Genomic DNA, 142,844 nt, shown 5'->3' on the forward strand with positions numbered 1-142,844 from the left:
ATATTTCACATGATGCACCAAATCTATCAACTGCCATGATGTGCCACCTACCTTCACCAAGAGAGGAGATGGTGATGCATCATGGGAGAGGTAGTCTGACCAGGGAACCCAGCCTATAAATGAGAATGGGATCACAAGGCATCTGAACTACAACTCCCACTATGCACCACAACATCAGTTTTGGGTTTTTTTGCAAATACCCCACCTCTTTCCCCCTCCCAAAACCTCTCTATTTTATGTGGCACCCCTCCCCAAGCACCACCACTTTCCAAACAGTTCTATTCAGTACCCAGCACCTTCTATACCCGTGACTCTTTAGGAGAGATTTTCAACTGAGTGCAGCACCCAGTGTGCTGAGCACTTAAGCACCAGTCGGATTTTTCCACACTGGAAACTGAGCTCTTTTGAAAAACCCAGTGCTTATTTGCTTGCAGGTGTGGCCTTCATCGTCCCGGAGAAAAGAGATCCAAGCGCAGCCTGTCAGCCCCGATAGCAGTACTAAGTTTATTTGTAAACTGTTCTTTGGTAAACAATAAGACAGAACTCGAAAAGACCAAAAAACAAATTATTCACTCCAGATTCAGGTATGTACAGGAAACAAACTACGCCAATGCAAGAGACACAGGCTGTATCCAGGAAGAGAACTGGACTATCACCCTACTGAACACTTAGCCTAAATCACAGAGCCACTGGTGGATGAGGTCGTGCATCACTGTCCCTCTCACTACTGTTGGCGAAGCTTCTGTGACCCGGGTCACAAGCAGATCAGCAAGTCTAGCCTGGGGGGTTTGGAGTTTATTGGTCAGAGACCCATCCAGTTGCTCTCCCTCCTCATCCACTCACGCTTGCCCTCTCTAGTCATCTTTGTAGAAGGTGGCAGGGTGGGGGAGGTTTTGGAGGAGTGGGGCTGGTGCCTCTTTACATGGGGGGCTCGTTGCAGAGTACAATTTCCAGTTCCGTGCGGTATAGCTTCCCCCCATCGGAGAGGTTCATGATGCTCTTTCTGTAGTTGGTGAGCTGCTGGATGTTCATTTCCTGGCAGAGGGGAACAGAAAGGAACATGATATAGAATGGCTGCACACACAGGACTAGATTTCAATGGGATGAGCTGGCCTTTGAAGTGGAATTCAAGGACCTCCCAGATAAGGTTGCCAACCTGGTAATATTTAAAAACTGGACACTCCACCAGGAGTGCCAGAACCTTCCCTGTCCCCCTCCCCCCGGTCACTCACTGCTTTTCCTCTCCCACCCCTCCTACCTGAATCAGGAGGGACTCGCCCGTGGAGCCGGGGCTGGGCGCTGCAGCTGCCCGACATAGGTAGGAGGCAGCCACGGCTGAGTATGGGGGGGCTGGAGCAGGTGAAGACCCGGCACCTCCCTCATCTACAGCAACCAGACTTTGAGTACCTGCCAGTAGATCTGACTGGACACTGGTCCCCTTTTTCAACTGAACTTTCTGGTTGAAAACTGGGCACCTGGCTACCCTATTTCCAGAGCAGAAGGATTCGGGGGATTGTAAGTGGCAGAGAGCATGGGCATTGTAGACTGGTAGCAAAGCATGCTGGGCAGAGAGGCAGTGTAAAGGTGGCTTGTGGCAGTCCCCCCTAGTGTGGGGGGAAAAAGAGGAGAGTTAGACCTCTCCGTGGGAGGAAGCTTAGAAGTGGGGAGACCTTGAGAAGGAGGGAGCAGAACCCCTCATAGGAGACCCTTGGGTGGAGGGCTAATGTGACTCAGCCAGCAAGGGGAAATGGACAGCGGTGGTGTCTGAAAGCAAGAGGTGAGCTGCTTTATTACTGAGTGGGGGCCAGGCCCACAGACTCTAACTCCACCGTGGTAGGCTGCTGCAACACCACTGAGAGCAGGGCAGTTTCCCCAGTGTAAAGCAGGAATAAGATGGGTAAATCAGGCCCAGTCTCTGCATTTGTCCTACAAACTTGCTGTAGTTCACTTTGTACTCTTTCCTTAAGTACTTCTTGGACTCTGAAAAACAGCTGGAGCAGCTGTTTGTACTCTGGCCACAACTGCTTGGCTAGAATGACCCTCACCCCTGCACAGAGAGTCAGAAGCACGAAGCTTCCTCCCACGGACTCCTTCTTCCCCACCGCGGAGAGATCCAACTCTCCTCTTTTTTTCCCCCCGCACTAGGGGGAACTGTTCAGGAAGGACAGGCAGGGCAGAAAAGGTGGGGGAGTTGCACTTTATGTAAGGGAGCAGTATGACTGCTCAGAGCTCCAGTACGAAACTGCAGGAAAACCTGAGAGTCTCTGGATTAAGTTTAGAAGCATGAGAAACAAGGGTGATGTTGTGGTGGGAGTCTGCTATAGACCACTGGACCAGGGGGATGAAGTGGACGAGGCTTTCTTCCGGCAACTCACGGAAGTTACTAGATCACAGGCCCTGGTTCTCATGGGAGACTTCAATCACCATGACATCTCCTGGGAGAGCAATACAGCGGTGCACAGACAATCCAAGAAGTTTTTGGAGAGGGTGGGGGACAATTTCCTGGTGCAAGTGCTGGAGGAACCAACTAAGGGCAGAGCTCTTCTTGACCTGCTGCTCACAAACAGGGAAGAATTAGTAGGGGAAGCAAAAGTGGATGGGAACCTGGGAGGCAGTGACCATGAGATGGTCGAGTTCAGGATCCTGACACAGGGAAGAAAGGAGAGCAGCAGAATACGGACCCTGGACTGCAGAAAAGCAGACTTTGACTCCCTCAGGGAACTGATGGGCAGGATCCCCTGGGAGAATAACATGAGGGGGAAAGGAGTCCAGGAGAGCTGGCTGTATTTTAAAGAATCTTTATTGAGGTTACTGGGACAAACCATTCCGATGTGTAGAAAGAATAGTAAATATGGCAGGCGACCAGCTTGGCTTAACAGTGAAATCCTTGATGATCTTGAACACAAAAAAGAAGCTTACAAGAAGTGGAAGATTGGACAAATGACCAGGGAAGGAGTATAAAAATATTGCTCGGGGTTGCAGGAGTGAAATCAGGAAGGCCAAATCACACCTGGAGTTGCAGCTAGCAAGAGATGTTAAGAGTAACAAGAAGGGTTTCTTTAGGTATGTTAGCAACAAGAAGAAAGCCAAGGAAAGCGTAGGCCCCTTACTGAATGATGGAGGCAACCTAGTGACAGAGGATGTGGAAAAAGCTAATGTACTCAATGCTTTTTTTGCCTCTGTGTTCACAAACAAGGTCAGCTCCCAGACTACTGCCCTGGGCAGCACAGCATGGGGAGGAGGTGACCAGCCCTCTGTGGAGAAAGAAGTTGTTCGGGACTATTTAGAAAAGCTGGACGAGCACAAGTCTATGGGACCGGATGCGCTGCATCCGAGAGTGCTAAAGGAGTTGGCGGATGTGATAGCAGAGCCATTGGCCATTATCTTTGAAAACTCATGGCGATCGGGGGAAGTCCCAGATGACTGGAAAAAGTCTTATTTAGTGCCCATCTTTAAAAAAGGGAAGAAGGAGGATCCTGGGAACTACAGGCCAGTCAGCCTCACCTCAGTCCCTGGACAAATCATGGAGCAGGTCCTCAAGGAATCAATTCTGAAGCACTTAGACGAGAGGAAAGTGATCAGGAACAGTCAGCATGGATTCACCAAAGGCAAGTCATGCCTGACTAATCTAATTGCCTTCTATGACGAGATAACTGGCTCTGTTGAGGGGAAAGCGGTGGACGTGTTGTTCCTTGACTTTAGCAAAGCTTTTGACACTGTCTCCCACAGTATTCTTGCCAGCAAGTTAAAGAAGTATGGGCTGGATGAATGGACTATAAGGTGGATAGAAAGTGGATAGATCGTCGGGCTCAACGGGTAGTGATCAATGGCTCCATGTCTAGTTGGCAGCTGGTATCAAGCGGAGTGCCCCAAGGATCGGTCCTGGGGGCAGTTTTGTCCAATATCTTCATTAATGATCTGGAGGACGGCGTGGTGGAATCTCCTTCCTTAGAGGTTTTTAAGGTCAGGCTTGACAAAGCCCTGGCTGGGATGATTTAGTTGGGGATTGGTCCTGCTTCGAGCAGGGGGTTGGACTAGATGACCTCCTGAGGTCCCTTCCAACCCTGATAGTCTATGAACTCTTCAGAACAGAGCAGATGTGGGACTTCAGTGGAGCACAGGCCTCTGCACAGAGGCAAGCTTTATGCATTGAGTGGCCTGCAAGTAAGCACCCATGTCCTGACTTGGCAATGGGCCATATTCACCACTGCACAGTGCAATGGCTCCTTGGCTGGGTCATCCACAGGTTCCAGGTTCAATCCCTGCAGATCTAAAACCATGAGCCTCTGCTGTTGGAGCTGCTTAATAATAAACCTGCTTACTGGAAGTAGCAGCTTCCTTGTGCCACTCTGATTTAGCAGCACCTTGCACAGGGCCAAGCAAGTGCAGGGCAACAGTGATTCAAGCGCCTGGCCTCCACTGCTCCTACATTCCTCAGGGCAGACATTGCTGAGCACTGTGCAGGCTTATTACAGAATATCAGGGTTGGAAGGACCTCAGGAGGTCATCTAGTCCAACCACCTGCTCAAAAGCAGGACCAGTCCCCATTTTTTGCCCAGATCCCTAAATGGCCCCCTCAAGGATTGACTCACAACCCTGGATTTAGCAGGCCAATGCTCAAACCACTGAGCTCTGCTTCCCCCAAACCCACCTGATCAGCTGCCCAGCACTAGCACTCTGGCCTACCTTCTGCACCCTGCAGGATTGAACCCTAAATGACCGGTCCAGCTAGGGCTCCAGCATGGCAAACTTTGGGCCAGATATTCCAGTGTACCTTCTGTGCACCACATGGGTCTGCAGCCACCATCCGGCTGGCCCCAAGAGGATTTCCCCATGCTTGCTGCTGGCATAAAGATGACGCTGTGATGCACTTATCCGTGCCTAAGGCACTGCCCTGCACTTCATCCACCCATAAAACAAAGACTAGTCATGGAGGACGCAACAGCTGCTATGGCAGACCTAGGGAGCAAAGCTGCTCTAGTGGATTTGCCCACTGACTTTAACAGGAGCAGCCCTTAGGTTTGTCTCCATTTGTTCCTTGTCAGCTCACCTTCTTGTTCTTCTCATAGAGGTCTTTCAAAAGGGCATCCAGCTCGTTCTCATCAATGAAGCCGCTCCCATCCTGGTGAGCAGGAGAATACACACACATTAGGACACACTTCATCCAACCCACAGGGCCCTGCAATCATCTCCCTGCCTCTGCTCCCTAGGGCCGCAGTGGCCTTGCTGTCAACCACCCAGGAACAGCTCAGACCTGCCATTCCCCTGGATCACTCACAGGTTTGGGGGCCTGGAAGCTACAGGAAACCTGACACAGCTGGGAGCAGCACTCTCCTGAGTCCAGAGGGCAGCAGTGGGGAATTGGTTTCACTTTTGACTGTGTTCATAATGTGATGATGCAGCCATTGCAAACATTGCCACTCTCACTGGGGTAAGGCCCTGAGTCAAAGCTCATTGCTAGCACCAGAAAGGCTTTGAGTATATGGCCTGGTCCAGAGCCCATGGGCATGACTCCATTGAAATCAAGGGTGTTACACTGGTATAAGTGCCAGGAGAATCCTGCCCTATATACAGGCTGGTGCCAGCTCTACTCACTATAACGGCTAGCAGCAGCAGTGGTCCAAAAAAGCAGGATTTCATTCTCCATTATTATTCTGTCTCTAAATCCACAAGTCAAACAAAAATGATTAGGGGACTGGAACACATGAGTTATGAGGAGAGGCTGAGGGAGCTGGGATTGTTTAGCCTGCAGAAGAGAAGAATGAGGGGGGATTTGATAGCTGCTTTCAACTACCTGAAAGGGGGTTCCAAAGAGGATGGCTCTAGACTGTTCTCAATGGTAGCAGATGACAGAACGAGGAGTAATGGTCTCAAGTTGCAGTGGGGGAGGTTTAGATTGGATATTAGGAAAAACTTTTTCACTAAGAGGGTGGTGAAACACTGGAATGCGTTACCTAGGGAGGTGGTAGAATCTCCTTCCTTAGAGGTTTTTAAGGTCAGGCTTGACAAAGCCCTGGCTGGGATGATTTAACTGGGAATTGGTCCTGCTTCGAGCAGGGGGTTGGACTAGATGACCTTCTGGGGTCCCTTCCAACCCTGATATTCTATGATTCTAAGTCCCCTGTGTTCAGGTGGGCAGCAGATCCCAGGATTCATAGGCTCTTTAAAATGTGCTCTTCTGTCCTCTACAGACAGAACTCCCCTACTCACATTGGAACAAGAGTCTCCTCCACACCCCCTCCATGAGCAGAGCAGTTGTCTACATGCTGTGGACTAGAACCCCAGCTAGCCTCAGTTGGCATAATTATGCTGCAACTTCATGGAGCCCTGCAGATTTAGACCAGCAGAGACTCTGGCTAGAGGATCTTTTATTCTGTGCTGGTTTTATGACGGTGAATGGGAGAGAATGCCAAAATGCCTTTCCCAGTTGCAGCAGGCTAGAGAGAACAGGGGAAATAAAGTGCTAGGAAGAGTTCTTCCTGAACCAAGCTCATAGGATTTCAAATCCCCTTGTGCTTCCCCTTCTTCCCCACCCCATCCACACAAGCCTCTTACCTTGTCATAAAATGCAAAGATAGCATTGAATTCCTCGGTCGCTAGTTTCATTCCCTGGACAATGACAGAAAGAATAAAGAAATGAGCCACGCACACAGGGAAGGATGCAAGGAAATACAATCACATGGGAAAAAGAAGAGCAATTTTTTTTACCTGAAATTTAAGTAGGAAGTTCTCCTGCACAGGTAAGAGTCTGCAGAGAGATTGTGAAAGGGTAAATAGGGAGCTGAGAGGAGACACTCACCCGGCACATGTAGCCACGGGGCGTATCATCCTCAGAGCTCTGCTCAGATGCTGCCCTGGAGCGATCGGCCTTGCCTGCTCTTCTGTGGATGTACTGCACTCAAGCTAGTTAGTGGAGCCCTGTAAAGATGGGCCTACAGCCTGCACCAACCAGCTTCTAAAAGGGAGGCCTCACTGTTTTGCCTCTCAGGAAGGGTAAGGTCTTCAACTCAGGGAGACCGAGGGTTAAAAGCTGTTGAGATTGATAGGATGGTCACAGCCCAGACTCCAGTGGATGTCTGTCTGCAATCTGATTTGGCATGATTAGGGGAGTCGGGCCAGAAGTGGAATAGCAATGGGTGCTACAAGTTGGGATTGAGGTGTATGGACAGAATTGGGCAGGAAGCAGTTTGTTTGTCCTACAGTCTGCCAGGCTGGAGCTATTGGTGATTGCTCCCCACTGCCCAGGCCTGGAGATTAATGTTGTTCTTTTTCAGAGGCCATAAGGCCAATGCCATTAGGCCTCATGGAATGCTTTTTCTGCAGTTGGGCAAGCCATAGTCGTCTCTTCCATTACCAGCAGGAGAGTGAGTTTGTGTGTGTATGGGGGTGGGGGGGATGTGAGAAAACCTTGATCTATGCAGGAAATAGCCCGACTTGATTATGTAAAGAGTTGTCACTTTGGATGGGCTAGCACCAGCAGGAGAGTGAATTTGTGTGGGGGGGTGGAGGGTGAGAAAACCTGGATTTGTGCTGGAAATGGCCCACCTGTTGATCACTTTAGATAAGCTATTACCAGCAGGACAGTGGGGTGGGAGGAGGTATTGTTTCATGATTTCTGTGTGTATATAAAGTCTGCTGCAGTTTCCACGGTAAACATCTGATGAAGTGAGCTGTAGCTCACGAAAGCTCATGCTCAAATAAATTGGTTAGTCTCTAAGGTGCCACAAGTACTCCTTTTCTTCTTCCATTCCTGGTGCTGATTCCTCTCTGGCACTAGTGTGAAGGAGAAGTAACTCCGTGGAGCTCCATTGGTGCAAATGGGAAGGAAGCCAGGCCCCTGGACTTCAATAGCAGTCGGGTCTGAAGCCCTTTGTTTGGAATGGCTTTGAGGCAGGACGGGAGTGGCTTGTAGAACAAGTTCAGAGGATGCCTGGCTGCATGCAGATGGAGCTGTAATTCAGCAGCGGGGGAAGATGGGTTTGACTGGGGGGAGGGTCTATATTTTTCTTTGGCTCTTGCAGGGGGAAGACTAAGAAGCCCAAGTAGCGAGCAGTGCAAGAGGACCCTTACCGGGACATCTCCGACAGGCCCAGCTTCCCGTCCCCATTCATATCGAACATCCGCAGCTGATGGGACACAAACCAGCAGTCTGTTAGTGACCGGCTCTTCCCTCCACCAACAGCCCCAATTGGGATTGCAGCTAAGCCTTTGGCAAAGCAGGGGGTCAGCTGCCACAATGCCAGCTTTCTACTGGGGACTGGGAAATGGGGCCTGTTTAATTCAGTCACGGAGGAGGTAGGGTTGCCAGATGTCCGGTTTTCGACCAGAAAGTTCAGTCAAAAAGGGAATCCTGCAGTAACAGGACTCTGCCCGTACAGGGCGGGAAATGCAGCAGCTGGAGCCTGGAGGAGCTGTTCTCTGCTCGCGGAGAGAAGTGGCTGGCTGGCTCTCGGCAATCTCCAGCAGACAGACTGGGGTGTGTGTGGGAATCCTGTCAGCCCCCACCCGCCCCGCTCTGCCCTGATTTTCCCACCCTGGCCTCTTGCTCCAGGGACTGAGCCCCCTCAGCCCCGCCATGCCCCAAGCTGGGCGGGCGGGCAGGCAGGCAGGCACCACATCAGCTCCTCCCAGCCCAGCTCTCCAGGTGGTAGGTGAGTCCCAGGACATGGGGGAGTGAGCAACAGGGGGGAGGAGCGAGCGGGAGGCAGGGCCTGGGAAAGAGGCAGGCCTTGGGGGTGGGGTCTGGGGGGAAGGGGCAGGGAAAGGGCAAAGGGTGGGGGTGGGTGCCCAGATTTCAGCAGTTAGAAAGTTGGCAACCCTAGGAGGAGGGCAGGCCTGGTTTAGGGTGTGTTAGGAAGAAAGCTCTCATCAGCCAGATAAGCTTGATTTTATAGCTAAGTGAACTGTAGGGAGAAAACGTAGAGCCAAACTGTTCCCTAGCGTAACTTCAATGGGCAACCCCCAGGGATAGATTGGGCCTGTTACGTGTGCGTCTTCATTTTACACTCAGTAAAGCCTGTGACAGGTTTAACAACACCAAGCTCTCACATAGCACTTTCAATCAGTAGATCTCAAAGCAATATAAACAGGAGGCCACTATCTTTATCCCCATTATACAGACCGTGAAACTGGGGCACAAGAGGGGAAGGGACTTGCCCAAGGTCACCTCACAGGTGAGTGCCAGAGCTGGACTAGGACCCCGCTCTCCACACTTCCAGTCTGGCGCACTCTTCGTTAGGACAGTCTCACCCCACTTTCCACATCACATGCCACTAGCCCGATTCTGTTGGCAATCTCAGCAGAGAGGCCAAGGAATTGCTGGGGGCCTAGACACTGACCTCCCCTTTCGTGCGAAGAGCGGACCTGATGGGGCAGTGGGGGAAGCCATTCTGCGGTTAGACACAGGCTAGTACCAGAACCCTCGGCGCTGGCCCCAGCCTGCCCTTTCCTGTGACTGAAGGGCCCAGCCCAAGGGCGTGCTGCTCATGCTCCTATAGCAGAGTCTCTGCTCCAGATTTCTTTCTGCCTGGGGGAGTCAGGGCAGGGAGTGCTGCAGAACGAGTGCACCAGCCCTCTGAGGGCCTACCATTGCTGTTAGATCGAGCAGCACTTCTGACAGGCTCTGGGAATCCCATCCACTCTTTTGGCTGGAAGATGGTAGCGGTGACGAGGGCTAGTGACCCTGGGGAGTCTCCGAGTCCTGAGACAGAACTAGAATGGCCCCAGCCCAAGCAGAAGAGATCATTCAGCCCAGTGCTTCTGCTACAGTCGCCATAAGCTCTTTGGGGCAGGAATTGGCTTTTTGTGACGTGTGTCCAGTGCATAGCACAGCGGGGGCCTGAGCAGGCCTCTTGGTGTTACCACAACACCGGTAAGAGAGAGTTCCCGGTGAGGCCAGGAGCTGCACTGCGGCACATGGGCTCCGGCACTGGTGTGGAGGGAGGAGAGGGCGAGGGACACATTCCCCACGTTGGCGAAAGGAGTGGACACAGGCTGGGGGAGCTCTCACTGCACCCGCTGAAGAGGAGGAGGGGTGTGTGTGTGTGGGGGCTGTTTGCCCAAACCAGGGGGAGGATGGGGGAGCATCTCTCATTTTAGCAGTGGGAAGAGGAGCTGTGTTCCCTAATCTAACCCCTTTGCTTTTCACCCTTCTGCTGGTGTCCCTCTTCAGGCAGCTGGACTCACGCAGACTGATTCCTCGTCCCCACAACTTCTCTGAGCTGGTTCCGTAGGCCGAATGGGCTCTGAATGGAGGGAGCTGGGGCAGCTGCCACAGGGGAGGCAGCAGCAGGACCCCCTCCCCTGGGATTGGGGTCACTTACTATGGTCTGTGTATATTCTTGCAGCTTTGGCTCATCGTAGGGCTTGTTCGCTTTCTTTAAGAGGTCTGACAGGAATCCCTGCGAGAGGAGAGGACCGTGTAAGATTCGTCACAGTTACAAACCCTGGCTTACCAAGGCAGAACTCCACCTGGGTTGCTGTAGTAACAACAGGCCCTTTGTTTTTCTTCACTGGCACGTCCACTGCTGGGCACTCTAGGAATGGCACTGATGGGTTGCAAAGAGACGCGTCACACCTGTCCAGTCAAGGGCTATAGCCACAACGCAAGAGCATGTCTGAAAATGTTAGTGTGGGAACTTCACAGGGACGCAGTGGTCACTGGCTAGTACCTTGGCACCCCCATCACTGTGCTAGTCTCAAAGCAGCAGAGTGCTTGGCACAAATTCCTCTAGGAGTAAACCTGAGAATGAGTGCCTATAGTGGACTGCCTCGTCCTCACATTCTCCATAGGAAGTAGCATCTCCTCATGCCTCTTGGGGTCAGATTTAGCCCCAGTATACGTGGACATCAATGGGGCTGGACCCACTTCCACGGGGTGGAATTTGTCTTTAGATTTGTTGGTGTGATCCACAGTGAGCATTTCTTTCTCACAGCATCACTCTGGAGATTAGGCATTTCTCACTCTGAATCACCCCCAAAGGAACCTTCTTCAAAGAGCTCTAAATTCCCTTCCAGAATGGGAATTGCCTGATCCCCGCTTCATTCTATGTGCCTTGAGAAATACCCTGACCCAAAGGTAGTGTAAATTGCAACACAGCTCTAACGGACTCCTGTGCAGCCATGCTAGTTTACACCAGCCGAGGAGCTGGCTCAAAATGTCCTGCTGGCATTATCTGGTTCTGGCTCTTCACCCTCTGAAAGGTACATGGCACCCAGCCAAGGGGACTGGCCCAAATTATGTGCCCCGTCTCTCACAAGGGTTCTGAGATCAGGAGCACTTCAGCAACCCACTGAGTAAGGCAAACCTAGGCGTATGGGGCAGCTTCCAGCATTGTACATGTCTAATATCCTAAGATACAGTGAGAGCGACCGGAACAGCTGGTGTTAGTAGGCTCAGGTTTGTACGGTGCAGAGAACCCTCAACACTCCTGGATGCTGATGGCAACTGAAGCTGCTAAGCACTTCACAGGAACAGCCCATAGTTAAGAAGGGAATGAAGCTTTCTTGAAATGAGGCCACGGGCGCTGCAGAAGCCAGTCGATCACAGTCAGTGGAATTTTAAGATCAATATGTTAACACAGGCAGTCTGCAAACAGTCTGATAATGTGGGGTAATATAGACAATACACAGTGAAACCTGCCTTCAGCCACCACCCACAGGGCAAAGCAGAAATCAGTTGCCTACCTAGCAGCAGAGGCTCTTTAAAGACTACACCAAACTGCCATGGAAACTTTGGGGTTGCTTTACAGTGGTCACTTAAGACAATGCAGTGCCATCATGGAGTGGGTCCGTAGTGCAGATTCTACTGCTTGCATTTGTGCAACCCCATTGGCATTCAGTGGTGTTGCAGAGAAGTCACTGGGCAAACTGTTTCTGAACAGTTGCAGACCGCTGATCTTTATCAGCTCATCTCCCCAAGCTATTCTAATGGGAGACTCTGACTGAAGCTGTCTTACATCTGTCTGAGAGCCCAGCTCTGCTTCTGCCAGTGTCAATGACAGTTTTCCCATTTGACTTCAATGGCAGCAGGAGTAGGCACTATACTGTGAAGTACAATGCAGGCTGAAGTGATCAGGAGCTGCAAAGGGACAGTGTAAGCGATCAAGCCTAGCTTCTGATAGCCTGAGTAATCATAAGATATACAAGAGCTGCGGACATGCACACAAACTGCTTTTCTCAGAGAACGACTCTCAGGAGAGCTATGGTATGGTCTAAATGCCACCCTAGAATAGCCTCCACCAACAGGACAGCCCTTTAAAGTCATATCTCCAAGACACTCTTCAGTCATTCCCCACCTTGAGTTCATTGGCTTCTATATACCCGCTGCGGTCTGTGTCATATTTCCGCCAGGCCTGCAATGGAAATGCCACACATTAGTACAAGTGATCCCCCACTGAAAAAAGTAATAGATTTTGGATAGTGAGACAGTGATAGGTCTTTGATCTAGAAGACAAAGGTATAAATGCGATCTAATGGCTAGAAGCTGAAGCTAGACCAATTCAGGCAAGAAATAAGGAGAAAATTTAACATTAAGGGTAATTAACCACTGGAACAACTTACCTAGGGCATGATGGATTCTCCATCACTTGAAGTCTTTAAAGCTAGACGGGATGTCTTGCTAAAAGATCTACTATAAGTCAAACAGAAGTTATGGGCTCGGTGCAGAAATTACTTCATGAGTTCTATGGCCTGTGTTATACAGGTCAGACGAGACAGTCATAATGGTCCCTTCTGGCCATAGCAGCTTTATGACATACTTGTCGGGAATCCACTGATTTTACTGGGAACTGCATCCACTTACCATCCGGGCTGGATCTGGCCCGAGGCACATATGGAGACAGCAGTGAATGTACTGGGACTACTTCTGTCAGCTTTCCCTGTTCAGGTAGCCCCTCTCGTGGTACTGGGAATGGGAATGGGAATAACTAAAGCTGTCATGGCAACAGACCTACAACATGAGGTCCATTCTCCTAGTGATTTGTGTGTTGCCTCAACATCGGCACATCCATCTCAAATACAATAAGAACCACCCCACAACTATCTGCACCAAACTCAAACGAAACCCAACCCGTTAAGGAGTTTGGCTCACTGAGTGTGAACAAGGGCAGTAGAAATGTGCATTTTTCCCCACACTTGGTTCGCATTTATTGTAAGTTTCTGTCTATCTCAGGTCTAACACAGCATCCTTTACCATGACACCTGAGTCCCCAGTTGAAGTCAGGCCCTATAGATCAGGAGTCTGTTTACAGTCTCTCTCTGAGGAGTTGGTTGATCAAAGTATTTTCCTGCTTCCTGTGAAGACACTACCTTGTATCCCCCACATGGTATGTCAGAAGAGGTCTCCCTAAGTGCTTTTCTACTGCCTACTGTAGATTTCCATCACCATCTGGCATGAGGAGAGCCCAGCTCCTCATTGGTCTCTTGCGTTTTCTGAAGAGACTGGTTTTTGTCATGAGGGGAATTGGTTTACCAGAGCTGGGTGTACTCAGGTGAAAACAATGTCAAGAGTTCATGCTCATTATTATACTCGATATGGGTGGAGTGGGCTGAATTTAATATTTAATTGAATGTGCTTATTAAGCAATAAATCCACTTGTCTATTAAATGGCAATAGGTAGGCTCCTGTTTCATCGAATGGCATCACATTTGCATGTTGTACTCATTTTCCCATAATTGTTTTACACTCTTGCATAGTGTTGCTGTGCGTGGCTAAACAGCGGCTACATTTCACTAGCTGGTGAAAATTTTCATGTACATATCATATTTATGAAGAACTTTGGAATCTGTTAGACAGAGATGCCATATCACTTTATAATTTGAGAGGGTCTTTTATCCTCTCCTCTTAAAGAACTTTTCAAATATTAACTACTTACACCCAGAAATGTCCCTCTGAAGTAGATAAAGGAGATAAAGGTCATTTTACCCTCCTCGAAAATGCTGTCACTTCTGTGTGGAACACAGCCGCTGTTCGAGGGCACAAAGTAACACTACACGGTTTAGGACAGAAAGCAAAGAGGAGACCATCCAAATAACACTGGGAGTGAAATGTACGGAGGCAGAATATAAATATCTAACCTGCAATTTGGGCAAGTCACAGGGACTAACTTCCTTACTCTTCTGAGAAGTGACGTAAGACCCTTGATGATGACAAGGCTTCTGCACCTCACTCGCGTGTTTGGACCACACCTCCAATAGCACAGCAGCCATCAACAGCTGTGCCTCTGGACATTAATCACCTCCCGCAGCCCAGATCTATCTCCTTGCTCTTCCCCTCCTCTTCACATTCTTGAAAGAGGCTAAAGAACTGATTTAAAGCACCTGGCAAATTAGAACATTCTCTGGCAAAGTGAATTTCAACTGCACAACACAAGGGAAGTCCTCCTCCCCTTCCACAAGGAAACACATCCCACTAATGAGCAGCACCTGGGTGTCAAGTCCAGATTCCTGGCTAGGACTTGGGAGTGATCAAAAAAGAGAGCTCCTGCCCAAAAACTCCATCCCAGGTTTTACAGTGTGAGCTGGGCCAGTCCTTTGGGATTAGTGAGTGTTCATGGATGCCAGTGTTGTGCAGGTCTGATCAGTGAAGCTCCTAGATTGAAGGTGCGCCTTAGTCATTGGGACTTGGGGGTTAGAAACCAGCCAACCTATCACTCTGGGATGAGGGAGCAGGGATGTTCCCACAGTCCACTTTGTGCTTGTCATGAACTATCTGACTAGCCCAGGTACTTGCAGAATACCTGTCCCCTTAACAAAGTGCAATATGACACCAGAATTATGCTGTAGGCTCTTTGTGGCAGGTCCTGTCTGTCTGTTTGTACAGCACCTCACTCAATATGGCCCCGATCCTGAACTGCTTAATACAAGCAACAAAAAGGACAAAACTACTGTGTGGATGTGTAGAGCTAAATGCTGCTCCCACTGAAGTCTATGGCAAAATGTCCCTGCACTTGAATGGCCTCAAGGTTTGGCCTGTTGTATCCATAGCTATAGCTTGCCTTCAGTGGGAGGATAGAATTACAGCTGGCATGTAGCTGTCTCTCCTCCAGGTAAAAACATTCAGAGGAAGCCAGCATGGCTGCTAGACAGAGAAACCACTCACCTAGAGAGTATGGCCGAGGATTTCGCCAGGCTGTATTCATTAGGAATAGCTTGTTACACAGTATGCCAACATTTTTATGGCTGACTTAGAACAACGCTTCCTCAGCTCTCATCCCCTAATGCCTCTACTCTACTTGCATTACATTGATGACATCTTCATCATCTGGACCCATGGAAAAGAAGCCCTTGAGGAATTCCACCAGGATTTCAACAATTTCCATCCCACCATCAACCTCAGCCTGGACCAGTCCACACAAGAGATCCATTTCCTGGACACTACCGTGCTAATAAGCGATGGTCACATAAACACCACCCTATACCGGAAACCTGCTGACCGCTATTCCTACCTACATGCCTCCAGCTTTCATCCAGATCACACCATACGATCCATTATCTACAGCCAAGCTCTATGATACAACCGCATTTGCTCCAACCCCTCAGACAGAGACAAACACCTACAAGATCTCTATCAAGCATTCTTACAACTACAATACTCACCTGCTGAAGTGAAGAAACAAATTGACAGAGCCAGAAGAGTACCCAGAAGTCACCTACTACAGGACAGGCCCAACAAAGAAAATAACAGACCACCACTAGCCATCACCTTCAGCCCCCAACTAAAACCTCTCCAACGCATCATCAAGGATCTACAACCTATCCTGAAGGACGACCCATCACTCTCACAGATCTTGGGAGACAGGCCAGTCCTTGCTTACAGACAGGCCTCCAACCTGAAGCAAATACTCACCAGCAACCACACACCACACAACAGAACCACTAACCCAGGAACCTATCCTTGCAACAAAGCCCATTGCCAACTGTGTCCACATATCTATTCAGGGGACACCATCATAGGGCCTAATCACATCTGCCACACTATCAGAGGCTCGTTCACCTGCACATCTACCAATGTGATATATGCCATCATGTGCCAGCAATGCCCCTCTGCCATGTACACTGGCCAAACTGGACAGTCTCTACGTAAAAGAATAAATGGACACAAATCAGACGTCAAGAATTATAACATTCAAAAACCAGTTGGAGAACACTTCCATCTCTTTGGTCACTCCATTACAGACCTAAAAGTGGCAATTTTTCAACAAAAAAACCTTCAAAAACAGACTCCAACGAGAGACTGCTGAATTGGAATTCATTTGCAAACTGGATACAAATAACTTAGGCTTGAATAAAGACTGGGAGTGGATGTGTCATTACACAAAGTAAAACTATTTCCCCCTGTTTATTCCCCCCCCCAGCCCGCAACTGTTCCTCAGACGTTCTTGTCAACTGCTGGAAATGGCCCACCTTGATTATCACTACAAAAGGTCCACCCCCCCGCCCCGCTCTCCTGCTGGTAATAGCTCACCTTACCTGATCACTCTGGTTACAGTGTGTATGGTAACACCCATTGTTTCATGTTCTCTGTGTATATAAATCTCCCCACTGTATTTTCCACTGAATGCATCCGATGAAGTGAGCTGTAGCTCACAAAAGCTTATGTTCAAATAAATTTGTTAGTCTCTAAGGTGCCACAAGTCCTCCTTTTTTTTTGTTAGACAATGCATTCCCCTGGTAATAGTTCAAGTATATTTCCCCGGCTCTGCCTGACTGCCTCATTCTCCCCCCACCCCCAGCCTCCTAACATGCAGGAGAAACATTCTACCTAACTCATCAGAATTAAAGAAATTACAGTCTGAATTCCTTATTCAGCTTTTGATGTCAGTGGAAATTTAGCCTAAGGATGGCTTCAGGAGCTGGTTCTGTTAGAATAATAATAATAAAAATCTGCTCTCTACTCACCTCCATGAATTCCAAGCTGGATCCAACATGCTGTCTGAAACACAACAGGAAGTTCTCCTCTGTGGGCAGGATCTGAGCCAGCTGGGGGCGGGAGAGGGACAGCAAAGCCATCAGTGAGCAGAGTAGAAGGTTAGTCACACAACATACACAGAATCCTTGGCCCATCCCACTGGTGCGTGTAGACGGTGACAGAATAGGATTGTGTTCCTTCTTACTGCATCTTTGTAATTCTTGCTGCTTTCACAGGCCACTGCCATTTTGTGAGGGAGAGTCAATGCAGCATGTTGCAGAGGAGACACATAATAATATGGTCGCTCTTTCTGCATGGAAAGAGCATAACAAGTCCCATCTCCATTGTTTGCAATAATTCCCTAGCGTCTCTTCCTGATGAAACACATTAGCAGAGTGCATGTTACATTCCTCTCTAATGGCTAGTCCACTAGGGAATAACAGCCTACTGCCGCTACCAGCTAACAGAGTTAAACTATTAGCTTCAGTGATTGAGGTCTGTGCTTTTGTGTTAAGGTCCTGGCCTTAAATTCTGCTGACAGCTAAGAATGAGGTTTGTTACAGTGTAATGCAACACACTTTCTCCATGCATTAATAAGGGAGTTTGAAAGTATTGTGGCTCTTTTTTACTTCCTTGTTTGTTGCACCTGCATCCTTGATGATGCTGAGCCCAGCTCTCAGAATCGTGTTAGGCAGTAAAGTGCTGCCACAGAACGAACTGGGGGAGGCTAGTCACACGAAACACTTTCTATGGCTAATAAATTTGTTAGTCGCTAAGGTGCCACAAGTCCTCCTCATTCCTTTTACTAAACACTTTGTTCTACCTAAAGCTTTTTTAAAAGTGACTGTTTTACACTTTAATTTTTGGTGATCAAGAAAAGGAGAATTTAAAAGTGGGGCAAAAAAAGTCCTTATGTGTACTATTGACACCACCTAGGATTACTGAATGCAAAAGAATCCTAAAAAATCCATTTTCATCATTGACACTGTTTACAATTTGAGCTTTTTTTCCATTTGGACTGGAAGCTAGACAAGTTCACATGTGCACTCCTAGTCAGTTTTAGACAGAAACTGTTTGGGTTTCAAGCACAGGAGGGAACTGTTTACATCCAGATAAAAAACTATTTTTAGTGACATTTTTAAAGGAAAACCCATGAAAACATTAGCAATGAGGTTGGGAACTTTTTAACAAAACCTTACATTTGAAGATCAAGGCAGTTAGGACCAAAGAGAATTGTTCCAAAGAAGATTAATAATTTGAAAGGACCATAGATAAAACTGAGACCTAAACTTTGTGAGGGTCCTCTGTTTTTTCAGTCAATTCAGTTCTCCTTGTCTGTCTGCCTTTCGGTGCCCTTTTCACAGCTGTCTTAACTTTGAGTCATTTCTCCCAAGATAGCGTCATTGTCTTAATCAAAGGGCTGGACAACTTTTAATAAGGCCTGGGCAAGCGAGCAGCTGGACAGAAGATTTCTTTAGAAGCTCAGATTGGCAGGAGCCCCCTTTTTATTAGGAAAATAATAAAGTGGAGCTTCCTGGTAAATCGAGAGAGCGGGCAACAGACCTTCAGGAGACAGTGACTGGCTTCCTTGATTTTTTCATTTAGCGGTAACAGCTGAAAGGAACCATGTCCTAGCCACTGAGAACATCCTGGCTATATAGCTGGCTTTGTCATGACAGCAACTCACTAGAGCAATTTCATTCCCTCTGCAGGTAGGGAAAATTTAGATCCGGTGTCACTCCACTGACTTCAATAGGGAGGACTTTGTCCTGACAAGTTCTCAGATACTATAAAGCTACAAGGATGTAGACTGCGGAGCAAAAGATCTTATAGCCCCCACTGCCCATGGTATGTACAAAAAGAACAGGAGGACTTGTGGCACCTTAGAGACTAACCAATTTATTTGAGCATAAGCTTTCGTGAGCAACAGCTCACTTCATCGGATGGTCTATACAGTATCCCTGCCCCCCAGTCAGAGTCCTCCCCTCGGAAAGAGAAATGAAGTCTGGTTCTGCAAACCAACAGTGGATTCATGCAAATCCCACCCATTATGGATGTGACTGGCTTCAGCTGAATTGCTGCCATCCTAAGCCCTGCTTGGCTTCTGCTGTGCCCATGAGCAACTGTACATGAGATGCAGTTACATGAATACTGGTAATTCGTTGGTATGGTCATCAGGACGCACAGTGCGAAGCATGTTGGGATATGACAGAGTCAGGCCAATTACATATTACTGGTCCCCTCTGCATGTGCTGGCTCAAACGCAAGGCCCAGGCCTGGGGCCTGACTCATGCGGAGTAGCATTTTGGTCCACGAGTAGTTAATGGTACTAGTCAGTGTGCGTCAGGCTAGCAGGATCCGTGCTGACACAACAGTGCCTCCTTGATGGTCACAGGGAGGAAGCGGGTGGGAGGCAAAAATGCACAAGGCACAAGGGTGGGGAAAGGGATGAGGACAGGCGAGTCAGAATCACTGATGGCAAAGTGGGGAAGGGAATGTGAGGAGAGGCAGAGAACAGAAGGTAGAGACTGAAATACATCCTCTGGGAGCTAGTGCCTCATCACTCACAGGAAGGGAGGGCAGAGTACAGAAGAGCGAATCCACCTCTAGGGAAGCAGCCAGCTGGACATGCTGCCCTTATTTTAAAGGGACATCCCTTCCTTGGTGCCTAGCCTCCTACAGCACAGGGAGTTGCCAACATCGTCACAGTGTGTGGACCAGGGCCGGCCCACAACATTTTGGCACCTGAGGCGGGGAGCTCAAATGATGTCCCCATGCCCCCTCGGTTGGGCCAAAACTTTGAAAGGTCTCAATTCTTCCTTCTTCCTGTTCTACTCCTTTCATGGTGCTGCTCTGCTACTGACCCCGATAAAGGAGAACTAACAACTTAAAATGCCTTGTTCAAAAATTTTAAGTAACACTTCACTTTCTAATGCCGGAACAGCAAATGTAACTTTTCTTGTCTGGCATTTTAATCTTTTTGAATAATCAAAGTGGAGCTTTCCGTGCCTTCTTGGTTGCAAAGATTTGAACTGCTTCCTGAAGGTCCACAGTCTGGGCCAGCTCATGCTCTGTTGAGATGGTTGCAAGGCCGATCAGCCTCTCCTGTGTCATTGTGGAGCGTAGATGTGTTTTTCTTAACTTCAGCTTGGAGAAGCTGCGTTCTCCACTGGCAACTGTTACAGGAAGTGTTAGAAGTATGCACAGAGCAACAAAAGCATTTGGAAAGAGGGTGGTCATCTTATTTGTGCACATATATTCCAGAACAGCCTTTGGAGTTGATCCTGCTGAAATGTATCTTGAAAGGACTTTCAGTTCATCACCTAAATCACTAGCATCAATATTGCGCATGTCATCATGTGTCTCTAGTGCCCTGCATTGCTGCTGTAGGTCTTCTTCAGGTATAGCGAGGAGTTTTGAGCTGCATGACATGTTCTTCAGCTGACTGTATTGCATAATCTAGCACCTGGTTAAAGAATTCAACTTTGAATTGTTGTTTGGGGTCTGTGACAGGGTCGGGCCAGATGGCTACAGGAGAGTAATCCTATTGGGATCCGGATGCTAAAGGATCCCCCCCCACAGCCAAAGAGGGGGATCCACAGGACCTGGACACCAAATAAATCCCAGGGACAACTAATGAAATAACAGGGACAGGAGACTGGTCAAAGGGTCAAACACAGGGAACCGGATGGGGACACCGAGCAGAGAACCCCAGACAGCGCCCACAGCTCCTCAAAGGCGTCAAGGGAGTCAGTGGACACCGCCCAGAGGAACTCTGCCCGGATACGTGAACGGACGGAGGATCAGAAATAGGCCCTACAGTCACAGGAGACTCCATCGGCCAACCACCTCACTCTGGTTTTATAGATGGCCATTTTAGCTAGGGCCAGGAGGAGGTTGACCAGGAGATCCCGTGACTTTGTGGGGCCACGGATAGGGAGTGCATAAATAAGAAGGTGAGGGGAAAAGTGCAACCAAAAACATAACAAAATATTTGTGAGGAGCCAGAATAGGGCTGCAGCCTGGCACACTCCAAATATATGTGTGCCAGGTTTCCCTCACGCCACAAAAGGGGCAAGTATCCGGGACGGGGTGAACCGCGCCAAGTACATGCCCATGCTCACGGCTCCGTGAAGGAGCCGCCAACTGATATCCCCGGTGGGCCTCGGGACCAAAGTGGAATATAGGCTGGCCCACTGGGGCTCCTCACCCTCCAAAGGAGGCAGGCAGGGGAGGAGGGCGCCAAAGAGGGTGGGCTGGATGGGGGGACAATCAGGGGTTAGGGGTCAGTCGCCGACGTGGGGTGGAATTCTGGCTCCTCTAGCTGCACTGGGGGAGGGGGGATACAACAGCATTGGGGGTGCAGTGAAGAGGGTTTAAGCTAAAATGGGGAGTGGCTCAAGTGCACGGGAGGGGGCATGGGCGCACGGAGCAAGGGGCTGAGCGGGCTGGAGTTAGGGCAGGGAAACCAAGGGGCTAGCTTCAGAGGCTGGGGCAGGGCAAACAAACAAAGGCTGAGGAGGGAAAACGGGCGGGGCAGGCAAACAAACTGAAGCTAGTAAGGGGGGGCTGGGGCTAAAGGGAAGCAAAAGCTGCAAGGGGCAAATGGGGCAGGTGGCAAGGGGAAAAGCTGTGGGGTGGGCAGTCCGGGGGGGGCACCCACGTGCGCTTGCACAGAGTCAGTGGGGCTGGCTGCTGCTTCTGGCCCGAAGGGTGGAATCGGGGCGTGGGAAGCCAAGCAAGCAGCGGAGTCCAGAGGCAGGAGCTGAGGCAGATGGTAAACAGCCAGTGGGGGAGGTGGAGGGGGCAGCAGTGGTAGGGGCTGGGGGGGGGAATGACACAGATGGATCGGGGGGGCAGCTCCACGCCACACCCCTGTGTCCCTGCAAACACAGTCAAGACCCCCGCCACAAGAGCACAGTTCGAAAGTTACTCAGTTCCAAAGGCCCCTCCACGGTGGTCTGCAGAGTCTCCAGGTGCTCCCCCACTGGTAGATGGTCCCCTTCTTCTCCTCCTCGGGGCTGCAGCAGCTCCAGGCAGCAGACTCCGCAGCAGCAGCTCCAGGAACTCCAGGTGATGGTCCGGGTTGGCAGAAAGGACCCCTCAGGTGGTGGTGGTGTCCACAACAGCAACAGCTGGGGCTGGGGTCCCTCACGCCCCCCTTCTGGGGAGCAGGCCCCCCCCAAGGGGCTGCAGTTGGAGCAGTAGCAGCACCCAAGGTGGGGGGTCCCGCAGCCGGGCAGCAACCAGGTAGCAGAGAAGGGGGATGGTATCTGGCCCAGCCTGGGAAGCAGCTGGAGCAGTAGCAGCAGAGAGAGCCCAGGGCCGAGCAGAAGCAGCCCTCTCCCTCCAGGCCAGAGGGCTACAGGAGGGGTATTTTTTGTTGTTGTTGTTGTTGAAGCAGAAAAGAATTTTATTTGTGTAACACTTACAAAGAATCACCAAAGAGGATAAAGCAAAACTATGCAACAAAACAAGAGCAAACAGAAGATATAACACAGCAGCCTTCAGGAGGGAGAAGTGTTCAGGCTAGCCTGGGCCCAGAGCGGGGGGGCTTCCTCGACACTCGTGGTCTTCCAACCCCTTGAGTTACCTAGTGCCATGCCCAGTGTCACTGATTATTCCTCTCCTGAGAGTGCCCGAGAAGATGGGCACAGCTGCGGGGTGGGCGGTTTGGGGTGGGGAGGAGTACACCCACGTGTTATAGGACCCCTCCTAGGTGACAATGATGATGGTATCCACAGCGGCAACGGCTGGGGTTGGGGTCTCTCGCTCTTCCCCTCAATCAAGGGGTCAGGCGGAGGGAACCGGATGGCGTCACCGAGCAGAGAACCTCGGACAGCGCCCACCGCTCCTCAAAGGTGTCAAGAGAGTTGGTGGACGCCGCCCAGAGGAACTCTGCCCGGATACGTGAATGTACTGAGGATCGGAAAACGGCCCTACAATCGCAGGACACTTCATTAGCCAACCTCCCCTCTCTGGTTTTATAAATGGCTGTTTTAGCTAGTGCCAGGAGGAGGTTAACCAGGAGATCTCGCGATTTTGGGGGGCCACGGATGGGGAGTGTGTAGATAAAAAGGTGAGGGGAGAAGTGTAGCCAAAAACGTAATAAAATATTCGTGAGGAGCCAGAAAAGGGGCTGCAATCTGGCACACTCTAAATATACGTGTGCCAGGGTTTCCCTCACATTGCAAAAAGGGCAAGTATCCGGGATGGGGGTGAACCGTGTCAAAAACACACCCATGCTCACAGCTCCGTGAAGGAGCCGCCAACTAATATCCCCAATGGGCCTCGGGACCAAGGTGGAATACAGGCTGACCCACTGAGGTTGCTCACCCTCCAAAGGTGGCAGGAGGTCCCGCCACTTTGTATCGGGGCGGGACACCAGGGTGTGGGCGTGAAGGGTGTGAAGCGTGAGTGTGTATAAATACGGTTGCTTCGGGGTTCGTGGGGGGTTCGGGTGATATCCGGGTAGAAGGGGCTTCCTCAGGGATCTCGGAGGGAAGGATCTCCCGTGGAGGGGAGATTCTACCTTCCAATGCCATTCTATCTTGCCCTCCCGACACCAGCGGATGGATCTGACTCGTGAGCACAGTGGAAGGCTCAGTATCAGTGCCTCCCTTCCTGGTCTTCCGGGGGGCCTCCGCATCGGATGGGTGCAGCGGAGCTCGAGCCTTCCGCTTGCCTCGCTTCCCCTGAACTAGGGTCCAGCCCTCCATAGCGTCGTCTGGGGGTTGGTTAGCAGGGGTCGTGTCGGGGGGCAGAGGTGATGGTTCAGGGGTTCGGGGGGGTAACGGTGAGGCAGCATGGGGGGCGGGGGGTTCTCCTTGGGGCGGGCCCTCTCCTATACCCGGTAATATCTTTGCTGCACCCTCCTCCATAGGCTCTGCTGGATTGTTGATAGCACCCACCCTCTGGGACTCCCTTGCTCGTCTGGGCGTTGTAGGGGAGGTGTCTCTTGGGCCCGGGCAGGAGCAGCAGTGGGTCGAGTAGGAGGAGGGTTGGTTTCAGGTGCCGGGCGGCCAGGGGCGTCGGCAACGACGGAGCCGACGTCCTGCCGGGTCTCGGGTGCCCCTCCCCGCTGGGTCAAAGGGCAGTCTCTTCGGACAGGCCCTGCTGATCGGCAGAGGTAGCACCGGGCTTCTCCCGTGGAGTAAAAGACCCAATAGTGGGCTCCCTGATAGGGGACTAGGAAGGACCCCTCGAGCGCCTCTCCGTCACGCGCCGGCGGCAGCGGTAGAAGCTGCACCTGCCGGCGGAACGAGAGGACGTGACGGAGGGCGGGGTCTTTGCAGCCCAGCGGGAGAGGGCTGATGACAGAAACGAGTTTCCCCAGGGTGGAGAGAGCGGGTAACAGGGCGGCATTGGGTAGAAAGGGAGGGACGGAGGTGAGGACTAGGCGAACGCCCAGGTCCCCTAGTGGCTCCTGGGGGACAAACACCCCCCCCACCGCCAGGCCATTCTCCACCGCCTCCTGGGCGGCAGCCTCCGATGCTAAGAAAAAGACGACCTTCCTATATATTTTGGAGGCCGCCACGATAGCCGTGGGTCCTACCACCTTCGCCAATGCCTGCACGTATGTCTCCACGTGGGGCGAGGTGGGCACCAGGAGGCAATGGACACCGTGCTTCCTGGTCATGGTGGGAAAGGGGCCCCGGCCGCTATTGATGGTAACGGAGGCGGTGGGCGGGCGAGATGACGAGGCGGCAGGCGGGGGGGGTGCCACCGCCCGGGCATACGTCCTGGGGGCCGGGGGAGGGACGCTCGCAGAGCTGGTGGAGGGAACAGCGGGGAGGGACGCCATGGTTGATGACGAGGCCACAGTGGTGGGGGCAGCCCCTGCCATGGAGGGCCTGGTGGTTTTAGCGGGGCCCTTTCCTTTCTTCACACCCTGGCCTTTCCGGCCAACTGGGGGGGTTTCCTAGAATCTGGGGGGGCGGTGGACATTGCAGCGGCAGTAATCGCCCGGGTGCCTCTGGCTGCCCATGCCCCAGCGGGGGCGGTGGCAGATGTTTTGACAGCAGTGGTGGGGGGGAGGGCTGGGAGGTTGGGCAGGGGGGTAGGTGGGGGAGAGGCAACTGAGGTTGTTAGAGGGGCCTCTCCCATCTCATTCCCCGCCATTGTGAACAGGGAGAGACGGGGAGACACCAGAAGGAGGAGGGGGGAGGGGGAAGCAGATTAACCGCTCCTCCCTGCTGGGCTGCAGGCGGGGGGGGGGTGCCAAATGGGTCGGACTGGATGGGGGAGGAAAACAGGAGTTGGGGTCCGGTAATAGGGGCAATCTGTGGGGTAAACAGTCCGGGGGGGAGGAGGGGGACATGGACCCACACACGTTTGTCCAAAGAGTCTCATTTGGTCGGCTGTTGTGTTTGGTCTGAGCGGCAAAATTCAAAGCAAACAGCTGAATCCAAAGGCAAATGGCAAGTTGCCAGCAGGGACAGATGGTGGGGGGGGCCATGACGGTCATAGTAGTGTTGGGGGGGGCCGATGGATCGGGGGGCAGCTCCATGCTACACCCCCTGTGCCCCCACAAATGCAATTAAAACACAGTCAAACTCCCCCCACACGAGAGTACAATTCAAAAGTTATTCAGTCTTACAGCCCCCTCCACGATGGTTCGTAGCTTCCCTGGGTGATTTTTTCTGTCGGCTATCTTCTCTTCTGGCTTTGTAATGAGGCTTTCAGCAGGCCAAGAATGTTGCAGAGATAAGAAGAATCTTCCTAGCTCGGTACGGGTTTAGAAATAACAGCAAAACGGCTGGGTCTGGGGGCTTCCACTCCCCTCCTCCGGGTAGCGGGTCGGCAGTCCTCCCCCCCTCCTCCGGGGATTTCAGCTGGGGCAAAAGCGGTGTCCGAGAGCAGGCGTGGGGGGGGGGGGCCGTGGCAGCAAGCTGGCAACCGACCAGCACTTGAACGGCAGCAAAAAAACAGCAAAAAAACCAAAACAAAATGAAGAAAAAGTGTCTGGCCCGGTCGGGGCGGGTGGGGGGGGGGAACTAAGCAGGGTCAAAAAGTAAGAAAATCCAGGCCAGGGGGCTTTAGGAGAGAATGGAAAGCAGATAGCGTAGCAGCAAGCGAAGGAGGTCCCTTTTCTCTGGGTAAGGGAACAGGGAAGGTTCCAGTATAATCAGGAACTTTCTGTAAACAATTAAGGCAGACAGGCTGATTAGAACACCTGCAGCCAATCAAGAAGCTGCTAGAATCAATTAAGGCAGGCTAATCAGGGGACCTGGGTTTAAAAAGGCTCTCACTCCAGGTAGTGAGGAGTGTGAGTGAGGAGCTGGGAGCAAAAGGCACAAGAAGCTGAGAGAGAAGGCGTACTACTGGAAGACTGAGAAGTACAAGCATCACCAGGAGGAAGGTCCTGTGGTGAGAATAAAGAAGGTGCTGGGAGGAGGCCATGGGGAAGTAGCCCAGGGACTTGTAGCTGTCAGTCAGCTGTTCCAGGAGCCACTGTAGACAGCTGCAATCCACAGGGCCCTGGGCTGGAACCTGGAGTAGAGGGCGGGCCCGGGTTCCCTCCAACTCCCTACTTGATACCGGAGGAGTTGAAAATGATTGTGGATTCCACCAGAGGGGAAGGTCTCCGGCCTGTTCCCAATCCACTAAGTGGATCAGCAGAGACTGCAGGGATTGTTCTTCCTTTTCCCCAGGCTAGCCAGTGATGAGGCTAACTGAGTGAACGGCAGATTTGAGCCACAAAAGTGGCCAAACTGAGGGCTGCTGTGAACCTCTGAGGCGAGAAAATCTGCCAATAAGCACAGGACCCACCAAGGCAGAGGAGGAACTTTGTCACAGGTTTCCTATGGGATTATCCCGTGCCTTGTAATCAAAATGTCATCTTCGGTGACTCTTGAATGGGTGGGGAAAATAGCTTCAGTGTGAAGTTCCTCTGCCAACTTCTGTGCACTCTTCAGAACGTTTTGAAATCTCCCATCTGACCGGTAAGACTGTAGGTATGACTTTGCTTTGTCCAGTTGTTCCATTGCTCAAGGTCAACACCTTGAAGTCTCTTGCTTACAACATTTATTTCAAACAGTATGTCATGCCACAACACTAAGCCACACAGAAATGTGAAGTTATGTATGTTTCTGGTGATTCCATTTTCCTCTGCCACTGTTCTCCCACGAACAGTTCCTGTCATAGCATTAGCCTCCATAATGGCAACTGTGGCTTCATCTATCTTCCCAATTTGGTGTTTGATAGGCTTTATCGCCTCCACTCGACTTTCCCATTGTGTGGCACTCAGTGGTTTCAGTGTCAGGGAGGATGTTCCCAGATCTTCTCTAGAAGCTGATGCTGCATCACTGACCACCAAGTTCAATGAATGAGAACTGCATGGGACAAAAAAAGCTCGAGGGTTTAACTCTCGGATCCGTGTCTGCACTCCTGTTCTTTCCTCTCACGTCGGCACCATTATCGTAGCCCTGACCTCTCATGTCAGCTATCGCAATTCCCGTATCTTGCAGCTTTTTAAGAAGCACATTTGTCATACCAGCTCCGGTAGCATCCTCAATGTCAATAAATTCTAGAAAATGCTCTGACAGTCACCATTGCAGGGACATTTTCACTAGGTTCTGTTGTTGTTACAAAACGCACCATTAAAGTCATTTGTTCTGTATGGCTGATGTCAGGTGTGCCGTCCAGAACAACAGAGTAATATCGTGCTGACTTCAGATCTGCCACAATCTTCTGTTTGACTTTTGTTGCCAGTAACTGTATGGTCTCATTTTGAATGGTTTTTCCAAGGTAGTGGTGTGTGTGCCACGACTTGGGTGGTGACTCTTCTTAGATGCTCCTGGAGTACAACATCAAACTCAGCCATCAGCTCCACAATTTTCAGGAAGTTTCCATTGTTTGGCACATACAGCTGATCTGCAGTGCCATGCAGGGCTAGGTTTTGGGTCGCAAGCATTGTCACAATGGCAATGAGCCTTCTCAGAACATTTTGCCAGTAAAGAGACTGACGCAATCTTCTCTTGATGCTGATCATCCATGGTGGCCTTTAACCTTAGTCTCATCTCCAGCTCTTTCCACCTGTGGAATGCTCTCTGGTGATTTGCTGCCTTCTCATGGCATGCCAGATTTCTAGCCAGATTTTTCCAGTCCTTTGTTCCTGTAGAACCCAATGTGGCTGGAACATTAGACTGGAAGAGTTTGCAACAAAACCAGTATGCAGCATTCTGGGTTTTTGAGTACATAAGCCATGGCCTCTCCACTTTGTCACCATTGGGGATTTCACGCCAGTAACGTGTTGGATGGAAACTTCTATTTTCATTGTCTTTGGGGAACATGAAGTTTTCCACTTGCTGTGGCCTGCGCAGTACAAGGAAGTCCCTTAGGCTTCTGCTCAAGCGGGTCCACAGTCCTGGATCCTCTGGACTCAAGGAACTAAACTCAGCAGCAGCTGTTTCTTGTGCCTCCACCACACTCTTCTGATCTGCACTTTTCTTCAGGACTGTGCATGGTTACATCCACTTGAGACGGAGATATGGATGCTACAGCAGCTGCCAGGTCACCTGCACTCTGACTGGAAGATCAGGCATCTCCTCACCACTCACATCCTCACTGGGGCCGGAAGGCTCACCGTGAACATTTGTGTCTACGTATCTCAGGAGAACTCCTTCCTGCTTAGATAGAAAAGCTTCCTTTGCTTTCTTTCTTTTTCTGAATGCTGCCCCAGAGGGGCGTTTTCTTCTTTCACTCATGGCTGCTGTTCTATGCTAGAGTGGCTCTCAACACTCAGTTGAAGGGGAGAAATAAGCAGGCTGGTAGCAGGGCCTGAGTGAGGGAAGAGATCAGCGTCTTAGGGCCTAACTGGCTCCTACTACTCCAGTTGACGGCCTGTTCTCCTCAAGTGGGTTCAGGGAAGCAGCAGGACACAGGAAGCTCCCTGAGAAGCTGGGGTTAATCAGTCCAGGCTCCTGGGGGGCTAGAGAGGTACATAAGAGGCTCCTCCTCCTCTCTCTCCCTGCAGCTCCTGCTGCTTTCTGTTATTCCCGCTCCCCTTTTCTCCTGCCTGCCTGTTCTGTCTCTTGTGCCCTCCTCCCTCCAGCCCAGCACTCCCCCATCTCTGTGTGTCTCGAGCAGAGCGAATACAGATGCACCAGCAGCAGACACCATTTTCTACACTCTGGGTCCTTGTGGCGCCATTTTCCCCCCCCCCAGAGTCTGGCACCTGAGGCGGCCGCCTCAGTTCACCTCCTGGCAAGGCCAGCCCTGGTGTGGACCACACCATAACAGGGAGCATCTCTCTACCACCATCTTCTCTCCCATTCATCACTGTGTGCACCTAACTCTCCTGCTGAACAGCTGCCCTGGGGCAACCACAGTAACGGCTTGTGTAGCCACGTACGTGGGGCAGTCATGGGATTCGAATCTAGGACCTACTGAGCAGAAAGCAGAATGGAAGTGGGGGGCTGGCCCCCCACTGAAACTTAGTGGGGTTTTGGTCGGCTCCCACCCACTATCGAAAGAAAGGGGAAGGGCCAAAGAGAAATCAGGATCGAGAGACAGTCAGTCCCCGGGGCCAATGGGGAGAGGCCAACACTCCGAATCCACCCAGTTGAAAAGGCAGGTGAGGGAGTCAGGAGCCTGGGGCTCTGTCCTCCCTGTGAGGTGGAGCTGCCTGGGTCACAGTAGGGCAGAGCTAAGGAGAGCAGCAGCCTGAGCTGAGCTGGAGGCAGAGCTGGACCTGGTGCAGTGCAGACCAGGCGTGCCGACAGGAGCCAGGGCTGAGCTGGGATAGCAGGCATCTGTTATGCCACGAGCAACACCGGAGAAGAGAGTGGTGAGCGGCTGGGGAGAGCAAGGGGGCTATGGGAGAGGGCCCAGCGAGGGGACACATGGCTAGGCTCAGAGCCGGCTGTGTGTGGTGCCCCCAGGCCCGGGTGGGGGGGGGGGTTTCTTGTTCCTTTAACCTTTTCCATTTTTCTTAGTTGCTGTTTAGTAAATTGTATTTAGTTTAGTATGAGTAATGATCAGTGGGCTAGGGCTGTGGCTGGTGCAGAGAGAATACCCCTACCCCTTGGCCTAAGTGACCATGACAAGACTAGGGTTAAACCTCCCAGGAATCCTGGGCCCAGCTTTATTGGGGGTAACAAGCTCTCTGCCACATGGGAGCGTGAAAGAACTGTCCTTAAGGTCAGGCAGGTTTCTGGGTAAAGGAAGTGGGAGTGAGGACTCAGGTCTTTTCGCTATCTGATTCCACTGGGGTAGTGCAGAAGCCAGAAAAGGCCCTCACAATAGTGGGACCATTCCCCCCACTTGCAATGAGCTTCCACCACTTGAGCTAGAGAAGTCCGCATTCGCAGACTCGTACACCTTTTATGGGACGCAGTGTGGTCTAGCAGACAGAGCACTGAACTGGGAATCAGGAGTCCTTGGTTATATTCCCAGCTCTGTCACTGGCCTGGTGGGTGACGTTGCGCAAGTCACTTTGCTGCGTTGTGCCTCTGTTTCCCCATCTGTCAAATGGGGATTATGATGATCAGTGTAAGAGCCTGCTATTATGTAGATCAGCCACTACAGGGCAACAGATTGAGATTCCTTACTACCCAGAGTGCAGATCACACTTACACTCAGCACTAATATTGCCTGCCCAGGTATTTCTATCTTATTTTAATGCAGCGCAGCAGCTGGAAACACGGAGAAGCCAAATCCACGGGACCAGCCAACTCCCCACTTGTCACCATGAAGAGCTCTGCAGACCGTAGTCTGGGGCTACTGCCTCATTAAAAAATATGCCACACAGTTCTCTCTCATATTTCAACAATCATGCAAAATAGATACAACTCTCATACCTCATCCCAGGTATGAGTTTATACCACTGGCCCTGAAAGATCAGCTTCATCTTTGACCTGACAGTTGATGTAAGAGTTTATAGCCCTTCTCAAACCTTATTCTAGCTACGCCATTTTTATTGTTCCTATCAATGTCTAATCCTTTTCTACATCCCACTAAGCTCTTGGATTTAATAATTTCCTGCAGCAGTGAGAACCAGGCCTCCTGGGTTCAGTTCTTGTCCCTCTGATAGAGCAGAAATAGAAATGGTCCAGGAAAAGGCAGCAGAAATTATTAGAAGCCTGTAGAGACTATATGAAGATAAATTAAAAAGATTAAGATGCTTTCCTTTAGAGAGGAGACGAATGAGGGGGAATATAAAATAATTACTGGGAGAGAGGAGGGTTCCCATTTATCCAATCTCATAACTTGGGAGCAAAGGGGCAGACAATGAAATGTAAATCAACAACTTCTACAGGGAAATTCTGTTTTATGCAATGCATAGTTAGCCAGTGGAACTCCCTGCCACAATATGTTAGTGGGATAGAAGGAGGACTTAAACATGTATATGAATAGTGAGAACATCAGCAGCTGTTACACTAGCTGGGATAACAATCCATAATGAGCATCCACTCGTGCATCAGGACAAAAGGCAGCCACATTAGTTGCCAGGGGTTCAGAAGATGTTTCTCCCATGGCTAGTGGATTCATAGAATATTAGGGTTGGAAGGGACCTCAGGAGGTCATCTAGTCCAACCCCCTGCTCAAAGCAGGACCGATCCCCAACTAAATCATCCCAGCCAGGGCTTTGTCAAGACTGATCTTAAAAACCTCTAATGAAAGAGATTCCATCACCGCCCTAGGTAACCCATTCCAGTGCTTCACCACCCTCCTAGTGAAAAAGTTTTACCTAATATCCAACCTAAACCTCCCCCACTGCTACTTGAGACCATTACTCCTTGTTCTGCCATCTAGTACCACTGAGAACAGTCTAGATCCATCCTCTTTGGAACCCCCTTTCAGGTAGTTGAAAGCAGCTATCCAATCCCCCCTCATTCTTCTCTTCTGCAGACTAAACAATCCCAGTTCCCTCAGCCTCTCCTCATAAATCATGTGTTCCAGCCCCCTAATAATTTCTGTTGCCCTCCGCTGGACTCTTCCCAGTTTTTCCACATCCTTCTTGTAGCATGGGGCCCAAAACTGGACACAGTACTCCAGATGAGGCCTCACCAATGTCAAATAGAGGGGAACGATCACGTCCCTCGATCTGCTGGCAATGCCCGTACTTATACATCCCAAAATGCCATTGTCCTTCTTGGCAACAATGACATACTGTTGACTCATATCCAGCTTCTTGTCCACCATAACCCCTAGGTCCTTTTCTGCAGAACTGCCACCTAGCCACTTGGTCCCTAGTCTGTAGCAGTGCATGGGATTCTTCTGTCCTAAGTGGAGAACTCTGCACTTGTCCCTTTTGCATAGGTGCCAACTTCTCCTGGTGCCGGTGGGTGCTCATGCTCCCCTGCCCTCACCCCAACTCCACCTCTGCCCTTCCCCCCATTCCAACCCCTTCCCCAAAGTCCCTACCCCAACTCCGCCCCCTCCCTGCCCCTATTGGACTCCTTCCCCAAATCCCCACCTCTTCCGTGCCTCCTCCCCTAAGCACGCCACGTTCCCGCTACTCCCCGCTCCCTCCCACAGCCTGTTACGCCGTGAAACAGCTGTTTCGTGGCGGCAAGTGCTGGGAGGAGAAGCAGGGAAGGCGTGCTCATGGGAGGAGGCAGAGGTGAGCTGGGGTGGGGCGGGGAGCTGCATTTTCAAAGGTGCCTAAGGGAATCAGGTGCTCAGATCTCATGGAAATCCAATGGGATCTGGACACCTGACTCCCTGAGGCTACTTTGACAAGGCAGCCTAATGCAACATGTGGCAAGATTCACACTCCCCACCTCTGGAGTGCAAGAGGATCCATGTGTCCATGCTAGGATCTAATCCCCCAGCATCGGTGGGACATCCTGGTCCCAATGAAGCCAATGACAAGTCTCTCACTGACTTCAGGGGGCCAGGATTTCCCCCTGAGCATAGTAGTATTGATGAGAGCAGCTTGCGGGTGCGATGCTGGCCCGAGCACCACTCACCTCTGCCATTTCAATTCTGCCATCTGCGTTCTTGTCATACTTCTGCATGAACTCCTTCATCTTCTCTGCAAAGTTGCCATTCTTAGAGTCCTGTGAACAAAGCGAGAAGGTTGTCCCTCTTGCACTCCAGCAGGGCCTCTGTGCCTCCCGCACTGTGTCTGGTCAGTGCATTGGCTTCGAGCCATGAAATAATGAGAGAGAACAGCAAATGGGAAGGACACTGCTTGGACGTCGAACAAGCCAGTACATCAGCAAGGAGTCCCTTTCTCTCTTAGCCCAAGGCAGGAGAGCCAACGGAATATCCTACCTCCAACGCATTTGGGTTAAATGATTATTACAATTGTGCCTATGCGCCCCATTGCGCTAGGCACTGTACACACACACACAGACAGACAGACCCTGCCTGGAAGAGTTTACAATGTAACTAGACAAGAAGAATTAGTCTCATTCCCGGCTAAGAAGCTGAGGCACAGTGAGACTGAGGGAGACTCAGGGCAGCAAGGGCAGAGCTAGGATCTGAATCAGATTTGCTGCACTGAGGTCAGTGCCTTAACCCCAAGCGTGCTCCCATCTAATCCAAGAGAGCAGACTGGCAGCTTGCAGGGAACACTAATCTCAATGAGTTTGAGGTGAGTAACAACCCAGCCTCACATCAAACCAGGAAAGGGAGCTGCCCATGTATCCCTGGCCAGCTAATGCCAGTGTCAGGGTTCCCTCCCCACTCTGAACTCTAGGCAGTTCAGATATGGGGACCTGGATGAAAGACCCCCTAAGCTTATTTCTACCAGTTTAGGTTAAAACTTTCCCAAGGCACAAATTCTTTGCCCTTGGACAGTCCGCTGCCACCACCAAGTGATTTAACAAAGAATCAGGGAAAGGACTACTTGGAGTTCCTATCCCCCCAAACCCCTTCACCCCCTTCCCTGGGGAGGCTTGAGAATAATATCCCAACCAATTGGTTACAAAGTGATCACAGACCCAAACCCCTGGGTCTTAGGACAATAGAGAAATCAGTCAGGTTCTTAAAAGAAGGATTTTATTTAAAAATAAAAATCACCTCTGTAAAATCAGGATGGAAAATAACTTTACAGGGTAACAAAAGATTCAAAAACACAGCAGAACTTCATCTTGGCTTAGTTTCAAAGTTACGAAAAACAGGAATAAACCTCCCTCCAGCAAAGGAAAAATTCACAAGCAAAAAACAAAAGATAATCTAACACACCTTGCCTGGCTTTTACTTACAATTTTTGTAATATGAGGGACTTTTAGGATGGTTTATAGGAGAAGGAGTTTTCTGACCTGATGTTTCTCTGCTTCCCAAGAGAACACACAAAAAACAAAAGCCTTCCCCCCAAGATTTGAAAGTATCTTCTTTCCCCATTGGTCCTTTTGGTCAGGTGCCAACCAGGTTATTTGAACTACTTCACTCCTCACAGGTAAGGAGGAATTCTAGGCTACCCTTAGCTGTATGGTTATGACAGCCAGCTTTACAGATTACTCTGTAAAGGCTGCAAACCCTTACTAGTGAGCGTAACACTCACTACCCAGAGCAGTCCTTTTAATGGCATTGGGGATCCTCTGGGCGGGGAGAGGTTGCAGGGTCAGGTTTTATTAATATAACTTTTGCTAAGGCGACTCTGTCTAAAGCTCCTGTTGACTCCAACGTTAACTCAACATTGCCAACTCTTGTGATTTATTGTGAGGCTCACACTGTTTGGTGTTTTCTCGTCAAGCCCCAGCTCCTGGAGTCATGTGATAATAGGAGAATTGCAGCTTGCATTTAAAAAAAAGTAGGATTTGAGCCCTTGGGTGTGTGGAGAAAAGCTGGAAAATGTGACGCCCCTAAAGGCTCCAACGACAAATATAAAGACCCCAGATCTATTATTTTTGTGATTGGGCGGGGGGGCGCTGGCCTGTGATTTTTGCGGGGTTGGCAATGTTGTTAATGACCCAAAAATGGCAAAGTAGATTTTGCAGAAACTTTCCTAAACAAACATCACCTTGGGGCTGAGACCAAGCCTGGAGGGCTAGATACTGGAGACACTTATGACATGGGCAAGCAGAATATTGTGTGTACCAGGGGAGAAAGACAATCAAACTACCCACATCCAGCTCTACTCAGATTGCAAGTCATAGGAGCTGGAAAACAATAACCCAGCCTTTCCCCAAGCAGCAGATTGAAGTTTAATGGTCACCCTCTTTTCAGAACCCTCTGCCTTAGTTGGCTTGTCATTTACTCTCTGAAAACAAGAGAAAAGATCACGAGTTATGAGGCTTTGTTGCTAGATTTCAGAGTAACAGCCGTGTTAGTCTGTATTCGCAAAAATAAAAGGAGTACTTGTGGCACCTTAGAGACTAAAGTGAGCTGTAGCTCACGAAAGCTTATGCTCAAATAAATTGGTTAGTCTCTAAGGTGCCACAAGTCCTCCTTTTCTTTTTGTTGCTAGAGTGTCTCAGCCATTAGAAGAGACCAAATTAGATGCTAAAAAACTGCTCGGTAGAGGAAGTGCAGTCCAGTGGTTAGAGGAGCGGGAACTAGGTGCTAGTGCTCCTGAATACTGTTCCTGATTCAGCCACTGACTTGCTCTGTGGCCTTAACCAAGTCTCTTCACCTTCCTTGTGCCTCATTTTCCCTATTGTTAAAAATGGGGCTAATCCTATTTCTCTCTTAGGATCGCTGTACAGCTTAATTAACCTCCATACACACAGTGGCTGGAGATCCTCAAATGCCAGGTACTATTAAAATTGTATTGACTTTTGTTTGGGGCCAGTTCTTCCATATGCGAATAATCGGATGGGTGGGTCCCTCTTTAAAGCAGCTTGGGTTTGCCATGCCTTTTTACCTTCTGGCCTTTGCACAGCCAAAGCAGTAGGAAAGGCCACCTGGGCTAAACCCAAGGAGGCCTAGGTTAGGCAAGGGGTTTTGATTGGCCAGCAGGGGGCAGTGTAATGATTGGGGCTGAGCAGTGTTTGGTCAGCAGGGGATGATGGGCAATGGATCCGCTAAGGAACAGGCACACAATAGGTGTCTGCACTCACGCCATGTCAAATGGCTTGGCCTGAGTGAGCAAACCTTGGCTGATGGGGACCCCAAACTGTGTGTGGAGGGGACAGCAGCACAAAGTGGAGCTAGTTTGCTGCCCTCTCAGCGCTTACATCCAACCCCCTGTAAAGGGAGCACAGCCCCAGAAGGAAAGAACAGTCAAAGCAGCAGTCTGGTTATGCCACAGCCCCTCCGAGGCAGTGAGGCCCTGCTCTCCAAGGCTGTTTGGAAGAAGTGGAGATCGTGTTTGCAGTGATTCCATAATTTATGCTGTCAGTTCCATCTGCAGCCTTGCATATGCTCCAATGAATATTGCACAGACATCTGCCAGCAGGCTGCCAGGCTCAGTGCCACCTGTGCCAGCCTGATGATCACATGGCAGCGGGCAAGCCTAGTTCAGTCTCACACTGGTGTGAGAAAGGGGGCTGTGTTGTAGGGAAAGCTCGTCTCTGGCTTGCCTTGGCCAGAGAGACGGCACCATGACCCAGAATACGAGGGTGATATTGGGGAGGAGGGGAGCAGAAAATGAGAGGAATAAATGAGGCTCTTTAGGGATTACCCCTTCCACACACCCCTTCCCAAAACCCATCTGTGGATGTTAGGGCTAGAATAAAAGTTTCATAAGGAAGGAGATAAGAGCTGGCTTGGTGGCAGGGCTCTGTGCTGTCACGCGGGACAAGTGGCTTCAGGGTCCAGTTTGGACTAGCAGAGACTGGACTCACACTGCAGAGCTGGTAGCTAGGGTCTGAAAATAGCAAATACCCTGAGTTGCTCAGCAGCGGCTCTCTCAGCTGGCTGAGGCGTGAATGGATTTCAGCCTGGTCCTTAGCCAGCGAGGACTGGCGCCTGAACCCACCCCAGATGCTTAAAAATCACAAGTCCGCCCCCCCCAAAATCAGGAGACTGGCTTAGAAATCACGAGTTTTTGGAAAAAATAACCCATTGGGGGTGATTTTTATTTGCCTGCTGATATTGGAAGCTTAAGGTTGTCCTCGTGTCACGTTCTCAAGCTGCTCTTTGCAAAGCCTGAGGGCTAGAAACGCGTTCGTATCGACCATTTTAAAACTGTTCTTTACTAACCACAAGCAGCCATGACCTGAATTTCCAATGTCAACTGCAATATGGCCCTGCGAGCTGCTGGGGCCTTAACATCAGTGGTGACGCAGAAGCGTGAGCGACCGCCCTGCTCCTTGCAGCACTGCGCTGCTAGCTCTATGCTGGGCCAGCGGGGTCAAAAGTGACGCAAAGGGGAGTACACCACCTACAGAACCTGTCACACACAACCCCTCCTTGTAGCTGGGGCACCGGGGCTGCAACACGTTCTCATGTAATCACTCGACTCCAGTAGCTGGGGCTTTAGGTAAAACATCAAATATTGCAAGACACAATAAAGTCACGGGAGTTGGCAACACAGATCGTGCAGCCTACAAACGCATATTTGCAGCAGATGTTTCCAGTGTTTACAGAGAGGCCATAGTTTTTTTAAACCCAACTGTGTAATAATGTGAACATATGGGGGAAATACCCTAACTTCTCATTACATGGAAATACTTGCCCAAGTATAAATTGGTAAGGCACATATTGATTCCTAGCCAAATCCTGCTGACTTTGAAGAGTCAGGACCAATCATCATCAAGAGGTTTAGCTTGGCACCCACACTGGGATTTTAGGTACCCTAGAAGTAGGCCTGAGATACGGAGTTCAGAACCAGACTTTTCCAACATCCAGAGCTGTTTGGAGCCAGGACTGGGACCCCACGCCAATCTCAGGTCAGACCCAAGCCCCTGAGTCCTTTTGAAATTTGCTTGTCACTACTGGGCATGGCCCCTAAAACTTGCAGGTGATGGGCAGAGATTCCAGCTCCCTGAGAATGGCTCTTCGTTGCAACCCTCATAGGGAATGAGGCAACACTGAGCTGTGCAGGAGACTCAGGTCAGGAGAAGAACAGGAAAGGAGGGAACAAAGAAGAGGAGGAAGAACAGCAGGAAGAGGAAAGGAAATGTATTTTTCTTACCACTCCAGCACCCTTCCTAGCACTTTCCAGCTCCTGGAAGAAGTTTTCCAGCTCCTTGCCTTCAATGTAGCCATTTCCTGCAAGGAAAACAAACATATGGTTAATAGTGGTTGAGCCAGTGATGGGCATAAGGCAGTGCTGGATTAAGGCCTGTGTGGAGAGGCCCAGCTCCTGGAGTCATGTGATTACATCAGAATTTAAACATTCAGAAAAAAAAAACCAAAATGAATTTCTAGCCTTTGTGGTTGGAAAAAAAAGCTTGAAAACATGGCCCAAGTGTAACCAACGCAGTGATGTCTGCCTGAGTCTGCAGAGAGTCTACGACAATTGCTTGGAGTGGGGAAACTGCCCCTTGTTTCTCAAAAGGGGGCTATCTCCAAGACCTTTTGCTCCAGGGCAACCCACCAAACCTGATTTGGCAGAGGGCTGGATGTAACAGGAGGAATAGAATGCAGCTGGCCTAGCCCACATATCTAACTAGTTTCACCGGGCTGCTGAAGTATGTCCGGAATGCCCCCACAGCCTACCCCGCTGCTCTTGGTGGAGACAACGGGGCTCCATACCGCTTCTCTTGCCTCTCTGGGAGTGGAGGCCCCCCTGCCACCTCTACTCCCAGCCGGGGCTGGGCCAGGGCACAGGGTTCTGGGGATACAGCCATGGAGGGCCTGGTACCATAGTGTGCCTGTGGTCCCAGATTGCCTTATTATCCATCCCCAGTCCATCGAACCGGAGGAGCTCTGTGTGTCTATGGAGTTCCCTTGCCACACTTCCCTGACCCCTGAGCAGAGGCAGGAAGGAGGCTCTTCAGCTACTCTCCCTTAAGCTCAGCTTGGGCGTCAGTAACTCAGCAGGGGCAGGGAGCAGGCTCAGGAGAGAGCAGCACAGATTCAGGCAGTGTCTGTTCTCTGGATTTCCCTTTGGCATTATTCACTCCTGCGAGGGCAGACTGGCGTTACTGGTGCTCAAGCCTTCCAAAATAGGCCCAGAACTTGGGCCAAAGGGCCGGGGCTTGCTTACAGCATCAGGAGAGAACTGGATATGGGCCCCCGGCACAACATTTTAGATCCAGGTCTGAAGTGTGAGGCTGTTGTAGCCAGGCTCTTGCCTCATGATTGGAAGACAGGCAGAACTCGGATGGGCTGGGTCGAAAGCAGACCGATAGACACAGCCTCTACTAACTGAAAGCATCGCATCTGGTGCACCTCCAGGCAACACTTTGCTCCAACACGTGCCTCAGTTTAACCCTCACCCTGTCTCATCCCATCCCCTCCTGCCCATCACACCCCAGTGACAGCTCAACCCCTGCCACACCCCACACCCCTGCCCAGCACACAGCATATGGGGTGTCACACTTTTGCATCTAACTGCAGGGTTAGAAGGGACAGCAAGGTTCCTCTAGTCCCGGGTTTCAGTTCACCACCATGATATGAATATGTCGTGTTTGTACAAAGGATGCCTTGTGAGGTCTCATTTTGTAAGTCTTGATTTGTTGAACAAGAATATCCTGTTGGATTATGTATGCTACCACTGTGTGCAAAGCTCTGAGGTATTGCTAGATGTGATACTGAAATGTGGTGTGAGGTTGGGAACACCATTACAACAAAGGAGTAGCCATCAATAGCCAGCTGGTCGTTAATGGCTCATCAACGCACAATCCACTCTTCCAGAGCCTTCTCAGAGAAGGCACGTACACAATGGAGCCTGCTTGAGCAATGGAGACTGCCTGACCCGCATGTCACAGCGAGGACCTTTTTGGCAGCTGGAAGAAGGTATAAAAAGAGAGCCTCTTCCCCGCCCCCACCCAACTCAACACCCGGAAGAAGGTCTGGAGGACAAAGACTTTGAACTGGGGGAGTTTGGTCCCAGGCTGGGGGTTCCCAGCTTGTGTATTACAAAACTGTACCCTGCTTGTACCGTCCGTCAGGGTGAGAAAAGCTGTTTCGTTCAACTCTTGCTTAGACTAAATGTTTAGGATTTAGAATGCGTGTTACCTTTTTATTTTCTTCTTTATTTTCTTAACTATCTCTGATCTTTATGCCTACCACTTACAATCACGTCAAATCTCTCTCTGTCGTTAATAAATTTACTTTTAATGTTGGGAAATCTGCTCATGTTACAAAGGCTGACACCAGCCCACTTTCCTTTGACGAAGTGGGGAACTAGGTAATGAACTTACACTGGCCAGGCTCCTGACCAGTGCAAACTAGTACAGTTCTGGGGTGCAAGACTGGGGAGCTGGCGGGGGGGAATTGGCTGGAGCCTCCCCATTGTGGGGTCATGAGTGGCTGCGAGACCATTCATGCAGCTCAGTTGGGTGTGTCCCTGCCAGTGGACGGCTGTGTGAGTGCAGGGCCTGTTAGTATCACCGTGTGAGAGACAGCCCAGGGTGGTGGCTTTGGAGGACTCAGTGAGTTCACAGTCCAGGATGCGCCTCGGAGACCTGCCAGACCACGTCAACAACCTGGCAAGATCTCATACAGAGATTTACTAGGTGCCATCCTGCATAGCAAGACCTAGCCTGTCAGCCTCCCAGGTTAGCCTGTTTGGGCCAGCTACAGCAGCAAGGTGACTCAAAGCCTTTCCAGAAGTTCAGATCTATAGCCCTAAGCAGGCCTGTGGGCTGTTGTAACGTGCAGCAGTGGGCTAGTCTACTGTTCTATGGTACTTATATGGCCCCCAATACCGTAGTGTCTGAGCACCTCACTGTCTATTACCATATTTATCCACATAACACCCTGGGACATAGGGAAGTGCTATTATCTCATTTTACAAATGGAGCTAAGTGACTTGCACAAGGTCACATGGGAAGTCTGTGGCACAGCAGTAGGTCTCCTCTGTACTATGCTACTGCTCTAACGGCAGAACCATCCACCCCCTCGTATCGAGCAGACAGGTGGCTGGCTGGCTAGGGCTGATGTGTGATGTGATAAGTGTCAATGTATGACGGAACCCAGTAGATTTGGAACCTCCTCACCATGTTTGAAAGAATCCCCTCTCTCTCCTGGTCTCCAAGAGCACAAAACAAAAGTCAGGTCTGGAACAAAGGCTCAGGGCTCTCTTACATTGGGTCGATCTGGGGCCTATGTAGCTTTGTTCCAACCCAGGCTCTGTAGTTAATAGTGTAGCAGCATTTCCATTATAAACCCTCATTTCAGGGGTATATAGCTCAGCCCCAAGTGCTCGGTCTGGGCTGTGACTTGCCGCACAAGTTGTCAGTCAACCAACCTACTTCTCTCTTCTTACCAATCTGAGGCTATGTCTACACTAAGTTACGCTACTCCAACTATGTGAATAACACAGCTGGAGTGGACATAGCTTAGGTTGACTTACTGCGGTATCTACTACTTGCCCCTCTCGTTTGGGGTGGAGTACTTGGGTTGACCGGATGGCGATCTACGGTCGATTCGGTGGAGCTTCACTAGACCCACTAAATCAACTTCCAGTATGTCAACCGCTGGAGCATGGATCCGGCTATAGTGTAGACATAGTCTAAGAGCATTAACTACAGCCCTTTTTGAAATTGCAGGAGAGAGGGGAAAAAAGAAAGATGGATCCAATTGAGATCCTTCTTAGAAGTCAGGCTCCAAAAATGGCTTTGTTTTTTTTTGTTAAAAAGAGGAAATGTGGGAAGTGAGTCTCCCTCAACTTGATCAGATCATTGCTTCTATGTTGAGATTGGACGTCGGTCAATGCACAACTAGTAAACGAAAATCAGCCACTGAATATGCAGCAACTTGTCTTCAAAGCTCTTTCCTATGCCGTCTGACGGTGCATCATGGCACCTTGCACGGACATTGCTCTTTCCTAGAGCCTTGAAAGACTGAAGAATCAGAGGAATTATTTTGATCACCACTAAAATGCAGCCACTTCAGGTGTGGCATGTGGCAGTCTGTAGCCATTTTACAGTCCATTAAATACAAACCCAGGATATTAAAACAGCAACAAGCCCCTCTACATGGAAACTAGCCAGGAAGAAGGAAACATAACCAAAATCTCCACAACCTGGACTCCCAAGAAGAGGCCATACTGCAACAGCGCCCAAATATCATTCAGAAAGATGGAGTCTGCAGCATGCCCCAAGGGTCAGGCTGGGACTATTTCAGACAGGGAATTTCTACGGGGGGGGGAGGGAGGAGGGAATTCCTAAGTCAATAGGTGCTCATGGAAAACGCACTGTCAGAAGCGCACACCCTCTTTTCAACCAACTTGGTCGTTCACAACGGGGGCAGCAGCGCGGCAAAGTTCTAGAGCCTCTCTCACTTCTTAATAATCCCTAGCTCTTATCTAGTACGTTCCAGCTGTAGCTCCCAAAGCACTCTACAAAGGATGTTAGAATCATTATCCTCACAGTGGATGGGGAAACTGAGGCACAGAGAAGGGAAATGACTTGCCTAAGGTCACCCAGCAAGCCAGTGGCAGAGCTGGATAGAACTGAGGTCTCCCGAGTCCCAGTCCAGTGCTCCATCCATTAGATCACCCTGCCTTTGAGATCCCAGACTTCGTAGGTCAACAACACCACCTTGCACTCCACTCAGAAACCAACAAGCAGCCATTGCTGATCATGGATGGTTCGTTCTTGCTCACATGCTAAGGGTCTAACTGAGCACCATATATAGGGTCAGGAAAGAGTTTTCCCCTGGGTCAGATTGGCAGTAACCATGGGGGTTTTAACCTTCCTCTGTAGTGTGTGGGTGCAGGTCACTTGCCAGGATTATCTGGGCATATCTCAGTTAATCAGTTCTCTGCCCTCGTAGGGGCCTTCTGTTCCCTGCCTGTGGCACATCATAGTTTGGTTTCCTGGGGGCCGTAATACCTTGGTCTCATTTCTCTCGTTGTGTCAGTGTGCAGGTGGCCTGTGCTATACAGGGAGTCAGACTGGATGATCTGGTGCTCCCTTCTGGTCTGGAACTCTATGACTCTATAATGGCAAGTACTCCACGTAGCAAACTGACTGCTGCATTCTGCGTCAGCTTCCACATGGAGTTAAGGTGGCTATGTAGAGCGTCGACCCTAGAGGTCATAAAGACATGGATCAGTTTAGGGAGGCAGGATATAATTCCCCAACCTGGAATTTGTCCAGGACACTGAGACCAGCATCCCTGCCCTGATGATAGGTACTTGTCCCTTCCCATCTCATCTGAATGCTGAATATTGACTCGGGTGTTACCAGCCCACAGGCTGGAACGGCCCCAGAGATCTGCCTGGCTAAATAGCCCTAAGCACCGTTTGGAATTCTTTGCCAACTGATGGAGAGAACATCTATGGATGTAAAAAGCTGCCTTAATTCATATTTATCCAACTTCCAGAAATGGCTCAGGAATCTCTCTCATGAAAGACTCACAACAAAATTAAATACAACCTCCCACCTGTGATGTCGAACAGCGTGTATCCTGATGCTCTACATTACAATCATTCTTTGTTGGGAATGGAAGGGTTGGGCGGGAGATAAGGTAGGATGCCAGGGTTGAAGCCTAGAGTTACAGAAAGCTTTACTATGGTTTCAAACTTGAAACTCGACTCAGGTTTGCCAAAAGATTCTTAAAACTGGGCCAAGATTCCAATAACCCTGGGCTGGTATTAAGTTTTTGGACTGCAACCATGTCCGATCCTCTGGATTCACTCATTTTTAATTCCAACCCAGGCAAAACCTCGGTCTTTATTCCTCTCCAAGAGAGACAATGTCTGGAAGTTGAAGCTAGACAAATTCAGACTGTAACAAAGGTGTATGATTTAGCAGTGAAGTAACTAACCATTGGAGCAATGTCCTGAGAGCCATGGTGTCCTGCGTGACCTTGTGGAAGGCCTTTAGCCTCTCTGTGCAATGGGGATAATAATGCTTCCCTGCCTGACACAGGTGTTGTGAAGATAAATACATTAAAGATTGTGACATGCCTTGAGCTGTTCAATGCAAAGTGCTATACAGGAAATAGGTATTTATTATTTATTAGGATTACGGTGGCTTCTCCATCAGTGGCAATTTTTAAAATCAAGACCAGATGTTTTTCTAAAAGATCTGCTCCAGTTCAAGCAAGTGTTAGTTCAGGGAAGGGCTAAGTGTTCTGCAGGGAGGTCACAGTGGTCCCTTCTGTCCTTAGAATCTATGAGTTGTGCTAGGTGCTGTAAGCACATACAGTGAGAGACAGTCTCTGGCCCACAGCCTAAACAGATACGCGTCACGGGCAACTGAGGCCTGGAGAGGAGAAGGGTTTTGCCCAAGGTCACACAGCAGGTCAGGGATCATGCCAAGAAACCAGGCAGGGTTGCCAACTCCACATAGCAGGAAGTCACTGTACAAACCTTGAAAAATGGCTAGATGTTGCTGTTTAAGCACTCAAAAGGAGTCAAAAATGTCACTAAACAAAATGTCCAGAGAATTCAACATCTATCTATCTATCTATCTCTATCTATCTGTATATGCACCCAGGCAAGTTTAGTCACAAAATCATTGACAAGCAGCTCAGTAATGTTAATAAAATCCATTCCATGCTCTTCTTACTACATTCTGTTGCACACCAAGCCAATGTCATTATGTCTCAGTTGAGCACGTCCTTGGAAGGAATCACATTCTTGGGCTGAGATCACTATAATCTGCAGGCGAGGAAAAGAAGTTTGTGGAGGCTAATTAAATAGTTTGCTAAAGCCAGGCACACTTTGGTGAGAGCAGCAGATTAGCCAGGGCTTGTTTTTAGCCACGTGTCTTCTTTCTTGCTGCTCTGTAGTAGGTAGCACAGCCTGTGAGGCAGGGAAAGCTGGCTAATGAAGTGGGCAGGGCTGGGGAGGCAGGTTCGCCAGTGAGGAGAGCCGCATGGATGGAAGGTGGGGTGGAATGAGACAGGGCCATGTGCCCCAATGGGGCAGGGGGCACTGTGCCTCCACGGTTGAAGCCCTTACTACAGGACTGAATGTGGAGTTAGCTTGATTTCGGCTCCCCTTTACTCCTTCCCCTGGCTGGCCTGGGGTTAGCTGCCCAGCTGGGGGGACTGGGAAGGGGTCCAGCTAGCAGATTTTTGTTTTAAAATCTACTTTCTTGGTTCCCTGCAGCACCGAGCACAGGTCAGATGAATACCCTGGCTCTCCCTTTCACTAACCTGTCGGCTCAAATCCAGGCTGGCAAGAAAGTGAGGCTCAGCTGAAATTAACCAACCCCAGCCCTGTCTGAAGCACTTGCATGAGAGGAAAGTGATCAGGAACAGCCAGCATGGATTCACCAAGGGAAGGTCATGCCTGACTAATCTAATCGCCTTTTATGATGAGATTACTGGTTCTGTGGATGAAGGGAAAGCAGTGGATGTATTGTTTCTTGACTTTAGCAAAGCTTTTGACACGGTCTCCCACAGTATTCTTGTCAGCAAGTTAAGGAAGTATGGGCTGGATGAATGCACTACAAGGTGGGTAGAAAGCTGGCTAGATTGTCGGGCTCAACGGGTAGTGATCAATGGCTCCATATCTAGTTGGCAGCCGGTATCAAGTGGAGTGCCCCAAGGGTCGGTCCTGGGGCCAGTTTTGTTCAATATCTTCATAAATGATCTGGAGGATGGTGTGGATTGCACTCTCAGCAAATTTGCAGATGATACTAAACTGGGAGGAGTGGTAGATACGCTGGAGGGGAGGGATAGGATACAGAAGGACCTAGACAAATTGGAGGATTGGGCCAAAAGAAATCTGATGAGGTTCAATAAGGATAAGTGCAGGGTCCTGCACTTAGGATGGAAGAACCCAATGCACAGCTACAGACTAGGGACCGAATGGCTAGGCAGCAGTTCTGCGGAAAAGGACCTAGGGGTAACAGTGGACGAGAAGCTGGATATGAGTCAGCAGTGTGCCCTTGTTGCCAAGAAGGTCAATGGCATTTTGGGATGTATAAGTAGGGGCATAGCGAGCAGATCGAGGGACGTGATCGTTCCCCTCTATTCGACATTGGTGAGGCCTCATCTGGACTACTGTGTCCAGTTTTGGGCCCCACACTTCAAGAAGGATGTGGATAAATTGGAGAGAGTCCAGCGAAGGGCAACAAAAATGATTAGGGGACTGGAACACATGAGTTACGAGGAGAGGCTGAGGGAGCTGGGATTGTTTAGCCTGCAGAAGAGAAGAATGAGGGGGGATTTGATAGCTGCTTTCAACTACCTGAAAGGGGGTTCCAAAGAGGATGGCTCTAGACTGTTCTCAATGGTAGCAGATGACAGAACGAGGAGTAATGGTCTCAAGTTGCAGTGGGGGAGGTTTAGATTGGATATTAGGAAAAACTTTTTCACTAAGAGGGTGGTGAAACACTGGAATGCGTTACCTAGGGAGGTGGTAGAATCTCCTTCCTTAGAGGTTTTTAAGGTCAGGCTTGACAAAGCCCTGGCTGGGATGATTTAACTGGGAATTGGTCCTGCTTTGAGCAGGGGGTTGGACTATTTGACCTTCTGGGGTCCCTTCCAACCCTGATATTCTATGATTCTATGATTCTATGAACCAGGCTTAACGTGGTAATTTACAAAAGTAAACCGCCCAGGTTAGTTACACCAGTGGAGATTTCTCTAATATGGGCAGGGGCATAATGTGGGCATGTTTTAACAGAGCCACAGATTGGGCCAGCAAGGCCGGGAGGTCCGCCTGGCTGGAGGGCTGAGCTGTGAGATGGGACAGACCAGTGCAGGCTGAGAAGGCTGTGGACAGGGGATGCTAGAGCTGAGGAGGAGGATGCAGCATGGCTTGCCATGAGGGTGTGCACTGGCTAGGGAGTGACCCCGCCACACATATCCCTCACCCCTGCATTAGACTGTAAGCACTCCAGGGCTGGCCCTTTCCTTTTATATTTCTTGTATATTTATGGTTATGGGCTGACTGTGTGCTTGGTGCTGTAACTGCAATGAATGTGGCCGCTGTGGGGGTCAGGGGCAGTTTGCTGTAATGTCCCAGGCAGGTCAGATACATAGAATCATAGAATATCAGGGTTGGAAGGGACCTCAGGTCATCTAGTCCAACCCCTTGCTCAAAGCAGGACCAATCCCCAACTAAATCATGATCTATTGCTGCCAGATGAAATGGTCTAATGGAAATGCACATACCCTCATTAGCTGCTCTTCTCTCTTGCACCAGTTCCTGTTCACTGGGAAGGTAGTTCTTGGGGCCTGTTTCTTCTCTGCTTCTTGTGTGAGGAATTGCTCCCAGTGTCATGGCGCTGAGGCTTAGCTACAGAACATTGAACTTGAAAATGCCTGACGAAGCCCTGGCATGTGGGTCACTGGGAGAAACTGCAGCAGAGAGAGGAAGCTGATGTGGGGGGAATCTCGGAGAGCCTCTGCTGCTACCCAGGTACAGCCATTGCTAGGACACCAGAATGAAGCTCTTATGGAGAGCTCCTTCTGTGTGCGTCCCTCTCCATGACTGGGTAACCCCGGCAGGGCCTCTTGGGACAGTATTGCTGCGAGTCGCCATTAAAGCATCTGCACTCCCATGATGGGATAAGCCCTTACTCAAGTTAAAAATCATCCTGAAGGTGATGGGAATTCTGCCTGTGAAAGGACTGGGAGGATACCAGGAACTTGCCCATTTGTTATATCTATCAATGGTATTTACATGGCCGCTGTAACAGGGTGACTGGCCCTTTAAGGGGAAACAGCTGCAGTGCCCACCTGTGATGCTTAATTCATGCCCCAAGTGCAGAAAATGAGCAGTCAGGTCCCATGTCTAAATCAGATCCTCTGGGGTGGAGAGCAAACAGAAGCCTGTGGCCAGCCAGAGAGAATCCACATTCTGGGAGCTGCTGTCGGATAGAGAGGAGAGAGAGACTAGGGGTACCAAAAAGCCCTGCAGTAGCAAGTCTCCGAGTCTGGGTCAATGGACTTTGCTAAAAGGAGCAGTGTAGCCATTCTGCCTGGGTTGGAGCCTTCATTCTTGGAGTGTGTTGTCTGCAGCGCCTCCTGCTGGTGTCCCTCCGCACCTAGACCTGCCTCTTCACTAGCTCCTCCTCCTTCGCAGCTGTCTTTGTGGCAGAATGTAGGGGGTGACTGCAGAGACAAAAGATGCCTTTGACCAGGGGAGAGGGAGATCAGATAGTGGCCAGCTGCAGTCTGCAGGCACGGGTGCTGTTAACCTCAAGCTCTCATTGTTTTAATGTAAAGAACACCACGCTCCCTGCATGATGGTCTCTTGCTGGGTATGACCGAGCTGCAGCTCCTCCCTGAGACAAGTCAGCTCAGCTACCCACCCAGTGCATGCTGTCCAGCCACAGGGCTGCCGGTGAGACCTCCAGGGTGTGCTCAGGGTCCGCCTCAGAATTATAGCCTAGGCTCACAGAGCGAGCGGTGGAAGGAGCCAACTGTAGCGACTCATCCAGTCCATTCCCATTCCCTAGGGCAGGGATGGGCCACTTTAAGGTAGCAGAGGGCCACAAAAATCTACTAAAACCCTTTGGCGGGTTGGGATAGTTGGGTCTTGCCTCCAGGTGAGGTGATGTGATGTGGGCGGGGGCGGGGGGGGAGGTCGGGTCTTGCTCCGGGGGAGTGGATTTGGTGACCAAGATGCCCTGTGCAAATCCTGCAGCAGCAGCTCCTTCCCACAGGACTGGGCACAGCTTCCTGCGCTGGCCCATTGGATCTTGCCACAGTGTCACATGACATACGTGTCCCCCTTTGGGCAGGGCTCATTCCTCGCCCTGCCCCCTTGCTGGCCCTAGATGTGCCAGATCACCTGCCCCAACCTGGACTGTGGCGGGCCAAATCAAATGACCTGGCAGGCTGGATGCAGCTCCTATGCCACCAATTGCCCATCCCTGCCCTAGGGTATCCAGCGTTTGCGTTTATAATGAGGTAGCACCCAACAGCCACAGCCAAGTTGGGCCCCACTGTGCTAGGACCTGTGCAAATCTATCATAAATTACAGTCCATGCCCTAAAAGACCATTGCCTGGTCGCTCTCTCCTTCCCCACATGGCAGCTCTTTGCTGAACACCTGGCATTGGTTGATTGGCATGAAGGACTTTGTGGGACTTACCTAGTGCAAAGACTGGGGTCAAGGAGTGAGATGGGATATGACTGAGGAATTCAGTTACAAATGGCACAGTGAAAAGTGACCAGTTCCTTCTTTCTCCATAATGAGAATGGTGGGGGTCAGCAGCTGGAAATGCTTCTCCCCATAGGGTGGAGTTCATGGCTGCAGAAGGCCATTGTGTCAGGCGCTGACCCAGATGATTTTATCAAGAACATCTGCAGCTATTGCAAGCAAAAGATAAATCAGTCTCATGCTTCAAGGGCTGGGCATACGCTGGTTGCTGCTATGGTCAGGAGGAATTACATACTTATCCCTCAACCTCCCATAGACTGCACAGGTGTTCCTATGCATCATTAGGAGTTCTTATCTTCCTCTGAGCTCTCTAGCATTGACTGCTTTTGGAAGAAGTTTATTGATGGCCCAATGGGCTGGTGCCCCAGTGCTTTGTGACATGCTGCAGTAACAGAGATTCACTTGTTAAAATTCCCAAGGAGATAAATAGCTCCTCGTGATAACTGCTGAATTTCCTTAGTTATAGAAAAACAGCCCGTATGTTCTGTAAACGACACAACTTGGTGTTTAGGCAGTGCCAAGTTTCTTTAAACATAGACATTCAGTATCTATCACTAGAACTCTTTGTTTACTTACTTTTGACCAAAAAAAGAGACTGTTTTTACACAATGCATAATTAGCCGGTGGAACTCATTGCTACAAATATCACTGAGGCCAAGAGCTTACCGGGATTCAGAAAAGACTCAAACATTTATATAGCTAGTGAGAACATCCACATTTAGATTAACTAGGACTATACATGCACCAACTCCAGAACAGGGAAGGGCTAGAAGCCTGCGTTGCTTCAGGGCCTAAACCAACATCTCATGGAGGAGTTAATTAGAAACTTCTCTTGAGGGTTGGTCATTAACAAATGTCCACTGGTGGGTCCTGCTATGGCCCCTATTATCTGAGCACCTCACAATGTTAACCAGAGTTGTCCTGGCAGCTCCCCTGGGAGGCAGGGAAGTGCTATTACCCTTGTCTGACAGATGAGGAAGTGAGGCACAGAGACAGACTAAGGCCCTTCTTCAGGGTCACACAGAGACCAATAGCAGAGCAAGGAATCGGACCTGGGTGTGTCTCAGTCGCCGGGATCATTGCTGATGTGCATGGGGGAGGCTTGTACTGCCACAGCCCCTGTGGCAACTAGCTCGTGGGGCTAGAAGACATCAGTCTCCATGACTGGCATGCTGGCACCTTTCATCCAAGCAGAGTTCCACTCGATGGCACCACTAACTCGCTCAGTGTCCTCTTGGAGCAATGCACGTTGCCCAGGATTCTCTGCTTGCTGTCTCCTTGTAGATCCCTTGTTTTCCTCCCAGGACCTGCACCCCCCTTCCTCTTTTGTTTTTTGCTGGCTCCTGTGTTCTTTTGACCTCTTTGTTTTCACGGGCAGAGCCCCACCACACACTGATCAAAAAGGCTGGTGCCCTGCACCCACACATACATCCAAGCAGTGTCCCGCTAGCTCCCTTCTTCTTGTCTGGGGGTCTCCGCCTGGTGCCTCGCACAGATGCTCTTCTGTTGTACCTTTGACCCATCTCTGCACTGTTCATTTGTCCCATTAGTTGACCTCAGGGTTTTTCTGGCTCTTCCCCACGCCGAAGTGGATGGCCCTCCCTTCACTGGAGATCAAAGAGCCCAGAGCCTTTCGCTAGCATTGAAAAGTACTTTGAAAATTCCAGTCCCTTGCTGAGCTCCTTTTGGCAACTTGGCGCTGGGGCCTCAATCCACAGGGCTGCACGAGTGGTTTCCTGGAAAGGACCACCTCTCTTTGCTGCCCTGCCAGAAATAGTCCTCCCAGGAAGGGCGCAGGCAAGCCATTGCCAGTCGAGCCTCACGTGGATCTTGCAGCAGCCTTTCCCCAGTCGCTGGGCAGCCAGGTTGGAAGGGTCAGTGAACAAAGTATGGCTGGCTGCTTTGGCCCTGGAAGGAGCTGCCGTCTGGCTTGCAAAACATTTAACGGCCTTCTACGCTGCTGTACACTTAAAGCTGGGGTTCCTATGGTAACAATGCCTGCTCTCTCTCTTAATGAATTCATTCCCAATTAGTTTCCGTTCGGTCTCCCTTCCTTTCTCTCTCTAACTCCAGTTCATCTCTCTGCCGTCACTTTCTAATTGCCATCTGAAAGGCTCCCGTGTTCGGGTGTTCTCATGTGGAGCAGAGCAAGCAGGGCGAGGCTCCATCAAAGACTGAATAAAGCGGCCGGGGGGTGCGGCGCTCAGCCAGGAATCCGGGGAGCGGGGAGCAGTGATCGCTATCTCCCGCCACCTTCCTATCCAAGCCGGCTACACAAAGAGAGATGCCACTGACATCCCCTCCGCGCCCCTCCCCCACCCAGCAGCTGGGCGTGTGAGTGCACCAGGCCCCTAGAAACAACGAGCAATCGCATCGTGTCTGCGCTTTCCCAGCACGGTGAGTAATGAGGCTTGTCCTGCAACCGTGCCTGGAATGACACACACGTACAAGGCCTGGTCTGCATTGCACAGCGCTACGCTGGGACTGGAAAGGAAGAAACGCGGACAGATCTGAGCTCCTTTACCCACCTAGAATACAGAAGAGGAAGCTGTGACGAGATTTTCTCTCGGCTGCACCAAAGAGAAGCTCTGGAGAACGAAACACCCAAAGGCAAGAACTAAGGAGACACCTGCTTGTCTCCCCCGGCCCCCTCTACCTTCTTACTGAACTGTTTGGGAATGACTAACTCCTCTATGGCTATACTGCAATTAGACACCCGCGGATCAGGCTCGGGGCTAAGGGGCTGTTTAATTGTGATGTAGACGTTCAGGCTAGGACTGCAGCCCGGGCTCTAGGACTCTGCAAGGGCATTAACATGGCAATTAAACAGCCCCTGAGCCCGAGCCCCGCGAGCCCGAGCCAGCTGGCATGGGCCAGCCGTGGTGTCTAGTTGCAGTGCAGGCATATCCTAAGACTATTAGGGCTTGAAGGTTGTGCCGTGTATTACTGGAAAGGTCATCTTTCATGCATGCTAAAGTACCAGCTTAGAGTGCTTCCATTCCTGCCTCTCAGAGCCCAGGGCACTGGGGTAAGCAATTGCTCACCCAGTCCGCTGGTTCCTGTATGTGGGGTTTCCATTGTCACCCACCCTTGACTGATGGTGGGTCTGTACGGTTACTAGGACAAGTAGCGTGAGCATTTGGGGCCAACGCACCATCACTGTGCCGATGACATTTGGCTCTGTCCCTCATTCAGTGGACACCATGTGTGGACCCTGCTTTCCCAGTGGGCCTGCCGAAGGGTGAGCTGCAATCCAGATGGAGGTGCAATCCTGATAAGATGGAGGCAATGCTAGCTGGTTGGGGGAATGCAACTGAGCTGACACCTAGCCCATGAGAAATCCAGCCTGCCCACCAGCCTGTGGCCACGAGCAGGGGCTGCTTCCAGTGCCCAACTGGGATCTGTTAAGGGCACTCCACCTTTCTGGAACTGTGAGACACCTTTTTGGTTTTGGTCCACAGCCTCTATCTCCACCCAACCCACTGACAGCCTCCAACCACACCTCCATGCTGAGGGTTCATATTACAGGCTTAACTGATCGTTCTCCAAAGAAGATCGCTTTGCTGCTGCGGGTCACGGTGGCATTCTCAAAAGGGTGTACTGGAGGTTCATCTTGCCCCATGAAGCTGGTACATGCACTGGGGCAGCTCATGCCAATAGAGAGAGATGAGGGAGATACAAAGATATCAGGAGTGCTCATTACTTGTTCTAAGCAGTACCAGGGATTCTGTGAGCCCTATCTAGTATTTCTGCTGGTGTGCTCAGAAGCAGTGTCTCTCGGAGGAGGAAATTAGTGTCCGTCTAATAATTAGTCACATGTCTACTCTCGCAGGGTATTTGGTTTCAAGAATGTTGAAGGCATGCTTCACAAATCTCCCTTTTTATCTCTGAATCATAGAATCATAGAATCATAGAATATCAGGGTTGGAAGGGACCTCAGGAGGTCATCTAGTCCAACCCCCTGCTCAAAGCAGGATCAATCCCCAATTAAATCATCCCAGCCAGGGCTTTGTCAAGCCTGACCTTAAAAACTTCTAAGGAAGGAGATTCTACCACCTCCCTAGGTAACGCATTCCAGTGTTTCACCACCCTCCTAGTGAAAAAGTTTTTCCTAATATCCAACCTAAACTTTCCCCACTGCAACTTGAGACCATTACTCCTTGTCCTGTCCTCTTCTACCACTGAGAATAGTCTAGAACCATCCTCTCTGGAACCACCTCTCAGGTAGTTGAAAGCAGCTATCAAATCCCCCCTCATTCTTCTCTTCTGCAGACTAAACAATCCCAGTTCCCTCAGCCTCTCCTCATAAGTCATGTGTTCCAGACCCCTAATCATTTTTGTTGCCCTTTGCTGGACTCTCTCCAATTTATCCACATCCTTCTTGTAGTGTGGGGCCCAAAACTGGACACAGTTCTCCAGATGAGGCCTCACCAATGTCGAATAGAGGGGGACGATCACGCCCCTCGATCTGCTGGCTATGCCCCTACTTATACATCCCAAAATGCCATTGGCCTTCTTGGCAACAAGGGCACACTGCTGACTCATATCCAGCTTCTCGTCCACTGTCACCCCTAGGTCCTTTTCCGCAGAACTGCTGCCTAGTCATTCGGTCCCTAGTCTGTAGCGGTGCGTTGGGTTCTTCCGTCCTAAGTGCAGAACCCTGCACTTATCCTTATTGAACCTCATCAGATTTCTTTTGGCCCAATTTGTCTAGGTCCCTCTGTATCCTATCCCTGCCCTCCAGAGTATCTACCTCTCCTCCTAGTTTAGTATCATCCGCAAATTTGCTGAGAGTGCAATCCATACCATCCTCCAGATCATTTATTAAGATATTGAACAAAACCGGCCCCAGGACCGACCCCTGGGGCACTCCACTTGACACCGGCTGCCAACTAGACATGGAGCCATTGATCACTACCCGTTGAGCCCGACAATCTAGCCAGCTTCCTACCCACCTTATAGTGCATTCATCCAGCCCATACTTCTTTAACTTGCTGACAAGAATACAGTGGGAGACAGTGTCAAAAGCTTTGCTAAAGTCAAGAAACAATACATCCACTCCTTTCCCTTCATCCACAGAACCAGTAATCTCATCACAGAAGGCGATTTGATTAGTCAGGCATGACCTTCCCTTGGTGAATCCATGCTGAGTGTTCCTGATCACTTTCCTCTCATGTAAGTGCTTCAGGATTGATTCTTTGAGGACCTGCTCCATGATTTTTCTGGGAACTGAGGTGAGGCTGACTGGCCTGTAGTTCCCAGGATCCTCCTTCTTCCCTTTTTTAAAGATTGGCACTACATTAGCCTTTTTCCAGTCATCCGGGACTTCCCCGGTTCGCCACGAGTTTTCGAAGATAATGGCCAATGGCTCTGCAATCACAGCCACCAATTCCTTTAGCACTCTCAGATGCAACGCATCCGGCCCCATGGACTTGTGCACATCCAGCTTTTCTAAATAGTCCCTTACCACCTCTTTCTCCACAAAGGGCTGGCCATCTACTCCCCATGCTGTGATGCCCAGGGCAGCTGTCTGGGAGCTGACCTTGTTAGTGAAGACAGAGGCAAAAAAAGCATTGAGTACATTAGCTTTTTCCACATCCTCTGTCACTAGGTTGCCTCCCTCATTCAGTAAGGGGCCCATACTTTCCTTGGCTTTCTTCTTGTTGCCAACATCCCTGAAGAAACCCTTCTTGTTTTTCTTGACATCTCTTGCTAGCTGCAGCTCCAGGTGCGATTTGGCCCTCCTGATTTCATTCCTACATGCCCGAGCAATATTTTTATACTCTTCCCTGGTCATATGTCCAACCTTCCACTGCTTGTAAGCTTCTTTTTTATGTTTAAGATCCACTAGGATTTCACCTTTAAGCCAAGATGGTCGCCTGCCATATTTACTATTCTTTCGACACATCGGGATGGTTTGTCCCTGTAACCTCAACAGGGATTCCTTGAAATACAGCCAGCTCTCCTGGACTCCTTTCCCCTTCATGTTAGTCCCCTAGGGGATCCTACCCATCCGTTCCCTGAGGGAGTCGAAGTCTGCTTTTCTGAAGTCCAGGGTCCGTATCCTGCTGCTTACCTCTCTTCCCTGTGTCAGGATCCTGAACTCAACCAACTCATGGTCACTGCCTCCCAGATTCCCATCCACTTTTGCTTCCCCCACTAATTCTTCCCGGTTTGTGAGCAGCAGGTCAAGAAAAGCTCCCCCCCAGTTGGCCCATGCATTGCCATGTCAGCCTTCTTCTGATAAATGTGTTAGTCTCTAAGGTCCCACAAGTACTCCTGTTCTTTTTGTGGATACAGACTAACACGGCTGCTACTCTGAAACCTTCATTTCCCCTGGCTCTCTTGAGCTCTCTTTACTGGATGTTCTTGGGGAATCAGAGCTGCAGTCCAGTACATTATCCAGGCTAAGGGATTCGCAGAACAGCAGTTGTTTATCAGGTGAAGCCTCCTAACCGAGAGCCTTAGGGAGGATTGACAACGAGACTGTTGGAGCTACTATGTGGCCATCTCCTCAAAGAGTTGTCCTGAAAGCTGCTGAGAGAGAATGAATTGGAAACAGATCCTATTTGTCCTTGCAACCATTTATTCTGCAGGTTAATGTTCCACTCATTGAGCTCTTGCTTCCATGGGCTCTGGATTCTTATCTTCCAAGGAAGAGGAAAGGTCAATTTACAGCTTCAGCTTCTCTGCCCTCTATTCTCAGACACCAGCCCATCCAAAAATCATCAGTAACCTGCGAGCTAAGTAGCCACCCAGCCGGACCCTACCTGCCTTATGAAGTATAAGGAGATCAGAGGCTAAAGTGATATGGCTGTAGACAACCACTACTTTACCCAGAGAGCCTACATTGGCCATTCCTTTCAATACTGTATGCTCAGTCCCGACAAGGTCATTTCTGCCTTCAGGAAGAGAGTTGCTTCCAGTGTCAAAAGGAACACTAGGAGTTAGAACGTAAATGAGTTAATACACACCCCTTAATCTCTCTCTTGCCAGGTCTGCTCAGGTAAGGCTGACGGCTAGCAAAACTGTACTGATGCCCACAGACAGTGTATTCTCCTCTGCCCGTCCAAAAGAGTAACGGTTACCACCCCCATTAGCACTGTCTGCCTGCCTAGCACAGGGTTCTACAGTCCCATCTATCACCATGGTGTTCGGGCTTCTTCCAGTAGAACCAGTATCAACAGCCAAATCCCGAGTGGGCTTCATGGATTCTCCAGAACTAATGGAAGACAGATGAGTAGTCCACCCTCCTGCTCATCTCCCAAATTGCAGCATGACCCAAGGAGCCAGGTACACATGACATGGTGCCAGGTGATCAGCCCCCATGAAAGGTCTGCATTATAAAGTGACTAAGTTAACAGCAAGAACATATCATTACTAAGGGTGAACAAAATGGTCCAAGTAGATCCTTGGTATAACTCCATCAATGTTCCCCAGAGCATTATAGATAGAAGAAACGGAATGGCCAAGGCCACTCTTAAATGCTCCTTTGCTGCCAAAGGCTGATCCTCAGTTTTTGAAGACCTTACAAATTCAGGCCCATCTGACAAAGGCCTGTCTTAAGTGCTACGGCTCTGTGGCAACCAGATGGTCTCCTCCGCCCAACTGTGCCCAGTGTCTATGGCAATTCGAATTCTGCCTCTCATTGGCAGGATCATTCACTGGTGTAAGCAGTATGGCCATAGAGCATCAGGCTGGTGAATAATTATAAGGTTTCCATTTCACCTAAGGGAACTGGAAGGGTTTAGCAGGTAGACAACAGAATGTAAGGGGACTGTTGTCCCCTTGCTAAAACTCAGTGGGGGGGTTTGGTTGCTAGCTCACAGTACCAAAAGAAAGGGGAAGGGTCGATGGGAAATCAGGACCTGAAGACCTACAGTCCCCAGGGCGATAGAGAGAGGCCAATGCTCCAGGTCAGCCTGATGGACAGGGTGGGCAGGCTAATGAGGGAGTCAGGAGGCCAAGGGGTCCCGTCCTCTGTGTGAGCTATTGCCTGGGTCAGACAGAGTGGGGCTGAGCTAAGGAGAGAGCAGGGGCCCGAGCTGAGCTGGGGAGCAGAGCTGTGCTGGCCAGAGGGGCCAGAGCAGCAGCCCAGGGAGCTGGAGGCAGGGCAGCAGCAGCACTGAGGCAGAGTGGTGGAGCTGGGGCTGGGGCTGGAGCTGTCTGGAGCCGGGTGCGGTGAGCAGCTGGGGAGAGCGAGGGGGACGCTGGGCAGCGGGCCCAGCACAGGCCAGACTTGGGGGATCAGAACCCTGACGGGGTGGGGGCGATGCCGAGAAGCAGGGCCCTGCCACCTAAAGCCTGAGGGTGTGTGGCCACCACCAGAGCAAGTGTCCGACCCGCAGCATCCCTGCAGCACAGCCAGGGCCAGAGAAGGGGCCTGGGATGTGTGAGGAACAGACTGAACTGCCCTGACATCCCAGAGATGCTGGTTGTGATGTCCCCGGGCCGCAGAGCTGGGTGATGGGTTTTCCTTTCACCTTTGCCATTTTCTCCTTATTTTTTAATTAGTTGCTATTTAATAAATTCTATTTGCTTAAACTATATGTAATGTAATGGTTTTGTTCAATATCTTCATTAATGATCTAGAGGATGGTGTGGATTGCACCCTCAGCAAGTTTGCAGATGACACTAAAGTGGGAGGAGAGGTAGATACGCTGGAGGGTAGGGGTAGGCTACAGAGGGACCTAGACAAATTGGAGGATTGGGCCAAAAGAAATCTGATGAGGTTCAACAAGGACAAGTGCAGAGTCCTGCACTTAGGACGAAAGAATCCCATGCACCGCTACAGGCTGGGGACCGAATGGCTCGGCAGCAGTTCTGCAGAAAAGGACCTAGGGGTGACAGTGGATGAGAAGCTGGATATGAGTCAACAGTGTGCCCTTGGTGCCAAGAAGGCCAATGGCATTTTGGGGTGTATAAGTAAGGGTATAGCCAGCAGATCAAGGGACGTGATCATTCCCCTCTATTCGACATTGGTGAGGCCTCATCTGGAGTACTGTGTCCAGTTTTGGGCCCCACACTACAAGAAGGATGTGGAAAAATTGGAAAGAGTCCAGCAAAGGGCAACAGAAATGATTAGGGGACTGGAACACATGACTTATGAGAAGAGGCTGAGGGAACTGGGGATGTTTAGTCTGCAGAAGAGAAGAGTGAGGGGGGAATTTGATAGCTGCTTTCAACTAGCTGAAAGGGGGTTCCAAAGAGATGGATCTAGACTGTTCAGTGGTACCAGATTACAGAACAAGGAGTAATGGTCTCAGGTAGCAGTGGGGGAGGTTTAGGTTGGATGTTACGAAAAACTTTTTCACTAGGAGGGTGGTGAAGCACTGGAATGCGTTACCTAGGGAGGTGGTGGAATCTCTTTCCTGAGAGGTTTTCAAGATCAGGTTTGACAAAGCCCTGGCTGGGATGATTTAGTTGGGGATTGGTCCTGCTTTGAGCAGGAGGTTGGTCTAGATGTCCTCCTGAGGTCCCTTTCAACCTGATATTCTAGGATTCAGTGGGTCAGGGAAGCGTCCAGAGTGGAAAGAGCACCCTGGAGTGGGGACACCCGAGCCCTGCCTAAGTGACCACGACAAGGTTGGGGCTCGAGTCCCCCAGGAATCCTGGACCCAGCCTTGTTGGGGTTATGAGGACTCTGCCACACAGGAGAGTGGAAGGGGAGCTCTCAAGGGCAGGCAGGTCTCTGGGTAAAGGAAGTGGGAGCGAGGACTCAGATCCTTTCGCTAGCCCATTTCATCGGGGTAGTGTGTAAGACAGGAAAGTTCCCCACAATAGTGGGACCATTCCCCCGGTTACAAGAAGTTGGTGGATTTGTCATCTTTATGTAAAATCTGTCTAGATACTTCTATGGATCACAGCACCTTTGTTTCTGGATTGAGCTTCACAACGCCCCCTGCCCCCAACAGTCCCATTTTACAGATGGGAAACTGAGACACAGAGCAAATGCCGTGACCTCCCAAAGATCACACAGGAAATTTTTGGCACCACTAGGAAGATAACCTGAGCCCCAGGCCAGTGCCTGAACCAGGACACCATTCGTCCACCTCTTTATCAATAAAAAATGCAGAGGAGCCCCAAGCACCTCTCAATTCAGTTAAAGAGCAGCAATTGGTTCAGCAAATTGAAAAGAAAAACAAGAAAAGCTTGAAGTTGCTGGATTATCTTTTGCCATGGCCACGTCAGAGCTCTCAGCAAAGCAGGTAGATCTTACCCTCCCACTACTGCACTGTAAATGACCCACAGCCCAGCGTCAGATCGCTTCAGAAGTTTCACCCATATGGTTATTTACAGTTGTGCCATGGGCAGAATGGCAGTTCAGATTCTGCTCTTCACTGACCTTTTTTTTTAAAACCATGGCTGCTGCTCAACTAAGTGGCTCAGTCCAGAATTTTGGTCTCCTTGCTAGAGTATGTATTTGTCCCCCATTACAGCATCTGAGCCCCTCCCAATCATTAATGTATTTACTCTCACAGTACCTCATGTGAGGTAGGGCTGTGCTATTATCTGCATTTTACAGAGAAGAAACTGAGACACAGAGACACTCGATGAATTTCCTAAGGTCACACAAGGAGTCTGTGGCAGAAGACACAATTGAACCCTGCTCTCCAGCTACTTCCGTAACCCCTGGGCCATCCTCCATCTCCTGTGCATCCCCTCCGCTGCGTCACCACAGAATCAAAGAGTACATGCCGTGCACTGAAAGCCTGGGGAGTTGGTTTGGTTTTCAGCCACTTCGGTCAGTAACTACATTTTGCACTGTGAGTTCTGTACACAGCTAGTACACATTCCTGCAGGATTCAGCTATCCACAGTGACTGTCAGAGGTGAAAGAGTGGCTGACAAGTGGACCTCATGCTGGCATCAGCCAGGCAGAGAGCTTTGCTGTCTATTTAACTGGAGTGAGAAGAACCTCGCCCTGGTATCTGTTTCCAGTGAGAAGAGAGGCTGGAGAGCTTGGTGGAGATTGCTTTGGCTATTTATTTCAGAGCCATCACTTTGAGTCCACCCTGTTCTTACATCAGATGAGTTTGATGGTGTCCATCCAACAAGGTTCAAATCATAGAATCATAGACTATCAGGGTTGGAAGGGACCTCAGGAGGTCATCTAGTCCAACCCCCTGCTCAAAGCAGGACCAACCCCAACTAAGTCATCCCAGCCAGGGCTTTATCAAGCCTGACCTTATAGAGCCCTCCTCCTGTGGGATCATAGCACAATGAGAATGCACTATCCTTTCACCGCCCATGGCCATGAGGGGACCAAGCCCAGTCCAAATCGTGGGTGCAATGAGTTCAGTGCTATCATACAAATGGGTTTTAATCTCTGCTTAGGGGAGGCCAAGCACTGGAAATGCAGGGGTTGGCGACAGTCAGGCCTGAGGTGCCTTCGCAGAGCCGTTGGGGGAACTGGCCCACACCAGGCCGGTCCAATCAATCTGACACACTAACATTCCCCAAAGCCACCAGCAGCGGCCTGGAGTTGACTCCACCAGCAGAGCATTTGAACCTTTTCCCTACAGTGATGTCTTGCCACCAAGAAGAAGTTTCAGACCCACCCCTCTCATCAAGCCATAAGGAAGGGGAGGCTGATCATGACAATCTGGCTGGGATGATTTAATTGGGGATTGGTCCTGCTTTGAGCAGGGGGTTGGACTAGATGACCTCCTGAGGTCCCTTCCAACCCTGATATTCTATGATTCTATGACAACCCCTCCCCAGCCAAGAACCCCGCCACTACCTCAGTGGCTCATGAACAGACAAGAGCCTCCGTTTTTAGCGTGCTCTAGACCCAACCTCCCAGTAGCCTCAATGAGTCCTAGAGCTTAAGGTCAGTAGGGACCACCATTTCATCTCGCCGGACCTTCTGTAGATCACAAGCCTCCAACACCCGCACGCTGAGCCCAGCCATGGAAATGAGACCAACATGAAGGAGTTGTTTGTGCTTCTGCTGCTCTGCTGCTGTCCCACTGCATGCTGGCCTCTGCTTTGGAGCCCAGACAGAGGAGAGGCAGATGGTTATTGACACTGTCCCACAATGTTCTGAGGTCTGAACGGGCATAGCCAGAGGGGCAGCAGATTTATCCACAGTGACGGACTCTCAGCTGGGTCCCAAGAAGCCTGGTGCTTCAGAGCTGCCGTTCTTTTCCATATCAGCTGAGACAATCTTCAAGCCAGTGAGCACAAAATAAAAGTGAATGAATGAATAGACTTAAGAGCTGCAGTGTCATTCACAAGGATAGACACAGCTGCCGTAATCAATCCTGCTGCCCTTGGGAGTACAATGGTCAGTGATTTATTGGTGGGTATCCTCACCAGGCAAAGGTCCGCGGCTGCAGGCTGAGCTAAATTAATGAGTTGCAGTATATTTAGTAAGTGATTGGGCACACCAAAGAGGGATGGGGTGGAAGTTGGGGGAAAAATACATTTCCCAGCTAGGAAATTCCCTTCATGAAAAAAATCTCTACAGCTGAGCAGCAGCCAGGGACAAAAAACACCCTCTTGGAACTTCATGATTACAGCAGGATAGAACTCAGATCTTCCTATTACAGAAAGCACAGGCACCTGCCATTGGAGCTAAGGGAAAATCTCCTCTAAGCAGAAGCAGTATAGAGTTAATGGCACACAATTGAGCAGTTCTGATTGCTGCCAGTAGAAGGCAGTCATGTACATACAAACCAATTCATTACAATAGCTTTATGGGAAATATAGGATGGTCCAGCGATCAGGGTGCTAGCCTGGGACTCCACAGAGCCTGGTCCAATGCCTTGGTCTGCCATAGACTTCTTGTGTGACCTTGGGAAAGTCACTTCGTCTCCTGTGCCTCAGTTTCCCATCCATAAAATAGGGTGAATAGTACTTTCCTGTGGGACAGGGGTGCTGTGAGGATAAATACACTGTGAGATACTCAGATACTAGAGTAACAGGGCCATGTGAGTCCCTGAAATAACTGAAGCTTCTTTCTCTAAAGCTCCTGGTGCTGTGGACAGAACCCTATGGGCCATTGGTCTTTTAGGTGATGGCAATTTCTAAGTTGATCCGTTCCCTTGTTTCAACAGTTTTTGAGCAATGGCTGCTTGGGAGTCGGGGGGTGAAAAGGAAAATGGATCTATCAATGGCTAGCTTTCCCCTTTTGTGTCTGAGCTGCAGGGAGTCCCAGCCAAGCCTGGCTCACATCTTTTTGAAATGATTTTTATACAATTTTTCCCTTTGTTGGCAAGAAGCGAACGTGGCTCTTTCCAGCTCTGGCTGGGCTCTTTGATGCAATAGTAATGGGCTGAACAGTCCTTGTTAAACAGCCTCTTTGCAAAGGTAAGGGATTTAGCTGCTGCTTTTCTGTTGGGTCTCGCTGCAGCTGTCTGCACTAGGGACATTTACCTTTCCAGTCGCCCACCATTGCAGTCACTGGGGAAGCCCAGCATGGTAGTGACGATGGGAGCCTTAATACAGACAAGCTGCTGGTGTGTTAACCACGGTGCTGGCTAATCCTGCCCAGAGCAAGTAGAGATGGCATGGTGCAGGCCATCTACACGCGCTGCCCTCTATTGCAACAGACTCACTGGTGGATTAGTGTTAGCAGGTGTGATAAATGAAGTGTGCGTGTGCGGGGTGGCTCCCTTTTATGGACACCCAGCCAGACAGTTAGCTGTAAAATCCCTCTTGGTAGCTATTCTCTGCTTGCTTTACCTGTAAAAGGTTAAAAAGTCCCCCAGATAAAGAAAAGGGAGTGGGCACCTGACCAAAAGAGCCAATGGGAAGGCTAGAACTTTTTAAAGTTGGGAAAAGAGCCTTCCCTTTGTGTCTGTTGTGGCCCTCTGGGAAACAGAGAGCACCAGGAATGCTGCGTAAACCTTTAAGCCAGGTATGAGAAATCATCAGATCATACCTAGAATTACTTATTTGAAACCCCCCCAAATATGTAAGTAAATTAGGAATGTTTAGATAGAGGTGATCAGGTTTATTTCTTTATTTTGGCTTGTGGATCTCCTCTGTGCTAACCTCAGATGCTTTTGTTTTGCTTGTAACCTTTAAGCTGAACTCCCAAGAAAGCTATTTTGGGTGCTTAATTTTTGGAATTGCTCTTTTGAAATCTAGCAAAAGCCTAAATTCCAGATGTATTTTCTTGCTTTTTGTTTTTAATAAAATTTTATTTTTTTTAAGAACAGGATTTGGATTGTTGTGTCCTAAGAGGTTTGTGCCTATGCTGTTTGATTAGCTGTTGTCACCAGCTAATTTCCTTTGTTTTCTTTCTCAGCTCTTCCCTGGAGTGGGGGGTGAAAGGGCTTGAGGGTTCCCCACAGGGAGGAATTCCCAAGTGCTTCTTCCTGGATTCAAAGGGTTTTTTGCATTTGGGTGGTGGCAACGTTTACCAAGCCAAGGTCAGAGAGAAGCTGGAACCTTGGGAGTTTAATACCAGCCTGGAGTGGCCAGTATTAATTTTTGGAATCCTTGTGGGCCTCCACCTTCTGCACTCGAAGCGCCAGAGTGGGGAATCAGCCTTGACAGCAGGGGTGGGAAATGTGAAGGCTCTAGTGTAGACATGGCCTGTCCATGAATTAATTGGGCCCAGAGCGCACAATCCCACACACAACATCTGTGCCATAGAGCCACCTAGCTAGGCAAGGGCCCAGGGATGCCTCTGGGGTGTGTGAGTTCTCTGCAAAGCCATGCAGCTCTGAGCAGTTTGAGCCCAAACAGCCCCACGCAGGGCTAGGTAGACCCGTCACACCCTGATGGTGTTGGTGGGCACTCCCTTCTGCCCCTAGCAATGGGCGCTGAGGCCTGTGATTCCCCACTAACCAGTTGGGTCCTGGTTTCTACACAAATACAATTTATCTATGCTCTTGCAGTCTGCCCATCACCATGATCTCTGAACTTGGTAGCTTTTATAGCCCTTTTCATCAAAGCACTTTACAAGGGTGGTTAAGTATTATCCCCATTTTATATTTGGGGTAACTGAGGCAGAGAAGTTTAAGGCTAAATTTTTCAAGAGCAGCTACTGATCTTGGATACACAACTTCAGACACTTAGTGCCTGCTTTTCTAAGGTGCTGAGCACCCATGCCGATGGGTGGCGAGTCTATGGGCCCATGGTGGCTGGGCACCAGCAATATTCCTGTCCCAGGGTCCCGGCTCCAGCAAAGTTTCCCACCTACCGCCCCTGGGCGATTTAAAACAGCCCGGGGGCGCCCGCCACCACCCACAGCGCAGCGGGGCTGAGCGGCTTCCTGCGCGCTCGCTCCACGTGGCAGTCGGCAGGTCCTTGCAGCCCGTGTGAGGGGGTGTGGCACTGCGCGCTGCCCCCCCCCAACACCCCTGCGGCCAATGGGAAGACAGCAGCGTGAGGAGACCCCCCGGCCTGCCCCGCCTAGGAGCCGCTGCCGGAGGAGGTGCCCCAGGTAAGCATCGAACCCCCCATCCACTTCCAGAGCCTGCTCCCACACCCCCTCCGCAAACACACCCTTCGGCCCCCAAATTTCCTCCTGCACCCCCACCTCCTCTTGCCCCCAAACTCCCTCCCAGAGCCTGCATCCCTCACCCCCTCCTGCACCCTGAACCCCCTCCCCCCTAACTCCCTCTTGCACTCCCACCCCTCCCCTGCACCTACTTTTGTCCCCAAACTCCCTCCCAGAGCCTGCACCCAGCACCCAAACTCATTCCCAGAGCCTGCACTCCAGACCCCCTCCCAGAGCCTGACTTCTCACCCCTTCTGCACCCAAATTCCCTTCTAGAGCCTGCACCCAGCACCCCTTCTGCACCCCAATCCCCTGCCCCAGCCCAGAGCCTGCACCCAAACTCCATCCCAGAGCCTGAACCCCAGACCTCCAACTCCCTCCCAGAGCCTTAGGCAGGTGTGTGTGGGGAGTTGGTGGTGGTGGGGGGGCGGGTTCTGAGTGTTCTGGGCACCACCAAAATTTCTACAAACCTGCAGCCCCTGCCCACGCCTCCCATTGACAGCAGCCGGAGCTGTAGGTGATTGATACATCTGGCAGGGGTCTCAGTGGTTACAACCCATGGCTCCATCTGTTAGTTCAATGCTTTATCCACTGAATCACGCTGCCCAAAGGTGTCTGTCACAGAGCGGCTGCCCCTTTAAGGGGAGTTGGGCCCAGCCTTACCTGTGACTGAGCAGCAACCTCCCAGCTGAGACTGATGGGTGATTATAAAAGCCAGCATACAGCCAGCTGGGAGGGAGCTGCCAGGGCACAGGAGGCTCTGGCTGAAAGCTCCTGGCTTAAGGGGAACAAGTATAAGAAGCAGATTGGCTCCTGTGGAGCCAGCGAACCCCCAACATATGGCCTATAGGAAGACTGGGAGAAAACTCTCCTTTGCATTACTGACAGGTTTCAGAGTAACAGCCGTGTTAGTCTGTATTCGCAAAAAGAAAAGGAGGACGTGTGGCACCTTAGAGACTAACCAATTTATTTGAGCATAAGCTTTCGTGAGCTACAGCTCACTTCATCGGATGCATACTGTGGAAACTGCAGAAGACAGCTGTGTTTGTCTTCTCCTTCATGGAGAATCTGAGCCAGACTTTGGGGTGTGGCCTCAGTCCTTCCAGGGCTATAGGAGACAGGGCAGCCGCCTATAGCGATCCTACAGATGGCTGGGTTAATCCCAACTGTGTGGCTCCCATGACTCTTGTTCACTACCCGCTAAGTAGGGGTGAATTTCTATTTTCCTGCACTGCAGAAATGTGTATCGTAGGGTGCCAAATACAGCAGGAAGGTCCCAAGTAGGGCTGGGCTGGGCAAATGGCGTCAAGCTATTATCTGCAAATATTGGTTTGAAATGGAGAGTGAAATTCAATAGTGCCAGATTAGCGACTGGCACTGGGAGAGTAACGAAAACGAATGAGCACTTTAAAAATCATGAAATTCTTCACGTTGTCTGCCAAAGACCTAGGGAATGCTTAGCTCAGACACGATCCCTAACCAGACTCTATTACCAGCCTCCTGCAACTGATCTTCCAGGGTGCAATTCATCCCTGAGCAAGCAGCTAGTGCCACAGGTAGGCATCACTTAAACCGTGCTTAGGTGGGATTTAAATAGTACCTCGGTCTTTGGCACAGTGGCCAGTGTCTCCCGCCAGGAGCCGAAGCCAGCTTTGTCTCCTAGACTAAAACCAACTTAAACTAAACAAGCTCATCTGCAGATTAGAGCAAGTTGTAACTGCTGATGATTTTTCATTCTTCCTGTGCTCCTCTGGCCACCAGGGAGACACTGCTTGAGCAGGACTGCGGCTCAACCCATGCTGAAAGAATTAAACACCGTGCAACGCACAAGCATCACCAATCTTGGCAGTGCCAGAGCTCAAGGGGGGAGTGCCCTGGGTAAGAATTCCCCCAGATTTGAATCTTGTTTGTGTTTTCTCTTTCCTGTGAATTCAACTTCTCAACACCAGGAGCAGGTCATGTACCCAAAGAGACGGGGCATTGCTGAAGTCAAACACACCAGGCTAGGCCCCACTTATCTCTCCCTCTCCCTTTTCTTGCAAGCTCCTGTCGACTTTGAATCAGTCCAGCAGACAGGATTTAACCGAACGCTCACCACGGGACAGCTGTGTCCAGCAACATTCCAATGGACACATGAGTTTTCCTTTACACACCACAGGGCTCCACTCCCAGAAGGAAAAATAGCTCCCACCAATTCAGCACAGAATTCATGTAGCGTTAGCCCCAGTCTTCCAACACAGAGACGGCAGGTCCAGCGTTTACTGCTAGATGCTCTGAGGCATCTACATTTTAAACAGAATTTTTGTCTGTCAACAAATAATTGTTGGCTTGGCTATCTTACAAGAGAGGGGGGCAGTAAAACCAAACTGGACAGTGCCTCCTCAGTCAGGATACCAGAGCTTTCAAGTTATTGGGCATGATGCAGAACTCGCGGGGCAAGGTTCTCTGACCAGTTACGCTGTGAGTTAGGGTCCATTCTGGCCTTCAGGTCTATGAAGAGACCCAGGCACCACTGACTCTTAGTAATCCTCCAAACTGGGAAAGAAAAGCAGAGGGTGGGGAGGCTATAACTGATGGAGAAAGCCAGCAGGGAAAAAACTCACCATTAGCAAGGTCTTATCTCAAGGCTTAGTGCTTTTAACCTAAAATTCCCCAGTGTGGGGTTCAACCCAGCCCGGTGAGCCCTGAGAATAGAGCCCAGCCTGCCCAAAGACCATATCCCTGGTACGGCTCAGACTCTTCCTTGAGCACCTGCCCACGCTGAGCTCAGCTTAACCCTTTGCTCACCAAGGACCAGGAAATGAGCACATTTTAGCCAGTGCTGCCAACATAGAATCATAGAATATCAGGGTTGGAAGGGACCTCAGGAGGTCATCTAGTCCAACCCCCTGCTCAAAAGCAGGACCAATCCCCAATTAAATCATCCCAGCCAGGGCTTTGTCAAGCCTGACCTTAAAAACTTCTAAGGAAGGAGATTCCACCACCTCCCTAGGCAACGCATTCCAGTGTTTCACCACCCTCCTCGTGAAAAAGTTTTTCCTAATATCCAACCTAAACCTCCCCCACTGCAACTTGAGACCATTACTCCTTGTCCTGTCCTCTTCTACCACTGAGAATAGTCTAGAACCATCCTCTCTGGAACCACCTCTCAGGTAGTTGAAAGCAGCTATCAAATCCCCCCTCATTCTTCTCTTCTGCAGACTAAACAAGCCCAGTTCCCTCAGCCTCTCCTCATAAGTCATGTGTTCCAGACCCCTAATCATTTTTGTTGCCCTTTGCTGGACTCTCTCCAATTTATCCACATCCTTCTTGTAGTGTGGGGCCCAAAACTGGACACAGTTCTCCAGATGAGGCCTCACCAATGTCGAATAGAGGGGGACGATCACGCCCCTCGATCTGCTGGCTATGCCCCTACTTATACATCCCAAAATGCCATTGGCCTTCTTGGCAACAAGGGCACACTGCTGGCTCATATCCAGCTTCTCGTCCACTGTCACCCCTAGGTCCTTTTCCGCAGAACTGCTGCCTAGCCATTCGGTCCCTAGTCTGTAGCGGTGCATTGGGTTCTTCCGTCCTAAGTGCAGAACCCTGCACTTATCCTTATTGAACCTCATCAGATTTCTTTTGGCCCAATCCTCCAATTTGTCTAGGTCCCTCTGTATCCTATCCCTGCCCTCCAGAATATCTACCTCTCCTCCTAGTTTAGTATCATCCGCAAATTTGCTGAGAGTGCAATCCACACCATCCTCCAGATCATTTATGAAGATATTGAACAAAACCGGCCCCAGGACCGACCCCTGGGGCACTCCACTTGACACCGGCTGCCAACTAGACATGGAGCCATTGATCACTACCCATTGAGCCCGACAATCTAGCCAACTTTCTACCCACCTTATAGTGCATTCATCCAGCCCATACTTCTTTAACTTGCTGACAAGAATACAGTGGGAGATAGTGTCAAAAGCTTTGCTAAAGTCAAGAAACAATACATCCACTGCTTTCCCTTCATCCACAGAACCAGTAATCTCATCACAGAAGGCGATTTGATTAGTCAGGCATGACCTTCCCTTGGTGAATCTATGCTGGCTATCACTGTGAGAGGAAGCAGGGGTGCTACATGATGTGTCCTTTGCTCTTGGAGTCTATCAGCCAGGGTAGAATTTCAGCAGGGAGCTAGGGCACGCACACTGGGCATGGGTTGTCACGCCGTCCCGCCCCCATCTAGCACACACCGCAGCATATGGGACAAGCAGCAGGGGAGACTGGCCACACCTGATAGCCGGCAGGCCACAGCCCTTGGTGAACTGCCTGGCATTGTGCCTCCGAGCACTTGAGTACTCGATGAGACTCCTGCCCTGCAATGTGGGCAAAACCCCTCCCTCTCTTGACACTAGCAGGTCCAGGCAGCCCCAGGCAAGGCTGGGGGGTTCCCGTTTGCGGGAACTTAATTTAGGTACAAACACACACAAGCTGCTTTGCAAGGTAAGAGGACATAGGAAGGTCTTCCAGGAGCAAGGAATCTGCCAGTTGCCCAGAGGTGCCCAGGCCTTTCCATGCCAGTGTGCTGCCTGACTAGGCCAGCATTTCAAATGGGTGAGAACCCACGGCACTAGCTTTGTACATGGGAGGCTGCAGGGTTGCTCCTAACAGATTGGTTTCTTGTACCAGATATGGGCAGGCTACCAAGCCTCCTTCTCAGAGAGTGACACCGGAGATGTGTCTCCCATAAGATCCTTTAATGCCCTGCCAGGAATCACAGTTGTGAGCCTAAGCAAGGTGTGTTACACACGGCTCCACCTAGTGTCTGAACAATACGACACCGTTTCACATTCCATTGCACAGCTCAAACACACTGCGCAAGACAATGAATAAAGAGCTGCCAAGCAGGAACCGTTTGCAGAGTTCAGCCTAGGAGCAGCACCGCTTACTGGCATGTTATCCTATTAACTGGCTATGTACAGACAGCTCTTCCGCAGAGCAATCTTTCAACACTGTGCAAGGCAAATGGGAGTCTAGTTCGGCCCCAGGGCAGTGCGGGCCTGCTCTGAAACCCAGTGAACCCACTGGAAAGAATCCTATTGACTTCACTGGGATTTGTCTCAGCCCATGCATGAGTAACTAACTGAAGTCAGATAACTTTGTATCTTCCAAACGAGAAATGGAGCCCAAGGAGCAGAGGAGTTTGTAGCTGATGTTGAGACCTGGGAAATCAGAAAGAGAGAGACGGGGACTGAGTAAAAGAGGCAAGAGGCACAGGCAGAGGAAGAAACCCTGTGAGAGAGAAAAGCTAGCTAGAAATTGACACATCTGTAAGATTTAAGGAGTGAATGAGGGACAGAGGATGAAATGACAAAGAGAAAGAAAACTCGAAGAAGAAAAGCAAGCTGGATTTTGCTTGTTGCTAATTGCACCTCATGTTTTAATTGAGAATTTCCCTGGCCATTTGACTCAATCCCTTGGCTGCCTCTAACCTGAAAATCTCCAACTCCGCTGGGGCTGAGAAATCATTTTAACTGGCTGCAAAAGTAAACAAGGTGCATCGACCCGCAAGACACCCGTGCTTTGTGCTGACCTGTCAGGTAAGCTCTGCCATTCTCATCTGCAAATTTAGTCCCCTCCAAGGGTCCAGCAGATGGGTTAATATTTTCATTTGCATGTGCAGCCACTGTTAAGAAGAGAAATGACCCAAATAGAGCAGTTCTGCACTCCCATGGTGCACTGAGCATGCTTCCCTTGGGGCCTACTGTGCGGCAGATGACAGAGACAACACATTTCCCCAAATCCCTCAGTAGAACTCCCCAGACCCTGCCATATAGGACCTCCCTAAAATCACTGGGTGAAATCTCTGGCCTATGTGTTACGGGAGGACAGGCTAGACTAGTACAACAGTCCCTTTTGGCCTTCGGGTCTGTGAGACTTAGTGGGAAAGGTTCTTGCTAATGTAAATTAAGGCAGTTTCAGTCCCAACTGTACTCCTTGCTTCTGATGTTGAGGAAGAATGTGGGTGAAGGGACGCTGCTGCAATGGGAACTGGAGTTGTTAAAACTCAGCCTTTTGCAGCATTCAGGATGCTGGCTGGAAAATGATTGAGCAGAAATTACACTGTGACATTCCACACTGAATCTCTCAGCAAATGCTGATCACATCTGCTCAGTTTATAAATCAAAAGAAGGCAGCGGAGGGCAAATCCTGTTCTTGGTGACAGTGGTGTAAATCCAAATCAAACCACTAATTTCAGTGACGTTACTCCAAATTTACACCAATGTAACTAGGAGCAACATTTGCCATGATTTTTCTCATAGCCGGCAGCATGGAAACCTCCAGCTGGGTTCTCTGCCTTTTCCATCATTGCTGGTAATAAAGTTTCTGCAGCCAGAACTCAGCTCACAAGTTTGTCGAGGAACAGACTAGAGTTGGTTCTGTTGGATGTTAACGAGAACCCAGCTAGCTCTCCCCTAGCTGTAAAGTGCCTCTGCCAGGGCAAAGAGCTCTGCAGTTATTTTGGCTCAGCCAGCAATGGTTCTTTGAATTGCTCTGCACTCAACATAAAGCATATTTTTCCTGACTGTCTGATTTAACATAATCACAAGTGCTTTACTTATCTAATAATTTCCAACTGAAATAGAAACTAATGTGGGCAGATTTTGAAAGCAAATGAACCCAAGCCACTCCCTTTTGCAAATGCTTCCCAAGATCACTTTTGCTGTTTGTTTACAGAGGCTTGTTGGGTTGTGGAGTGAGAGGCAAGTGTTTCTTCAGCAGGTGGCTTTGTTTAATTGGTCTCTGCAATGCCCTGAAGGGAGAGATGATAATCAGGAGAGGTTTCCTTCACAGGTCTTGGAAGGGAGAAGGAAGAGAAGGGCCTCAAAGACAAGGCTGAAAACAAAAAATGATGATTTGGATGAACAAACCTTGAGCCACAGGCTGAAAGAGATGGAGATAAAGGTGGATGGGACACTCCCATAGAATTTTTGTTCTAGCCTTGGATCTTACTTGATTCCTACTTCACTGGTGCCACTGACTTCTCTCCCTTGTTCCTGAGGCTTGCTGTTCACCTTGGTTCTTGCTACAGCATTTTAAATCTTCTTGTATTTTCCCGTCCCCAGTTTATGATCCCATTATAAATGCCCAAGTGCCTGGAGGCTCCCTGGACTTACAAGCAAAGACCACTCCACAATCATTCCCCAGTGCCCCCTTGTACTTCCCCCCCTAGATTCAACTTTTCACCCCAGCTTTACCATACTGCGGAGTTTCTGCTAGAGATGGGCTAATCTGGGATCATCTGGAGTCCCTCCAGATTCAGGGGTATTTCAATTTGGGGCTTTGCTTTGGGTGAATGTCTGCTTCTCGCCTTCTGCTCTAATTGCTGTCAAAGAGTGATGCAATGGCAAGGACATAGCTAATGATAAGCTAGCACGACAATAATAATTGGCAGCCATGCCCAATAAGTGCCCCCTGGTCTCCTGGGAAGTCCTCTGCTCTTCCTGCCCACTCCATATGTACCGATTCACTCATAAATTGCACAGTTGACGCGTCAACACCCTGTTTACTCAGGCTGTGTGTGTTTATTGGCTGTCCCAGATGTATCAGGACTGATGTTTTAACCCCTCCACAAATACAAGGCTCCCCACCACTCTGTTCCAATTAGCAAATACTTCTAGAGATGAAAGCTCTACAAGGAGCTTTCCGAGGAGAGTTTAAGTAGCTGAGTACCAGGTCACTGCATCTTGATGACCTGCACACCCATCACAGTGATGCTGTGCGTGGAACTCCCTGCCTTTTGCTAGTGGTCTGGCTTATTTCTGCAGGAATCCGAGTCTTTCTCCCCTTTCACAGCTGCTGTGTCCTTCTGATGGAAGCTACAGCTTCATGTCCCAGGAAAGCATTTCAGCACCTTTAGCCCATAGGTGGGAGCTTGAAACTAATAAGAAGTTTATTTATTGTAAACACTCAGGCAGCCTGTACATCAGCGCTGCCTTCTCCCCTTGGAGTCCTGGAGACATAAGATTCCACCCTGCCCTGTATGGGGCACAATTCCCACAAAGGACATTCTTTTTGTGCAGGATGGGTGGGATGTCAAGGTTTCAGGACCAGGTAAATGGACGGATTACAAGGGTCTGCAAGTGGCTATGATTCAGGGCTGGCTTACCTGGCTAACTATCCCTTGATAGCAGCTGTCCATGACAGAGAAGCTGGGCCCTTTGAAATAACAGCTGTATAGAGATCCTTCTGCACAGCCGAGCTCACTCCCTGCTTCAAGAAGGACCGGGAGAGGAAGTAAGGGGATCGGACATGCACAGGGGGGTTCTTTCTGCTCCACCAAAGCCATCCTCACATTAGGACAGATTTAAAGCCATTTTCATTTTCAGGTTGCATTGGCATCTCTGGGCTCAGGTGGGTCAAAGCTGCGAAAACTTCACTTGCTGTCTGGTTTTGAAGCCAACAGGTGACTGACAGGACACAACAGGCACCCCTAAACCTTCACCTAGGAGATGGTGCTGGCTGTCACGCCTGCAGACAGCTCACCCCATCCTAGCATACCCCTACCTGCTCAGGCATCCGCTCAGCATAGCTTGCTACCAACGTAGCCATCCACATTCCATCCCCCCTGCTACCTCACAGAGGACAAAAGTTACATATGACTGACCAAAGATCTGGGCTCTTCACATAGAGATTTAAGACTGGGGTCAAATTGAGCCCAGGTGCAAACAGGTACAATGCTACCAACTTCAGCTAAATTATGCTGGGTTACCCTAGGCTTTAATTTCAGTCCAAGTGTCACTTTTATTCCCCATCAGATCTGGATCTTGCTGAACAACAAAGAACCAGCAGAAGGAGGATTACTGGGCTGCCTGATTTAGAACACAGAACAGTACCGTAAGGGATTGGAGTTAAGATTGGGGGAATCCAGTGAGCAAGAACTATTGGGGTAACAAAGCAAAATACGAGCCAGCTCCATATTTTAGAAGGCAGCTGCAAAGTTCCCACAAGGGCACAGCCTTGTTGCAAGCAAAGCCAGTCCCAGCACATTACAACAGGAATTTGTCCTGGTAGCAATGTCATACCAAACAGAGCAGCTGGGCTGGGAGACTCCTATGTGCGATACCTCGTGCCAGGGTCTCCTAGCTGGGGCAGTGTCCATTGAAAAACTTTCCTCACAATTAATAACAACAAAAAGCCCCTTAAAATGTGCACTTAGGGAGGTTTTTTTTACAGATGTCCCAATAGAAAAATATACATTTCCAAAGCCCAAATGCACACAGATCTAACTCTATCAATAGTACACAGGGATGGGTTTTTATCAAATATTTAAGAGTTTTTTTTAAAAATCCTCCTAAAAGTATCTGAGATTTAAAAGAAGTTTTGGGGGTGAGGTTCTTACTGACCATCAGAATCGTAATGTTTCCAGATGTCCAGGAACTGGGATGCTGTGAGCTCAGCCAAGTGCAGGTAAGGGGCTTGCTGCTTCACCGCCATGGTCAGCTGCCAGGGCAACCCTCCGTGCTGCTCTGTCTCCTCTCTTCAGCTCCCCTGATCTCGCCACCAATATCTCTAGCCTCTCTCCGCTCGGCCTTTATATAAACCCTCCGGAGCGTGCACAGGGCCCTGGCAGCCATTAGAGGGCGCACAGTCTCCGAGAACCTAAAATATAGCCAGAAAAAGGGAGCGAATGCAAGAGAGAAATGGGTAGAGGGGGAGAGGTGTGGAGCGTAAGGGGTGATGAGATGAAGGGAGGATCTGAGTTTCTAGGATTTCGCTAACATCTGGAGGTTTCTGCATAGCAGCAGCCAACCGATCTAGTTAAAAAGACCCAGCTTTCTGGAATTCCTGCCATTGATCTATATGGCAGCCTGCTCAGAGGTCACCAGCCCTAGCATGGTACCCTCCCTATTGAAAGCGGCTCTGTGTGCTCCAGAGGGAACCGGCGGGCTTGCTGTGCTCTGGGATGAGACACGCCAGTGGAACCCATTGTAATGGAGTCCAGAGCAAACTGGGCCGAGCTCAAAGACTTTCAAGACTCCTCTGGGTTGTGGCACCCAAGCCCAGGGACAGGACCTGGGTAAGAGAATTCAGTGCTGTTCTGTCTTGGTCCAGCTGTGTAGTAAGGAGAAATAGTTATCCTGAGGACTGATCGATAACCACTGTGAATTGGGCTGGGAGGTCTCCGGCCAGCTCCACCTACCAGCTCTCCCAGCCAGTCCTTCCCCAGTGTACGTGTACGTAGCTGTGATACCCTGTGGTGGACAGCTCAGAGAGGATAAAAGATCTAGCCCTGCTGCACCCAACAAAGAATCCGTTTTGGCTGAAGTGGTAGAGATGTATCTTCGTGGAGCCACGGGCTGGTGACTGCAAGAGGCCTTATTAGTGGCCTTCCTTACAAATTTCAGAGTAATAGCCGTGTTAGTCTGTATTCGCAAAAAGAAAAGGAGGACTTGTGGCACCTTAGAGACTAACCAATTTATTTGAGCATGAGCTTTCACATTGTAGGGAGAATGGTCACTTTGGATGAGCTATTTACCAGCAGGATAGTGAGTTTGTGTGTGTGGTTTTTGGGAGGGGGGTGAGGGGGTGAGAGAACCTGGATTTGTGCAGGAAATGGCCCAACTTGATTATCATGCACATTGTGTAAAGAGTTGTCACTTTGGATGAGCTATCACCAGCAGGAGAGTGAATTTGTGTGGGGGGGTGGAGGGTGAGAAAACCTGGATTTTTGCTGGAAATGGCCCAACCTGATGATCACTTTAGATAAGCTATTACCAACAGGACAGTGGGGTGGGAGGAGGTATTGTTTCATATTCTCTGTGTATATATAAAGTCTGCTGCAGTTTCCACGGTATGCATCCGATGAAGTGAGCTGTAGCTCACGAAAGCTCATGCTCAAATAAATTGGTTAGTCTCTAAGGTGCCACAAGTCCTCCTTTTCTTCCTTACAAAGCAGTCCTTCTAGAGAGTGGGACAAGCTCCTGGTGGGATCATTGCGCGGGTTGCTACTGCCTCTTCCCTTGATGTGCCTGTTCACTAGGGAGGGGATGCTGGTCTCTGGGGCTGTCAGTCCAGCACCTTACATAAGCATTGGCCATCGACAATCAAAAGAGACTTGGACTGCCCCAGCTGCTGTTCTGTATAACAAATGACATTCCGAGGGCTCCTCTACCGGACCAGAGACAGGTGGTGCTCAGTAGCACTGGGACAGACGTGATCCACACAGAGCAGGCCAGGCCAGGCCAGGCCAGAGTGAGGGATGGAGCTTCGTTCCTGGCCCACCCTCAGAGAAGCATCTTGCTGTAACTAATCAGACTGAGCATGCCTTGGGAAATATCCCTGTCTGCTGATGAGAGGCCTGGACTCTCTGGTCTCTTGCTCTCCAACCCAGTAGGACCGGAAGGGCTGGCAGGTGGAAGCATGATCAACTTCCCGGTGGCCGGGTTACTGTCATGGCCTGCTAGAGAAATATCTGCCAGCTGATCATGCGCAACATTAACTGAGTTCTAAATAATAATGCTACCTAGCTCCTCTACTGAACTTTTCAGCCATGGATCTCAAAGCAAGGAAGGAGAGAAGCATCATTATCCTAATTTGACAGGTGGGGAAACTGAGGCACAGAGAGGTGAAGTGACTTGCCCAAGGTCAACCAGCAGGTCAGTGGTCTCATCTAATATAGAGACCGATGTGGTTATTGTCCCTATAAATGCCTGATCCTGTCTGTGAAATTACAAAACCCTTGGCACCTACAGCACCTTGTGGTAGCGGGTTCTATACGCCCGTTGTACATTTGGCAGGGAGGCACCTAGTGGAAGTGAGAAAGAAGCAGTTTGGGTAGGGGGCACTCTAGGCGAAAGGACTGAATCCAGTTCTGGTGTAAGAGAGCAGGACTGCACTGATGCTGAATTTGGCCCTAGAGAGTTCTGGGGTAATCAGAGTGTAACCCTTCTGCCAGGTGGAGCCAGCAGCAACCAGGGCCAGGTTCAATAGTTAGGGGTTCCTTTTCAACAGTACAACATAGAACCGGCTCGTGCCCCCACCCAGTAACCTGGGAAAATTCCACACCACCCCTGGGCATCTCTGAGAGGCCATACTTCCCCGCTCACAAGCAGAGTCTGAGTGTAGCAAAGAAACTTTTAATGAAAGGAAGGAAGTCCCCCAACATTAATTAGGGAAAATGCCACAAGCAGGATTCACAATCATGAAACTGTGAGCAGGACGCCCCCCCCCGCCCCCCGAGTGCGTGGGGCAGGACGCCCCCCGAGTGCGTGGGGCAGGACGCCCCCCCCCGCTCCCCGAGTGCGTGGGGCAGGACGCCCCCCCCCCGCTCCCCGAGTGCGTGGGGCAGGACGCCCCCCCCGCTCCCCGAGTGCGTGGGGCAGGACGCCCCCCGAGTGCGTGGGGCAGGACGCCCCCCCCTGCCCCCCGAGTGCGTGGGGCAGGACGCCCCCCCCCGAGTGCGTGGGGCAGGACACCCACCCCCGAGTGCGTGGGGCAGAGCCTTCTGCCCCCTGTTCTTGAGATCTACAACCAACAGTTCCTTTCCTGTGCCCCCTCTGCTCCCTCACCCCACCCCGCTCACAGGGGCTGTCCTAGGTCAGTGGGGACCCTGGATTCAGAGGTGCATATGGGTGAGTTCACTTCCCACCTCAGGAAAAAGACACCTAGAAGAAGACCTCGCCATCTGGCCACCCTGCCAGCCGCCGCTCCTTGCCACTTGGCTGCCCTGCTCACCGCTTTTGCTGGATGCTCATCAGTCACCTCGAGCTGCCACCTGCTGCTCTGCTGTGACCTCTGCAGGTCAGTATCTAAGGCTTTGTCTGCACGGCACAGCTTTTAGCGACATACCGTGTCACTAACCGTTGGGCAGTGTAAACGCTTTCAGCCCCTGCACATGGAGTTCATGTTGTGGACAGGAGAGCGCTCACACACGGCCACTTGCGTGATTTTTAGCTCTCAGCCGACTGGGCAGAAACACTGCCCCACCACAAGTGAGCTCAGCTCTCACCGAGTACTTAACATAACAACAGGCTCTGAATAGAGCCTATTTAACTCTATCTTTAAACAACCAAACCAGGGACCCTTAGAGAGAGCCCATGACTCCTGGCTGAGGCACCTGTCTGCATTGTCACAGAGGTCTAGCATTTGAGCCCCTGACTTAGTAAGTTCCTTTCAGCTGAGCGTGACCCCTTCATTTGGGACAGGTTGAGCACAGTTCTGCTCCCCTTTATTCATACAATAAAGACAACATTGATAGCAGCATGTCACCCCCCTGCATTCAGTACTAAAGTGATTTGTAACCCAGCACCAGCCAAAGTTGATCTAGACTGCGGCTGCTGTACACCACTGCCTGAACCCCCCTTAACCCGCCAGCAGAGGGAATGCTCGCATGGTAGCTCTAATCCACCCCTCCAAGCCCTTGGTGCAGGGGATGCATTTTGGGACGGCCTGGGTGGTCCCTGGGACAGCCCTAGGAGGCCATTGGCAGCCAGCACAGTTACAGCACCTTCTGGCTCCTCTGATCTATGCTAAGGGGCCAGTCCAATGGTGGCTGAGGGTGGTGTACCCCCTACCCCTAAGCTTACTAATCTCTCTGCAGCCATAGGCCAGGGTCTGGCTGGCGTGGAGCTATCCTCAGGCCCAAGGGATCTCAATCCAAGGCACCAGTTCTGGCACCTCAGTGGGACTGTGCATGGAGGCAAGTTCTGCGCCAAGTGGGAGACAGGGCCTGACCCAGGGACTGGATGCCTGTGGTGAAAAGGAGACAATGGTGTTGGGCACAGACTTGGCAATGCCATGGCTTTGTGGGGGGAGGAAGGGTGGAGCTTGGTTTCTTTACTTGGATCGTTTGGGTTTGGTTTCAGTGTATGGGTGCTCTTCTCTGAGGGAAGTGTGGGGAGCAAGTGAGGAAGCCAAGCAGGTCAGAAGGTGGTTCTAAGGGTGGGAAAAAGCAGCGAGACAAAAGGGAAGGAGGACTTTGGCCCTGCACCAGCTCAGAAGCCCAATGGCACAAAGGAGGGCTAAAGACCCCTTCTGAGCTGTGCCTCTTGATAGGTGCAGCCCAGGATATGTCTCATGGGGCTCAAGGCAAGCTCATAGCCAGATGGAGGGATTCACCAAGGAGAGCTCCCAAACACAAGCCGTGGAGGTGATGCTGGCCAGGCGCAGGGAGATGATTGGCTTTCAGATATTCATTCCCAAGGCTCTGGAGGGACTAAGGAATAGTAATGTGTGTGACATTGCACTATGTATGCTTTTATGAAAGTATGCTGATGAGTGTGAATATAATGTAACTAAAATATGCTTCATGCAAAAGATCTCTTGTAAGGTATCATTACAAAGCTTATAATCTACTGAGTGTGGTCATCCTATTTGTATAAATGTATCACTCTTGTATCTGAAACTGGAAATATGAAATATAACTCGGCAAAATTTGGGCCATTAACAGTGGTTTGGAATCTTGATGGCTCCTGTTAGGGGCTTATTCCTTCACCCGCTCACTTCCCTGGTCCTTCTCGCATGAACAGAGAGCAACAATACCCGAAGTCCAAAGGTGCAAACAATTCGATGTTTATTGGGGTGAACTTCCAGCAAGCAATGATTCCAATTTCCTTCCTTGGTGTCCCCCTTCCCAGCTCTGACACCACAGAAGCTTGCCTGTGTCCCTGTTCCCATTCCCCCCTTTAGCAAAACATGATTCCAATTTCCCCACCCCCATTCCCCGTTCCCATTCCCGCCCTTCCTTCCTGATTGACTGCAGACTGTATAGTAAAACTTGAGTTCTGCTTAGCTATACCTTAACCAATCATTTTACTGAAATTTAACTAACCATCCTAACATATTTTAAGGTGATTATTTAACCAATTATGTCCCACCACCTTAATTGGTTTACACCCAACAAAATTAATTATACAGCAGACGGGAACAATCACAGAACCAGACAGAGATTATACAGACAAACAATAGGGAAATGGGGACTACATTGATAGAACAACACAGAAATACGGATTTCACATCCCAGCTATTGATAAGCGAGTTCTTGCCAGACAGGATGCTATCAAACTAAGTTTCCTTTTACATCTTCTTGGCTCTTCCCTTTCTCTGGAGGCGATAGGCATTATCAGGACAGGATTGTATCCTAACAGCCCAATAGCACCTTATTTCAATGTGACTAGTTTGGAATGTGAGGAGGTGACCGGTCGCTTCCCAGCTTATCGCTGCCTCTGCTACTTAGCCAGAGGCCTTAGCCTAAGCACAGGGCCTCAGACTGTCACAATGAGAAAAGGCCCTTACACCGGCAGACAGTGATTTTGATTCTTTCTTTCTTTTATACCTCTATAACTAGCTAAATGATAAACATATACCTAAATTCTTAAAGTATAGGCTTTTGCAGACAGGCCTGAATATTTATATCCTAACAGCTCCCATCAACCAGGGCAACTGACTGTGGATGGCTCTGTTTGCAGACAGGCCTTTCTGTAGGTCAGGCTGGGAGGAATGAAGGCTTGGGGTCTCACAGGACATGTGATCATGTCACCTGAACTGGAATCCATTTTTAACCTGGTGTTTTTCCATTGAGAAGGAGGGTGGGAACCCAGAAGGACAAAGGATTCCTGCCTTATGCAAAAGATATATAAGTGGGTGGAACAGAACAAAAGGAGCGGCCATCATGAGAAATCCCCTCGCTACCACCTGAGCTGGAACAAGGGCTGTACTAGGGGAAAGGATTGTGCCCAGACTAGGAAGGCCTCCAGTCTGTGATAAAAGTTTAATGAAACATCTGAGGGTGAGATTTTATCTGTATTCAGTTTTCTTACTGTACTAGACTTAGACTTGCATATTTTATTTCATAGAATCATAGAATCATAGAATATCAGGGTTGGAAGGGACCTCAGGAGGTCATCTAGTCCAACCCCCTGCTCAAAGCAGGACCAATCCCCAATTAAATATTTTGCTTGGTAATTCACTTTGTTCTGTCTGTTACTACTTGGAACCACTTAAATCCTACTTTCTGTATTTAATAAAATCACTTTTTACTTATTAATTGCCCAGAGTATGTATTAATACCGGGGGGGGGGGGGACAGCTGTGCATATCTCTATCAGTGTTATAGAGGGTGAACAATTCATGAGTTTACCTTGTATAAGCTTTATACAGGGTAAAATGGATTTATTTAGGGTTTGGACCCAACTGGGAGTTGGGCATCTGAGTGTCAAGGACAGGAACACTTCCTAAGTTGCTTTCAATTAAGCCTACAGCTGTTAGGGGACGTGGTTCAGACCTGGGTCTGGGTTTGCAGCCGGCTAGCGGGTCTGGCTCGAACGAAGCAGGGCACTGAAGTCCCGAGCTAACAGGGCAGGAAAGCAGGAGCAGAAGGAGTCTTGGCACATCAGTTGGCAACCCCCAGGGGGTTTCTGTGATCCAGCCCGTCACAATGAGGCCCCCACATTCCACTTCTGTGGGAGGTGGAAGGAAATATCCCGGGGGGCAAAAGCACAGAAATGTGACCCCCACATTCCATGTTCTTGTCAGGAGAGGGGCAGAGGGGGCCTCTGAGACTGGTGCACAGCGCCATGGGACTCACCTTCCCCACCCTCATGGGAGAACAACGGGGACAGGTGCGAGACCCCGTAACTCGTGGGGGGCGGGGGGGGGGGGCTAGCATCTGCAGTGCAGCAGCCTCCTGGGGTGGTTTCCATTATATCCAGGCTCAATGGCTCTCAGCACCCCCACAATACAAACTGTTCCAGCCCCCCTGAGCAGCATGGCAGCCACCTTTCACCAGATTCTTTCATTGACAATGAGATGTAAATAAACCCAGAGAGTGGCCTCTCTACTCTCCTCCCGTGGGGGTGCATCTGTTCCCTTTCTGAAAGGCTAAGTTAACACGTGTCTCAGCTAGCCATAGAATGGCACAGGCGAGAGAGGCCACCGGCCCATTTTTCAGGAACTGGGGAGGCATTCCATCAAGAGAGCTCTGAGCAACAGCATCGGTGCTGGAACTAGGGGTGCTCGGCATGCTGCCGCCCCCAGGCTTGATGTGGGGTCCATCGTATACGGGGGTTCCAGTTCGGTTCTGTGGCTCTCAGCACCCCCACTATAATCATTTCCCCGGCACCCCTGAGCAATGTAACAGCAAGGCACAGAGGGGAGACAGGGTATGTGCACGCACAGGGCACATAGCCATCGCCCAGGACGGGGGTGAGTCTGAGAGAGCTGTTTGGCTGGGCTGGTTGCTAACCCTTTCACATGGCAGCTCAGGCTGATGTTGCTGCTACCCTGCTGTGAAGTCCTCACCATTTCCTTCAGCAGCTCTTACAGTTCTCCTGCCCACCTGACGGCATCTGCCTCGCGAGAACCACCAGATGACTGGAATACTGATTCCAATGGAAAACCTGGATTTCAGCGCACCCTGATCAGGTGATCCTTCCCTTGGCAACTCTGCACCCAAGTGTCTTTAAGATAAACTGCTCCCATCTAAGTAGGTAGGAGTGTCTTTCCCTTGACTGGTTTCAGAGTAACAGCCGTGTTAGTCTGTATTCGCAAAAAGAAAAGGAGTACTTGTGGCACCTTAGAGACTAACCAATTTATTTGAGCATGAGCTTTCGTGAGCTACAGCTCACTTCATCGGATGCATGCCGTGGAAACTGCAGCAGACTTTATATATACACAGAGAATATGAAAAAATACCTCCTCCCACCCCACTGTCCAGCTGGTAATAGCTTATCTAAAGTGATCATCAGGTTGGGCCATTTCCAGCACAAATCCAGGTTTTCTCACATCCCCCCCACCCCCATACACACACAAACTCACTCTCCTGCTGGTAATAGCTCTCCAAGTTTAAATCCAAGTTAAACCAGAACATCTGGGTAGGAAAAAACAAGAGGAAATAGGCTACCTTGCATAATGACTTAGCCACTCCCAGTCTCTATTTAAGCCTAAATTAATAGTATCCAATTTGCAAATGAATTCCAATTCAGCAGTTTCTCGCTGGAGTCTGGATTTGAAGTTTTTTTGTTTTAAGATAGCGACCTTCATGTCTGTGATTGCGTGACCAGAGAGATTGAAGTGTTCTCCGACCTGTTTATGAATGTTATAATTCTTGACATCTGATTTGTGTCCATTTATTCTTTTACGTAGAGACTGTCCAGTTTGACCAATGTACATGGCAGACGGGCATTGCTGGCACATAATGGCATATATCACATTGGTGGATGTGCAGGTATACGAGCCTCTGATAGTGTGGCTGATGTTATTAGGCCCTGTGATGGTGTCCCCTGAATAGATATGTGGGCACAATTGGCAACGGGCTTTGTTGCAAGGATAAGTTCCTGGGTTAGTGGTTCTGTTGTGTGGTATGTGGTTGTTGGTGAGTATTTGCTTCAGGTTGCGGGGCTGTCTGTAGGCAAGGACTGGCCTGTCTCCCAAGATTTGTGAGAGTGTTGGGTCATCCTTCAGGATAGGTTGTAGATCCTTAATAATGCGTTGGAGGGGTTTTAGTTGGGGGCTGAAGGTGACGGCTAGTGGCGTTCTGTTATTTTCTTTGTTAGGCCTGTCCTGTAGTAGGTAACTTCTGGGAACTCTTCTGGCTCTATCAATCTGTTTCTTTACTTCTGCAGGTGGGTATTGTAGTTCTAAGAAAGCTTGACAGAGATCTTGTAGGTGTTTGTCTCTGTCTGAGGGGTTGGAGCAAATGCGGTTGTATCGCAGAGCTTGGCTGTAGACAATGGATCGTGTGGTGTGGTCAGGGTGAAAGCTGGAGGCATGCAGGTAGGAATAGCGGTCAGTAGGTTTCCGGTATAGGGTGGTCACAATGGTCACATAAACACCACCCTATACCGGAAACCTATTTAGGCTTAAATAGAGACTGGGAGTGGCTAAGTCATTATGCAAGGTAGCCTATTTCCTCTTGTTTTTTCCTACCCCCCCCCCCCCAGATGTTCTGGTTTAACTTGGATTTAAACTTGGAGAGCTATTACCAGCAGGAGAGTGAGTTTGTGTGTGTATGGGGGTGGGAGGGATGTGAGAAAACCTGGATTTGTGCTGGAATGGCCCACCTTAATTATGCACATTGTAGGGAGAATGGTCACTTTGGATGAGCTATTACCAGCAGGATAGTGAGTTTGTGTGTGTGGTTTTTGGGAGGGGGGTGAGGGGGTGAGAGAACCTGGATTTGTGCAGGAAATGGCCCAACTTGATTATCATGCACATTGTGTAAAGGGTTGTCACTTTGGATGGGCTATCACCAGCAGGAGAGTGAATTTGTGTGGGGGGGTGGAGGGTGAGAAAACCTGGATTTGTGCTGGAAATGGCCCACCTGATGATCACTTTAGATAAGCTATTACCAGCAGGACAGTGGGGTGGGAGGAGGTATGTTTTCATATTCTCTGTGTATATATAAAGTCTGCTACAGTTTCCACGGCATGCATCCGATGAAGTGAGCTGTAGCTCACGAAAGCTCATGCTCAAATAAATTGGTTAGTCTCTAAGGTGCCACAAGTCCTCCTTTTCTTTTTCCCTTGACTGGCAGGTATTTCAGCCAATCCCTGCCCTACAGTAATGGAGTTTAACTCTGCTGCAGTGAGTATAAAGCACAGAGGTGGGTGGGAATCTCTGCTTTCAGGTCTGCTGCTTGGAAACTCAACCAGTTTCAGCAACTTCCCAGAAGCCCAGTAACGGAAATTCCTGGACTGGACAGCATTGCCACACAGGCTAAAAACATAGGAGTGGCCCTGTCAGAACTGACCCATGGTTCTTCCAGTCCATTGTCCTGTGTCTTAGGACAGGCAGCACTGAGGCTCCAGGGGACTGTCTAAAACCCTCCTACTGCAGTTGTTTGTGCAGTATTAGCCCATGACAGGAATTTCTTCCTGATCACAGGGATAAATAGTTTCTGCCCAGGAGCAGGATTAACAGCCATTCTCACTGGGTTATATTAGGTTATTTTTCTTTAGGGGACAAGCTCTCAACTGGCTTTTGTATCACTCATCCTTTTAAATACCTGTGTACTGCCTCATTATTTCCCTTTCCAAACTAAGGCCCTGATCTTGTAAACACTTAGGCATGCATTTGACTGTAAGCATATGAATAGTTTCATTGAAGTCAATGGGGCTACTCACGTGAGTAAATTTAACCATGCATGTAACTGTTTGCAGAAGCAGGGAGCTACTTCCTGCAGCTAGACCCCTGCACTCAAAACGAGCCTCTCGTTGAAGACTCCACACAGACTCAGAGGTCTGTTTGCATAGAACAGCTTGCAGGGCCTATGGAGTTGTAGTTCGAATGATGTAAGCAAGCAGTCTAAGAGTACAGTGGAGTCTTTATTCAAGCAGCTCCAAAAATATACGACTCTCTGCTATCTTGAAAATGTCCTCTCCTTGCTCTCCCTTCCGAAATTTCCCATGGGTGTCTTTGCATTTAGCAATGTTTACTTTTCTTCAATTAGGATTAAATCCTAATAAAGTCCTAGAGTCTGATTCTCCTCTCCCACCAGTGTAAATGAGAAATAGATTCTATGAAATCAGTGCAGCTAAATTGGTATGAATGAGAGGAAAGAGCAGACCTCTAAAGGCCAGAGCCAATGGGAGTTAGTTGCCTAAATACTTTTGAGGATCTGGGACTAAATCTTTGAGATCTTCTTTGGAAGACATTCTCATGCAAGGAAAACTATATACAGAAGTTGGGTCAGCAGCAAATTATGCATGAGATCTTTTTTCCCCTCACCCAGATCCAATTAACATCAAGTCAGATTATTGGTGGATTTTTTTTTTACTTCCTGTCAGCTTCAGAATTATAGGAAGATTTCCAGACCCAAACAAACAGGTGAAACCTGAGGTTTGTCACTTGCTCTAACAAAACATGCCTTGGGGAAGAAATGTTGCCATGGATACAGTAACCCAGATCCAAAGAGGAGGTTTGTCCAAAGTAAGTGGTAAATAAAAAATTAAAGGAATATAGAAAAGTTCATACAGGCAGAGAACAGAAAACTAATCACTGGCAAACAGATACTAAGTTATCTGTAGAGAATTTATTATCGTAAGATGTCTAGGACTTCATGCCACATGCAATGGCATTTTGGATTTTGGCAAGGATGGGGCTAGATCTCCTTTTCCTTCCTCCGAAAAGCACAAGCAGTGATTGGTTGAACCAAAGAAGAACTTCGGTTGGCGCTATAGGGACTGTAAGCCACAGCTGAGCAGCGCTACTTCTGTCCTTAGAAGACAGTGATTAACGCACTCAGACTAGCCCCTCTGTTACAATATTTGTATTGAAAGTTTAGGTTGGGGAGGAGAATAAAAGGCAAAGATATAGTGAGAAATTAATTCAGTTTAGGGAAAAACAAAATCAGGACAGTCCAGGCTGGATATTAGGAAACACTATTTCATTAGGAGGGTGGGGAAGCACGGGAATGAGTCACCTAGGGAAGTGGTGGAATCTTCATCCTTAGAGGTTTTTAAGGCTTGACAAAGCCCTGGCTGGGATGATTTAGTTGGGGATTGGTCCTGCTTTGAGCAGGGGGTTGGACTAGATGACCTCCTGAGGTCCCTTCCAACCTGATCTTCTATGATTCTATATTTCATGAGCCCTAGCCCAGAGCAGCATGGGTTGTCCTGACCATTTGCTCTGTGGTTCTGTTTGGCCAAACAGCACCACAGGGCACATGCACAGCAAGTAGGAGACAGGAGACTGCTGCCCTGCAACCAGCCTGGATGCGTGGTGGTTTTGTGTACAGAAGAGGGCACATACTGCACTGGCCAGTGAGTTACACACGCCCTTACTCAAGATGGGATCTTTTCACCCTGTTATGCTAGTTTTACATCAATTTTAAAGTTCACAGGCAACTGCTTTCCCTACTGTCATGATTAAAGGGCAGGCTGTGCTTTAGACCCTTTTACAATCTCTCCAATTGCACCCCACAGATGACAGGTTTCACTACCTTTGCCCAGGGCCAACCTTACATGTGGGTGACATGAGCAACTGGTCAGGGGGGCACCATGGTCAGGAGGGCATCATGGGCACTCTCCCGCCCCCCCATACACCCAGCCCAAGACCCCTTTAATCACCAAGCTCTGTGTCTGGAGTTAGGGAGAAACTCCTACCATGTGCCGGGCTCCTGCTGTTAGTCCCAGCCAGGATGGGGAGAGACAGCAGTTCCTCTTCCCCTGCACAGGTCCACAGACCTGTCAGACCCACCCCCTGGAACTTCCCCCAGCTGCAGGAAGCTCTGCCCCTCAACCCCACTTCCTGCCCCCATTGCTCCTCAGTTGTCGGGGGAGCGGTCACTGTACTGTGAGCTGCCTCATCCCTTCCCTTCCCTTCCCTCGTTCGCCCAGGGCTCCGTTTTCCTAAAGCCAGCCCTGCTTCTCCCCTCTCTGGGTGGAGCCCCAGAGACCCACCAGAGTCTCTGGGCTTCAGGTCCCCAGTTTACTACCTGAGATAAACTGGCAGGCTCAGCTGTATTTGTCGCTTGCAGGAACTTACCTCTGGGAGCCTGTGATCGGTGGCTGATTAAAGTAACTCAAAACACCTCCTTGAAAACCAAGTATTATTTCTACACCCACAGGTATGTAGCATTCAGAGAAGTGAGTTAACACAACAGAAGTCTGTATGCATCTGGTCTCACCTAAATGTTATTCTCTGCAGATTTTGGCAAGCTCCGCTTAACCCAGATACCCCTAGTCCTGGGTTAGGAGAGATAGACAATCTTAGCAGAGTTCTCTGCCTCTTGCTGTGTGTCGCCTGAGCAGCGACTGCCCACTCACCCTGTCCTTCCTCTCTAGCCGGGCTTTTTGATCCTGGGCTCAGACCAATGAAGAATAAACCTGCAAGCCTGACTGCAGCCAGGAAGATGGGCATTTCCCAATTAATAGTGCCTTCGTTGTTCCTTTAAGTCCCGTTGGTATTTTCCTTTTAGTTATCTCTCTTAGTCATTGTTTCATTTTCTGCTTGGCTCTCCCTATCAGCATCCTTTGATTTGATTCCATGTCGTCAGACGAAATAATCTTAAGCAGGTAAACTGAGGCACACATGCTATTAATAAAAAATACATTCGCCACAGCTACAAATGTACATTCCCAGCAGTGTATGCTGTGTGAGCTCTGGTTCCCCCGGGTACTGCTGCTACAGTCCTTCATCAATTCTCATAACAAATGAGACTTGCTCTGGGATAGTGCCAAGGCGGGTGACACAGGCTTTCCTAATACCATTGGGTAAGGTGTGTCCATAAGGCGGGGAGGGAAGTGTGTACAATAGGAGTAGAAGTAGACGGGGGGCTAACTAACTTGTTTCTGTTAGGCTGTGTTCAGTGCTGCAGCACATGTCCCATAATGCTCTGTTCCCCATGGAGTGCCCATCCTTGCCACAGAAAGCAGCACAGAAGTGATATGTTGTTTCTACTAGCTCTCATCACTGTGAGGAGCAATTATAACCCACCCCCCACGCCCCCAGCATGGTGCGCTGTCTATTCTATTGTATTTTGTACAGGTTCTTATACCACACTCATCTCAGGGATAGCTGGGCCACATAGAGAGGTTGATGAGCTTACTACAGCCTTAGCAAGTAGAGCTGGGTCTCTTAGATCAGGCAGTAGTAGCTCATGTTTTAAGATTCAGAGATCCCAGGTGTGATCCCTGCAGCTCTTGGGCACCTTTCCCTCCCCTGGGTGCAGTGTTACACAATGGAAGAGTCCTTTCTGATTCCCATCAGATTGGCTGCAGTTGAGGACTGGAGTGCTTTAGCACAATGCTTCTCAGTGTGCACTACTGCCTGGCTCTGGTCTGTGACTTCCACCTTCTCAAATAACCATATGTGACAAAGAGGGGTTCCCCCCTTGTTATGTTGTATGTGAGTTTTACTGTTTTCCATGAATATTGTGTGTGCTTAGATTCCCTCTGTATTGCACCAAAGCCTAGGTGGTGGGAATATGGGTATGTGACATTTGCTGAGGCCCTCAGGGGCAGGGGAGGCTGTCCAGCTCCCTGCATATTAGGAATAGATGGTGCCCATCATAACCTGAGAACCAGGAGGGAGATGTGACCAGGTGACACTTTGCCAGGGAAGCCAGACAAAGACTGGAGGAGGAGCAATGGACTTGTTGGAGGCCAGGTGATTGGGTCCAGTCAGGCTCCAGTTTGGGATTTGGATGGGGGGTATTCAGGGGCACTAGGCCCTGGGTCCCCCCAGGTGGACTTTGCTGAAAGTTCCTGATTTCTGTACTAGCAAACCGTGTTATGCTATGTTCATGGCTGACTGCAAAGTTGGGGTGCAGGGCCTGCTGTGGATGTGCACAATGAGAACAGGGGTGCTGAATGCTCTGAGGTCACCGTCAGATCCAGGAAGGCCATAGCCAAGGGGGTTTTGTGCCCTGGACAATGTGCCCTGAGGGGAGTCACGCTACACCAGAGTCCTGGCTGGCTTCACACAGAGCAGTTCCAGAGCATCAGACCTGTGACTCTGTAACACCATGAAGTAAAAATACCTGTCACAGTAGCTGGGCCTGAGTCTCATCTATGGTAAGGACTCTCTCCCCGGCTCTGCTGTGCAAAAGGGCCTTAATGTGGGTGCACAAAGGTATAAAGGGGTCTTAGAGTAATGAGAATCAGACCCTTTATCTTTGGAGGGTATCTACTTAGCACTGACTTGGGCCTGCCCCTGTGGAGTCCTGCTGCATGGAGGATCTCTGCTGTGTCCATTTAAGTGTGTGGGGAAGGCTTCATTTTCCCTCTCTGGGGTTTCTCTTTTCTTGTTCCTGCCATCTGCCCTTATCTGGGAACCTGAGCCGGCTTCTTTTCCCTGTGTGTCTTCATCCTCCAGGAGAGAATGCTTCCGTAATCCAGGAGTGGAAACTCATCACTCTCTCTGAGCTGACCTCAATAGCAGCCTCCCCAGCTCACATGCATGCAGCACAGTATTGGCCAAAGAGAGGTCAGAGCATGTGAACATTGATCCTCTAAGTACCAACACCATCATGTGGCTGATTTACGAAGCCGCTTGATGCCAGTCACCATCAGCCCTGGGGCCATTTGAGCTGCTGGGTGCCAGACCCTTTGCCCTGGTTTTTGTGGCTCACTGCAAGGAGAGCAGCTCTACACTCTCCGAACTGCTTTAAAAAGAGGTTTTTGCTGCACATTAGTTGGCAGAGAGTTTCCAGATCTTATCTCTAGCACAAGACAAGTGGGTCATTCATGGAAACAGAGACCTCCTGAAGGGGAACTGAAACCAAGAGGGAGGAGGATATAGATCCAGGTTGGCTGGTTGGGTCAGCACACTCTGTGGGATCAACGGTCTTATTGCCGTTACTCTGCTGCAGTGAATCCTGCGGCTGGGATGATGAGGACGGGGAGGTTAGCGCTCGAGGGGTGCAGGGGGAGGTGGAACTGGGCTGAAAAAATTAGACCAACCACTTGTCATCTTTTCTAAAATCAGCCTTTGGGATCTTTGGCCTCTCTGTTTACATGGGAAGCTCACTGGGTCAAGGACCCACTTTGTGTTCTGTGCCTGGACAAAGCCTAGCACAATGGGGTCCTGGACTGGGACTAGGACTGCTAAGCTCTGACGTGAGACAAGTAAATAACAGTAATAATGTGTATGTGGCCCACTCAGCATGGTGTTCTGTCCCTCTCTAGTGGTGGCTCTCTCATCTCAAATCACCTTCCATGGCCATCGCCTTTCTGACTCTGTGCTTTGAAGGGCTGGGTAAGGACAGTGTCTTAGTGAACCAGGTCCTCCTCTCAGGCCAGGTACCAAGTACCTTACTGCATGGATAGGAACCACTGTGGCTCCTGCCCTCCTTCTTGGCCTCCTCCCTGCTGCTAGTCAGAGGAAACAGCTTTTAATTGAGCCTGTTATATTCATTACCTCAGGGAAATAACTGAGACAGAGAGTTTCCAAGAAAGGATTAGATAAAAGGGGGAGAATGGGGTTGAGGCTATAGCCCAAGACTACAAGGCAGGAGACCCGGATTCTAACACCGCTTGTACCACTGACTGTGTGACTTTGGGCCTCTTTGGACCTCAGTTTCCCCATTTGAAAATGAGGGATTACTCTACTTCTCCAGGGGCTGAGACTCTGATTGCTCTGAGCTCTTGCTGGTAACAAAGAGCAAGATTTACTGACAGCCCAGCTAGCTAAGTCAGAAATTGCTGTGGGGTGGGAGGGTCATAGTCTCCCACCGGTCATGGTATCATGTTGCCCTTTTATACAGCAGTGGCAAGGAAGGGAAGGGTCACCATTCTCCAGAACATCCAATGTCAGCCACTGTCTGAGGCCAAACGAAATGGCCCAAAGATCTGGGGCTAAACTTCCCACTCCTGTAAGTGGGTGCAGCTCCATTGGTTTCAATGAAGTTGTACTTGCATGACTTTAGTCTCTGATCAGGCCATTAGTACCCTGCTTCTGGGAACCAGTCACCTCAGTCCCTACTCTGGTGCTTGGGATGCCAGGGCTCCTAGGTCCCCCAGTCTCACTCCAACACAACAGCTGAGCAGTCATCGTATCTGCCATCAGTTCTCAGCTCAGACACACCAGGGGCCCAGTGAGTAAACATGGAGTTGCTCTAAAACACCAAGGATGGGTAGCAAACTTAGGACCAAATCCTGAGATCCTCCCTCAGTGTCTACTCCCTGCTTACTTGGGCAAGATGCCTTCTGAGGGCAGGGAGAGTTTTGCCTGTGTGCAAACTGAATAAGGATCTGAAGGATTTGGCTCAAGGAATTTACTTGCACAATGCAATATTTTTAATAAAAAATTGAACTACAAAATAGCAAACCTGGGCCAGAGTTTGTTCTCAGCTATACCTGAGTAATCGCTCAGGGAGTGAGAGAGTGAATTTAAGCACAGATGGTCAAAACTACCAGTGTCTTAAACCTACTGCAGGATGGTGTAATTAGTGCAGGTGCTCATCTCTGTGCAGTCACCACACAGGGTGCCACGTCCACTGATTAGCCACAGTCAACGCGGTTAATTCCAAAGACAGCACCAAGGCCTGTTTTAATAGCGGGCCTTTATTCCCCCTCCCTGACAGCGAAACACCAGGAGGGAGACCTCTCAACTGAGCTGCAGTTTGGCAGAACAGGAGAGAGAGAGAGCTGCAGGCCATTGCTCCTGAATTCATCTGGGTTTACTAATTGGCAGGACTTCTGTTCAGGTACCTGGGGTTGGTCTTTTCACTCAGCAGAAACTGAGCCTGATTCCTCCTTCCCATCCTCCACCATTTGTTTCTTCTCCTGGCTCTTTTAAAGCTGATTTTGACATGTTAAAAAGTTCAGGCCTGACTGATGTTTGAGGCAGCGAAGATGCTCACCTTCTGGTTGCAAGGCCTAGAATGCTACAGCTCACTTCTGAGGGCTCAGGCTGGTTTCCATGGAAACAGATGCAGAGTTGCTGGGCACTGCCAGGTATCCAATGGATAGTGAGGAACCGCACTGCCCAGCGTATAATGCAACGTGACAGGGAGAGGAAAACCAGCTAGATCTAAACCTATTCCAGAACTGCATGTGCTTGCATTTGTGTGCAGGTACAAATACAGCTGTCTCCATATCTGAGGGAGAACGGTGTGGTGTAAAGCATATAGCATCATGCGTTTGGGATAAGCACATTATTCGCTTGTAATAATGTGCTACTAATTCGCTTCGTTGTGGTGGTGCACTTGTTCTGTAAGGTTCAGGAAGGCAACCAGCATGTGTGAATTCCTCCTCATCCCAGGATCAGTATCTGTGGGACAGTGGAGCTGGCCTGATGAAGGCAGTTTGGGGTTTATAAAAACACATGTGCTGCTGATGCTGTTTTTAGGGCCCTCAGCAGTGAGGGACAAGGCTGGCTCAGCCGATTTGGCAGCCAGTTCCTCCCCGAGATCTAACCCCGAAAGCAGAGAGTACTGGGAAATGTAGTCCCCTGGGCAGTCATGACTGTAGTTCTAGCCTGGGGCAAAGCATGCTGGGACTTAAAGGGCCTGTATAAAGCACTTTCCAGGAGCTGGGGAGAGATGTAGGGGGAGTGGGTCACGCTGAGAGGCAGTTCTGGAAGTAAGCCTTTTATGGTTTTGATTTTGGGTTGTTGGGTTTTTTTTAAATTTGGTTTTGTGTTTTATTTTGTGTAGGCTTTGTGGGGAGGGTCTCCCCCCATTTCATAGAATGGGGGATACAGCCCCTGGCAGGAAAGGAGGGTATTGGTGCCTGTGTAAAAGATCTCCACAGAATAGCTAAGCCATCGGTGAGTCAGTCCTGGAGGTCGGACTTGATGATCTGATGAGCCTGTCTGGCCTTAAAAATCAAACAATGAAACCACGCTGTGTCCTGGTGTATCTGTGTGTGCTACTACCTTAACGTAACACTCCTCTAGAAATGTTTGAGATTTATTTTTTAAATAACTGTATCCCTCTGCCTGCAAAGTCAGTCTGCAGAAGGCCCCCGTTCAGCAAAGTTCTTAAGCATGTGTCTTGCTTTAAGCATGTGAGATCAAGCTATATGTCCCAAAGTGTATCTTTTATGTAGCTAAATTAAATTAACTTAGTTCAGCTCACCACTTTTACTTACTTCTCTTTGGTCTGAGCTCTATTGTGTCACCTCTTTGTAGTTTCATGTATTATCCTTATAATGAAGAATTTAAATTCTTCATCTGTATTAAACCCTTCCAGCGAAGAATTAGAGAGGTTTAAAAATAAAATTCAAATGCAGATTCTGGTATAGAGAAATTAGAGAAGGACTTTGATCATTTTGAAGGAATGTGTGTCCTGTTACTGCACGTGTGTCCTGTTACTGAGATGGGAGATTGAAATTGCATTTTAAAAAAAGCTTTTCCATTTATTTTTATGTTTTAAAAAAAAGCCTGAATAGCTGTAAAAGAGAGTATCTGATAAATGAAACCTTGCAAGATATATGGGGGGCCAATCTCATCATCAGTTTGTTTTTGTTTTATCCTTTTCCTGATAACAACGGAGATTTCTCATGGTGTGATCTGGCCCATGTTGTTATTGGGGTCCTCTGTCATAATCACTTCCATTGAGGACAGTCATGATGGCATAGGGATAGGATTATCCATAATGTCAGTGGGATAAAAGCAGCAGCAGCTGACCACCTAGGGGAGGAAGATCCAGCTTCCATGAAAAAAGAAAAGGAGGACTTGTGGCCACCTCAGAGACTAACCAATTTATTTGAGCATGAGCTTTCGTGAGCTACAGCTCACTTCATCCGATGAAGTAAGCTGTAGCTCACGAAAGCTTATGCTCAAATAAATTGGTTAGTCTCTAAGGGCCACAAGTCCTCCTTTTCTTTTTGCGAATACAGACTAACACGGCTGTTACTCTGAAGCTTCCATGAAAGTTTTCTTTGTAATGATGGACAGGTAAAGTTAAACGGCAGGCACACATCACAGGCCAGGCTTGCTCCTGGGATGATGGAGCCCCAGCAGTGGTCAGTCTGGGTGGAACACGGCTCCCATGGGTCTAAGCTGGCCTCAAAGTGGCAGGACTGCCCACTGGGATGGGGCAAGGTCCAGCTGCTCAGGAGTTGTGCTGATTGAGTAGCCGCCAGGCGGCATCCATTCTATCACCATATTGGCCAAGCCAAGGATTGAAAAAATGACGAGTCAGGCCTCCGAATCAGGAGATTGCTTAAAAAGCATGAGATTTTTAGAAAAAAAATAACAAATGTTGGGTTCTTTTTGTCTTCATTTTCTGCTTTAGGGTGAGCTTACTTCATGTTTTCAAGCTTTCCTCAGAAAGCATAAGTGCGGAAACTTACTTTTATTTGAATGCAGTCTGTTGATTTCAGGCAAGCTGAGGCTTTAAAAACCACCAAATACTGCAAGACTCACAATAAAATCTTAAGTTATCAATACTGCATCCACCAGCAGGGCTCCAAGAGCCCCAGCTCGGACTTCTTTAAAGCTGCCTTCGCCCAACAGAATCTCAGGCAATTGTCTTTCATCTTCTGTTCAAACCCTCACTTGGTCCACCCTTGCGCATGTGCTTATGGTCCTGGTGTCGTGATTCATATATCCATGTAATACATTATAGGTCATTGAGGCCTGGTATGAATGACGCGTGCTTGACATGAGTACTTGCGTTGCAAGTTAACAACCGAAGCAAGAACTTAAGGTCAAGGACTATTAGAACTATTCGTACAAAGACAATCTTATGTTCCAAGAAAAATACAGAAAATCATCAGAAAAGGAAACAACAACAGCTGGACTGATATAAAATGGCATAAGAATTGGAGGAAATGGCATACCTATGATCATGGCAGCCCACTTAGGATTGTCTTTTTGGAATTGTATGGGTAGAAGGCCTGTAAACAAAGGCAAAGAACCGATGATGTGATGGAATGGACTATAAATGGTTGGCTATGATTTCTGCCAATGGGAGTAGTTTATTGATCCAGAGTCCCATGTGGATATAAATGTGGCTTTCACTGGCTCCCCGCATCTTGTGATCGGAAGGAATCTTGACTGGCCATTGGGACCATTCTGACCTTTGGACTCTGGTATAGTATGTTTGGGGTGTGAATGTGGAGTAAGTAAGGTTTGTTTAATAAAGAGCATTTAAAGTATTATGTACCAACACTGTGTCCAGTATCTGGCTGCTCCCCATCCTGTAGGGAGACCTCTACTGTGGGTCTAACATTGGCGTGTGCAGGTCACAAAAAGCCACCCACAGTGTGACCTGCTTCAAGTCATAATTCAACATTACTAGCAGCCTCTGGTGATTCTGTCCCCAAAGTGCTTGGAAATGTTAAAATCTATTATCCCTTTTGGGGTGGGACGTAGCAGCTGTGTAACCAAATGCAGCAATACGTACACTATTTTAGGACTGGAAGTGAAGAAGAGTATATCCAACTACGTACAAATACAGAGGGTATTTAACTAAGCAGAATGTACTTACCCAAATGGGAAATTGGCCAGGACTGTACACACTAACTTTTGTAAAAGTTCACAGGTGATCTGCAAAGAACATACAGGCTTAAGACCTCTTCTTACATCTTATCTGCAAGACCACACCTCCAGTGTCCCTTAGCATCATCCTTTCACTGACTCCAGTTGACAAATTGGGAACACTGTCTTTTCAGTCACCAACACAATGATGGGCTGCTTGGATGTTTCCCCTCTGCGTACTGATCTAGCCTGACCCTAATTAATTTACGAAATCTGACAAGATCTCAGCCTTAGGTGCTATGGCTGCACACTAGCTACATTTAACTGAATGTGTGACCTCTACTCTCAGTCAGATATTTGTATTTACGTAATATTTATTTAATAAATATCGAATACTATTGCTTGGACATAGAGTACTTGTCTCGTATCTTGTGCCCTGAAATTGACAACTGTTAACATGCTGTTCTACTCTGAATAGTGAGTAAGTAAAAATTACACCTTCTTTCTCAGCAGAACTTTTTTCTAGTCAGTCACATCTACTGACTTTAGTGACCAATTCTTTTTAACTGCTTTTTGCTCCTGGTAGCCCTGCAGAACTGACACAGTTATGGGAAACAGAGTGGGCATTGTCTTCTCTTTGGATGTCATTTGCAGAACTGGTTACTGAGACTCAATCAGCTACCCCTGTGCAATCCAAAGTCATCGAGGGACCTAGTTTTAAAGTTCATGAGAGCCAGCCTTACCCTGCTCTGCTGTGAGATGTACCCACCAAGGAAAGGTCAGCCTTCATCACACATGTCGGGCTGTAAGCATTTAATGTGCTCCCTTTCGGGCTGCAGAATGCACCCGCCACCTTCCAAAAACTTGTAGATGGTCTCCTAGTGGGATTGGGAGTATATGCAGTCACCTACCTTGACGATGTGGCCATATTTTTGGATTCCTGAGCAGAACACCTGGAACATCTACGAAAAGTCTTTGAGCGCATAAGGGAGGCAGGACTAACTGTAAAGGCTAAGAAGTGTCAAATAGGCCTAAACTGAGTGACTTACCTTGGACACCAGGTGGGTCAAGGAACTATCAACCCTGTACAGGCCAAAGTGGATGCTATCCAAAAGTGGCCTGTCCCAAAGTCAAAGAAAGACGTCCAATCCTTCTTAGGCTTGGCCGAATATTACAGGCGATTTGTACCGCAATACAGCCAAATCGCCGCCCCACTGAGGCCTGGTCTACACTACGAGTTTATGTTGGATTTAGCAGCTTTAAATCTGAATTAACCCTGCACCCGTCCACACAACGAAGCCATTTTTTCGACATAAAGGGCTCTTAAAACCTTTTTCTGTACTCCTCCCCAACGAGGGAATTAGCGCTGAAATCGACATCACCGTTTTGAATTAGGGTTAGTGTGGACACAATTCGAAGGTATGGGCCTCCAGGAGCTATACCACAGTGCACCATTGTGACTGCTCTGGACAGTAGTCTGAACTCGGTTGCACTGGCCAGGTATACAGGAAAAGCCCCAGGAACTTTTGAATCTCATTTCCTGTTTGGCCAGGTGAGCTCATCAGCACAGGTGACCATGCAGAGCTCATCAGCACAGGTGACCATGCAGTCCCAGAATCAACAAAGAGCTCCAGCATGGACCGAACGGGAGGTACTGGATCTGATCGCTGTATAGGGAGAGGAATCTGTGCTATCAGAACTATGTTCCAAAAGACGAAATGCCAAAACATTTCAAAAAATCTCAGAGGCCATGAGGGACAGAGGCTACATTAGGGACACAACACAGTGCCGCGTGAAACTTAAGGAGCTCAGACAAGCGTACCAGAAAACCAAAGAATCAAACCAATACTCCGGGACAGAGCCCCAGAGATGCTGCTTCTATGCTGAGCTGCATGCAATTCTAGGGGGGGCCGCCACCACTACCCCACCCCTGTCCATGGACTCTGATGATGGGGTACTCTCTGCCATGCCTTAGGATTTTGCAGATGGGGAAGATGAGGAGGAGGAGGAGGATGAGCTTGGGGAGAGCACACAGCACACCATTCTCCCCGACAGCCAGGATCTTTTTATCACCCTGACTGAAATAACCTCCCAACCCAACGAAGCCAGAGAAGGGACCTCTGGTGAGGGTACCTTTTAAAATACAATACATGTTATAAAAGCAAGTGTTTTTTAATGATTAAGTAGCCCTGAGGACTTGGGATGCATTCGTGGCCAGTACTGCTACTGGAAAAGTCTGTTAACGCATCTGGGGATGGAGCAGAAATCCTCCAGGGACATCTCCATGAAGTTCTCCTGGAGGTACTCTAAAAGCCTTTGCAGAAGGTTTCTGGGGAGAGCAGCCTTATTCTGTCCTCCATGGTAGGACACTTTACCATGCCATGCTAGTAGCAAGTAATCTGGTATCATTGCATGACAAAGCCTGGCAGCATATGGTCCCGGTGTTTGCTGGCATTCAAGCAACATCTGTTTTTTATATCTCTGTGTTTATCTTCAGGAGAGTGATATCGTTCATGACAGGTTTCAGAGTAACAGCCGTGTTAGTCTGTATTCGCAAAAAGAAAAGGAGTACTTGTGGCACCTTAGAGACTAACCAATTTATTTGAGCATGAGCTTTCGTGAGCTACAGCTCACTTCATTGGATGCATAACTGTAGCATCCAATGAAGTGAGCTGTAGCTCACGAAAGCTCATGCTCAAATAAATTGGTTAGTCTCTAAGGTGCCACAAGTACTCCTTTTCTTATATCATTCATGGTAACCTGGTTGAAATAGGGGAATTTAATTAAGGGGACATTCAGAGGTGGCTGTTCCTACTGGGCTGTTTACCTGTGGCTGAAAAGAAATCCTCCCTGCAGTTAGCCATGCGGTGGGGTTGGGGTGGTGCATTGTTGAGCTGTTCGCATTTGGCTTGCAAGGATCTTCCCTGATACCAGCCAGGCGGTGGGGGGGAGGGGAAAAGCGATCATCCCAGAGAATTGGATGAGGGAGGGTGTTAGTTTGGTTTCTGCTCCACCACGTTAACAGGAAAACCACAGCACTAAATGGTCAACTCAATGGGCTTTGCTTGGTATGGGAAAGGAGGGCGCTGCTGTTATGAAGGTTGCAGAAGCCGAAAGACTGGCTTACCATGGCCGCCTGCAAGCAGAATTCTGTTGCCTGGCACTGCGTGTGTGATCTCCAACACCAAAGCCGCAGGCACTCAATATAAGATGCAAAATGCAACCTTGTACCAAAATCACATGTGCTATGTAATGTGAATAGTGTTGTTCGCCGTGAAAGAGTATAGCCACTGTTCTGTAAAATGTATCTTTTAAAATACTTCACTCCCTTTTTTTCCTCCAGCAGCCGCAAATGTTTCAAGCCTCCCTCCTCCATCCGAAAGGCTATCTCAGATAAGGCGGCAAAAAAAAATCACACGCAATGAAATGTTCTCTGAGCTCATGCAGTCGTCTGGCACTGACAGAGCTTTGTGGAGGGACACAATAGCAGAGTACAGGACAGTGGGCGATGAACGTGAGGAGAGGTGGCGGCAGGAAGATCAGAGGAGGCATGAGGCAATGCTGGGGCTACTGCGGGATCAAACGGACGTTCTCCTGCGTCTGATGGAGGTTCATGAACGCAGCAGGATCACAGATTGCCACTGCAGTCCCTGTTTAACCACCCTCCCTTCTCTCCAAGTTCCATAGTCTCCTCACCCAGACGCCCAAGAACGCGGGTGGGGAGGCTCCGGGCACCCAACCACTCCACCCCCGTGGACAGCCCAAGCAACAGAAGGCTGTCATTCAACAAGTTTTGAAGTGGCCTTTTCCTTCCCTCCTAGCCTCTTCCCACACACCACCCGGCTACCTTGTGAGTTATCTCCCTATTTTTATGATCAATTAATAAAGAATACATGTTTTTTAAATGATAGTGACTTTATTTCCTTTGCAAGCAAGCTGTGATCAAAGGCGGGAGGGCAGGTGTCTTACAGGGAATTTAGAGGCAACCAAGGGGGTGGGTTTTCATCAAGGAGAAACAAACAGAAGTGTCACACCGTACCCTGGCCAGTCCTGAAACTGGGTTTCAAAGCTTCTCTGATGCGCAGCACTTCCTGCTGTGCTCTTCTAACCGCCCTGGTGTCTGGCTGCGTGTATTCAGCGGCCAGGCGATTTGCATCAACCTCCCACCCCGCCATAAACATCTCCCCCTTACTCTCACAGAGATTGTGGAGCACACAGGAAGCAGCAATAACAACGGGAATATTGCTTTTGCTGAGGTCTGAGCGAGTCAGTAAACTGCGCCAGCGACCCTTTAAATGTCCAAATGCATGCTCTACCACCATTCTGCACTTGCTCAGCCTATAGTTGAACAGCTCCTGACTACTGTCCAGGGTGCCTCTGTAGGGCTTCATGAGCCATGGCATTAAGGGGTAGGCTGGGTTCCCAGGATAACTATATATAGGCATTTCAACATCCCCAATAGTTATTTTCTAGTCTGGGAAGTAAATCCCTTCTTGCAGCCGTTTAAACAGACCAGAGATCCTGAAGACACGAGTGTCATGAATCTTTCCCGGCCATCCCACGTTGATGTTGGTGAAATGTCCCTTGTGATCCACCACTGCTTGCAGCACCATTGAAAAGTACCCCTTGCGATTTACGTACTGGCTGCCCTGGTGGTCTGGTCCCAAGATGGGGATATGCGTTCCGTCTATAGCCCCACCACAGTTAGGGAATCCCATTACAGCAAAGCCATCTAGTATGACCTGCACGTTTCCCAGAGTCACTACCTTTGATAGAAGCAGCTCAATGATTGCGTTGGCTACTTGCATCACAGCAACCCCCACAGTAGATTTGCCCACTCCAAATTGATTACCGCCTGACCGGTAGCTGTCTGGCGTTGCAAGCTTCCACAGGGCTATTGCCACTTGCTTGTGAACTGTGAAGTATTCCTGTGCTTCAGGGCAGGGGAAAGCAAGTCACAAAGTTCCATGAAAGTGCCCTTACGCATGCGAAAGTTTCGGAGCCACTGGGAATCATCCCAGTCCTGCAACACTATGCGGTCCCACCAATCTGTGCTTGTTTCCCAGGCCCGGAATCAGCATTCCATGGCATGAGCCTGCCCCATTAACACCATGATCTCCAAATTGCAGGGGAACACGGTTTTAGAGAAAAGTGTGTTCATGTCCTCATCAGCGCGCTTCCGTTGCCTCCTCGTCTGGTTTCTCAGGTGCTGGTTCTGCATAAACTGCATGATAATGCGTAAGGTGTTTACAATGGTCATAACTGCTGCGGTGAGCTGAACGGGCTCCATGCTTGCTGTGCTATGGCGTCTGCTCCTGCTCAGGCAATTCAGGGAAAAGGGTGCAAAACGATTGCCATTGCTCTGACAGAGGGAGGGGCGACCGACAACATGGCTTACAGGGAATTAAAATCAACAAAGGGGGTGGCTTTGCGAGAAACAGAATGGCCCCCTCAAGAATAGAACTCAAAACCTCAAGGATAGAACTCAAAACTGGGTTTAGCAGGCCGTTGATTTCAGGGAGGAAGGGAGGAGAAAATGAATACAAAACAAATCTGGTCTATTTCTTGTTTTGATCCACTTCATCTATCTTTATACATCTTGCTGGCAGCAGACTATGCAGTACGACTGCTGGCCAACGTCATCTCCTGGGTGCTCGGCAGAAGACGGTGCAGTATGACTGCTGGCCATCGTCATCTCCTGGCTGCTCATTAAAAGACGGTGCAGTAGGACTGCTGGTAGGACTGAATCACCATGAGACAAAATTTAAAAGGGTAATGACCTGGCTGAGTCACTCCCATGTTTGCCTAGGTGCCCCTGACCTCATCGAGGTCGGTTAAAAGAGCACCCTGGAATATGTTGACGATGGCTACCAGTTATACTGCACTGTCTGCTGCCAAAAGGCTGCTGCTGTGTAGCAGTGCAGTTCCATGTCTGCAAGCACCCAGGAGACATGTGGTGACGGTTAGCTGAGCGGGCTCCATGCTTGCCATGGTATGGTGTCTGCATGGATAACCCAAGAAAAAAGGCGCAAAATGATTGTCTGCCATTGCTTTCACGGAGGGAGGGAGGGAGGGAGGGAGGGAGGGAAGGGGGGCCTGACGATATGTACCCAGAACCACCCGCGACAATGTTTTAGCCCCATCGGGCATTGGGATTTCTACCCAGAATTCAAATGGGTGGTGGAGACTGCGGGAACTGTGGGATAGCCACCCACAGTGCAACGCTCCGGAAGTCGACGGTTGCCTCTGTACTGTGGACGCACTCCGCTGACGACATGCACTTAGAGCATTTGTGTGGGGACACACACAATCGACTGTGTAAAAACGCTTTCTACAAAACCGACTTCTATAAATTCAACCTAATTTCGTAATGTAGACAAGGCCTGACAGACCTAACCAAAAAGAAATAGCCAAATGCAGTTCAGTGGACTGAAGAGTGTCAGAAGGCCTTTAATCAGCTTAAAGCGACACTCATGTCTGACCCTGTGCTAAGGGCCCCAGACTTTGACAAACCGTTCCTAGTAACCACAGATGCGTCTGAGCATGGTGTGGGAGCAGTCTTAATGCAGGAAGGACCAAATCAAGAGTTCCATCCTGTCGTGTTTCTCAGCAAGAAGCTGTCTGAGAGGGAAAGCCACTGGTCAATCAGTGAAAAGGAATGTTACGCCATTGTCTACGCTCTGGAAAAGCTACGCCCATACGTTTGGGGATGGCGTTTCCACCTGCAAACCGACCATGCTGTGCTACAGTGGCTTCATACCACCATGGGAAATAATAAAAAACTTCTTTGGTGGAGTTTAGCGCTCCAAGATTTTGATTTCGACATACAACACATTTCAGAAGCTTCTAACAAAGTGGCTGATGCACTCTCCCGAGAAAGTTTCCCAGAATCAACTGGTTAAAATTGTCCTTGAGATGTGGAAAATATTGTTAGTCTTTATACAGTTAGTAGTATATTTAGAGGTGCATGTGTCTTATTAACTCTGTTTTCTCCTAGAGCTCCAGGAAGAAATCACAGCCAGTGTTTCACCTTATGTGTGATTTTGGGGGGGGGGGGTGTCATAAATATAAAGGGAAGGGTAACCACCTTTGTGCATACAGTGCTATAAAATCCCTTCTGGCCAGAGGCAAAATCCTTTCACCTGTAAAGGGTTAAGAAGCTAAGGTAACCTCGCTGGCACCTGACCCAAAATGACCAATGAGTGGACAAGATACCTTCAGATCTGGAGGTGGGGGGAAAGGCTTTTGTCTGTCTGTGTGATACCTTTTCCGGGAACAGATCAAGGATGCAAGCCCTCCAACTCCTGTAAAGTTAGTAAATAATCTAGCTAGAAAATGCATTAGGTTTTCTTTGTTTTCGCTTGTAAATTCGCTGTGCTGGAGGGAATGTGTATTCCTGGTTTTGTGTCTTTTTGTAACTTAAGGTTTTGCCTAGAGGGATTCTCTATGTTTTGAATCTGACTGCCTGTGAGATTATCTTCCATTCTAATCTTACAGAGTGTTTCTTTTATCTTTATTTTGTTCTTCGAATAAAGTTCTGGGTTTTTTTAAGAATCTGATTGAATCCTTAGAAACCCAAGCTGGTCTGTGCTCAACTTGTTTATTCTCAAGCCTCCCCAGGAAAGGGGGTGTAAAGGCTTCGGGGGATAGCTGGGGGAAGAGGAACTCCAAGTGGTCCTTTTCCCTGGTTCTTTGTTATAGCGTTTGGTGGTAGCAGCATACCCTAGTCCAAGGGCAAAAATTTTGTGCCTTGCGGAAGTTTTTAACCTAAGCTGATAGAAATAAGCTTAGGGGGTCTTTCATGCAGGTCCCCACATCTGTACCCCAGAGTTCAGAGTGGGGAAGGAACCTTGACAACTTGTATTCTATTTGATCCACTATAACCCCCCACATCCTTTCCAGCAGTACATCAGGCTAGCCAATTATTCCTCATTTTGTAGTTGTGCATTAGATTTTTTTTTCTTCTACAACTGAAGTACTTTGCACTTGTCTCTACTGAATTTCATCTTGCTGGTTTCAGACTAATTCTGTAATTTGTTAAGGTCATTTTGAAATCTAATCTAATGGGGATGATGATCATAGAATCATAGAATATCAGGGTTGGAAGGGACCTCAGGAGGTCATCTAGTCCAACTCCTGCTCAAAGCAGGACCAACCCCAACTAAATCATCCCAGCTAGGGCTTTGTCAAGCCTGACCTTAAAAACTTCTAAGAATTGAGATTCCACCACCTCCCTAGGTAACCCATTCCCGTGCTTCACCACTCTCCTAGTGAAATAGTGTTTCCTAATATCCAACCTAAACCTCCTCCACTGCAACTTGAAACCATTGCTCCTTGTTCTGTCATCTGCTACCACTGAGAATAGCCGAGCTCCATCCTCTTTGGTACCCCCCTTCAGGTAGTTGAAGGCTGCTATCAAATCCCCCTCTCACTGTTCTCTTCTGCAGACTAAATAATCCCAGTTCCCTCAGCCTCTCCTCATAAATCATGTGCCCCAGCCCCCTAATCGTTTTCATTGTCCTCCACTGGACTCTCTCCAATTTGTCCACATCCCTTCTGTAGTGGGGGGCCCCTAAACTGGACGCAATACTCCAGATGTGGCCTCACCAGTGTCAAATAGAGGGGAATAATCACTTCCCTTGATCTGCTGGCAATGCTCCTACTAATACAGCCGAATATGCTGTTCATCTTCTTGGCAACAAGGGCACACTATTGACTCATATCCAGCATGATCCAATTTTGTAAACAGAGTCAAGGTCTGTCTGTCAGAAGTGCTAAAGTATTATAAAAGAAGTCCCAAGCACCACATCTAATCTCAAAGAGCAAATCACGTATGGAAATAAGCAATCCAATAAAGAGCTCCCATCTTGTCTGTTGTGGGGACAGTTTGACAGTTTGACCGTGTGCTTGATTGGTGGTGTGAAAAGTGTGAATTGGGAGTGCTTTGTTCCAGGTGAGCCTTGAGTGGGCCTGACTGTTATAAAAAGCCAGTCAGCTGCGAACCAGCTGAGCAGCAAACAGCAGAGAGGCTAACAGAGGGAGTTTGCCTGGGAGTTCGCCTGGGGAGAGCCCACTGTGGCTTACATCTTGCCGACTTCTCTGAGTAGTTACTACAACTCCTGAGGAAGCTCGTAGAAGGAAGGTAATATGGATGGGGAGTGTTCAGCTGTTGTGACCTGCACTGGATGTGCCATGTTTGTCTTTCTTCCACAGGATGGAAGTGACTTTGTCTGTACAAAGTGCAAGCTGGTCTCCACATTGAAAGAGAAGGTTCAAGGTCTGGAGCAACAGGTATCGACCCTGCGTTGCATAAGAGAAACTGAAAATTTCCTGGACAGACGTCAGGATATGCTTCTACGGGCACAATGTTCTGAAGATTCAGAGCAGGCTGCACTGCGGGGACAGGAGGACGGTGAAGAAATTTGGCAGTATGTGACCTCCAGAAGAAGAAAGGGGAGCGTCCATGTACCAGCAATGCAGATACAGGTAAGTAACTGTTTCATGTTCTCTTCACAGCTACTAATGCGGAGAGTGGACCAGATGATACGTCTGAGGGAAGGGAGCAGAAGGAGACTCCGCCGATTGGAAGGCATGAGATGCACTGTCCTAGGGTTGGGGGTTCCACGACCACTGCTCCCAAGAGAAGGAGGCGGATGGTGGTGGTTGGGGACTCTCTCCTCCGGGGGACTGAGTCATCTATCTGCCGCCCCGACCGGGAAAACCGAGAAGTCTGCTGCTTGCCAGGAGCTAGGATTCACAATGTGACAGAGAGACTGCCGAGACTCATCAAGCCCTTGGATCGCTACCCCTTCCTGCTTCTCCACATGGGCACCAATGATACTGCCAAGAATGACCTTGAGCGGATCACTGCGGACTACGTGGCTCTGGGAAGGAGGATAAAGGAGTTTGAGGCGCAAGTGGTGTTCTCGTCCATCCTCCCTGTGGAAGGAAAAGGCCTGGGTAGAGACCGTCGAATTGTGGAAGTCAACGAATGGCTACGCAGGTGGTGTCGGAGAGAAGGCTTTGGATTCTTTGACCATGGGATGGTGTTCCAAGAAGGAGGAGTGCTAGGCAGAGACGGGCTCCACCTAACGAAGAGAGGGAAGAGCATCTTCGCAAGCAGGCTGGCTAACCTGGTGAGGAGGGCTTTAAACTAGGTTCACCGGGGGAAGGAGACCAAAGCCCTGAGGTAAGTGGGACATGGGATACCAGGAGGAAGCACGAGCAGGAGTGCACAAGAGGGCAGGGCTCCTGCCTCATACTGAGAAAGAGGGATGATCAGCGAGTTATCTCAAGGGCCTATACACAAATGCAAGAAGCCTGGGAAACAAGCATGCAACTATTAGGACTGCTTTGCTCCAGGGATGCCCCTACTTTGCAACACAGATGGTTGCATTGGCAAACTTGCCAGCAGCCTGAGGGGGCGCAACTAATTTGCATCCACCCATCTTAAACAGGAGCACAGGCTTGTAGTATTTGCTAGCATTTGGATCGTTTTCGATAGATGGAGAGAAACCGCTGGGTACTTGAGTTCACCTCTGCCGTGCATACTACAGCCTACTTTCAAATGGCTCAAGTAAGGGGCTTCCACTGCTTGCTTTGGGAGGCTGTTCAGCAGTGGAAAAACCTTTCCAAAGAAAGAGCATTTGGTTCTGGCTTGGGTTTCTGTCACCACAGGGTAACTCTAACAACAAGTTCGCTCACCAATGTAGGTTAGTTTATTATCACCCGGCAGTTGCATGGAAAGGGTGACTCTGGAGCACAGCTTGGGGCTCCAGGGGCTGTGCTCCAGACAATCCTGCTCTGGTCTGGGGGAGCTGACAGAACAGGGGGCTGCAAAGCTGGGTCCCTCACTCATTTTCTGTCTCATCAATAAGAATCTGTTCCCACTCCTGCTGAAGGGAATGAGCTTTGCCACTGAGTCAACGAGAGCAGGAGTGGGCAGTAAGACATGGTCTATGGCCACTGGGGAACTTCCAACGAAAACCTCTAACCATCTTTAAACTTGGTTCAGCAGAAATTGTTCAGGCCCCCGAAAGCTCATCTAGCCTATGACTCCAGCTGGCTTTAGACTGTTTCCAGCTGAATATTTAGACAGGGCTATAATGTTTTATATTTTACTGCACCCAGCACAATGAGGTCATGACCCTGGTTAGGATACCTGCGTCCTAAAGTAATAGAAACAAAAAATTAACCCTTTGTATCCAATCTGGGGAATGAGCATTGATCAACAAGCCAATACCCACACCAGGCCTGCTAGCTCAGGCTTAAAGCACCCTCAAGCCAGCTTAGAGATTCTTCTGTGTGGATGGAAGTGGACTTAGGGGCAACACACATAGGGGAGTTTTGCCACTGACTTTAATGGAGCCAGGATTTCAGCCTTGATCTCTTGTATTTGTAAAATATTTGTGTGGATGTAGTGACTGTGAGAAATACAGGTCATCTTTCTATCCTGAAAACTAGAACATCAAAGGCAGCATTGGCACAGGCTATTCCAGGCTGTTTTGCTAACATGCCTCCACCTTGACGTGGAGGAACTACTTCTAGAGGTCAGAGCACAGCTCAGTCTTCATGGTTCATTCAATTCCTGGCCCTCCTGCAGAGACTACCAGTGATAATGCTGATGAGAATGGACCGTATATGAAGGGGGGGAGGGGTCTTGTGTTTTAGACATCTGTCATAAATATAGAGGGAAGGGTAACCATCTTTCTGTATACAGTGCTATAAAATCCCTCCTGACCAGAGGCAAAGTCCTTTTACCTGTAAAGGGTTAAGAAGCTCAGATAACCCGGCTGGCACCTGACCCAAAATGACCAATGAGGGGACAAGATACTTTCAAATCTGGAGGGGGAGGGAAAGGCTTTTATCTGTCTGTGTGATACCTTTGCTGGGAACAGATAAAGGACGCAAGCCCTCCAACTCCTGTAAAGTTAGTAAGTAATCTAGCTAGAAAATGCATTAGGTTTTCTTTGTTTTGGCTGTGCTGGAGGGAATGTGTATTCCTGTTTTTGTGTTTTTTTGTAACTTAAGGTTTTGCCTAGAGGGATTCTCTGTTTTGAATCTGCCTGGAAGATTATCTTCCATTCTGATCTTACAGAGTTTTTCTCTTATCTTTTTTTGTTCTTCTAATAAAGTTCTGTTTTTTAAGAATCTGAATGGGTTTTTTGGGTCTTAAAAATCCGAAGCTGGTTTGTGCTCATCTTGTTTATTCTCAAGCCTCCCCAGGAAAGGGGGTGTAAGGGCTTGGGGGGGATATTTTGGGGAAATAGGAACTCTAAGTGGTCCTTTCCCTGATTGTTTGTAAAATCACTTGATGGTGGCAGCATACTGTTCAAGAACAAGGTGAAATTTGTACTTTAGAAAAGTTTTTAACCCAAGCTAGTAAAAATAAGCTTAGGGGGTCTTTCATGCGGGTCCCCACATCTGTACCCTAGAGTTCAGAGTGGGGAAGGAACCCTGACAACATCTGTCTGGTAGGAAATGTACCAACAGACCACCAAATATGTAACACATAGGTCATTCAAAAGGCATCAGATGGTAACTAATTTCATAGTCCTTGCCTAGGCTGAAAAACGTGTACTACTTACATTTACAGTTTGGTTTCAAGATCATTATGACCTATGGGAGTAGCCATAGGAGCTGGATTAAGATGATGATATGTGAGTTCTTCATATGTGTTTGTCTAGCACTTAGCATATCTTGGGTGCTACTGCCATCAAATAATAACTCTGTCATTTGTATAATTACTCAACTAGGGAAGCCGAGAAGAATAATTCCCTCCGTTGCAGGTTCCCTACTCTGGCCTGTGTTCTGATTAGATCACTTGCCTCTTCTGGCCTACTAAGCTATTAATCCATTTCCATACTGCAGCACTGTGGCATTTTTTCAACTCTCTAAAGATTGTTTTAGCTTTTTTTTTTTCACTAAAACATTTCAGGGCTGTGATGTCATAGCCGGAAATCCACACTTATGATTATACCACAGCTTTGAAATAAACCTTTCTTCATCAGCTCACAGTGGGATTTTTGCTATTCCTATTAACATACATATAGAAATAGGTAATATTATAGTGGGACTGGATGGCTCAGGAATTTGGCTTAATGCAATCCAGGACTTTCACCTCTGGTTCTGCTGTTCAGATCTAGCTCACTCATACTGCTCATTGATTGGGAACATCTGGGGACTATTGGGTGCTTCTCTAGCATACAACTGATCTCTCTTACTGGAAAGGATGGCTTGTTGGTCTAGGGGTATGATTCTCGCTTCGGGTGCGAGAGGTCCTGGGTTCAAATCCCGGATGAGCCCTGTTTTGGGGGGAGGGATAGCTCAGTGGTTTGAGCATTGGCCTGCTAAACCCAGGGTTGTGAGTTCAATCCTTGAGGGGGCCATTTAGGGATCTGGGGCAAAAATTGGGGATTGGTCCTGCTTCGAGCAGGCGGTTGGACTAGATGACCTCCTGAGGTCCTTTCCAACCCTGAGATTCTATGATTCTATGAAGACAGGCTTAGGAGTGGATTGGTGAACTACTGATTCATAACAAAAAACAGCCTCTCTTAGACCCCACTTCAACAAGGTACTTAAGCACACTACTAACTTTAAACATCTGAGTAGTTCCAGTGACTTCAGCTGGACTACTCACATACTTAAATACCTTGCTAGTTCTAACCGGAGATGAGGCACAGTGGCAGGGAACCATATGAGCGAAGCTTGTTCTGCTGCTGCCTGTGTTGTATCTGTCTTGTGGAGAGAGTCCTTCAGTGTCCACAGCTGTCAAGTCAGTTGTTTGAAAGTATCATCATGCTTTCAATTAGCAAAATTAAGAGATTTCTGGAAGTCAGTGTTGCGGTTGATCAGAGACTCTTCAAAAATAGGAGATTGCACTGTTAATATTCCTTAATGACTATTCCTATTGTTCTAAATGGCTGAAATACATTTAATAGCTATCGGCTGGGTGGCTGTGCGTAGAGTATGTAGCTAATGTAGGCTGAAGTTCATTCCTATGCAGAGGGCCAGAACATGGCACGCAAGTCGGATGGATACAATGCTAAACTGTACTGCTGTGTCTCTTAGCGAGATTTTTTTTTAAAACATATCCGTGTAGGGAACAAACTTCATTCAGATTTGGATTCTACTTTTTGCAGCTTTAAAGGACAACACGAGGAGGCTCCCATAAAGAGCTGCTCCACACTCCAGCAAATTCTAAACCATTGGCAAATAGGGTTTTGAATGCTGATGTATCATGGCATATCCTGTGGTAGGATGTTAACTTACTCACTACATTGTTTGGGTTTTTCCCTCTCCTATTGACAAGCAGTATATGTCTATACAATAGATGCTTTTTCCTATGTAATTGCTCAATTCCTGTTGCTTGATTCACACACTGATGGCCCAGTCCATCACAGCTATGTCCATGGTAGTGAATTGTGATGTCACAAATACTGGATTATTACACCAGCATATGATCTGAGCAAAAGTTTAAGGCATTTACAACAGGAAATTCATATTTATCTAGAAATACTTTGCCAAGGAATAATAATGAAATGAAAAAGAGAGTACATATCCAGTAAGATAGATGGAGTTTTGGTAATCCTATCTTGGAATTTTCCTAGGTATGCCATGGACTCTTTAAACAGGCAAAAGTGACATCAGAGCTCCCAGCCAAAAACCTCAAAGTGTTTTCCATATGTTAATGAATGAATCCTCACAATTCCTCTGCTAGTTAAGCATATTCCATATTTTATATGTGAGTAGGGAAACTGAGGCATATAGATTCATAGATATTAAGGTCAGAAGGGACCATCATCTACTCTGACTTCCTGCACAATGCAGGCCACAGAATCTCACCCACCCACTCCTGCGATAAACCTCTCACCTATGTCTGAGCTACTGAAGTCCTCAAATCATGGTTTAAAGACTTCAAGGTGCAGAGAATCCTCCAGCAAGTGACCCGTGCCCCATGCTACAGAGGAAGGCGAAAAACCCACAGGGCCTCTTCCAATCTGCCCTGGAGGAAAATTCCTTCCCGACCTCAAATATGGTGATCAGCTGAACCCTGAGCATATGGGATTCACCAGCCAGATACCCAGGAAAGAATTCTCTGTAGTAACTCAGATCCCACCCCATCTAACATGGATAGTTAAAGATCAATTAATTACCAAAATCATGTTATCCCATAATGCCATCTCCTCCATAAACTTACCGAGTTTAATCTTGCAGCCAGATAGGTCTTTTGTCCCCACTGCTTCCCTTGGAAGGCTGTTCCAGAACTTCACTCCTCTGATGGTTAGAAACCTTCATCTAATTTCAAGTCTAAACTTCCCGATGGCCAGTTTATATCCATTTGTTCTTGTGTCCACATTGGTACTGAGCTTAAATAATTCCTCTCCCTCTCTGGTATTTATCCCTCTGATATATTTATAGAGAGCAATCATATCTCCCCTCAACCTTCTTTTGGTTAGGCTAAACAAGCCAAACTCCTTGAGACTCATAGAATCATAGAATAACAGAGTTGGAAGGGACCTCTGGAGGCCATCTAGTCCAACCCCCTACCCAGAGCAGGACCAATCCCAACTAAATCATCCCAGCCAGGGCTTTGTCAAACCCGACCTTAAAAACTTCTAAGAAAGGGGATTCCACCACCTCCCTAGGTAACGCATTCCAGTGTTTCACCACCCTCCCAGTGAAAAAGTTTTTCCTAATATCCAACCTAAACCTCCCCCACTGCAACTTGAGACCATTACTCCTTGTCCTGTCATCTGCTATCACGGAGAATAGTCTAGATCCATCCTCTTTGGATCCACCTTTCAGGTAGTTAAAAGCAGCTATCCAATCCCCCCTCATTCTTCTCTTCCGTAAACTAAACAATCCCAGTTCCCTCAGCCTCTCCTCATAAGTCATGTGTTCCAGTCCCCTAATAATTTCTGTTGCCCTTCGCTGCACTCTCTCCAATTTATCCACATCCTTCTTGTAGTGTGGGGCCCAAAACTGGACACACTACTCCAGATGAGTCCTCACCAATGTCGAATAGAGGGGAATGATCGCGTCCCTTGATCTGCTGGCAATGCCCCTTCTTATACACCCCAAAATGCCATTGGCCTTCTTGGCAACAACGGCACACTGTTGACTCATATCCAGCTTCTCGTCCACCTTCACCCCTAGGTCCTTCTCTGCAGAACTGCTGCCTAGCCATTCGGTCCCTTGTCTGTAGCGGTGCATTGGATTCTTCCGTCCTAAGTGCAGGACCCTGCACTTATCCTTGTTGAACCTCATCAGATTTCTCTTGGCCCAATCCTCCAATTTGTCTAGGTCCCTCTGTATCCTATCCCTACCCTCCAGTGTATCTACCACTCCTCCCAGTTTAGTGTCATCCGCAAACTTGCTGAGGGTGCAATCCACACCATCCTCCAGATCATTTATGAAGATATTGAACAAAACCAGCCCCAGGACCGACCCTTGGGGCACTCCACTTGATACTGGCTGCCAAGTAGACATGGAGCCATTGATCACTAGCCATTGAGCCCGACAATCTAGCCAACTTTCTACCCACCTTGTAGTGCATCCATCCAGCCCATACGTCTTTAACTTGCTGGCAAGAATACTGTGGGAGACAGTGTCAAAAGCTTTGCTAAAGTCAAGGAATAACACGTCCACTGCTTTCCCTTCATCCATAGAACCAGTAATCTCATCATAGAAGGCAATTAGATTAGTCAGGCATGACTTTCCCTTGGTGAATCCATGCTGACTGTTCCTGATCACTTTCGTCTCGTCAAAGTCCTCTTGACTCCTTTCATAAGACTGGTTTTCCATTCCTCGGATCATCCTAGTAGCCCTTCTCTGTACCTGTTCCAGTCTGAATTCATCCTTCTTAAACATGGGAGACCAGAACTGCAGACAGTATTCCAGGTGAGGTCTCATCAGTGCCTTGAATAATGGTACTAACACCTCCTTATCTTTACTGGAAATACCTTGCCTGATGCATCCCAAGACCGCATTAGCTTTAGCGTATGTACCCTGCAAAAGGGCACACAAGACAAACCTGAGAACAGAATCTATATTGCCAAATTCCCTGTCCTGTGCCCTAATCACTAGACTTTGCACTTTATCCTAGCCAGATTTTTGTGTATATATATTGTGACAGGGTCGGGCCAGATGGCTACAGGAGAGTAATCCTATTGGGATCCGGGAAGTGGGTGGACAAAGCCTGCCCACGGCTAAAGGATCCCCCCCAGCCTAAGAGGGGGATCCACAGGACCTGGACACCAAATAAATCCCAGGGACAACTAATGAAATAACAGGGACAGGAGTGTGGTCAAAGGGTCAAACGAAGGGAACTGGACGGGGACACCGAGCAGAGAACCCAGGACAGCGCCCACTGCTCCTCAAAGGCATCAACGGAGTCAGTGGACGCCGCCCAGAGGAACTCTGCCCGGATACGTGAACAGACGGAGGATCGGAAGAGGGAGGGACCCCCCTCTGTAAAGACTCGGCCCAGATGGTGACTAGGTCTGGGCCGAGGACGTCCCAGAACACGTGGTAGAACTCCACGGTCAGCCCGTCCATGCCCGGAGATTTATTGGTGGGCATGCGACGGAGGGCTTCCAAGAACTCGGCCAGAGTGGGAGGCAGCTCTAGCCGGTCTCGGTCGCCTGTGTTGACCATAGGGAGGTCCTCCCAGAGCACTCTGCAAGAGTTAGGATCAGTCAGATCTGGGGAGAAAAGGCTTGCGTAGAAGGCTCTCACCCTCCCGCACATCTCCACTTAATCCGTGAGGGGGGTGCCGTCTTCTGCCAGAAGGCAGGTGATGTGTTTCTTGGCCCCCCCTCCTTTTCTCCAGGACATAGAAGCAGGAGCTGCGATCCATCTCCTGAAGGAGACGGATGCGGGATCAAACAAAGGCACCCTGGACCCGATGATCTTCGAGGGCCCGGAGCTCCTCCCGCTTCTCCTGGCACGCTCCACAGAGGGGCGGATCCTCGGGGCTGGCGGCCAGACGCCTCTCCAGCTCTAAGACCTTCCGTTCCAACTGCTCTATCGCCGCATCCCTCCGTCGGCTGGCGCCCCGGGTGTAGACACGGCAGAAAAAGGCTGGGCGCGTACCTTCCCCAGGTCCCACCACCACCATGCTGAGGGAAAGGCACGCCGCTGCCCTCGCCAAGCCAGCCAGAACTCCCGGAAGGATGCCACAAAGCCCACATCCTCCAACAAGCTGCTGTTGAAATGCCAATAGGCCGGCCCCGGCCTCTCCACGCAGAGGGAGGCCGTCACGGTGGCTAAATGATGGTCAGAAAATGGGGCCGGCCGGATGCTGGAGGAGTGGGCTCATGAAAGGTGGAAGCGTGATAAATAAATGCGGTCCAACTGGGAGTGGCGCGACCAATGGGCCTCCACCCGGACAAAGGTGAACATGGAAATGTCATCCGGGTGGTGGTCATGCCAGAGGTCTACCAGGGAGTGGTGTTCGACTATCTCCTGGAGGACGTCTGCGGTGGCTGGGCACTGCTCTGTCCCCAAGTGGTCCTGCTCCTCGTGGGTGGTGTTAAAGTACCCACCCAGAACCAGACACTCGTGAGGATCCAAGGTGCCAAAGAAGGCGGACGCCTGCTGATAGAATTGCAGGCACTCCGGGTCCGATGTCGGGGCATAGACATTAATGAGGTTGACCACGAGCCCCTCTATACGGACCCTGAAGTGTAGCAGGCGGCCTGGCACAGCCTTGGCAACCCCCAGCACTTCGGGCCGTAGGTTGGGGAAGAACAGGGTCGCCCTCACACTGCAAAAGGGGCAGGTGTCTGGGATGGGGTGAACCGCGCCAAGTACACGCCCGTGCTCATGGCTCCGTGAAGGAGGATGGTGTCTGGCCCAGTCAGGGGAGCAGCAGTAGCAGCAGGGAGAGCCCAGGGCCTAACAGCAGCAGTATCAGCAGTGGGAGCTGCATCCCTCTCCCTCCTTCTCCCTCCAGGCCAGATGGCTACAGGAGAGTAATAGAAGGCAGACATATTAGCCCCAGATTAAATAGGTCTCTTTTCCCTGGGTATGGTAACAGGGAAGGTTCCAGAACAATAAGGAACTTTCTGGAAACCATTAAAGCAGGCAGGCTGATTAGAATACCTGCAGCCAATTAAGAAGCTGCTAGAATCAATTAAGGCAGGCTAATCAGGGCACCTGGGTCTAAAAAGGAGCTCACTTCAGTTTGTGGTGTGTGCAAGGAGCTGGGAGCAAGAGGTGCAAGAAGCTGAGAGTGAGAAGGTGTATAGAATCATAGAATATCAGGGTTGGAAGGGACCCCAGAAGGTCATCTAGTCCAACCCCCTGCTCGAAGCAGGACCAATTCCCAGTTCCAGTACTACTGGAAGACTGAGAAGTACAAGCATCATCACACATCAGGAGGAAGGTCCTGTGGTGAGAATAAAGAAGGTGTTGGGAGGAGGCCATAGGGAAGTAGCCCAGGGAGTTGTAGCTGTCAGGCAACTGTTACAGGAGCCACTGTAAACAGCTGCAATCCACAGGGCCCTGGGCTGGAACCTGGAGTAGAGGGCGGGCCTGGGTTCCCCCAATCCCTCCAACTCCCTACTTGATACCGGAGGAGTTGAACTGGACTGTGGGTTCCACCAGAGGGGAAGGTCTCTGGCCTGTTCCCTGATCCACTGGGTGGATCAGCAGAGACTGCAGGGATTGTTCTTCTTCCTTTTCCCCATGCTGGCCAGTGATGAGGCTAACTGAGTGAACGGCAGATTTGAGCCACAAAAGTGGCCAAGGAAGAAAAAGAGAAAAATAAGGGTTGTCTGTTACTGGAAACTGATGCAATCTTCCTAGGGTTGCCAACTTTCTACTAGCATAAAACTGAACACCCTTGCTCCGCCCCGCTCCTGCCCCATCTCTCCTCTGAGGCCCCGCCACTGTCCTACCCCTTCTTTGAGGCCCCACCCCATTCACTCCATTCCCCCCTCCCTCTGTTGCTCGCTCTCCTCAACCTCACTCACTCTTATTTTCAATGGGCTGGCTCCAGTGGTTGGGGTGCGGGAGCGGGTGAGGGCTTCGGCTGGGAGAGCGAGCTCTGGGGTGGGGCCAGGGATGAGGGGTTTGGGGTGCAGGAGGAGACTCTGGGCTGGGGGGTGGAGCTGAGGTGTTCAGAGTATGGGGTAGGGCCAGAAATTAGGGGTTCAGGGTGCGAGAGAGGGCTCTGGGCTAGGACTGAGGGGTTCGGAGGTGCAGAGGGGGTGTGGGGACTCTGGCTGGGGGGATACAGACATTGGGGTGGGGTTTGGGATGAGGGGTTTGGGGCGTAGGAGGGAACTCTGGGCTGGGACTGAGGAGTTTGGAGGGCAGGAGGGGGATCAGGGCGGAGGTAGGTTGGGTCATGGGAGGTGGGGTGAGGGCTCCAGCTGCGGGCTCTGGGATGGGGCTGGAGATGAAGGGTTTGGGGTTCAGGAGGGTGCTCCAGGTTGGGGCTGAGGGGTTCGGAGTGTTGGTGGGGGCTCTGGGCTGAATCTGGGGGGCTGTGGTGCAGGAGGGGGTGTGGTGAGGGGTGCAAGCTTTGGGAGGGAGTTTGGGTGCAGGAGGGGGCTCTGGGATGGGGCAAGGGATTGGGGTGCAGGAAGGGATTTGGGGTGCAGGCTCCAGGAGGGGACTCAGTGCTGGGGCATGGGTTCAGGGTGCAGGAGGGGGTGCCAGCTACAGGAGGGGGCTCAGGGCTGGGGCAAGGGGTTAGGGTGTGGGAGGGGCGTGGGCTCCTGCTGGGCGGTGCTTACCTCGGGCGGCGGTGCAGTGGGGCTAAGGCAGGCTCATACACACACAAACGTAGGCCTGCCTGCCTGACAAAATAATAACAGCCTGCAAATTTGCATTGATTTTCACATATTTACATAAACTCAGGCACCAACCATCAGAAGCATTTGTCTTCCTGTTTAAAATGCTCTGTGACAAAGCCCAAAGTAAGTGTGGCATGTGTTTACTGGGAGGCTGCAGAGTTTGGGAGGTGCCACGTGTCATGGATCCACGGGTCCGCTGCTCTTGAACAGCTCTGGGGGGGGAACAGTCCCTGGGAAGACCCCTTTAGTGTGTCAGCCCCTTCAGGTCACACTCTCTCCCTGGGTTGAGCCCCTTGGCTTCTCCGCCTTCTGGGACTGAACTTCGGAGCCTTCAGCACCCCTGCTTCACTCTGTGAGCTTGACCTGAATTGGACACCTGGGGAAGACTTGCAAGCCCAAAGGGAGCAATGTACCCCCAACTTCCTGACTCAGAAGTGACGCTCAGCCAGCAGAAGGGTCTGTTAGATGTCTGGAACACAGCATAGAAAGTTCTTGATTATCACAGAGAACAGAAAGTTACAGCCTGGTCCATCTGGGTCAGTTCAGAGCTCAGAGATCTCTTTGACCCACCTTGAGTCCCAGTCCCGAAGAGTGTGTCATGCTTCCAGCAGCTCACATGTAACTACTCCCCACCCCCACCCCCAGACTCCTCCTCAGCCCTTTGCGTTGTCAGTTGTTGGCTGCATGTGTGTTCTCTCGGCATGCTGCACTGGCTGTAGCCAGATAGCCTGTACAGCAGACTTTGATTGTAGTGCCCAAGAAGACACAGACTCTGTTCAGTGGCAAAGGCTCTCAGCCAGGCTTATTGCCAACAAAGCATGATCCTAGTGCCTATGCATGCTACAGGTACACTGATACATGTATACTCATGACAATGGACTAGCTCAGTGAGTGGCAGGACTTTCTGTTCTCACCTTGGCCAGACAAAGACATTCCTCCTGAGACCCCTCTTTTATACAAGCAAATTACTTGGTACCCTTCTGACATGGTTTGTGACCATCTTATACCCTGTACCTGTTGGTTGGATCAAAACATTTCCATCCATCTCTCTGTCATCCTGACCTTATGTCAAGGAGAGGTCAGTGTGTCCCTATATCATCTTTGGGGAGTGTGTATACACCATACATTCCTGTCCTGGCACCAGCCTTCTGGAATGTGTTTCTATGAATACTTAGTACCTAGGAGTGCTTGTGTTTTCGCAACGCCAGCCCTGGCCCCGCCAAGTCCATGTACCGGAGAGTGAACCTGTGAGCAGGCCTCTGCTTTGGAATGGGCCCTGGCTTTTGCTCATAGCCTGACTCTTGCTAACTTTGCTGTATCTCAGCAGGCCCTGGCTTTTGCTCACTTTAGTTCATGCCTTAGGCCTCGTACCAGATCCCATGCTTTAGACTCTCTTTCTACTAAACTTTGTTCTTGCTTCCAGGCAAAGATGGTCACTTGGCCATCTTCCTTAGTGCTCTGTTCTCCAGCTGGTCATAACTGGCTGTCTTCCTGCAGAGGGGGTGGGCTCCCCTGGTCGTTAGCTGATAGGTACCAGTTGTCTGGGCAATTGTCTGGGATCAGGCCCCAGAAAGCTGGGTATCAGCCACACCTGGATCTCTGGGTCTCTGCAAAGAATAAACAACCTTCTCCCCTGACCTAGTTAACCATGCTGCTCATAGGGGAAACTGAAGCACACACAATCGTCATCCAAAATATTATGAAAAACTCTCATACCATGTAAATACAAAGAGTAATCAAACACATCCCTGCCACACTTCAGTATTCTTTCCCACTCAAGTGGTGACAAGGGGGAGATGAGGTGTGCCTTGTAATACTCCATCGAGCTTAACTAACTTACTGAACTCCAGCCATGCCCAAAGGAAATGCGGGGGCAGGTCTTTCAAACCAGTTCTGCTCAGCAGACTATAATGTCTTAAAGGGCACACACTGGAAAGTTGGGGACCCCAGAAATTGCATGCCCATTTTTTATTTCTGCATGTGTTTGCTCTCCGACCTGAGAGAACACCCTGAACACTTTCTGGGTTGCCCCAAGAAGTTCTCATAGTAAATTTCAAACTCAAATAGGATAAAATGTGAATGGTGAAGAGCATGCAAAACAGAGCTCAAAATACTCCACAGTCATCCCCACCTTGATTTCATGCAGGTCCATCCGCACAAAACAGCTTGCAGGATCTTGGCCTTCAGGAGCCAATGGGGTCAATAGAATCTGTTTGTTGATGGGAAACAGCATGATACGGAAAGCATGAGTTTTCACTTTCTCCCCCACCACCACACACACAAAGTGGATCTAAACAGAACCATGGGTATCCTTCCCCCCCATCTCCCACCCCTCCACACACACACACTGTCCCCCCCCCCACACCACACCCCGTCTTTCATTTTGACATCACCACCTCCATGGGCTCCTCTCCTTTATAGACACCTGGCCCCGTGGAGTCCTTCCTCCACCTGGGAGGACAGGAGAATGACCCCCTCTGATGTTGCTGACTGGGTTGTTTACCTTCACGGAGCCTAAAATGTCTCCTCCACAATGTCTCTGAGCTCTGTGAGCCTGGGAACCAAGAATTCCTAGGTTGCTCCCTTTCTTAGGGCAGCCCCACACCAATAATTTAGCTTCCTATTTCCTCGTTTCGTTGCCTTTATATCCCCTCCTCACTTCCCCTTTTCATTTTCCCTACACTTTTTTCTGATATCTTCCCTTCTCTTTTCACCTCTCTTCACTCCTTGCCATTCTGCTTTATCCCTCTCCTCTGTGCACTCTCCTTCTGCCTGCCTTCTCCCCAGGCACATTCTTCTCCCCTCCGTCATTCTTCTTTACAAAACACATTAGGCCCGTAGCACAGAGCTCTCCATAGCAGCTCAAACCTTTTGGCCCTCTGGAGATCCCCTACTTCTCTTCCCAGTACTTGCAATTTCTTTTTAACACCAAATTTGTTCCTATTGAACTGAATGGAGACAGGCAACCCCAGTGAGCAAGACTAGGTCCTAAATGCTGATTTTCCTTGTCGCTCTTTGGGGGACTCCTGAGCCCTCCAGATCTGTCCCTTTGTTTAGCATTAATCTGATTTTCCCCCCCAAAGCAAACAAGATCAGACAGTCTGTGAGCTCCTTCCAATTTGTTCTTGTCTAAGACAATCTCCTCCTTTAGTCTGGATTTACATGGAAAACGTTATCAGGAAAGGACCTTCTTTATCTGTCTCCAGAGGTCTGTGATTTAGCAGCAACAAAAATGACTTAGGCCTAGTCTACACTATGGGGTTAGGTCAAATTTAGCAGCGTTAGGTTGATTTTAAAATGAATGTGTCCACACAATCAACCCCGTTCCGTCGACTTAAAGGGCTCTTAAAATCGACTTTTGTAATTCTCCCCAGCGAGGGGAGTAGCGCTAAAATCGACCTTGCTGGGTCAAATTTGGGGTAGTGCAAATGCAAATCGACGGTATTGGCCTCCGGGAGCTATCCCGGAGTGCTCCATTGTGACCGCTCTGGACAGCACTTTGAACTCCAATGAACTAGCCAGGAACACAGGAAAAGCCCCAGGAACTTTTGAATTTCATTGCCTGTTTGTTCAGCGTGAAGAGCTCAGCAGCACAGCTGACCAAGCAGTCCCCCCAGAATCGCAAACGAGCTCCAGCATGGAGCAAACAGGAGACACTGGAGCTGATTGCTGTTTGGGGAGAAGCATCTGTGCAGACAGAAGTCCGATCAAAAAGAAGAAATGCAAATATAATTGCCAAAATCTCACAGGGCATGGTGGACAGAGGCTACAACAGGGACATACAGCAGTGCCGCGTGAAAGTCAAAGCATCATAGAATCATAGAATATCAGGGTTGGAAGGGACCTCAGGAGGTCATTTAGTCCAACCCCCTGCTCAAAGCAGGACCAATCCCCAATTAAATCATCCCAGCCAGGGCTTTGTCAAGCCTGACCTTAAAAACTTCTAAGGAAGGAGATTCTACCACCTCCCTAGGTAACGCATTCCAGTGTTTCACCACCCTCCTAGTGAAAAAGTTTTTCCTAATATCCAACCTAAACCTCCCCCACTGCAACTTGAGACCATTACTCCTTGTCCTGTCCTCTTCTACCACTGAGAATAGTCTAGAATCATCCTCTTTGGAACCACCTCTCAGGTAGGTGAAAGCAACTATCAAATCCCCCCTCATTCTTCTCTTCTGAAGACTAAACAATCCCAGCTCCCTCAGCCTCTCCTCATAAGTCATGTGTTCTAGACCCCTAATCATTTTGTTGCCCTTCGCTGGACTCTCTCCAATTTTTCCACATCCTTCTTGTAGTGTGGGGCCCAAAACTGGACACAGTACTCCAGATGAGGCCTCACCAATGTTGAATAGAGGGGAACAATCACGTCCCTCGATCTGCTGGCTATGCCCCTACTTATACATCCCAAAATGCCATTGGCCTTCTTGGCAACAAGGGCACACTGTTGATTCATATCCAGCTTCTCGTCGACTGTAACCCCTAGGTCCTTCTCTGCAGAACTGCTGCCTAGCCATTCGGTCCCTTGTCTGTAGCGGTGAATTGGATTCTTCCGTCCTAAGTGCAGGACTCTGCACTTATCCTTGTTGAACCTCATCAGATTTCTTTTGGCCCAATCCTCCAATTTGTCTAGGTCCCTCTGTATCCTATCCCTACCTGCCACTGTATCTACCACTCCTCCTAGTTTAGTATCATCCGCAAATTTGCTGAGAGTGCAATCCACACCATCCTCCAGATCATTTATGAAGATATTGAACAAAACCAGCCCCAGGACCGACCCTTGGGGCACTCCACTTGATACCGGCTGCCAAGTAGACATGGAGCCATTGATCACTAGCCATTGAGCCCGACAATCTAGCCAACTTTCTACCCACCTTATAGTGCATTCATCCAGCCCATACTTCTTTAACTTGCTGACAAGAATACTGTGGGAGACCGTGTCAAAAGCTTTGCTAAAGTCAAGAAACAATACATCCACTGCTTTCCCTTCATCCACAGAACCAGTAATCTCATCATAGAAGGCGATTAGATTAGTCAGGCATGACCTTCCCTTGGTGAATCCATGCTGACTGTTCCTGATCACTTTCCTCTCGTATAAGTGCTTCAGGATTGATTCCTTGAGGACCTGCTCCATGATTTTTCCGGGGAGTGAGGTGAGGCTGACTGGCCTGTAGTTCCCCGGATCCTCCTTCTTCCCTTTTTAAAAGATGGGCACTACAGTAGCCTTTTTCCAGTTGTCCGGGACTTCCCCCAATCACCATGAGTTTTCAAAGATAATGGCCAATGGCTCTGCAATCACGGCCGCCAATTCCTTTAGCACTCTCGGATGCAGCGCATCCAGCCCCATGGACTTGTGCACGTCCAGCTTTTCTGAATAGTCCCTAACCACTTCTTTCTCCACAGAGGGCTGGCCACCTACTCCCCAAGCTGTGTTGCCCAGCGCAGCAGTCTGGGAGCTGACCTTGTTCGTGAAGACAGAGGCAAAAAAAGCATTGAGTACATTAGCTTTTTCCACATCCTCTGTCACTAGGTTGCCTCCCTCATTCATTAAGGGGCCCACACTTTCCTTGGCTTTCTTCTTGTTGCTAACATACCTGAAGAAACCCTTCTTGTTACTCTTAACATCTCTTGCTAGCTGCAGCTCCAGGTGCGATTTGGCCCTCCTGATTTCATTCCTACATGCCCGAGCAACATTTTTATACTCTTCTGTTTATTTGTTTATTATTTGCTGGGACCAAAGGGAGGACGCTACCTTTAGTCGAACGTATGAGCAGCTGGCGGCCGTTGATGGGACCCTGATCGATCCATGCTGGGCAAAGGTGTGGCCTCATTTCGAGTTACACCATGACCATCTCTCTTGGGTGGAACGAGATCCCCACATCGGAGAGGTCCAGACCCAGCTGCTTGTGCCTCGATGTCACTGATGAGCGGTAATGAAACTCGCCCGACTGCAGGGCACTTGGGCCATGAAAAGACCCTTGCCCGAATCTTGACACGGTTCTTCTGGCCCGGGGTGCACCAGGACATGAGGAACTATTGTAGTTCCTGTCCAGAATGTGAGCTGGCTGCTCCCCCACAGATGCCCAAGGCCCCACTGATTCCCATGCCCATTGTAGAAACACCATTTGAGCAAGTGGCCATGGACTTGGTGGGCCCCCTCCCACAGAGTATGGCTGGGTTTCAGTACGTGCTGGTCTTCGTGGATTACGCCACCCATTTCCCCGAAGCCGCCCCAGACGAGTCCCCTTATGCTGGCTTATGTAAATCCTATTTAAGGGTGGGGAGGAAGGCAAACAGGACTCCTCCTCTTCATGGCCTCTCTGTCCAAGAAGAAAGATTGCAAAAGGGAAGGCAAGGGGGGAATCCAGACTGAGGACAGGGGCACAGGCTGAAAAGGAATATAACTGGAACTGGAACTATCTGTAACCAACTTTTTTAGTGAAACTAGCTTAGTTTGCATGTTTGATTTCATTTGCTTTGTAATCTGCTTTGTTCTGTTCATTACCCCTTTTTCCACTTAAAATCTGCCTTTTATAGTTAATACAATTTGTTTTGTTTATTATTAAATCCAGTTTCTGTAATTTCTAACTTGGGGGAGGAGGCGAATTTCATAATATATCTTTGGGTCTGCACCCTCAAGGGTGGTGGACATCTGAGTGCAGGAGCAAGTCCCTTAACCTGAGTCTTCCCAGAGCTGATCTGCAGCTGGGTGTGGTTCTGCCTGTGTGTGTGTTAGAGGAGATTTCAATGGGAGTTACGTGTGATGGGTTGGACCCTTGGGAAGCCACCTGATGTGCTGAGATACCACTGAGTCTATCTGTTCTGCCAGCATGGGCCCCCTTTAACCTGTCTTGCTGAGCCAGGCTCTTAAAATCTCCTCTAACACACACAGCAGGGAAAGCGCTGCAGTCTGTCCACACTGACAGCTGCAAGCGCACTGGCATGGCCACATTTGCGGCACTTGCAGCGGCATTGCGAGCGGTGTATTGTGGGCAGCTATCCCACAGAGCACCTCTTCCCATTCTGGTAACCGTCACCCTATGTCTCCTGGGTGCTGGCAGACGCGGTACGGCATTGCTACACAGTAGCAGCAACCCCTTGCCTTGTGGCAGCAGACGGTACAGTACGACTGGTAGCCGTCATCGTCATGTCTGAGGTGCTCCTGGTCGCCTCTGTGAGGTCGATCAGGAGCGCCTGGGCAGACATGGGCGCAGGGACTAAATTTGGAGTGACTTGACCAGGTCATTCTCTTTAGTCCTGCAGTCAGTCCTATTGAACCGTCTTATGGTGAGCGGGCAGGCGATACGGACTGCTAGCAGTCGTACTGTACCATCTTCTGCCGAGCAGCCATGAGATGTGGATGGCATGCAGTCCTTCTGCACCGTCTGCTGCCAGCCAAAGATGTAAAAGATAGATGGAGTGGATCAAAACAAGAAATAGACCAGATTTGTTTTGTACTCATTTGCTTCTCCCCCTCCCCTGTCTAGGGGACTCATTCTTCTAGATCACACTGCAGTCACTTACAGAGAAGGTGCAGCGAGGTAAATCTAGCCATGTATCAATCAGAGGCCAGGCTAACCTCCTTGTTCCAATAAGAACGATAACTTAGGTGCACCATTTCTTATTGGAACCCTCCGTGAAGTCCTGCCTGAAATACTCCTTGATGTAAAGCCACCCCCTTTGTTGATTTTAGCTCCCTGAAGCCAACCCTGTAAGCGCCCCTCCCAGCGTCAGAGCAATGGCAAACAATCGGGCATCTGAGAGTGCTGTCCAGAGCACTCACAATGGAGCACTCTGATGGGGCTAAAACATTGTCGCGGGTGGTTCTGGGTACGTGTCGTCAGGCCCCCGTTCCCTCCCTCCCTCCGTGAAAGCAAGGGCAGACAATCATTTCGCGCCTTTTTTCATGAGTTACCTGTGCAGACGCCATACCACGGCAAGCATGGAGCCAGCTCAGGTAACCGTCACCCTATGTCTCCTGGGTGCTGGCAAACGCGGTACGGCTTTGCTGCACAGTAGCAGCAACCCATTGCCTTCTGGCAGCAGACGGTGCAATACGATTGGTAGTCGTCCTCGTCGTGTCCGAGGTGCTCCTGGCCACGTAGGCTGGGAGCGCCTGGGCAGACATGGGCGCAGGGACTAAATTTGGAGTGACTTGACCAGGTCATTCTCTTTAGTCCTGCAGTCCTATTGAACCGTCTTATGGTGAGCGGGCAGGCGATATGGACTGCTAGCAGTCGTACTGTACCATCTTCTGCCAGGCAGGCAAGAGATGAGGATTGCTAGCAGTCGTATTGTACCATCTTATGCCAGGCAGGCAAGAGATGAAGATGGCTAGCAGTCGTACTGTACCATCTTCTGCCGAGCAGCCATGAGATGTGGATGGCATGCAGTCCTTCTGCACCGTCTGCTGCCAGCCAAAGATGTAAAAGATAGATGGAGTGGGTCAGAACAAGAAATAGACCAGATTTGTTATGTACTCATTTGCCTCCTTCCCTGTCTAGATCACACTGCAGTCACTCACAGAGAAGGTGCAGTGAGGTAAATCTAGCCATGTATCAATCAGAGGCCAGGCTAACCTCCTTGTTCCAACAACAACGATAACTTAGGTGCACCATTTCTTATTGGAACCCTCCGTGCAGTCCTGCCTGAAATACTCCTTGATGTACAGGCACACCCTTTATTGATTTTAGCTCCCTGAAGCCAACCCTGTAAGCCGTGTCGTCAGTCGCCCCTCCCTCCGTCAGAGCAACGGCAGACAATCGTTCCGCGCCTTTTTTCTGTGCGGACGCCATACCAAGGCAAGCATGGAGGCCGCTCAGCTCACTTTGGCAATTAGGAGCACATTAACCACCACACGCATTATCCAGCAGTATATGCAGCACCAGAACATGGCAACGCGATACCGGGCGAGGAGGCGACGTCAGCGCGGTCCCGTGAGTGATCAGGACATGGACTCAGATTTCTCTGAAAGCATGGGCCCTGACAATGCATGCATCATGGTGCTAATGGGGCAGGTTCATGCTGTGGAACGCCGATTCTGGGCTCGGGAAACAAGCACAGACTGGTGGGACCGCATAGTGTTGCAGGTCTGGGACGATTCCCAGTGGCTGCGAAACTTTCGCATGCGTAAGGGCACTTTCATGGAACTTTGTGACTTGCTTTCCCCTGCCCTGAAGCGCATGAATACCAAGATGAGAGCAGCCCTCACAGCTGAGAAGCGAGTGGCGATAGCCCTGTGGAAGCTTGCAACGCCAGACAGCTACCGGTCAGTTGGGAATCAATTTGGAGTGGGCAATTCTACTGTGGGGGCTGCTGTGATGCAAGTAGCTCACGCAATCAAAGATCTGCTGATATCAAGGGTAGTGACCCTGGGAAATGTGCAGGTCATAGTGGATGGCTTTGCTGCAAATGGGATTCCCTAACTGTGGTGGGGCTATAGACGGAACCCATATCCCTATCTTGGCACCGGAGCACCAAGCCGCCGAGTACATAAACCGCAAGGGGTACTTTTCGATAGTGCTGCAAGCTCTGGTGGATCACAAGGGACGTTTCACCAACATCAACGTGGGATGGCTGGGAAAGGTGCATGATGCTCGCATCTTCAGGAACTCTGGTCTGTTTCAAAAGCTGCAGGAAGGGACTTTATTCCCAGACCAGAAAATAACTGTTGGGGATGTTGAAATGCCTATATGTATCCTTGGGGACCCAGCCTACCCCTTAATGCCATGGCTCATGAAGCCGTACACAGGCAGCCTGGACAGTAGTCAGGAGCTGTTCAACTACAGGCTGAGCAAGTGCAGAATGGTGGTAGAATGTGCATTTGGACGTTTAAAGGCGCGCTGGTGCAGTTTACTGACTCGCTTAGACCTCAGCGAAACCAATATTCCCACTGTTATTACTGCTTGCTGTGTGCTCCACAATATCTGTGAGAGTAAGGGGGAGACGTTTATGGCGGGGTGGGAGGTTGAGGCAAATCGCCTAGCTGCTGGTCACGCGCAGCCAGACACCAGGGCGGTTAGAAGAGCACAGGAGGGCGCGGTACGCATCAGAGAAGCTTTGAAAACCAGTTTCATGACTGGCCAGGCTACGGTGTGAAAGTTCTGTTTGTTTCTCCTTGATGAAACCCCCCGCCCCTTGGTTCACTCTACTTCCCTGTAAGCTAACCACCCTCCCCTCCTCCCTTTAATCATTGCTTGCAGAGGCAATAAAGTCATTGCTGCTTCACAGTCATGCATTCGTTATTCATTCATCACACAAATAGGGAGATGAGTATCAAGGTATCCCAGGAGGGGTGGTGGAGGAGGGAAGGAAAATGCCACACAGCACTTTAAGCACAGCACTTTAAAAGTTTACAACTTTAAAATTTATTGAATGACAGCCTTCTTTTTTTTGGGCAATCCTCTGTGGTGGAGTGGCTGGTTGGCCAGAGGCCCCCCCACCGCGTTCTTGGGCGTCTGGGTGTGGAGGCTATGGAACTTGGGGAGGAGGGCGGTTGGTTACAGAGGGGCAGCAGTGGCAGTCTGTGCTCCAGCTGCCTTTGCTGCAGCTCAACCATACACTGGAGCATACTGGTTTGGTCCTGCAGCAGCCTCAGCATTGAATCCTGCCTCCTCTCATCATGCTGCCGCCACATTTGAGCTTCAGCCCTGTCTTCAGCCCGCCACTCCGGTTGCCTCCGGCCAACCAGCCATGACGTTCATCCATTCATGCGCGCCCTCCTGTGCTCTTCTAACCGCCCTGGTGTCTGGCTGCGCGTAACCAGCAGCCAGGCGATTTGCCTCAACCTCCCACCCCGCCATAAACGTCTCCCCCTTACTCTCACAGATATTGTGGAGCACACAGCAAGCAGTAATAACAGTGGGAATATTGGTTTTGCTGAGGTCTAAGCGAGTCAGTAAACTGCGCCAGCGCGCCTTTAAACGTCCAAATGCACATTCTACCACCATTCTGCACTTGCTCAGCCTGTAGTTGAATAGCTCCTGACTACTGTCCAGGCTGCCTGTGTACGGCTTCATGAGCCATGGCATTAAGGGGTAGGCTGGGTCCCCAAGGATACATATAGGCATTTCAACATCCCCAACAGTTATTTTCTGGTCTGGGAATAAAGTCCCTTCCTGCAGCTTTTGAAACAGACCAGAGTTCCTGAAGATGCGAGCATCATGCACCTTTCCCGGCCATCCCACGTTGATGTTGGTGAAACGTCCCTTGTGATCCACCAGAGCTTGCAGCACTATCGAAAAGTACCCCTTGCGGTTTATGTACTCGGCGGCTTGGTGCTCCGGTGCCAAGATAGGGATATGGGTTCCGTCTATAGCCCCACCACAGTTAGGGAATCCCATTGCAGCAAAGCCATCCACTATGACCTGCACATTTCCCAGGGTCACTACCCTTGATATCAGCAGATCTTTGATTGCGTGGGCTACTTGCATCACAGCAGCCCCCACAGTAGATTTGCCCACTCCAAATTGATTCCCAACTGACCGGTAGCTGTCTGGCGTTGCAAGCTTCCACAGGGCTATCGCCACTCGCTTCTCAACTGTGAGGGCTGCTCTCATCTTGGTATTCATGCGCCTCAGGGCAGGGGAAAGCAAGTCACAAAGTTCCATGAAAGTGCCCTTACGCATGCGAAAGTTTCGCAGCCACTGGGAATCGTCCCAGACCTGCAACACTATGCAGTCCCACCAGTCTGTGCTTGTTTCCCGAGCCCAGAATCGGCGTTCCACAGCATGAACCTGCCCCATTAGCACCATGATGCATGCATTGGCAGGGCCCATGCTTTCAGAGAAATCTGTGTCCATGTCCTGATCACTCACGGGACCGCGCTGACGTCGCCTCCTCGCCCGGTATCGCGTTGCCATGTTCTGGTGCTGCATATACTGCTGGATAATGCGTGTGGTGTTTAATGTGCTCCTAATTGCCAAAGTGAGCTGAGCGGCCTCCATGCTTGCCTTGGTATGGCGTCCGCACAGAAAAAAGGCGCGGAACGATTGTCTGCCGTTGCTCTGACGGAGGGAGGGGCGACTGACGACACGGCTTACAGGGTTGGCTTCAGGGAGCTAAAATCAACAAAGGGGGTACCTGTACATCAAGGAGTATTTCAGGCAGGACTTCACGGAGGGTTCCAATAAGAAATGGTGCACCTAAGTTATCGTTCTTATTGGAACAAGGAGGTTAGCCTGGCCTCTGATTGATACATGGCTAGATTTACCTCGCTGCACCTTCTCTGTGAGTGACTGCAGTGTGATCTAGAAGAATGAGTCCCCTAGACAGGGGAGGGGGGAAGCAAATGAGTACAAAACAAATCTGGTCTATTTCTTGTTTTGACCCACTCCATCTATCTTTTACATCTTTGGCTGGCAGCGGACGGTGCAGAAGGACTGCATGCCATCCACATCTCATGGCTGCTCGGCAGAAGATGGTACAGTACGACTGCTAGCCATCCTCATCTCTTGCCTGCCCGGCAGAAGATGGTACAGTACGACTGCTAGCAATCCGTATCGCCTGCCCGCTCACCATAAGACGGTTCAATAGGACTGACTGCAGGACTAAAGAGAATGACCTGGTCAAGTCACTCCAAATTTAGTCCCTGCGCCCATGTCTGCCCAGGCGCTCCCAGCCGACGTGGCCAGGAGCACCTCAGACATGACGATGACGGCTACCAGTCGTACTGTACCGTCTGCTGCCACAAGGCAAGGGGTTACTGCTACTGTGTAGCAATGCCGAACCGCGTCTGCCAGCACCCAGGAGACATAGGGTGACGGTTACCTGAGCGGGCTCCATGCTTGCCGTGGTATGGCGTCTACACAGGTAACTCAGGAAAAAAGGCGCGAAATGATTGTCTGCCCTTGCTTTCACGGAGGGAGGGAGGGAACGGGGGCCTGACGATATGTACCCAGAACCACTCGCTACAATGTTTTAGCCCCATCAGGCATTGGGATCTCAACCCAGAATTCCAATGGGCAGCGGAGACTGCGGGAACTGTGGGATAGCTACCCACAGTGCAATGCTCCGGAAGTCGACTCTAGCCTTGGTACTGTGGAAGCGCTCCCCTGAGTTAATGCACTTAATGCACTTAGAGCATTTTCTGTGGGGACACACACACTGAAATATATAAAACCGATTTCTAAAAAACCGACTTCTATAAATTCGACCTTATTCCGTAGTGTAGACATAGGCACCAATAATGCCCTCCCATAGTGAAACCCAGAGGAGGGCTAAAGCCAGGTAGAAAAATCCATTACTTTAAAACCAAGGAGTTTCTGCCAAATTATACAAGGCAGGTGGCTGTTGGGTCCTCATGGAGCTGGCAAAGACCTTGTTTGCCTAACATAGTTTAATGCTGAGCTCTCCAGAGAAATCCCTGTGGCTGTAGAGGGCTTGGCAGAAGCTCAGACCCTCTAGTTCTCTCTCTGCCCACCATGGCAGTTGTTCTGCTGTCTAGCGATCTACTCCAACCATCCCCACTTGTGGATTTGATAAGGCAAAGCAAGTGATTGTTTAGCTGGGAAGTCCCTGCAGGTTTCCAAGAATACGATGCCACAGACTGCCACAGCTCGGCTCTTTGCTCTCCAAAACACGCAGGCCCAGATTCTCAGAGGTACTTAGGCTCCTAATTTCTGTTGAAATCAATGGAAGTTAGAAGCCTAAACCCCTTTGAGACTCTGGGCCTTAAATATTATGGATGGGATCCACAAGCACTGAAGTGCCTATGTCCCGTTTTTAGGTGCCACTGCAACCCCCACAACTCCCATTCGGTTGCTGGCGACCCCATAGGCACCTAAACACCCTCAGCACCCAAGCTTTTTTGCAGTAAAAATTCCCTAGGCATCTGTGTTCCTCCCTCTGCGGATGTGAGCGGCAACCTCACTCTGGGTGCTTAGGCACCTATGTTCCCACCTAAGCTCCAGAGCGAGCAATGGACCAAAGGAAAGATAAGCACTCCTTGGCCTAAATCATGTGAGGGACCCATTCCAGTAAACATGCTCAGAAGCTGCCTAGCTCCATACAAAACAGCCAGAGTGCAGAGGAGAAGACGACTCCCTTTATAACAGGGGTTCTCAAACTAGGGGTTGTGCCCCTCAGGGAGTGACAAGGTTTTTTTCATGGGGGGTTGTGAATTATCAGCCTCCACCCCCAAAACCCCTCTTTGTTGGTACTCTGTCGACACTTTTGCTGACAAAATACTTCCAGCCCCGTGAGCAGTGTTTGCTTTGTCGGCAAGAGAGCCCTCCTACCAACAAAGCCACATTCACACTGCCACTTGCTGCGGCAAAACTTTTGTCTTTCGCGGGGAGGCTTTTTTAAGCACCTGTGAAAGACAAAAGTTTTGTCCACAACTTGGCAGTGTAGACAAGCCCTAAGTCACCACCTCCTCCTGTTCTGCTTTCTTCTCTCCCATCTCCCCCCAGTTCTTTTGTATGGAGTTAGGCATCCTCTAAGCTCACCTACTGGATCAGGCCCTGGCTGGGATGATTTAGTTGGGGTTGCTTCTGCTCTGAGCAGGGGGTTGGATTAGATGGCCTCCTGAGATCTCTTACAACCCTAATCTTCTATGATTCTGTCTTTGATTTAGGCAGAGGAGTGCCTATCTGATGAAGTGGGCTTTAGCCCATGAAAGCTTATGCTCAAATAAATTTGTTAGTCTCTAAAGTGCCACAAGTACTCCCCTTCTATCTTCCCCCAGTTCATGAACTGCTAGCAGAGATAGGCACTTCCTTGCAGCCTAGAATTAGGTGCCAAACTCCGAGCAATCAGTGCAAACTTTCCCTTTAGCACTCCACCAATGTGCCTAGGCCCTCATCTGGAGGAATCGCTTCTGCTTTGTGGCCTGCTCATTCTATGGCCCCTGTTACTTTATGGTGCCAACTGTTGTGGGGGATTTTCTGATATGCTTTCCTTTCCAACGGGAACTGGATTGAGTCGACCAAATTCATGTCCCACTGAGTAATTAATGAAAAATCTGCCTGTTTTTACCATTTCTGACTTGATCTGAATAATTAGTGTGAAGGTGAGAGGTGCTATTGGCACCAAAGCTAATTGCATAAACAGCAAGTATGTGTTTACCACAGGCGTGTGTGACAGACCTGCTGACACCTAACTTCCAGTGGGACATCTGGGGAGGAACTAGGACCCTGCTATGTAATGCCAAGGAAATGCACTGGACTAGGAGAGCTTTCTAGGGAGACAAATCATGAAAGTTCTGCTGAAAGATCAGGGGGAGTTCCACCTAAATGGGGAGAGATGGAGCGGCGTGGGGGTCTGGCCTCCCACGCATTCAGCCACACCGCTGTACCCTGGTGGGCGGTGAGTGGGCGGCCGGAGCAGGTGTCTTTCTGCAGGGGCAGGGAAGAGCACACAACCTGGGTGGCCATGGCAGCAGACTGGAATGGGGGTGGCGAGGGGCTGCGACAGGCCTGGACGAGCAGGGCGTGAGGCAAGGGGGGTGAGTGGCAAAGGGATGCCGCCTTGGTGGGTTGCTCGGAGGCACGGGGGTGTGGCGGGAGAGGCTCAAAGGCCTGGCTGGGCGGGCGGCACTGGCGTGGGAGGAGAGGGGCTGTGGGATGGCACGCCCTCGAGCCGGGGGCTCTGGAGAGTGGGGCTGAGGCGGGAGGGCCGCGGGCTGAGGTGAGGGGGCAGGGGTGCCCTTGGAGTACAGGGCCGGGGGCTGTGGCCTGGGCTGTGGGGCCGGGGCGGGAAGCCGGGAGCGGGCCTGGGGTGCGGGGCCGCGCCACGGCGCGGGGGGGCGGGGCTGCGGGGGCGCGTCACGCGGCGGCGGCGGCGGCCGAGGCGAACGTCCCCGGAGCCTCCAGGCCCCGCCCCCGCGGGACACCCCGCGCGCCCCCCCTCCCTTCCCTTCCCGGCGGCCCCGCCTCGCGGCCTGGCGCGGGGCTCGCGTCTCTCCGAAGGCCGCAGCCGCCGGCCCGGGTAAGGAGGGCGGGCGGGCGGAGCGGGGCCCAGCGCGGCTCCTCGGGCCTCTGCCCCGCGCCGAGCGAGCGAGCGAGCGGAGCCCCCGGCAGCGCGGGCCGGAGCCGCCCCTGTGGGCTGCCCCCGGGCGGGGCGGGGCTCGGGCGCCTGGGCCGCGCAGGAGCGCCCGCGGGCAGCCCTGAGCCCGACTCCGCCGCCACGAGCCGGGGCCCCGCTGAGCTGCCGCCGCTCAGAGATTTGAGACTCTTACGGGTCGCCCCCGTCCCGCCCCCCAGCCGCGGCGGACGCGGGGGCTGAGGAGGCGCTGTCCGCCCCTCCCGCCTTCCTTCCCGCGCTGTACCTACCTTCCCGGCGTGTGCAGCGACCCTCTTTGGTCTGTTCAAAACGAACGGCGGGTCATTCGTGTGCCTAAGCGTGGTCCGCACCAGCCTGACCCACCGCTGCCCCGCTAGGAGAGCTTGGTTTGATCGTGGGGGCACGGGGCGAAGCCAGCTGCGTTGCCCGTCGTGCTGCCCTCATCCGTTTGGCCCCTGTCGCGGCGGTAGCCGAGTCTCTGAGCGCTCCCGTGAGGTAGGCAGGTGGTGTCCCCCTTTCACAGATGGCGAAGCCAAGGCAGGGAGGAGGCGTCTGCGTGGCACCTGGGAGCAAAACTCCCAGCCTGGTCGGACACACTTGGGCTCGTGGGGCTTGAGCTAGCGCAGGAGAAATAGCCGTGTGGATGCTCAAAGAAACGGAGGACTCGTGGCACCTTACCCACGAACCAGTTTATTTGCGCATAAGCGTTCCTGAGCTGCAGCTCACTTCATCGGACGCAACTCACGAAAGCTCATGCTCAAATAAATGGGTTAGTCTCTAAGGTGCCACACGTCCTCCTTTTCTTTTTGCGAAAACAGACTAAGACGGCCGTTACTCTGAAACCTGTCATTATGCAAGTGTGGATGTTGTGGCTTCAGAAGCAACCCAAGGGTGGACCCAGGGGGTCAGCTGCTTTCAAGCCTGTCCATGTCCACATTGCTATTTTTAGCATACTTGCTAGGCCCAGTCTTTCTACCTGGACTGTGAGGCTCTCTCTCAGCTCTAGTGTAGACATCCCCTCTTTGGATATGCCTGCACTGGAGCTGGAGTACGTCCCTAGGGTTTCAGACAGGATTGTACAGGAGTGACTAGCCTGTCCTGGTGCCTGTGCAGCTGTGGCTGTGCTGTGACTTTTAGTGTGCTAACTTGATCAAAGCTAATGCCAATATGTCTTCCTGAGCTGGAAATTACTCCTCCTGCTACCATCACAGGAGGTCTGTGGTGGACTGTAAAACAAGTCCACACTGAACCTTTTTTGCTTGATTTCCAGTAAACCCAGTGCCTTAACTGCAAAATCATGCTACGTCTTTCCCAGGAAGAAGTATTTCTGTTTTTGTTTTAAAGCAGCTCCCTATTAATTTCATTGGGTGACCCCTAATTCTTGTGTAGTGTGAAGGGGTAAATAACACTTCCCTATTCACTTTCTCCACACCATTCTTGATTTTGTAGACCTCTATCTTATCCCCTCTTAGTTGTCTCTTTTATAAGATTAACAGTACCTGTCTTTTTAATCTCTTCTCATATGGAAGCTGTTCCGTACCACTTTATAATTTTTGTTGCTCTTCTCTGTACTACTTCCAATTCGAAATACATATTTTTTGGGATGGGGGCCACTAGAACTGACTATCACTTTCAAAGTGTGGGATTGGTATGAGTGTGGGTGGTGGTAAAAGAGGACACTCTCTCTCAATTTGTGAAATCAAAGTCTGAAGTCTGGATAACAAGTGAGTTCGTTAAGAAATTAAACAACAAGCTTGCTTTTATGTCATGAGGGTGAAGTCTCTAGCTTCCATCTTTTGTGTTAGCCAGATGGGTTGGCCAAAATTCTTGTTTTGGATAGTTACAATTTGCCTCTCTGTATTCCTTTCAATTGCAATATAGTATTTTTCACTGCTTTTCCTAAACCTGTTCTGTGGAGCTAAACTGTTGCATTTTTTTGTGGTGGGTGAAATGATGTGCAGAACTAGAGAGGATCTCTTGGCTCCCAAACTGCTGGTCATTTTGCTTAAATAATGCTTCTTGAGTTAAAATGTTGGCTTTGAACTGAGAACCCAACTGTTGCCCTGCAGAGTCAGAACTGTCTCTTAAAGTTCTGTGGTGCATGCAGTAGCAGCTTGGTTCCTTCCCGCTATTGTTCCAGCCTTGCCTCTGCTCTTTTTTCCCCCCCATTCCCCACACCAATTCTCCCATATCTCTCCAAAATGTTACCTTTCTATATTAGTTGGATAACTTTTACTAGTTAATTGGCACTTGGGGAATTTAAGGCATATATATTTTCCGTCTAAATGTATTGGGTCAAAATGGAGGTCTTACTCCAAAGCAGAACTAGAATCATAGAATATCAGGGTTGGAAGGGACCTCAGGAGGTCATCTAGTCCAACCCCCTGCTCAAAGCAGGACCAATCCCCAACTAAATCATCCCATTACTACTTGAGTAACTCTTTATTTCACTCTTAAAATATCTCAGTAAAGTATTTTTCCCTTCTCATTCTGGAACACACACTCTAAAACCAAACAAGTTGAAATAGCTAACTTTTTCTTAAACTTTACAAATGTATTATCTGTTTAGTTTTTTTAACTTATTCAGTGTTTTCTTATGGTTGGGAAGGTGTCATTGGTTCGGTTCATGTAACCCCCTTATCTTTTCTTTGTTTCCCCTCTCCAGATTGTGGGTTAGTCCAAGAATGAACAAATATACGAAGCCTTATGGTGAGCAGACCACAAATCTTGAAAAATTCAGCCCTGTGATTCTTGCTGAAATTGAGGAGCTCTTTGAGAAGAAGTTCTCATATACAAAACCATCGAATAGTGAATGGCAGCTGCCAGATTCCAGTGATGTGTTTACCTGCAATCACAAAGAATTCAATACACTCCTTGCTCTGAAGGACTCCATGAATGAAGTAAAAAACCAACTAAGTGATAAGAAATTGGATGCATGGCATCAGCACACTTCCTTCACCAACAAAGCAGGGATAATCATTCCTCATGTGAAGAAATCTGTGAATGCTGAGCTGTGTACCCAGGCTTGGTGCAAATTCCATGAGATTTTGTGCAGTTTTCCCCTTCTCCCGAAAGAAGCTGTTCAGAATGGAGAACTCTATTCTGTCCACCTCTGTGAAGCACCTGGTGCTTTTATAGCCAGTCTCAATCATTACTTAAAATCCCATCACATTCCCTGCGATTGGAACTGGGTAGCCAATACCCTAAACCCATATCATGAAGCAAATGACACCCTTGTGATGATTATGGATGACCGACTTATTGCAAATACCTTGCCATGGTGGTATTTTGGACCGGATAATACTGGGGATGTGATGACCTTAAAACATCTGACTGGACTTCAGCACTTCATAAGTAATATGACCACTGTTCACTTGGTAACTGCTGATGGGAGTTTTGATTGCCAAGGAAACCCAGGTGAACAAGAAGCGCTTGTCTCACCGCTACATTACTGTGAAGCAGTCACTGCTTTAATGACCCTTGGCAATGGTGGCTCCTTTGTTTTGAAGATGTTCACTTTGTTTGAACATTGTTCTGCCAATCTGCTTTTTCTGCTAAATTGTTCTTTCGAGGAGGTCCATGTCTTTAAACCTGCCACTAGCAAAGCCGGGAACTCTGAAGTCTATGTAGTTTGCCTTCATTACATGGGCAGAGAGGCCATCCATCCTGTGCTGTCCAAGATGATGCAGAACTTTGGAACAGAAATTGTTAACAAGGCACTCTTTCCACAACATGTGATTCCAGAATCTTTTCTTAAAGTACATGAAGAGTGCTGTGCATTCTTTCACAAGTACCAAATAGAGACTATATCTGAGAACATCCGACTCTTTGAGTGCATTGGGGAAACAGAACAAGAAAAGCTGAACAATTTAAGGGACTGTGCAGTGGAATTTTTCATGCAAAAGTTCCACCTGAAACACATTACAAGAAATAACTGGCTAGTGAAGAAATCTCATGTAGGCTGCAGCATGAACGCAAAATGGTTTGGACAGAGGAACAGATATTTTAGTACATACAATGAAAGAAAGATGCTGGAATCCCTGACATGGGAAGATAAGGTGGCCAAAGGCTATCTTAATCATTGGGCTGAAGAGCACACTTTAAGTAATGCTGGGAAAAGCTGCATTTTGGAAGGGTCATCCCGTAATCTTGAATGTAATTTATGGTACATCCTGGAGGGAAAGAGGCTGCCAAGAGTAAAATGCTCTCCATTCTGTGATGGTGATGTCTTGAAGAATCTCAATGAAGCCATCAAAGAATCATTAGTAGGCAGACTAAAAACTATTTCCTTTTCCAGACAAACACAGCACCCATGTCATTCTTGCAGTGTTCTTACTGAGGCACTGATACTATCTGAGTTGTCTAGCCTTACCAAGTACCATCAGAAAGTACCAAATGAAGGACACAGTGACCAAATCAAGTGTCTTGTTGTGGGCTTTCCGTCTCTTTGTGACATCAAAACTCAGTCCAACGTGGAAGTTAGGCTCCTGGAGTCAGCTGCATTCTTGACTTTCAGCTGTTCTTTGCTTCATGATGGAGAGCCAAAATATCAGCAGCATCTTTTGGACTGCATTCTGCGTGCGGTTAATCAACTTCAACTGGGAGATGCTTTGATTCTGCCTGTTCTTTCTTGTTTTACACGCTTCACAGCTGGCCTGATTTTTGTACTGCATGGCTGTTTCAGCTACATCACATTTGCTTGCCCCATAGCCTCTGAACCTTTAGGGACCACTGCTGTTCTGTTGTGTATTGGCTATCAGGGTCTTCCAAATCCAGTTGTTGAGTACTTGCAGGATCTGAATAAACTAATGAGCTCTTTGCTCAACTCAGACTCTCCCCAGCAGGTTTTGCAGTTTGTCCCTATGGAGATACTTTTGAAAGGCGTGCTACTTGAGTTTTTATGGGATTTGAATACTGCCATTGCAAAGAGGCAGCTCCATTTGATTGTACAAGTTGAGCAGCAGCAAATGTCATGTAATCTTTAATTTTAGTGATTCTAGAATCGAATTGGTAGATGTTTCAAAAGATTCACTTCACTGGCTGTTTAAAGTTCTTAAAGTTTTTTTTATTTTTCTTTTGCTAGTGTGAATATCACTTCATTTTAAAACAGTGGGGATTATTTTAATGTTGGTATCCAATTTTGGATCGCCAGTTCTACAGTACTGCCTTATGGCATTAGGTGTTGCCATACAATCCTGTAAGCATGGGGGTTATTCTACATGGTGGGGAAATTAAGGCAAAATGAAGGACTGAAATTTTGGAGAAAGGGGAGTTGTTCTAGGTAATGCCTTTGTACAATCTTGTCTTCCCTCCACGTAGGCATAACCTCACAATGACTATATTTCTGTGATGAGATTTGACTGGAGCTTAATTGATGCCACTGCTGATCAGCCAGTAGAGGCTGCTAGTTGTATCCCTTTCATACTGTCTCTCACTGTTAATTTGAGAGCTCTGGGGACCCAAATGTGGTATTCAAACTTGGTAGCTGATAGCATTTCCATGCTAGCTAATTTTCCCTTTTGATTAAAAAGAGGCTGGCTATGCTGTTGCCTGCAGAAAGAATTGAAATCCTTTAAAAATATCTCTAGAGTTGCTGAATACACCACTGTTTTCTGAAGCAAATATTATATTTATCTCAAATTTAATTTTATAAGCTGTTGCCTTAGCAGATCTGAAGCCATGCTGGCAAAGGCCTCAGTTTTTCAAAAGTTACTGACTTGTGATTTGGATGTCTCAATTTTTGTTGCCCAACTTTAGGCATTAAAGAAGGTTGACTTTTCAGAGTTCAGGTCTTCACCACTTTCTGAAAATTTAGCCCTCCTTAAAAAGGTATTTCAAGTTAGGCACATGCTGGCAGCCGCTAGAATGCTATGTGATGCCATTTATAACATACCACCATGTAGGGCCAAGGTCAGATGTAAAGCACAAGGGAGACTGGTTTTCTTATCAGGAATTTTGTGATCGCAGAATCCCAAGTTACAAATCCTTGCTTTTTCAGCAGTGTATAGGAGGGAATCAAGACTTCTGGGTTCTACTCCCATCTATGAAATAGACTTGCTGTGTGGCCTTCAACAAGTCACATCACCTCCCTATGCCTCCATTTTCCCATCAGCATAACACTGTTTGAGTTTCCAAAGTGCTGAGGATTCATTCATAAAGATTTTGAGAACCTTGGGTGAAAGAGAGAACTGCCTATTGTTGTCTACTATGGTAGCTGTCAGCAGGTGACCCACAACTACTGATTTTAATTAGAAACGTTATCAAGTGCAGTTTAGAAGCAGCAAATAATATGTCTCACTGTGTGACAGTTGGAAGCATGGAACTGAGAAAAGTGAATGAAACTTGTTGGAGGGGAAAAAAAAGTATGTTACTTGATTTGATCCTTTTAGGAGTAAAATGAAAGAGAAAATGAATAATTGACACTACTGTCCCTTAAGGAAAATCAGATTTTACTTTTTCATATTGCTCCTTTAAGATCTCATTTTGATATCTAATTCATTTTCTTTAAAACTTTGTTTCCAAGATTCTAATTTACATAGAAGACCTACTTAGAGAGAGAAATGGTATTTAAAGGGGGAAACTTATGGATTTAATGTTGGTATAAAAATTACGTAAATGAGTGCATGTGAGAGAAAGGGGTTAGTAAAAGAAAAGACAGCCTCCTGATTAATTACCAGTCACTTGTGGAAATACTTTTAATTACATGAGGAAGGAGCTTGAAGGATATTTGATTATCAGTGGGGATTAAAAGCACGGTTGAAAAACTCTCTTGTCTGGTGGTGCTGCACACTTAGTAGCCTTTCTTGTCACTTTGGTAGGGGTGGAGTGTAATCTAACATTTTATTCTGCTTTTTGTTTACTGGGTTTGAGTTGGTAGCTTAAGTCTAACTACTTTTATAACATTCTGTACAGACTTTGCTTTTCTGATCCACTGAAACTGCGCAGAAGTGGATCTGTTTGGCTCCTGCTTCCCACAAACTTCCCAAATTGGTCACTGTTCATTTTAACTTGCTTTAAATTAACTTCCTGTAGTTGTTCTGTGGAGATGAAGAGAGCCTTGCCTCCTGTCAATCACAGGCAAGCAAAACAGTTCAGCAGATGCTGGGGGGATCAAGAGACTAAGGCAGCAAAAGCTTCTCCAGTAAGTGATTCTGAAAGCTTAGGAAACTTTTTAAGAGGACCCGAGGGGCCAAAAAGGAGGCAACATTGAGGAACAAAGGAAAATGAAGGGGAATGGAAGGAACAGAAGACCTATAATGTGAGAAAGAAAAGGGGAAGGGGGAAGGATATATGAGGGGGATAATGGATCTGAGAGGACAGTGTGATTAAAAACCTCAGGTACAGTACCATAAATTCAGTATTCACAAATGATCCTTCTGTTTCCATGTATATGGGAGAATGAGCAAAATTAGAAGTATCGCCATCCATCAAAAAGCAGTGTTCCCTCTCCCTCTCCCCTTTGTAATTGTGGGATTACAGAGGGTTACCTTAACCTGTTTGTATCCTGCTCTAGTCAACCCATATGGGAAATCACCTCTTCTGAAGCAGGAGCACATACCTATGTATCTGGAAGTATTGTAGATGTATGTTTACATTGTCACAATCTATATTTTGGAGTACTAAAAAGTCAAAAGGTCCCCCATATAGTTTGTCAACTGAAATCTAGACATCAATTCTTTCTGGGCTTAACGGGACATCTATAACTTTAGAAATCTGACTTCTGTCTGATTTTTTTTTTTTAAACCTACTGTTGCTACAAATCCCAGAGATAACTATACCTGTAGGACAAATACAAAAACTTTTTTCTCTATTTTTTTTCCCAATTGTCTGCTGTGTATCTTTGCCAGGACTCTGTCAGTTTCACTGTTTTCCCTCTGCCATCAGTCAGTATTCCCCATTTGTATGGGCCTTTCACATAGCAATGGTGGAAGATGGGCTTTTTTTTTCCTTTAATGAAATGTGGTTGTAAAGCCACAAAAATTGACAGGAAGACTCTGAAGCAGATGTACTTCATGAAAGTATCTTTAACTCTCTGGAATTGACTAGACTTCACATTGACAAGGTCCCTTGAGGTGCCTCACTTCTTCCGTACTTTCTGAAAGCCATCTTTCCAGTATCCAGAAATTAAAAACAGGAGGCGTAACTTGACTTGGGGCCTGATTTTCAAGAGAGTTTAGCAGCCAACGTACTTCCAAAGTGCTTCTCATGAAAATCTGATTGCCACCTCCCAGAGGAGAGACATAGGGGGAGGATGTCTTAGAGATCGTTTTATTGGGTGAAATCCTGGCCCCATTGAAGTCAGTGGGAATTTTTCATTGACTTCAGTGGGGCCAGGATTTCCCCCCTGGAGTCTCAGGGTGCTGGGTTTTGGTCCACATTCTCCTGGCAGAGTGATCCATAAGGCTCATTTTCAAATATGGAGGATTCCAAGGATGCTGGCACAAGGGCTTTGTGACTCCACCCTACTCATGGAGCCTGTGTGTTCTCCACTCTCTCCCTGGCACAGAAATCCTGTGGTCACAGGTGCCCCCTTGGATCCTTCCTTAATGGGGAATTCTCCATGATGGAGGGGTCTCTGTGAGAGTCCCAGTCTACATTTTGTTTTTAAAATAAAATCACTGAAGTCTAATCAAAGTTAGGACTGTTGCTTTGTCCTTTTATTGTGAATGTTGTGGGCTGATTGTGTCTTAAAGACCAAAGACTCCTCAAAAAACCAGTAACGTTTACGTGTTTCCATTGTGCCTTTTGTGGGAGTCATAAGAAAGAGAGGGAAGAATGTATTAACCTTTTTGGATAGAGATGAATTGAAGAGTCTCTGATGCAGTTAAATTCATTTGCCAAGTCTTATGTTTGACATAGAATGAGGCCTGATTAAATATGTCTTAGCTTTCTTTTTTTTTTTTAAACAACTGGCAAGTTTATTTTTTCTGCCTCCTACCATTTGAAGAGGAACTGGATGTTGGTCTTAGTGTTTTAGAAGCTACAAGTTACATGCAGTGAAAGGGAGGGGAGGGAGCAAGTCATTGATCAAGCTATATAATGTACAGAGATGATAAATACAGATGAGTTATGAGAATGTGAGATGGATTTGGTTTATTTGGCAGCCTTACTGTTTCAGATTTTCAATTATGAGTTCATATCTAGGCCCTAGTGATTGTTAGATGAAAGGCCTGTCTCTGGTTTAATTTGTAAAGATTTTGTACTTGATTTGGCTCCTGCCTAAGAGCCATTTGACTATTGATTTCAAAATGTTACACTGATTTAGAATAAGTGAAATTTGAATAAAATATCTACCCAATGAAACGACTCTTTAGTTGAGTGCATTAAGGTTTGGAGACTTGCCATTTTTTATTTGTATTGTAAATTATTGTATTTAAGTGTGTGTGTGTGTGTACACACGCATGCATATTCAAATGAGGTATATAAAAAGCCTGCTGGTTTTCTAATTTTATTTCTATAAGGCATAATGAGATTTACTGTATGAAATCTTGTCCTCTGCTAAAATTATACTAATTGCTGTCTATTCAACTTAAATTAAGTTAGATCAGTCAAATTACTAGTAGAATAAGTAGACTGTGGTAGAATTACTGGATATTAGAAAAGCAATTTGGGACTTTGGTATAAGCTATCTGAATAGCTTATGCAGTAGGAACAGAAAAGTCTTATGTTCTGGTTGTTAAGATGAGATCTTGAGCTAGGGTGTGGAATATTCTTAAATATTGATTCATTGGGATGCACAGTGTGACCATAACACTCTAGCCTATGGGGCAGGAAGTCTTTCTTTATCTTCTTCTGTAACATTTCTTTTGAGATTTTAGTCCTTAAACTTGGGAATAATTTTCAGCACATTATTTTGGAAAAATAAACTTAGCATAATGTTTTTCTCTTGCTATTTGTATCTGGATGCCACTAAAATATGTCAGCGTGGCTATTCGTGTAGGCTGACAAATTGTGGGGGGCACTTGTTTTCTGGACATGACAGCTTCGCAAATTTTATGCTTGTGCATGGAAAGTAATGTGTTTATTGTTTTTTTTACAATGGGCATATGAAATATCATTAGTTTTTGTTTTTCTCCTAATATCTTCAATCACTGGTGTAAAGGTTGGGTGAAAATATTTTTTTTTTGGTGCCTGGATTGCTAAAGTTTCATGACAATATTACAAGACTGAGATAAGGGAAGCCATTTTCATGGTTTTCTTGCTGAAAACTTGGTTTGCTTTCTTCCTTTTAAACTTCAGCTCAGCTGGCAAAATGTATTAACTGGACAGGATGAAATAAACATATAGGCCCAAACGGAGTTGCATCTATTTATGTCAGAAGTGAATGCAGCCCATGATTGCTTATCAGTAACTGTTTATTATACAATAATTTGGATTGCTGTGTAATTCTGTGTAAATGCTGGCAATTCTGAAATTTATTCTGAGCTTTAAAAGTATATCAACTTTATGTGGAAATTCTGAATGGTTAGAGACAACTGGCTTGTAACAAAGCATAATTTGCTGTTACAATTACTGCCTAGCTAAGCAGTCTTTCTGTCCATCTGTACAGTCTGATTAAACTTGCTCACTGGGCCACTGTCTACATTTGCCCAACCTTGCTTGATAAAGATTCCTTCAGAGGTAGGCTCGGTGGGATTTACTGCCTTGAGAGACCAATTTGTGCATGTGTTAGTTAATGCTGCTGAGATTTGCAATCCTACATCAGATTGGAAGGGTTTGCTTTATAACTAAGTGGATGTTTGTTTTGTTTGGGGGTGGAGTATTTATGGATATAAAGATTAAAGAATGCTGGCTGAAGCT

At 49.1% G+C, this 142,844-nt stretch overlaps 2 protein-coding genes, 1 long non-coding RNA gene and 1 other non-coding gene across 8 annotated transcripts in view; 2 read left to right on the plus strand and 2 right to left on the minus strand.

Moving 5' to 3' along the window:
* Positions 1–485: 485 nt before the first annotated feature.
* CALB2 (calbindin 2) lies at positions 486–73,960 on the minus strand. 2 transcript variants are annotated; one of them, XM_073307152.1, is made up of 11 exons: positions 73,777–73,959; positions 37,884–37,960; positions 32,827–32,916; positions 16,900–16,980; positions 12,297–12,353; positions 10,323–10,400; positions 8,071–8,126; positions 6,709–6,748; positions 6,556–6,609; positions 5,051–5,122; positions 486–1,035 (listed from the first exon to the last, which is right to left on the minus strand). In XM_073307152.1, exons 1-11 carry the CDS (start codon positions 73,865–73,867, stop codon positions 919–921), a joined length of 813 nt encoding a protein of 270 aa, XP_073163253.1. In that variant the 5' UTR covers positions 73,868–73,959; the 3' UTR covers positions 486–918. The 2 variants fall into 2 exon arrangements, with proteins under 2 accessions (XP_073163253.1, XP_073163254.1); XM_073307153.1 differs by lacking the exon at positions 16,900–16,980 and having other exon boundaries at positions 73,777–73,960.
* Positions 73,961–108,471: 34,511 nt separating this feature from the next.
* Positions 108,472–108,543, plus strand: TRNAP-CGG (transfer RNA proline (anticodon CGG)). Its single transcript has one exon. It is a non-coding gene; the product is annotated as a tRNA-Pro (tRNA).
* Positions 108,544–116,070: 7,527 nt separating this feature from the next.
* On the minus strand, positions 116,071–132,621 carry LOC140896079 (uncharacterized). Its single transcript, XR_012154445.1, has 3 exons — positions 132,314–132,621; positions 118,177–118,254; positions 116,071–116,514 (listed from the first exon to the last, which is right to left on the minus strand). It is a non-coding gene; the product is annotated as an uncharacterized lncRNA (long non-coding RNA).
* Positions 131,261–142,844, plus strand: part of CMTR2 (cap methyltransferase 2) — an 11,719-nt gene continuing 135 nt past the window's right edge. The window contains exons 1-2 of one of the 4 annotated variants that reach the window (XM_073307154.1): positions 131,261–131,487; positions 134,710–142,844. The exon at positions 134,710–142,844 is cut by the window's right edge and continues 135 nt beyond it. In XM_073307154.1, coding sequence (XP_073163255.1) covers positions 131,276–131,487; positions 134,710–137,029 — 2,532 coding nt within the window. In that variant the 5' untranslated portion in view covers positions 131,261–131,275 and the 3' untranslated portion in view covers positions 137,030–142,844. Of the gene's footprint in view, positions 131,488–131,651; positions 131,670–131,893; positions 131,970–132,011; positions 132,540–134,709 lie in introns of those variants that run through there. The other 3 variants (XM_073307158.1, XM_073307156.1, XM_073307157.1) reach the window with 3 other exon arrangements.

The sequence above is a fragment of the Lepidochelys kempii genome, chromosome 12 (genome assembly GCF_965140265.1).
Source record: "Lepidochelys kempii isolate rLepKem1 chromosome 12, rLepKem1.hap2, whole genome shotgun sequence".
In the NCBI taxonomy this organism is placed as follows: Eukaryota; Metazoa; Chordata; order Testudines; family Cheloniidae; genus Lepidochelys; species Lepidochelys kempii.

Bases quoted from the DNA above. Each gene is read 5' to 3' on its own strand.
- CALB2 (XM_073307152.1), bottom strand. From the start codon at position 73,867: ATGGCGGTGAAGCAGCAAGCCCCTTACCTGCACTTGGCTGAGCTCACA. The intron at 8,127-10,322 runs GTAAGTGACCCC...GTGTCCCATCAG, and splicing joins AAGAATATACACAGACCATA to CTGCGGATGTTCGATATGAA. The intron at 1,036-5,050 runs GTGAGCTGACAA...CCCCTCTGCCAG, and splicing joins TCTATGAGAAGAACAAGAAG to GAAATGAACATCCAGCAGCT.